Here is a 144,179-nt window from a genome sequence, read left to right as displayed (position 1 = left end):
CAGAATTGAGTACAGGTGTTTAAAAGATGTGCTAGTGAGGTGTGTGGCCCATACCTGTAATCCTAGAATTTGGGAGGCTGAGCTAGGATTGCCATGATCTTGAAGCCAACCTGGGCTACAAAGTTAGTCACAAAATCCTTTCAAAAGAGATGCACTTAAATGTCCTAGCAATAACCAAACATGAGCTTTTTGTGGTCTTTATAAAAATAAAGGGGGAAAGGTGTAACTAACAATCAGGCTCAAAAAATAAAGTTTAAAAATTAAGTAAGAAAATATAAATTGACCTAATGAAAAATGAAATGAGGACATTTTTAGGAAAATGGAAGGAAATGGAAATTAAGTAAAATGAGTCAGACACAGAAAGACAATTACCACGTTAGAAGAAGCTAGATTTGAACCTGTGTGTGTCTGTGTGTGTATGTGTGTGTGTGTATCTGTGTATGTCTGTGTGTGTGTATCTGTGTGTGTGTCTGTCTCTGTATGTGTCTGTGTGTGTATGTGTGTGTGTGTATCTGTGTGTGTGTATGTCTCTGTGTGTGTATGTGTATCTGTGTGTGTCTGAGTGTGTGTGTATGCGTCTCTGTGTGTATGTCTCTCTGTGTGTGTCTTACTGTGCGTGTGTCTGTGTGTGTTTCTGTGTGCGTGTATGTCTCTGTGTGTGTGTCTGTCTCTGTGTGTGTCTGAGTGTGTGTCTGTGTGTGTGTATGTCTCTGTGTGTATGTGTATCTGTGTGTATCTGAATGTGTGTGTATGTCTCTGTGTGTATGTGTATCTGTGTGTGTCTGAGTGTGTGTGTCTGTGTGTGTGTGTGTGTGTGTGTGTGTGTGTACTGTGATTGGGAAGAAAGAGATATGAAGGAAGAGGAGGAGGCAGAACAGACAGAGAGTAAGGGAGTGCCTGTTGCATGATGGCGGAATAGAAAACCATTTAGGGAAAAGGAAGGGCCAGGTAAGGATGGAGGCGGGAAAGAGGACAGGGAAGAGAGGAATGAACCAGATAAAGGGCACTGACAGACAGGTATGGAAATATTAAAGAAACCTGCTTTTTGTATGCTAAATTTCAAAAATAATGCAAATAAAAAACTCAACTTTTTTTAAAAAAGTGGAGCTTATTTTCTTATTTATCTTATCCTAAGGAATTTCCTTCTGTAAATGTTGTAAGGTGTTCAGATTGACAGATGAGAAAGAGTGTTGGTAAGGTTAAAATCCAAGGTCCCAGGCTTGAAGACACACACCCTGGCCTTTGGCATGGCTCACTGACTGTTTTAATCCCCTTGTTTGAGCTGTCACTCAGAAATGGCAGTCCCTGCTCAGAAGGTTCTTGCAGCAGATTCTCAACGGTGTAGGAATGCTTGACTCTCAGCAGAGAAAACCCCAGGGTGTGAGGGGCCCTTTCCCTTCCCTCGTCTTTACTGGCTCCTGTTGGGCCTCAACCACTGGTGACTAAGAGTCTAAGAAGGGACTTTGCCATGCTCAGCAAGTGCTGCCCGCTGAGTTCCATTCTCTTTAGACCTTTATTTTGAGACAGGGTCTTGCTAAATTCTCCAGGCTGACCTTGCCCTTAAGGTTCTCCAACCTCTGCCTCTTGAGTAGGGTTTACAATCTCCGTTCTTTAAAAAAAAAAAAAAAAAAAAAAAAAAAAAAAAAAAAAGATTATTTATTTCATGTGCATGTGTGTAAGCCTAGATGTATTATGCCTGCACTACTCATGTGCAGATGCCTGGGGAGGCCAGAAGAGGGCATTGGATCCCTTGGAACTGGACTTAGAGGCAGTTGGGAGCCACTGAAACAGATGCTGGGAACAAGCCTCAGTTCCTCACGGAGAGCAGCAAGCCCTCTTAACAACTGAGCCATCTCTCCAGCCCTCAACAACAACAGCAAAGAATAAAAACCAAAATTATTACCAAGGTCTTTCTAGAGCAGTGGTTCTCAACCTTCCTAATGCTGCAACACTCTAAAACAGGTCCCCATGGTGTGGTGACCCCCAACCATAAGATTATTTTCATTGCTACTTCATAACTGTAATTTTGCTACTATTATGAATCATAGTGCAAATATCTGTGTTTTCCGATGGTCTTAGGCGACCCCTATGAAAGGGTTGTTCGACTCCTCCAAAGGGGTTGAGACCCACAGGTTGAGAACCACTGTTCTAGAGCTTATTCTAAGAGAATATCTTCTCTTGATCATGAGGGAGATGTGTTGAATTCTTAGAAAACAGCATTGTGTTGGTAACAATTTTCTTCCTCTCAACCCCGCTGAAGCCCACAGTTAGGAAGAGACAAACAGCTGCTTTATCTGTTCCCCTAAGGTAGAAACTACCCTGAATCTCAGATTTGCAGTATTCTGCCTCTTCCTTCTCTGAGACAGGGGGCTTCAGTGTAGGAAATCAGGAATGCCAGCAGAGGGTCAACTTCAAGCTTTCTAATCTTTCTAATCTTTATCACACAGACATCCTTATCAGTCATTAGCTAAAGAATTGGTTGTGTGGGGCGAGGGATCACTGGAGGGATAGGAGCCTCAGAATCATCTGGTCTTGTGCTGATGGTTTTCTTTTTTAAAATTCATTTTCCATTTGAGACACGTAGATTTGCAGAATTAGTGTGAAATAGTACAGAGTTCTCATTCACCTGGTCCTTGTTTAGCCCTCTGTTTATTGTGCTGAGGGTGGAACCCAGGGCCCCGTGTATGCTAGACAAGTGTTTGTCCACTGATTTACATTGCCAATATTATCTCTTATTACTAATATCTTCCACTAATATGTTATTTTTTATAATTAAAGAATAGTCACTGGGGATGAGTATGATCAAAACACACTGTAAGCACACATGAAATTCTAAAAAAAGTAACAAAAACTATTGTATATATACTTTTAAAGCATATTTGGGGCCAACCAGATGGCTGTTGTGTGGCAGTTGTCTCTGAGATCAAAATCTTTCCATCCTGGAGGGGAGCTTGCTAAGACGTGAGATTTGTTAAAGGGGAGGGAGAAAGTCTGGGTGATCTAAACACAGGTGAAGCTCAGGAAGTAAACAACTCACTAGTCTCAGAAAAATCCCTGAAACTGATCAGATTCATTGAGCCCCTCCCTTCTCAAGTATGTATAAGCAGTAAGGACAGCTGAGAGACACTCTCAGACAAGCAGAGATGAAAGGAAAAAAAGCAGAGATCAGTCAAGCAGCCTGGAAGAGAGAGACCGACCCAGCTGCATAGGACACTCTCCAACCTGCTGAGGAGCTTCCTGCAGGCTGTGCAGCGCCCTCCAGGACTCTATCTTTGGTGAGCTGTCACCTATACTGGGGTAGGCTTTGGTGATGCAATTGTCTTGGAGTCATTTCTGCTCCTATAAGAAATCTCTCACCCATATTTCTTCTAGTAGCCCCAATAAAACTCGTGGGTCACCAAGGTGGACCAGGTGGTAACCATACTTTGGTCTGTTCCCTTTCTTATCTGATGTGAATAGACACTGTTCTCCCCAGAGTAGAGTCACATTATAATGGTTGTTTCTCCTGCAAGGCTGGCGACCTGAGTTTGATCCTCAGAACCCATCTAAAGGTGGAAGGAGAGAATTGATCTCTGAAGGTTAGCCTCCTACCTCCACACATGTGCTGCAATGAAAAAAACAATTTAAAAAACACTTTAGGTTATGATATAATTACACCATTTCCCCCTTTCATTTCCTCGCTCCAAACCGTAAAAGAAGATTCATACATTATGATTAACTGAAGCTGGTCCATGATTCACCTTTTTTTAGTTTTTATGTACCATCCATTTTCCGTTTCAGGGTCTCATTCAGGATGTATTGCATTTATTTGCTTTGTTTCCTGAGACTCCTGTTTGCTGTGACAGTTTCTCAGATGGTTCATATTTTTGATGATCTTGACAGCTTTGAGGAGGCTTGGTCAGGCATTTTTATAGAGTGTGCTTCAATTTCAGTTTGTCTGATATTTTCCCCCAAGGTTAGACAGAGCTGCTATATTTTCAGGATGTATCAAGGGCACATGCTGCCAATACAACTCACTGTTGACCTTCGCTGTGATCACCTAGCTCTGGTGTGCTCATCATTTCTCTTTTCTTCTCTGCTTTTGCACTGCGCTCTGGAAGGAAATCACTCTGTGTAGCCCTGCCTTTGGGAAGTGAAGGTCTGTGCTCCTCCTTCTTACGGGCCACGCTAATGCTAGCTATGTGGAGTCACACATGGGCGCTTTGTCTCTTCCTTTCCCATTTGTTCACAGCTCTGTTGACTCCTGGAAATTTAGTTTATCCCTTAGGTTATAATCCAATACTACTTTAACCGATGGTTTTTATAAACTTTATTATGAAGGATTTTGAACATATGCAAAAATAGATAAAACCGCTTAATAAGCCCTCCTGTGATTCTGCTCTCCAAACACTCTCTCATTTCACCTGCAAAGATTTCTGTGTGTATCTTGAAAAGACAAGGACATTAAGAACATAACCACAACCAAATGACCAAAATTAACAGTTAAATCAGTAACAAGAGCAACTGCTTCCCATCTCCCCTCAGAAGCTCCACATATGAAAGCCAGGCGCTGGGGTTGGGATTCAGCACAGGAATAAGGTAGGTGCATATATGTAGACCACAGCAGCATATCACAAGTTAACAATTGCTATTCTGAGAAATGATGCAGGAGTTGGGGGCAGGGTTCTTGGGGTGGCTGGGGAAGTCCCTCTATTAAGATGAGTTATTTGGGAATCTGGGGGAAGAACATTTCGCTACTGAAACCATAAGAACAAGACTTTGACCACTGTACACCAGTCAGGCAAGCTGGTGGTGGCGGAGTCTAAACGCAATTTAGAGTTTAAAACCAGACAAGCATCTCTTAGAAAGGCTACTTTATTTCCTTACCTGCTTATCAGCCTGTGAACTCGCCCTGCCCTGGCTTATGCTTTCTCCGCATTAGGATTTGAGTCCTACAGGAGGAGGAGCCTTGTCTTTTGTTTCCTTTCTCCGCATTCCCCTCAGCCCACCCCAGCCCACCCCTCCCTGCAGTACAGTACAAGGGATGGAACCAGGGCCTTGCAATAGTGTGCCAGCACTCTACCAGTGCACGACGGCTCCAGCCCTTCTTGTTCTTGCTGTTTGGAGCAGGGGTGCGGGGGTGGGGGTTCGTTTGCATTAGAAAGAAATCGTATGTCATCGGTATACTGCAAGGAGAAAACACGAGCCTGGCGGGAACAGAACCGCTTGCTCCCTCTTTCCGGTTTTTATTCTGAGACAGCTCAGTTAAGTTGCCTGAACTGCCCTCAAGCTTGCTTCACAGCGTTGAGCTTAGGCCCTGTCTCTGTCTCCCGAGTAGCTGGGATTTCCAATCCTGTCCTGCCAGGCCCCGCTGAGCCCCCACTTTATCGTTTATAGCTAGAACCACTGCAGCCCGGAGCCTGGAGGAGCTCCCACTCAAGTCAGAGCTCCAGGCCTGTGGCGGCACGGTGGGTGGCGATGTGTAAGTAAATGATGTAGCCCCACCGCCCTCTGGGATCTGTTTGTCTTTCTCTCTTGCACATTGCTGGCTCAAAGGGAGAAAAGGGAGCCGGGATGCGAGCCCAACAGAGTGATCATCTTCATAGGAGGTGAGATGCTTCAAAAAGGGCAGAGGGTGGTGCTGTGGATCACCCTCTGGTAAGCACCTGGGGAGACACAGGGGGTGGGCAGAGGGCACACGTTTCCCCTTTTCAAATCATGTTGCAAAAGCAGGGTTGGGATGGGACCCCCTCCTTTGTTTCCCCTGTGGATCCTCTTAAAGATGTGCATGAAGGTGCAGGTGGTGGTGGTGGTATCGGCAGGATTTATTCTTAGTCAGTCATCATTTCTCCTCAGAAGCAGGGATTCAACAGTGTCAGAGTTAAAATGCCACTCAAGCCCCTCACCAGTTGCCCCAGTGGGTGGACCGACTGTCAGAGTTGGTCCCTTAACGCTCAGGTCTAAGCTGCCTACTGATTTTCTTGTTATTAGTTTTCTATCTGGAAACATGGAACAGCAGGCCCACTTAAGGAAGATTTACACTGACTCGCATGGAATGCTGATTTGGTTGAGCACATGGAAATCCAGGGCTATTCTCTTCTTCATCATTTTTAGCAGACAGCCAATTCTGCTGCCAAGAAAAAAAAGAAAAAGCAAATGAAAGAGAAAACAGCTGGGTGGAAGGTCCAATGAAATGATGCTTACAGACTTTAAAACCCAGAGTGGAGTATGCACCAGAGGGGCCGGGCATGCTTGTTGAACAGGCGGCTTCAGAAGCACCTGGCCCCGTGTGGTGCTGGCAGACCCTCGAGGTGGGTTACCAGTCTTGTGGAAATTCGTGCGTCTGCTCATCCAAAAACGCCCTGAGATCGTCAGGAAAATGACTTGTGCCACGTACGCAGGATTTGTAGACAAGACACTGGCCCGTATGCCAGGAGCAGCATCTGAGAAGCCAGAAGCCTCAAAGTTTTGAGTTTTTTATATTATTCTCCAAAGCCAGGAAGACACAGTAAAAACATGTCAAATCATTCCCAGGTTTCTCTTTGCCAGTAAGCTAAAATAATTAAAAAAAAAATTAAAGGAAAAATTCTACCTGTTTAGGCAAAAGAACACAAGCACTTGGACCTTGGCAAAGCGGTGTGTGTGTGTGTGTGTGTGTGTGTGTGTGTGTGTGTGTGTGTGTGTACATATTTAGAGAGAGAGAGGATCTCACGTAGTCCAGGCTGGTCTCAAACTCAGGTCAATGATGACCTTGAATCCCAGATCCTCTGCTCCCCCTCCCAAGTGCTGGGATTACAGTCTGAGCCACCACACCCTGCTTACAGAAAAGCAAAAATCCTTAAGGGGCTCTTGGCCTGGGATCAATGCTAGACTCACCCAAACTACAGAATTAGGAGAGACGGTGGTGCCCCTCCAGGCCAGGCATCAGTCTGGCCATGTGGCGAATGCACAGGAAAGCACCTCTGCTGTTGGTAGCAATTGTAAACTGAGGCACACAGGCAGCACAAGTGTTTCTGTTAGGCTGGGATGCAGCCCAGGGGCAGAGCGCTTGCCTAGCACGTACAAAACTCTGTGTCACAGCCTCAGTGTGGAAAAACATCATCCCTCAAAATCCCAAAGAAGTGAGGTTCATAGCTTCTCCCCCACATGGACTAGGGAAACTGGCCAGTATTCAAGGGCTAGGGTTCCAGGGAGCATAACAATGACAAATCCAACTACTCAAAACAAACCTAACTTCTCACAGATAGCTGCCTCACAAACTTTAAGAACGAAGACCCACCACACCGGCTGGCTTAAAAAGTCTCTAAAGGGGCAGGAGACACGGCTCAGTGGTAGGAGCATTTGCTGTGCAGGCTTGAGAGCCTGAGTTCGCCTGGGTGTGGGTCCAGCTGGAGTGCTGGGGGAGACAGAGACAGGAGGGTCTTGGGAACTTGCTGGTCAGCAGCCTCACTCCAGCTTCTGTGGAAGAATTTCTCTCAAGGGAATGCAGTAGAGAGTGAGGGAGGACACCTGACAGCCTCCTTTGGCCTCCCACTAACCAACACAGGCACACACAAAAGGGACTAACATTACCACGGAATAAAGTGAAATTTTGAGTTGGTTGTTTATTTTACTTAGAGGCTGGCCTGCCTGTTTGCCTGCTTGCCCACCCTCCCTCCCTCCTTCCCTCCCTCCCTCCCTCCCTCCTTCCCTCTCTCCCTTCTGGTATTGAGGGTGGAATTCAGGGTCTCTCACACACTCTAGGCAAGCATTCCACACTAAGCCACCCTCAGCCCCTTTTCATGGGTCTTCGCCTCTGCCCCTTGTGCCTCCAGGCTGGAACAAGTCCTTTTTGCACAGTGCTCAAAGCACATCTTAGAAACTAACCAACATGCTGTGTAGCCCAGGCAGGCCTTGAACTTGAGATCTGTTGGCATCCACCTCTCAATAGCTGGGATTGCAGGCTTCTACTAGACCTGGCTGCGTCATCTGATTTTGTTAGGAGGAAATGATTATACCAGGCATGGTGTACACATCTGCAATCCCAGCATCCAGGAGACTGAGGCAGGGGGACTGCCGTGAGTTTAAAGGCAGCCTGGGATACAAGTGTCAATCTAGTCAAAGGTACATAACAAAATTCTGTTTAAAAAAAAAGAAAAGGAGAAGAAAAGAAAAATGATCAGATGTCTCTCGAGTCAGTCCTTGGGTTTACTTACTAAACTTTCTAACGCACGGTACAGCCACACGGTAGGCGATTTCTCCATTTGCACGAGTGAAAACATAGACCCCCATGGGTTTATTCACTTGGCCCAGTTATAAGATACAGAACTAGGTTGACCCTAGCCTGGGCCGGTTCTAGCGCCAATGCCTGTCCATTACCTGTGAAATAAGAACTACAAAATCAGCAAGGGAGTAATTGAGCACCCCTCCCCCATGAGCCCTGAGGCTGTGTTAATCTGCCACACAAGTATGGCTCTTAGACACACCCACCTAGCCCCCATCTTCGGAGCAAAGAGGCATTCAAGAGTCCTGAGGAGACCACTCGAGGAGTAGAAACGGACTGAGAAAAGCTGACTTGGAGCTACTAGATGGCAAGAGTGCAGGTGGCACAGAGTGTGAGCGCTGCTGACCGTGTTGGTCAGCGCAGGGAAGCCAGGCATCAACAGTGAGCGCTGTGGAGCTGAGAAGGGGTGAGAGGCCCCTGAGGGGACTTCCGGGAGAACTGAGCTTCGGGAGGCACGGATGGAGGGGACAGCAGAGTCAGCCACCTCCGTTTAAACTGTACCTCTGGTTCCTAAGCCCTGGGACCTCTAAGACGAAGCATCGACCCCCTTGGTGTTTAGTGCCGGCTCTGCAGAGTGCTGATCACAGCACATTTTCACTGCGCCGTTCGGAGAACTGAACAAGGTAATTTGTGTAAAGCCTTAGCCTTGCTTGTCTCATACTAAGTGCTCAATAAACATTTGCTTAAACTACGAAGAAAATTTTATTGGAAAGTTACAGGGCAATCCACGTAATTGTCAGAGGGCAGGGTAACCTGATCAAGAAATGAAGCAGGAACCAAGGGCATCTGGGCGGCAGACCCAGCAGCCAAAGCCGTATATGGTGACAGGTGACAGTCCTACTTTCCACCAAGACTCACATTGTGGGAAAGTCATGGTGAAGGAGGCTGGGCACTTTGGGTAGCTCCGAGATTAGCATGTAAATACTCTGGGAGGCATAATGGCTTAGGGAAGTGAGAACAGAGTCTGAGGATGAGGGAATCACAGGAGAAAAGTTTAGAATAACATGTGACAAGTAGACACAGGCTGTGGCTGCAGGGACAGCCTTTGGCAGTACCTAGATGGACAGTTCCGGGGAGGAGGGACAGAGGAAGAAGCCCAAGGATCTTCTACTTCTCTGAAGTACTGTGTTCAGTCTTTAAAGTGCTTCTGAACATAGACTTGGTGCTCATACTGCTTTTTGATACACTGTATAATTAGGTTATATATTCATCAATACATATAAACATAAATGCATATGTAAAGACTGTATTAGATACTCTTTACAACTTTGCCCTCAGATTTTAAAATAAAATGGATGACTGGAAAGGTAGCTTGGGGATAGAGTACTTGCTTCTTTCACATATATAAAGACTTGGGTTCAGTCCTCAGGATCACAAAGGAAAGGTGAAAGGAGGGAAGAGGGAAGGAAGGAAGGAAGGAAGGAAGGAAGGAAGGAAGGAAGGAAGGAAGGAAAGAAGGAAGAGATGAGTGGTACTATTGAAGTATGACCTTGATGGAGTAAATTCGTCACTGTGGAAGAGAGCTTTGAGGTCTCATATATGCTCAAGCCAAGCCCAGTGTCTCAGACCACCTCCTGCTGTCTGTGAGTCAAGATGTAAGAACTCCTTCTCTAGCATGTCTACCTGTATGCCATCATACTTCCAACTGCTGTGCTCATCACCATGATGATAGTGGATTGAATCTCTGAACTGTAAGCTGCCACCTCAATTAAATATTTTCCTTTATGAGAGTTGCCATAGTCATGGTGTCTCTTCACAGCAATAGAAACCCTAACTGAGACAAAAGTGTAAATGGATAAAGGTCCCCAATGATGCTGAGGCAGAAGCTTGCAGAGGCAGCAGGAAGAGGTGTGCCCTGCAGGGGAGGAAAGCTTCCCTGAAGAGAGAGTGGAGGGCGACAGGGAGCTGAGCAGGTGCAGGAGTGGGCAGGGTGTTCTTGGCAGAGAGGGCCACAGCGCTGGCAAAGGGCGGTTATCTTGGGGTTTGAGTACATAAAGGGAGTGGAGGGCTGAAGCGTAGGGAGGTGAGTCATTCTGTTACATGAATGCTGTGGCTTCATCTGAAAGCAATGGAGGCCTGCTAAAGAGTTTTTGACCGGGCTATGAAAGGATCAAATTTGTTTCTAGAAGGTGGGGTGGGTCTAAAGGAGGCAAAATCAGTGATGGGAAGACAACTGTTTAGATTACTGAGATGGTCCAAGTATGAGATGATGAGGACCCAAAGTGAGGAAGCTGCTATTGGGGTGGACTCTGTGCATGTATGTGTGTGTGTGTGTGTGTGTGTGTGTGTGTGTGTGTGTGTGTGTGTGTGTGTGTCTAGGAATGACAGGGTGATAATGAAAATTAGAGCAATAAAAAAAAAAACAGCTAAATACTCATAGATTGGTGCCTAGCCCCATTGGCATCAGAGAGGCTTCACCCAGCAACTGATGGAAACACGTACAGAGACCCACAGCCAAACATTAGGGGGACCTCGGGGAATCCTGTGGAAGAGGGGGGGAAGATTGTGGGAGTCAGAGGGGTCAAGGACACCACAAGAAAACCCACAGAATCAACTAACCTGGGCTCATAGGGGCTCACAGAGACTGAGCCAACCAGAGAACTTACATGGGACTGCTCTAGGCCCTCTGCACATAGGTTACAGTTGTGTAGCTTGATTTTCTCATGGGGCTCCTAACAGAGGGAGCAGGGCCTGTCTCTGACTCTGTTACCTGCTTCTGGGGCCCTTTGCTCCTCCTGGGTTGCTTCATCCAGCCTAGTCTTACCGCAACTTGATATGCCATGGCTGGTTGATATTCATGGGAGGCCTGCCCTTTCCTGAAGAGAATGGAGTAGGAGTGGAGGGTGAGGAGGGTGAGGTTGTGGGGAGAGGCTAGGAGGAGAGGAGGGAAGGAGGGGAAAATGTGACTGGGCTGGGGAAATAATTAATTAATTAATTAATAAAAATAGCAGCTAAAATGAACCAAACTATTACTCTGTGGTAGTTGCTATTATAAGGACACTGAACAAATTGTTTTTAGTGTATTCAACAAACATGCCAGATGCTGATCCAAGTAATGAGACACAGCAGTAAATAAAACCCCCAGAAATCCTTACACTCATGGTGCTTACCTTGTCCTGGTGCAGAAAGACGAGAAACAAGACAAAACCAAGTTAGTGGAACGACAGATGATGCTAAGCGCTAAGAAGAAAAAGAAAAGACAAGGCAGGAAAGGGGAAAGAGAACTCTGGGAGAGGGCACAACGTTTTTATAGTAACATTATAAAAACAAGTGAGGCCACGCCAGAAGATCACATGTGAGCAGAGAACCAGCAGGAAGCAAGGGAACAAGACCAAAGATCCCTGGTCTAAGACCATCCCTGGCAAGGACAGCGGTATCTGTGAAGTCATTTCTAATTCTGCTGGTGGTGGGGAGCCAGGTTGGTCAGCCTGGAGTGAATGGCAGAGGATCTGTTGGATATGAGGTACAGGCAAGGGAGCCCCCAGCTTCTTGGACCTTGAAGGTCACACTAGGAACTTCAGCTTTTATTCCAGCAGAGACAGGAGTCAACCTAGTGTCCTGAGCACAAGAGTGGCGTAAAATGTGACCCAAGTTCAAGCAGGGTCACTCCAACTGAGTTTTGAGAATAGACTGAGAGGCAAGGTGGGACTGGGGACAACTACTGTGACCCCAGAGGGAGGTGATCACGATGACGGCTCATGGCGAGGTGGCTGCAGTGAAGGGCTGAGAAGTGACCAAGTCTCTGGTAATAATGTGAGGACAGGGCCAGCCTCATTTGTTGATGGACCTGATAGGATGCATGGGGTGGGGGAGGCAGGGGAAGGATGGGAGGGAGGGACAAACTGGTCTCAGGTGGGAACTGAGCAGAGGGAAGATGGAGTTCCCTCTGAGATGAGAAGACAGATTGGATGTGTCCAGTTGCCATTGATATTTTGGCCTGGACTCTGCAGGAGAGGTCAGCACCAGAGATAAAAATGCAGAAATGGTCAACATCTGGGAAGGGTTAAAGCCCCAAGCCCAAGTTAGACCACCTAGGGCACAGGTACATACAGAAAATGGGCTAAGCTTCTGGCAGTCCAACATGCAGAGGTCACAGGGTCGACAAGGAGAGAACGTTACCAGAGACAAGGCAGGAGGAAGCCCAGAGCCGCAGCAGGCTGAGAGAAGGCGAGCTTGATGGTAACTGTGAGGTGCTCCTGGAGGCAGACCTCAGAGACATCCTCACCTTGGCACTATAGAGGTTCCTTGTGAGGAGCAGACTCCAAGCGGACATTCAAGAGATGATGGGAAGATGACCTGTTTTCCTGTGAGCATAGATTTCCTTTTAAGAAGTTGGGTGCATCAGGGACGACCAGATACAGAATCAGAGCAAGGAGAGGTTTTGTTAAGACAGGCGATGGGGCTAGGGAGAAGGTTCAGTGGGTAGAAGCACCGCTGTGCGGGCCTGATGATCTGATTTCAGGTACACAGGCAAGAGCTGGACACAGTAACACACGCTGCAGACAATCCCAGTACCCGTGTGGGAAACAGCGGGATCTCCAGAAGCCTGCAAATCAGCCAGTCGGGCCTACTTACGGATGAGGAGACCATCAAAAACAAGGTGGAGAGGGTTGGACCAATATCCAAGGGCTCTCCTCTGACCTCCCCCCAACACCCCTCCCCACACCCACACCGCGCACGCACACACACACACACACCAGACACATACACCACACACACACACACACACACACACACACACACACACCAGACACATACACCACACACTCATACCACATACACATACCACACACCACACCCACACTCACACCCACACCAGACATATACAGTACACACTCATATCACTACACACACACACACCACACACATATACACCAGACACATACACCACACCCTCATACCACATACACACACCACATACACATACCACACACCACACCCACCCACCCCCTACACACACCAGACACATACACCACACACTCATACCACATACACATACTGCACACCACACCCACACTCACACCCCCACACATACACCAGACACATACACTACACACTCATACCACATACACATACTGCACACCACACACACACATACACCAGACACATACACCACACACTCATACCCATACACACACCACATACACATGCCACACCCACATCCACCCACACACACACACCAGACACATACACTACACACTCATACCACATACACACACACACACACACACACACACACACACACACCACACACATACACAGCATACACACATACACCATGCACAGGGTGGGGGCGGGGAAGGAGGGAGGAAGTTGATGAAAATGACCTTGTAGAGACAGAAACTGAGGCAGGAGGAGAATTTATAGGTCTGCAGCTACAGAAATGGGACCAGAGCAAGAACACACACAGATTGGTGCTCTATGTTGTATGAGCTAAACATTAAATAGAGTTTACCTCTCAGCTACTCACTGGTGCTGGTCACATTCCTGGGGCTCTGTAGCCCCTGTGGCTCTGGCTGGATATAAAGCATTTGCCTCACTCAGGAGCTTCCTTTAGACTGCCCAGGCCATGACAGGATTAAGTGACTGAGGTCAAGGGGAAGATGACAGCTAGAAAGGAGGCTGAGGCATTGGGAAGACCATTTGTGCATAGCTTAAAATGGACAAAATTCAAAGAAGGGTTAATATTAGGGAGAGTAGGGGTGAGACGGTTACTAAAATGATCAAAGTATGATTTTAAAAGAAGGTTTCGAGGCTGAGATACGGGTGAGGGTGAGGCAGGTATGTGTGTTCTAACCTCTGAAGTTCTCCGCGGTGAGTGCTGTTATACAACTTTACGGAAGAAGAGAGATGCAAATAATAACAGGAAGTAAACCCACCAGGACTTAGTGAAGGAAGGCCTCAAGGTTTCGGGTCATCCCCAGGAAGAAAGCTGAAAAGGGGGAGGGTCTGAGGTACGGAGGGGAGAGGGCTCTGTTTAACATGTTTAGAATAGAGGGTGCCTGGGAAAGGGCTCACCGGGCCTGGCGTGGGAGCTCGGAGGTGAAGAGGCTGGTTTGGAGTCAGCGGTCCAGGCCAGAGCCAGCTTTTGAACTCCAGATCTTCTCAGGTAGAGGTCTCACCCCCTCCGGGAAAACGGGATTGTTTTCTAGAGGTGAGAGACAAGAAGAGATTAGAAGCGGATGTCAGTGTAGGAGCTTGACAAACCCCCAGCTGTTGCCCTCAGACTCCACGAATAATACCTGTGCTCTGAAGGACTTTCTCAAATGTATTGCTGGAAAAGCAGCCTGCTCTTGAAATGCTGCTTTAACAGTGACCCCTAGTGTTAGGGAGAGGGCTCTACCCGATGCAGCACCTAGTCACTGCAGAGTTGATACTGCCAGCCGGCCTTAATGCCTTCCTCAGTCATCTTGCCTTGGGGAGGCTCACACTTGAACAATTCCGGGTCGCATCCCTTCCAGGAAGGTGTCATGGAGACGAACTCCAAGACAGGCAGCCAGCATAAGCAAGGAGGGAGGCATGCTTTCCCGAGAGAATAGGTTGAAGGGGAGGGAGGAAGACAAGAAGAAGCTCCTGTCTAGAAAGTTGACAAATAAAATACCAAAAATAACAAAAGACTCTCTGAGTTGACAGATCTAAGCGGTGCCGTGTTCCTCCTCCCTTTCTGTTGTCGTGATAAAACACTCTAACCAAAAGCGACTTAGGGGAAGAGAGTATTTATTTCAGTTTACAGGTGACAGTTCATCATTTAGGGAAGTCAGGATAAAAACTTCTACAGCAGCTTGATGCAGAAACCACAGGAGCTGCTGCTTACTGGCTCACTAACAGGCTCATGCCTGTCTAGCTTTCTGGTTCAGCCTAGGAACCCCGGCCTAGGGAATGGTGCTGCCCACAGTGGGCTGGGCCCCTCTACACCAATTAACAGCCAAGACAAGCCCCGCCCCCAGACATGTCCACCCGCCTCTCTGATCCAGGTAGTTTCTCGGTTGAGGATTTCTTTCTCAGATGACTCCCAGCTGAGTTAAGTTGTCACTTGGCGCTAACTAGAAGGCACCAGCTTGAAAGCCCGAGAGGTTCCTTCAGTGACAGTTCTCTTTTTGAGCACTTGTTCCATACCAAGCCAACTTACTAACGCTTTATCCCAAAGGTAAGAACAGTTGTCATCTCTGTTGTACCAATAAAGAGGCAGTTAACTATCCAAGTTGACAACAGATGAGGAAGAGGCAAAGCACAACTGGGAGCCAGGCTTCCTGACCGCCAAGTCTGTGTTTCTAACCTTAGTGGCACAGCCCTTTTGAACATGGCTATGCTGGGGCTGGAGAGATGGCTCAGCAGTTAGAGCAGTTGCCCCTCTTGCAGAGGGCTAGGACTCAGTTCCCAGCACCCACACTGAAGTTCACAACTGTCTATATGTAGCTCCAGGTCCAAGGGATCCAATCCCTCTTGTGGTCTCAGGCACTGCACGTAGTGCATATACATTCAGACAAACACACATACATGCAAATTAAAAAAAAACAAATAAATATGGTAAGTCAGAATCTTAACTTATGAATATGCATAACTCCTTAAATTAGCAAAGGCTAAAACTACAAACTGGTTCAAGAGAAGTGGCAGTCCTGGGCATCTGGGATGACTGCCCCTATGGGCTCATTCGAATGTGGTCACTCTTTATCAAATCGGTGGACCCTTCGGAGAAGGAGCCCCTGGGCATGCACTGCACTTTTCAAAACCCCTTTCTAGAGGCCGGGGTGCGGTGCCGTGTGGATGCCGGAGCTGCACAGCATGGGTTCCTGTGCCAGAACTGAACGATAAACAAACAAATAAATGGCATTCCCAGCTGACGATGTCTTCACATCTGGCTAAGAGAAACAGTGTTTTCTTAAAAAAAAAAAAAAATGACAAGAAACGAGGACACAAGATGTTTGACGACTCAGAAAGTCAGAAGTTTTTAGAAGGAGTATAAAGTAAAAATTATAATGATGGTTTTGCTTTTCTGATTGTTTTTGGTAGCTGTCAGTATCTGAAGGTGTAAATATCCTCCAAAAACAAACAAACAAACAATGGCCTCCTTTCCGTTCACCCTTGAGGCTGACATTTTCATTAGAGTCCCAAGCTTCACCTTTGACTCCCTAGACTGGGTAGCTGCTTACGCAGTGGCCTCTCGTGCGGAACACCGCTCCAGCCACCCCTGAGGCCGGTGGTCCTCAACCTTCCTAATGCTGCGACCCTCTAATTAATACAGTTCCTCATGCTGTGGTGACCCCCAACCATAAAATTACTTGGTTGCTACTTCTTAACTGCAATTTTTCTGCTGTTATGAATCATAATGTAAATATCTGATATGCAGATGGTCTTAGGTGACCGCTGGGAAAGGGTCATTTGACCCTCAAAGGGGTTGTGACCCACAGGCTGAGACCCCGCTGCCTTAGGCTTGAACTCACATCTCCTCCACCTGCAGGAGATGGCGCGATTGTGACTCTGCAGGAGGAAACGGTTGCAGATTAGTTCATTTGCCCAGTGTCCTACAGGTGGTCACGGTGAAGAGCAAGCCTAAGGAAAGCCATTTAAATGATTATGCAGTGGACAGTCATTATGAGTCATTTTAATGCGGCAAGGTAAAGCAGGACAAATGAAATTCTCTCAATGTACGGGAGTGGGGGCTGGGTTTCTGGAGGCCAGGTCATTCGGGGCTGTCACACAGTGGGGCGGGCAGACATCAGTTGGCATCCATCTGTGTTGTGTACCACCTGTTCAAACGTTAAGTGCTTCTGGATGAGCCACCACCCGAGGTGTGCACCCTCCCGAATCACCCCGCAGCTTGGCGGCTCCAGAGCTCTTGCTGTAGGGATATTTACAGGCTCTCCTTGCGAACCCTAGTGGAGGAGGGATGGGAGGAGTGTAGGGGTGGGACGGGGATCTGGGGACAGAGAACGGCCTACGACAGCAGGCTTCATCCTTCCCTTCTGCGTTGCTACCCAGAAGGCAGCAGTTTGGGAAGGACAGGGGACAGGCTTTTTCCTCTGTTTTTACATTAGTTGGAGGATCTCCAGGGAAACAAATAACCTGAGGTAGGCTACAATGCTGTTGAATCACAGAGAAGAGATGGTCTGCAATGGGCCAGTAGTTGTAATGATTACCAGCAAGTGTCTGGTTACTTTTCTCATGGCTGTGACAAAAGACCAGTCAAAAGTGACTTAAGGATGAAAGAATTAATTTGGGCTCATGATTTGAGGGAACACTGTCTATCACAGTGGGGTAGGCATGGTAGTGACCGTGGCAATGGGACTGTGAGGTAGCCTGTTGTGGTGGCTAGAATGAGAATGGCCCTAGAGGCTCACCTACTTGAATGCTTGCTCTCCAGTTGGTGAAACTGCTTGGGAAGGATTTGGAGGTGTGGCCGTGTTGGAGGAGGTGTGTTACTGGGGTTGGACTTTGAGGTTTCAAAAGCTCATGATATTCCCAATGTCTCTCTCTGCCTCATGCTTGTGGATCAATGTAAGCTCCCAGCTACTGCTCTAGCACCATGCCTGCCTGCCTGCCTGCCACTGTGCTCCCCATGATGGTCATGGACTCACCCTCTGAACTGTAAATCCCAATAAATTCTTTCTTCTATAAGTTGCCTTGGTCATGGCATCTCACAGCAGTAGAAAAGTAACTGAGCCATCTGTCATGATTTACCTGCAGTAGGGAAGCAGAGGTGGATGCTGGCACTCAGACTGCTTTCTTCTTTTTGTCCTTTTTATTTTGTTCAGGACCCCAGTTTATGGGATGGAGCTATCTGCATTCCGGGGAGGCATTCCTTCTTCAGTTAAGTCTCCCTGGAAAGCCCCTCACAGACGTGCCCAGAGGTGTCTTTCTTAGGTGATTCTAAGTCTAGGCAAGTTGGCAGTGAGTATTCACCATCACAGTGCTGACCAATGAAGAATCAAAAGTGAGCCTCTTGGAAAAGACCCAAGCATAAGTGCGTCTCCCAAATGAAAACACATTGAATTAGTCCTGAGTCCACGTAGGCACTAATGGGAAAGCAGACACAGGCCTCTGGCTTCCCCTCACCAGCTTTGAGGGATCCCTAAATAGACACTCCTCCCCCACATTCTCCAGGTCCCAGTGTCCTGGAGTAAGGATGGCATCAGAACCACAGGGGATTCACAAGGTTTCCACCCAGAATGTTAAATAAGGGAGATGCTATCATGCTCCTGTGTATGTTCACCTTTATAATAAGGACCAAAGACAGCGCCTCCCACTACACTGGCCTCCCCCTCCCCCCCCTCCTTTGGTTTCTGTTAACTAACCTATAAGAAGCTGAATTTAGAAATGGATGATAGAAAGAAACAGAAGAATAAATTGAACATTTATGTTTTGTGATGTCCTTTTGAATATATATCCATAAGCTGAAAAATGTCCATTAAACTATTAACTATATACAATTTAATATTCTTTAAATAGAATTTTATATTGTAACTTCTATATGCAAATATTGTATATATTTACTTAACTGTATTTGTTACCTAATTACCAATTGATCTCCCTCTCTTCTTTTCTCCCACTCTCTCCTTCCTTCCTTCCTTCCTTCCTTCCTTCCTTCCTTCCTTCCTTTCTTCCTTCCTTCCTAGCTACCTACCTTTATACATCTGTATCTATATCTACATATTGTATACCTATATATAACATAGATGTGTTTAATATATAATATATTAAATATAATATAAATATATAATCTCTATATGATATAGATACCTATATCTACATATTATATATCTGTATCTATATCTATATGGGCTCACTAATTTGCCCAGGCTGGCCTCAAACTCATGACCCTCAAACCTCAAGCAGTTGGGTTGAGAGGCATGCACCATTTGTACCTGGCCCACTGTCCTTTATGACAGGCCCTTTTAATTTTTTTTGCATATCAAGTATTTTCTTATATAGTAAAAATAACAGTAGCTATAATAAAGTAAAAATAGATTCTCACCTTACAAGTTATGAAGGCAAATTTTAGTGGCTTTCTAAAAAATGTTTACTGAATATATATAGTTATAACTATATATTTAGTTATATAAATACATATATAAATATTTATATTTATATATAGAGAGGGGCATCTCACCATGTAGTCCTGGCTAGCTTAGAACTCACTTACTCAGAGATCATCCCACCTCGTCCTCCTGAATGCTGGTATGAGAGGTGTGGGCCTTTAATACACGTTTGGTATCTCAGTGACTCACTGTGCACTGCCATGGAGTGCAGAACAACCACAGAAACAAACTGAACCTGTTCTTACTATTATTTTGCCACCTGTCCCCTAAACGTCAGACTGGAAGACTGTATTGGTTAAGATGTAATCACATTTTGATTTAAAATAACAAGGTTTGCACTTTAGAGGAAGCATGCTGCAGATTTCCTTTACCCGGGAAATTCCTAGAGTGCACTGATGGGATGGGATGGCGTTTTACATCTAAATCCAGCATTTCCAGGATGCACAGACACATTTTAAATCAAGTTTCTACTCTTTCTACTTCTGTCTGAGGCAGCAGTCAGTAAGCAAGACATTCTCAGGAGCCTCTCCTGCAGCCCCACCCCACCCCACCCCATCCCACCCCATCCTACCCCCTCGAATCTCCACTAGGCTCCGGAGATCAGGCAGGTAGCAGGGCTGCAACTGGACACCAAAAACTGCCCAGGGGACACTGTACCCAGACTGGACAAGGCTTTTCTGCCCAGGCACTGGCTCATTTGTTTCTCTCTCTGGACCCTCACCAGATTACCATTTGACAAAGCCTGGTCAGGAAAGCAGTCGCTGGATGTCACTGCTGTCACTTCCAGATGGCAAAAGACTCTGCTTCCTTCTGGCAGGTGCCCCACCCTTCTCCTCACTCAGGTGACGGGGGACCTGCTCTGCCAAGTTTTTTATTATATGTACATTTTTAATCATTTATTTTGTGTGGGAGGGGGTGATGCATACATGCCATGGTGTGTGTGTGTGTGTGTGTGTGTGTGTGTGTGTGTGTGTGTGTGTGTGTGTGTGTGTAGGTCAGAGGACAAAGGAGTAAGTTTTCTCCTTCTTCCACGTGGGTACCAGGAATTGAATTCAGGTTACCAGGCTCAGCAGCAAGTACCTTTACTCGCTAAGCCATCTCACCAACCCATCTCTGTGATATTTTGGCTTTACTTTTTTAGGAAGGGTCTCACTATGTAGCGCAGGCTAGCCCAGGCCCTTCCTGCCTTGGCCTCCTACAGGAACTACAGGCATGTGCCATCCTTGGTGTTTCTTTGAGCAACTGCTCCTGTGCTTTGCTCCCTGTATGCTTAGGGGGAAAGACAAAAGTTTCAGGTGGCTTAACAGGAATTATTTTGTCAACTGCTATAACCAGGAAAGTACTTAAGCCTGTTAGACTTTCTGCAGCTTTCAAGATTTTAGAAACCAACATCTCTTGGTTTTATCTTTGCATTTTAAATGTTCAAGTTATAACCAGAAGCTTTATTCACTGGCATCCAGTGCAGAATCATACTCTCAGAGATGCCCGAATCACGACTGACTTGCTCTGTACACAGCTCACAGGAGAAACTTCACCATATGCTTCATGTGTGTGAGTGCAGGAATATGCACATCCAGCTGACTCCAAAGGAAACCTCTGTCCGCACTGTGCAGACACCTAGCCAACGTTGCCCAAATGCACTGGCCCTTCTTCCTAGGGAAGGAGTGGCTTTGGGCAAAAAGGTGGCAAGAATCTTGAAAAGATGAAGAAACTACTGTTTCTCCCTGGTCTTTATTATGCTTCTGAAACTCGTACAGAAATGGCCTTTGTACCCTCTGCCCGCCACCATCTTGCCTGAGTCTCATGTGTCACAGTGGAAGCCAGATATATGAATCCTGGACTGGGCTGGCTGTGAAATTAACTTATGCTAAGCAGCTGCTGCCCATGACTGTCAGCTCTATCATCCTTGTCTGTCCCTCTTTCCTTTTCCAGACATCCCATTTCATTGTGGGTGACAGTTCATTTCATTCTCAATGCCACTTTGTCTCCTTGCAATGTCTGAAAATTTTCATTGAACAGGATGCTCCCTGGCCCTTCTGAGACTGACAAGGATATTTGTGTGCCCTGAGCAAGTTCAATAATACAATCCAGCTGGGCTTCCCTTCCAGACTCTTCCAAGCTAGTCTATACTTCAGAGGCTGAATTATTAAAAGAGAGCATCAATCTGTCACACCAACACTCAAATCCCCAAACTGAATTCCAGCTTATTACAGACACACACGGTCAAGGACAGTCAGATACATAAAGGCCCTTGAGGGATGTGGGCAAAGTCATCTAGGACTCAGCCATTGACAGACGATTTTCTGAAGATTCGTTGGTGACTTTGAATGCTTGGCTGCTCCCAAGGTCAACTCAGGAATGCACGTTCAGAATACCAGAGTGGAGTTGTCTACTAACAATAAGAGATACACAGTCTCAGCTGAATACGTTCTGAAGTCCTCTACACATGTACTAGAGTTACATGTCGCCCCCGCCTCTTTAGTTCAGATGCAAAATCAATTTTTCCCAACAGGTATTGATTGAAGTCTGACTAGGAGCCAGTATGTTACCTGCAAAAGAAGCAAGGATGAAAAAGTCAGATGTGGCCTTGTTTCTTCCAGCCAATGAGTATGGCTGAAGATCTAGAAAAGAACAGTCATTGAAAATGGATCCGAGGGGTTGTGGTTATAGCTCAGCGGTAGAGTTCTTGCCTAGTATATGTGGGGCTGTGGGTTCGATTCCCAGCACGGCAAATGGAGAGTGGGAGATGAGAGGATAAGAGTACTGTGGAACCACACAGAGGAATCCTGCACGTGACGCTAGGCTTCAGGTCACCAAGGAAGCAGTCACCAAGCTGAGGCCAGAGGGTGAGGACCCAAACTCATTTGTGGACTAAACCTTTGCCAAGTTACAGTATCAACCCCTACACCACCCTAAACTGACTATAGTGATGTGATAGTTTCACACTCTTCCAAACCTGAGATACAGTTTCCAGCTCTCTGTCTTCGTTCCTACAGCTCAGGCTTGTCTGTGTCACCTCCAGTCACCACAGATCGGCAATTTCAAAAAGGAGAATGCCAAACTCTTCGGTAGACTGACAACAACGAATTTGTGTTACCATCACACAATGATAATGATGAACTTTTTTTTTTGCCATTTCTAAAGCACTGGCATATGATTCATTTGATTCCTGCAGCTTATGAGGTTTTCTTATTCTCTTAGCAGATAACAGATACAGAAAAGGAAGCCTAGAGAAGTTATCAAATTTTACTTCATTACCTAAGTCACAAGTTGCCAATAGAGACTCAGACTGAGACCTAAGAAGGATATTTGTAAAATGCTTTAAAGGGTATCTGACACATAGTAGTTAATACATGGGTGTTGGTTAAATAAGTAATTGAAAGTGTTAATGAAACAGACTGTCAACACAAAAAGCCAAGAGCCTTTCCTTCAACTACAATGGCTTCACTTGTGTCCTGTGAAGCAGGAGAGGAGAGAGGAAGGGAGGGGAGGAGAGGGGAGGGGGGGAAAGGAGGAGAGGAGAGGAGAGGAGAGGGACCGTCTGACTCTCTGTAAAAAGCTTACATCCCGGCCTGAACATGAACTGGTTTTTCTCCCTGCAAAATCAAGTCAGTACCTGTCATAATCATTATGTAACATATCCATCACAAGTCACCCAGATAAACATGTACAACAATGCGTATTAATTCCAAAATTAAGAAACACCGGGCACGCTTTGGAAAAAGACAGTATTCCTATTAGGATGTGACAAACCTCAGTTTACATAAAATGTTAAGCTCAACACCAGATACACTGCAGGCGTCAACACAGGTGGTCTATCACCGACACACACTCACCCCATTGGTTCTGCTCCTCTGGAGAAGCCGGACTGACACACTTAGAATCACGTTTATGCTTATCGTTAAGTTACTAATACTAAAATCAGGGTGAGACTGAATTACTGGAAAGTCAGGTTGAGTGAGGGGATTGGCCTTCTTCTTGCAGTTCTTCTCCACAGAGGTTGTTGCTTCTAAGGAAGCTTGCTGCTGCTCAGACAAGGAACAAGAAGTAACATGAGCCGTCTTGTCTTCCAGCTACTCCTCAAAATGCTTCATATAAATTTGCCGTTCCCCCAAACAGTTCTCTTGACCTCAGTGCTCTTTTGGACCCTGTTATTTCCAACTTAATCCTTTCATCCCACTCCACCCTAGATATATTTAAAAGGCCTGAGCTCAGGCCGGACTTTCCTTTCTTGTCTGTGTAGCTTTGTGAAGGTCACATGCTCACTTGGAATGGGTATGTGTTGTGTCCCCGTCACCCCCCACTTTCGGTGCACCATGAAACCAAGGGTGAAGCTTAAGCGATTTACCTACAACATAGACAAGCCCAAGGTGACACCATGACTTCCTTCCTATGATCTACACTTGGAAATTTTAAGGAGAACATACAATCTGCTTGTTCTGTATGATACAGAAAATATAAACGAAACCCTGTGAAAATCCTTCTGAAGTGCTTTGACCATCCTGCCTGCATGGGGCCTTTGCCTGGCATTAGTACCCTGTGTACCCCACTTGGCCTGGCCTGATGCTTTCAGGAAGCTTTCTCACTGTGGGAGCTCACGGTAAACTCGGCCCTGGGTTCCTGGACTCCATCTGCCACCCTGGCTCGAAACAGCTGACCAAGTGGAGTGTTTAGTCTGCCTTCCCAGTTAGATAATAAACCGAGATAGATACAAGTCTGGCTCCTCTGGAAGCTTCGAGACATGTCGCATCAGCAGGGAAGGCCCTCCAAAAAGGTTTGTGTGTCTGTGGCAGTCATCTCTATCCTGGAATAGCTACTAATACTGATCTTATGGTTGAACTGTGTTCTTTCGATGAATACAGAAGGCATGCTACCTGTGGCTCCCTACCTGTGACCTACCCATTTTAGTGCTTTATTTAGGATGCTTCTCTAAATGACAGCATCAGGGAGTGTCACATGAGCAAATCCTTATTATGGAGATTCAGCTTGGTGTTAAATCCCAGACTCTCTGTTCAGCTTCCAGAGAGCACAAGGCCTCAGACAGTTCTTTTAATTGGATTTGGCAAGAGGAGTCCTCGTAAAAATATACTAGCAAGCTATTAAAAATAACATTATCAAAAATAGCAGGCAAAGGAGAAAGGAAAAAGGAATGTGCCAAAGACGCAAAGAAGACTTAGCTCAAACACCAGCGTAGGAAAGGAAGTCTACTCAGTAGTTTTCTGCAAGCTTCTGCTTGTCACACTGGGGCATTTAAAACCAGAGAGGTGGGAGGCAGAATGGCGGCTACGTCTGTTTTCACCTGTTTGAACGTTCAGTGTAACTTTTACAGTGGAGGAGTTTGTGAATGGCAGGAAGGAGTAGTTTTCTCTTCCCTTTATTATTTCTCTTTCTGTGTATGTATTTATTATGCTGAGGATAGAACTCGGTGCTCTGTGGACACCAGGCAAGTACTCTTTTACCCCTAATCACATGAGGTAATTTCTTAAGGGGAACTCCCTGGGCCTGGACTGCAGCTCTGTTGTAGGTGTTTGCCTAACACATATGGGGTCTGTATTCAGTCCCCAGCACTGAGAGGAAACATTAATGAGTCTCCTCCAGTTTTAACTTTCTATACCTCTTTCCTTTGGGGAAAACCTGAAGCCTTCCTCTCCACGGCGTTAAGACAGGACGCCCCACCTGCTCGCCTTTAGTTTAACAGGTGAGAACACTCCTATTCCAAGTGTGTTTCAAGTTTCAAAGCAGTTTTTTCACTTGTTCCAAAGCAAAACAAAAACCCCTCTGCCTTTTAATGGTCTCAAAGTTAACCCCCTCAAAAAATAAAGGTACCCCTGAAATAAATACAGGCAGTGTCTACAAGCTAACCTTATCTAACGACTCCAGGGTCTGTGGGACAGGACAAGGTTTCCAGAATTGCTCTTGAGAGCTGGAGACATCTGCAGTCCTCACAGGAGTCATGGAAAAGCGTCAGCGTTTTAGTTCGGTTCATTAAGGATGCACCGTGTCCCTCCGGTCCTACAAAACCCACCAGAAGCGTTTGACTGGTTCTTACACTGTGAGACAGTTCTCTGGGCAGTTAATTAGGAGCTTCACCTTTTCCCAGGCTCGGGGAGTTTTGCAAACTGCTCAGCAGAGTGTCTGCTACACACCTTGTAGAAAGAAGAAATGCTGTCTAAGCTTGTGAAGGTTCCCACAGAAAATAAACATTAAAAGAGCAATCTGATACCTAGGGACAGCATGTGGAATAACGTTGTTTAAGAAGTTAGGCATCTTGTTAGTTAGTGGGATGAGGGTAGAGTGGGATAAGATGATATAGACCACCAATAAAAGTCATTTTTAAAAGCTGGTTTAATGTATCATCAAAAACCATCAAAATGCCACTTCAGCCAGGATCAGTAATAATGACTACTACTAAAATAGTATTTATGTACTTACTTATTTATCACTGTCAAGAGACGTCTTCCTGGGGATGGACCAGTTTTAATCCAAGCCCAAGACCAGGCATTGGCAGCTGGTCATCTCTGGGGTGCTGGACCACTACTTCACCAACTCAGTTCCCACAATCCCTGGGCCTGCACAGTGACCTTGACTGTAATCTTCATTCGTGTATGAAATGTTTGCACCAACTCCTTCAGCTGTTTACTCAGGGTTAAAGGCTTAGCAAGAACCGATGTCTGTCAGCTCTCCTGAGGTGTGTGGAGAGGCCTGTCTGTCTGCTGGCAGTGCCTTTTTCCTGCTATTTCTCCCACAATGGGAAGGAACCGTTTTGTATGTTAGGAGGTGTTGCTGAAATTCTTTCCCGGGGGAAACAACGTCTGTCCCTCTTTCTAAGGTCCCAGCGACAAAACAATTCACTCTGTGCCCAAATTTACTCGGAGAACCAATGAATCTATTGGGCTTCCTTACCAGGATAGGTAATGGGTTATTTACAGGAGTGTGGGTACCCCCCACCCCAATAAAAAGCCACAGCTGGAAAGCTTTTACCCAGCAAGGATGATGGCTTCTCCGTGGCTGCCTAGATGGAGCTTCTCCTTGTCTTCCCTGGCCGACATACTCTAGCCCTCCCTAAGGCCACAGGCAGTTAAGGCAGTGTTGTGTGATATTCAGTAGGGAATAGCTGGACACTCAGGTGAGGGTCAACCTGACTCTCCATACCTCTCCATGACGGGGGGGGGGGGGGGGGGGGGGAGTGTTAGGCAGCCCAGCTAGGATGACCCTTTTGCGAGCGTATCCTCAAGGCGGCAGCGGCTTGGCTGAGAGGATAGTCCACTTTCCCCAGAGTCCCCTTCTCTAACATTTTACCTCTGTTCTGAGGCCCACGATTCTGCTTATGGTCAACACTTTCAAAAACAAAGATGGAAAAGCTTTTCTTCCTTCCCATCCCCCATATATAAAATGGCTCTTTATTGAACCCTAACCCAGCTGATCACTCCAAGGGCAGGCCCTCTTCCACCTCTAGCCACTTCTCCCTCCTCCGCGTGCTTCCTTCAGTCCTTAGCTGACGGCAGGCATCCTCCCTGAGCCTGACACACAACCATCTCCCCCTCCTCTTCTCCCTTGCTAGTAAACTCTAATTTATCCTGCGAGTCCAAATCTCGGGTTTCGGCACTGGACGCTCAGCTAACTGACTCCTGCCCTAATCTCGGGACCAGGTTAAAGCCCCACATTGTCTGATTTTTTGTAGTCACAGACATCATGCTCAGCAGGTTCCTGTTATTATGAAATAGTGCCTGCTTCCTTTACTGAGGGAGAGCTACCCACCACCCCTACATTTCCCCAGAGTGTTCTTGAGTGAGAGTAGTAGGAAATATTAGATAGAAGGATTTAGAGTATGGAGATAAACAGATAGAAAATACAGGATAGCCTCGTGAGGGCCTGGAACCCATTACAACGGGCCCTGACTGTCTCTGCCCTAAGGTATTTATAGAAACACCAAGGGGTGGAGCAAAAAACCTCTCCCCAGCACAGCCAAGTGCAGACCATCTCAGACACCTGCACTCAGGCCGGTGGTCCTAATCATCCTCTCTATGCAGACCTGCTGGATAAAGCCACTAGGAACCTGAAAATGGGTTCCCACAACTAACCCGCCATTGCCACGACAAAGGGATTTTGTGTTTTCTGTTCTCATCATTAAACTTTCAAGTGCCTAGCACCATGAGCAGGATAAACCCTTTCTAATTACCAGGCATCCCCTCTTATTACAATCTTTAGTCACCAGGTTTGAACTTTGTAATATTTGGAAGATTCCTTACCCCAGTAACTGAAAAGAAGGGAAAATCAATCTGTTCTTCTAAAGGGTTAATATGATTTCTCTAACAGGATAATTGGGTCTGGAAAACAGTGGTTGAATCTGGACTAATAATAATTTTAAAAAAAAAGCATAACAAAAACCAAAATGAAAACAACCCAATAGGATTTAAAGCTGAAATTGCACAGCTCGAGTTCAAACAGACATTATAAAAGGTTCCTCACTTGGATGGGAGGTCTGTCTTGCATAATGTGCACATAGTTCAGGAATGAAGAAGTACGCCTTTAAAACGAGTTCTACCTGCTCACAAGGCCTCTTTTTCCATCAGTAGAAATCAAGCTTAATCTTTCCATTTATGTAACTGTCTTTCGGTTCAGGCCATACTTTTCTTCTGGCAGTCATTCAGATACCGTATTATTCATACTTCTCCCAGCATTACCTCGAGGGGCAGGTATAGGATTTGCTATAAATAGATGGGGCTCAACAACACGGTAGACTAGTGGATACGTGGTATAGAGCAAACAACACCTCAGAAAGCACTCTGGGGGCTGAAAGGTGGGCTTCCGGATCCTCTTTGGGGAAGGGTTCCTCATTTGCTTCCATGGCAGCTCAAAAGTGGTTCTCTCACAGTGCTGAGTTATGGCTTTGCAAAGAGGAACATGGGTGTGGCATCAGTCAACAGCCTACCACGGTGACAGTGCATTCACCAAGGGTTTCAGGGCTGACAAAGAGGAAGTCAGGGCCACACAGATGCCCTGTTCTCCTGCTTCCTTCAGTGTGGGAAGTAAGACTATCGGGAACTCCTCATTTAGTTCTTACAGCCGACAAGCACATGACCACACCAGGAGCCTGCTCGGCACTCAGTATTCTCTGGCGATATGAAAGGACTATATAACTGTCCCAACTTTCAACAAGTTGCTGAAAGTTGACAACTAAGAACAAAATAAGTAAGCACGGAACAGAGTGGGGACTGGATCCTCTGGTTCTTCCTAACATATCGCAGAGGAGTCGTCTCATCAAGGGGGTGACCGTCTGAGCTTCTGTTAGGTGAATGCACGAAGAGGACCATGCCATTTATAGTACATTATCCAGCATGTATGTCACCAGCCCTCACTGTGCCACAGCCCCTGCTTTATTTGGAAAGGGCTCCAGGATCGTTTTACCCAGTGGCCACAGCCTCCTGCTGACTGACTCCCTCGGTGCTGTTTACTTCAGGGAGCCCGGCTCTCTGCTGCCTGTGACCCTGAAAGCAGAAGTCTGCTTCCCAACTCTACCTGCCATCATCTGGTCTAGTAGATGGGTTCCTCTTAACTGGGAAGTGTCTGTCTGGATGGCTTTCCTTTAGTTTTCCTCTCTCCTTGCTTCCCCCTCCCAGCTGATCTGCCTCCCAGACAGTGAAAAGAAGGTTTGCAGTGGGGGCTCAGTCTACACAGGAGTCAGGCAGGCAACAGGACCCCCCAAACGCTGGCTACACACCCTCCTGTGTTAGCCTGAAGCAAACCTTCCACTAGTTCAGAAGGGACACACAGTGAAAAATGCCCTAAATGCAATACAAGATTTGTTCTTGGTTAATAAGAAGTAAAAAACACTGTTGAGACAGCAAGAGTTTATAAAGCCAAAACAATGGAAACAAAAACATTTATTTTAAAACCAGACTAACTGCAAGTAATTTTTTCTTGAGGGACAAATGGGCTCTCAAGAACTCCTTTAGGTCCATGATTGAGCCAAATTAAAATTACATATCAAATCACAAAATGCTTTTAATTTAAATAGTCCATGTTTAATAATAAAAGAAACCTTTAAAATATTAATACATTGTAAGGCTCAACTATTACTAAATCCTCAGAGCAGAGCAAATCAGTAATAGAAAATAAAAATGCTCTGTTAAATTATTTTCTTCTAAGTATATGATCTTTTGGCAGATTAATAGTTCACAACAAATCACTATGCTTTGTATTTTTATAAAATACTTTGCAACAGAACCTAAATTAGGTATAATAAGTTAAATAAACATGCTACTTAAAACTGAACACTAGGAAAAACTGATACATTGTTGAAATTTTGCTCAATGACTATTTTTAGATGGTGATTAGGTAATTTCCTACAGTTATTTTAATGCAACATATAGATAAAACTTTCTCTAACAATTTTAATAAAAATTTTAGAGAAAGAAAAATTGGAGGAAGACAACTAATTATCATTATTGCTGAAAATAAATTTCAGTAAAATCAAGAACAAAATTTAGATTAAAAGTTCAGCTGTTGTAATTAAAAAAAACAAGCACCATAATTTTTGGTAACTCTATGTGTACCTTCAATTGGCTCAAGAGTTTACCCTATTCTAATATATGAATTTAATAAGTGTTTCCTTCAAGTGTTTTCCCACTAAACAAGCACACATGTATATATAACAGAAGGACCCATAGCTCCTGGTGACAGATGACAGGAAGCCCTACAGAGCAACTGCTTTTCATTTGACTTAATTTGACAAGTTACTTGAAAGCAGCAAAAGTTACATTGTGTGTCATCTTGGTGCACAGGCAGATTAGAATGTATTTTCAGAATATTTTTCAATCAGGAAGATTAACTAATTGTAGCATAATTTTACACTACTTTGATACTCAAAACTTTAATTAGAACTGTGCATGATGACTTACACCTACAATCCCAGAATTTGAGAGGCTGAGGCAGGAGCATTGCCATGAGTTTGAGGCCAGCTTGGACTACATAGTGAGACTCTGTCTTTAAAAAACCAACCAAAAAACAAAAGAGAATAAAAGAACTCATTAGGATACAGATGGCATATGTGTGTGTGTGTGTGTGTGTGTGTGTGTGTGTGTAACTTTATAAAAATAAGCAAGCTATTTCTGTTTCTTAGACTATATAGATAAACTAAAATATTCTAGAACATGATCTGAACTTAAAAACAAAGAAAACAGAAACCAGCAACTTCATGCATGTGAGTTAGCCAGCTGAAGAGTTCTTTCAAACATACCCTGTCTCTTTCAAGTACAAAGCCTCTGAAGACAGTTTTATTCTCCCCAAACCTGCTAAGCAGAATTCTGCAGTTTCACTTAGTCATTATTTACCAGAGAGCTTTGCTATTCAAATCAAAGGCTGCTGCAATTAAGTCAAGGATTGTTAGGCTTTCTCTTTTCTTATTTAATTAACTGACACTTTCCTTTTATGTTCCTTATGCAATAAGATACACCAGGAAAAGTTCCTGCTCCGCCGATGTACAATACATGACTATTTAGGTGACAAAGTGTTAATAAAGTTTTCAAGGTCTGCTAAAGAATTGTGAAGTTCATCGTTCATATCGTGACTTCTAAGAAACCTTTTAAGAGTGCCTACAGCTTCCATTGCTTCATTCTTGGACGGTAAGGGCAGGTCCACTTCTGGAGCTCCGCTGTCCTCCTCCTCCTCTTCATCAGAAGCAAAAAATCCAGCTTCATCTTGTTTACTTTCTTTGGTCCACTCGGCATCATCATTTGGGGTGGCTTCACAAGTCTCCAGATCCTCATCCAGGGCAGCGTATTCCTCTAGGGACAAGCCTTCAGGAAACTCCACTCCTGCCCCCAGAGCATGGGCAGCCAGGTCAAGAGCAGTGTCACTCTCTGCATTGGGCGGGTCACTTTCCCCCTGTGGAGACCTGAATCCTGCTTCTTCATAGCTTTTAACAATGGTCTCTGGGGTTACAGCTCTCCAGCAGAGATGCAGCGTATCAACAGCATCTAGTAGAGAAAATGTAAATTCTTTGCTACTTTCAACAGAACTTAAGAATTTCTTGATAAGGCAATGCCGATATTTGATTTTAAGGCTCTTAATAACACCTTGTTTCATGGCTACAAACCCGGAAGACAAGCACGATGGGAAGAATACTAACTCAATGGACTTTAGGTTCTTCACTTCTGGGTGTGCTGGAAAAGAATCAACAAAAATCACCACTCTTCGTTGCTGGGCTTGAAATTTCTCATCAAGCTTCTGCATCCACTGTTCAAATATGGCTGCGGTCATCCATGCCATTTTGTTAGCCTCATAATACACAGGCAGTGATTTGATACCTTTGAAACAACGTGGAGCTTGGTTTTTCCCGATAATAAGCAAAGGAAGCTTCTCTGTGCCATCCATATTTGAACCTACTGCCAGCGTTATCCTATCTTTGCACAGCTTTCCAACGGAACAGGTTTCTCCTTTAAATGCAAATGTATTTGTAGGTAACATTCGATAAAGCAGCCCAGTCTCTTTGACATTGAACACATTTTTAGGATGATAATCATTTAAGTAATAAGGAAGCACGTTTTGGTACCAGACAGTGGCAGGGTCTATAGATATACCCGTGGCTTCTACAGGTTGTGCTCGGAATACTAAGCCATACCTGGACTTAAAACGATCCAGCCAACCATTGCTGCACTTAAAATCATTGTGTCCCAGCTTCTGGGCAAAATCATTGGCTTTTAGACGCAACATTGGACCATTAACTGGAACATTGAGACACTGGGCAATCCGATACCATCTCATCAATGCCTCTTCCAGATCCGTATAAAATGCCGTCCTCAGTCTTTTTCTTTTCGGATCAAATCGCAAAGATTCAAAGGCTTCCAGAACTTTGTCTTTGTTTTTCATAATGGAAGACAATGAATTTTTCTTTATTCCATACTCAGCTGCGATCTCTGCCTTCTTCTTGCCACTTTCCACTGCGTTGATGATGTCAATCTTTTCCTCAATGGAGAGACTCTTCTTTTTCTTCACTGTTACTGGCTGAGTCACGGCATCCGCAGGAGCCTCTGCCATTGTAGCTGCTGCTCGTGAGGACCTCGTCTCTGACCTCCGGGTACAAGTTTCTGTAGCCAAATTCAGTTTTCAGTACGGTATGGACCAGGGCTTCCTATCTGTCATTTCCTGTATTAAAGTTGGTAGGTATCAACAGTCTAATTCTTTAGGAAACCAACAACTAGATATATCTTTTCAGAGCCTGAAGAAAATTCTATATGCGACTAAAAGAGGCACCTCCTTCCTCGGGTCTTGTGTGGCTCAATTTATAGTTCTTCGGAGTTCCAGAAGTCAAGCTAAAATAGGAAGCTCATTATGTCAGACCTGCCCAGTCCTGCTGATGTATTTTTGGAGCTGCAATCCTTTAAGACGATCCATTTTATCCATGCATGCTTCAACCTTTTACTAATTCTCCACAGCCAGCCTCAAAGATAAGAAGAAACAAACTTTAAAAAGTGTCCATGCAAAACATCACCTGTGAAGTTCTAGCTTCTTCAGAGTTACAGGGGAAAAAAAGAGTGGCATGCTCCTTCTACTTCTTTCTTGAAAATGACAGGGGGAAGGTAGCATTTTAGCAATATGTCAACTGGATATCAAGAAAACACTGGGCCACTCTGGGCGACCAAGAAAAGGGTGGGAAGAAGTTTCTGAAACGCAGGGACCAACGTTTGCAGGTGAACACTTACCTCCTGAACCACTCTCCACGAAACCTCCCCAGATCTGCTTTGTGGGTTTGGAGCCTCCCTGTGCTTTGAAATACATACTTCTAAAATAAATCGGACAAATTTAATCTGCTTTGAAAATGTGTGCTTGCCAAAATTAATGAACTAAAAACGATCCTGGAGAGATCCTTGGTGGCTGTTTTCTCCATGAGGTCAGGCGGTAGCCTCTGACTCCTCTAAGAGGAAAAATAGACAGTCAATTTTTAATAGCACATGGGAGACAGACTTCTTCATAGGAGTCTGCTTCATTGAAATACTCAAATCAAGTGCTCAATAATTCCATTAAAAAAAATCTAAACCCTAATCTCCCTCAAAGCTAAACAATCCAATAATGTTTACATCAGTTTAGTACAGTACCTGACTATACACAGGTCAGTGTTGCTTGAGAACATGCATCATAATAAACACATTATTAAGAGGATATAATGTAGAAAATTATCTAGACTAAAATAGGAAGTAGAAAGATCGTGGTTCCTGCCCTCTCAGGCCCTCTGCTGTCTATGTGTGGAAAAGTGTCTTGCCATAGTATAAAGACATGGGCTTTGGTGCAAGATGGATCTTGAGAAGTGACTGCCATTTAGTACTTAGTGGTCCTGGGTCACCTAACTTAAAAGCCTCATCTCTTTATCTGTAAAAGGAGGAAAACTGCAGGACTGACTTCAGAGAGTTGCTGCACACTCTGTAACACTCAGTGAGAGCGCAAGGGGCACAAGAGCACACACGTGCACACACACACACACACACACACACACACACACACACACACACACATGCGCACGCGCAAGCACACACACACACTCGCATATAGGCCAGGCTGGTCTTGGACTTGCCATCCTCTCCTTCAGCTGCTAAAGCACTGGCTAGATTTAACAGTATGCAACCACCATGCCCAGCAGCACTTGTTAAAGTTTCCAACGAGTGGGCTGATAATTTCATCATTTCATCTGTAAATTGCAGAATTGGGGACTTGAATAACAAAAATAGAGTGGAAACATTGCTCTGTGTGGGGGGGGGGGGGCGGGCGGGGGACGTTGGGTGTCCTTTTCTTTACTTGAGACCAAGTCTCTCATTGAACCTGGAGCTCGCCATTTTCATCTAGGCTGGCCATCTGTCTCCACACCCACCCCAAGCATTGAAGTTACAGGTGAATGCAGCTATTGCATGGCTTATTAGGTAGGCGCTAGGGCTCCAACACAGGTCTTCATGCTTGAACAGCAAGCACTCTTAGCCAATCAGTCCTCCTCCTTGCCAAGCCTCATTCTTTTTAAGCAGCAGCAGTGAGAACAGCCACAGGACTCCATGTAGCAGGCTTTCTTGGACCGTCTGCCCTCAAATCATGACACGAAGACTTATTAATTATGAATGCCTGGCCTTAGCTTAGGCGTGTCCCACTAGCTCTTATAACTTATATTAACCTGTTTCTCTTCATCTGTGCTTTGCCTCGGGCCTTTTTACCTTTCGTTCTGTATGTCCTATTCCGTGTCTGCCTGGCTGGCTGCTGCCTGGCTGCTGGCCTGGGGCATCTTCCCCCCTCCCCCTCACATGCCCCCTCCTCTTCTCTTCTCGTCCTTCCAACCCCCTACTAGATTCCTCCTCCTACTTGTTCTCTCTGCCTGCAAGCCCTGCCTATCCCTCTATTGCCTAGCTATTGGCGGTTCACCATTTTACTAGACCAATCAGGTGACTTAATTAGGCAAGGTGAAACAAATGTAATACATCTTTATATAGTTAAACAAATACAGCATAAACAAATGTAATACATCTTTACATAGTTAAACAAATGCAATATAAACAAATTTAACACATCTTTACATAGTTAAAGTAATATTCCACAACAGCTCCAGACAGGCTCACCGTCACTTCCCAGACACTAGCTCTCTTACCAGAATCTGTCTGTTCTGGACATGCCGCAGCCAAGACAACAAGAAGTTAATGTGATAAGTGGACATTATTATGTGGGCACCAGTCTTCTTGCTGTGTCTCCAGGATTCCCAGACGACAAGCTACATCTTTTTGCTTTTTTTTTTAAGATAGGATCTTTCTAAAAAGTCTAGGCTGACCTTGAACTCATAACCTGTATACCTCGGCTTCTTGAGTGTTGGGATTGCAGGTGTGCCCAGCTCACACAATCTTGTTAAAATTCTTCTGCCCGTTTTCTAACTTAGAGAAGTAATTCTGAATAACAGGAATTACAGCATAGGTTTTTTTTTTAAATTGTTGTTGCAAAAAGGTCTTAATAATAACATCAACAAGGCTTTGGTTTTCAAATCTCTTTGCTGCCTATATGCCAAGTAACTAAGGAGGAAGGTAAAGCTGAGTTTTAATGGTCACACAGTTATAATGTGATTGGAACGCAGTTTAGATCTAGTCTTTTTAATATCCAGTCTATATTTTATTCTTTATATTAGAGTATACTTGAATCATATTGATAAGGCCTTCTCTGACCATAGTTTACATTCTGTGTTCTCTGCACCAATCCAAGTCAGCACCTATAGTACCTACATAGAACTTACAACTTTAAAAATGTTTATTTTTATTTTATGTGTATGCATGGGCCCAGGAATCTGTGGAGGTCAGAAGAGGCACTGGGTCCCCTGGGACTGGAGTTACAGATGTTTAGCTGCCATGGGTGCTGGGGACCAAACCTGGGTCCTATGTAAGAACAAGTGTTCTTAACTACTGATCCACCTCTCCGGCCCTAACAACAACACACTTTAAAGGCAATATCAGGTTCCTATGGAAGAATAGATCATTATGGATGCTGTGAACAGCCATGGCATCTTTAGCTAACTGTTAGGGAAAGCTAGGCTTTCTAAGTAAACAGGATTTGACCATTTGACTGAGTCCTCTCAACTCCTAGAACATTGTTCATTTATATGGGGACTCTTTGCATATTTTCTTATAAATCTGTTGACTATCTTTTAGGTAAATATTTTGCTCTTATTAGTTTGATATTAGCATTCAGAAAACATCTCCCTCCCTCCCACCTTATTTTACTTGTCAAAAAATAAACAATGGCTACAGAAATGATAACTTGAATTTCCTCTCTTTGTTCATCCTAACTAAAGCAATTAAAAAAAAAAACAAATTGAAAATCTCTAATCTCCAAATCTTAAATCCAGCAGACTTACGGATTAAGGATGTCCACCCTGTAGAATCTATGCAAATATTCCAAATAAAAGACTCACACTCTGAAATACTTGCGTGAAGCACTTCAGATAATGAACATTAAGCTCGTATGCACAATCACAGAGACCAGGTCATCTTTATCAGTACCTTTAATTAGGAAGATATTCAACAGTATCATTTCCTTCAACAACAAAAGTCAAATTTCCATAGCAAAATACAACAAATTCCTAAAACAATCAAATATGTGATGTAAGCCAGACAAACTAGACCTTTCCCCTGGAAAAGTATAAACACGGTACTACCTAATTAATAAAATGGATGTTATCCCACCTCCCATAGGGTAATGGCTGGTGTTGGTTTTTGCAAGAAATAATGGCAGTAACTAATATTCACTGAATGCTCATCCTTTTAATAAGCTCAGAATTCATTTCCCCTTTGAACACATTAAGCCGAAAAATGCTGTCCTATGAGTTAGAAAATATTTTTCAATGTCAACAATTAAACTAAGTAATAGGCCTTTCCCTAGAGAACCCTACAAGTGGTAAGAATAATACGAGTCCTCTTTCATGTTTCTGGTTTTCCCTAGGAGAATGGTAGCATCTAGTGTTGTCCAGGATATTGTTACATATGTTTTTAGGAGGCACAGAATTGGTACAACGCTTATGGAAGGCAAATTAGCAATACAAGAGGAAACGCTTTAAACAATAACTTCTTTTTTTTTTTTTAATTTTTTTTTTTTTGGTTTTTCGAGACAGGGTTTCTCTGTGTAGCTTTGCGCCTTTCCTGGGACTCACTTGGTAGCCCAGGCTGGCCTCGAACTCATAGAGATCCACCTGGCTCTGCCTCCCGAGTGCTGGGATTAAAGGCGTGCACCACCACCGCCCGGCAACAATAACTTCTTAATCTACAAAGTCTGTATCTATAATTCTGTCTGGAATTGGAGTTCCTGGGAGTTGTGAGCCATGTGGGTGCTGGGAGCTGAGCCTTTACAAGAGGGAGGTCTACAAGGCCCTCTCTCGAGAACAGTAAGTACTCCAAACCAGCACAGCAACCATTTATGATTTCAGAAGTCCAGGGAACTCACTTGGTCTTTAGGGTCTCACAAGGCAGAGATCAGGATGCTAGTCTCTTATCGAGAGGCTCTGAGAAAGAATGAGCGCCAAGTCTCACTGAGGTCATTCCTTGCTGTGTAGGACTGAAGCCCCAGCATTTAGTTGGTGGCTGTTACCAGATCACTCTCTGCACTCAGAGCCCTCCATCATGTCCTTGTCTCTAGTCTTCACAACAGAGACTACTCTCCTGTCCAGGCCCTTGTACACTCTGACTTTCTTTGACTTCCTCTCCTAACTGCTTTTAAAGGCTTCATGGGGTCACGTTAGTTGCACTCACCCAGATTAGCTCAGTAACTCAAAGCCAACTAATTAGCTACCTTAACCACACCTGTAAAAATCCCCTTGCAGGTAATATTACATGATTTTGGAAATGTTATCCCATCGTGTTTACAGGAAGGGAATAATACAAGGTGGAAGTCATTGGAGGTCAGCCTAGATTCTCCATGGCATATAGTATTCTTTGGGTTAAATATTATAGACAGAATTGGAAAAATCTAAATGTACCACAAAAGGGTTAATTAAATAAATTAAGAAATATCTATATATTGAAACACTACTGAACCACTAAGTGATTTTTTTTTTTCTGAGACAGAGTCTTACTCTGTAGCCCAGGCTAACCTCAAACTTATAGTTTTGGCCTCCTCTATAGCTTGAGGTTACAGGTATAAACCATCATTCCTGGCTGGAAAGATAATATTTAATGGCATGAAGAAAATTCTATGACATAAGTTTAAAAAGAAAAATATGAATCTATATGCCAGAAAAAACTGAAAATTACATTACTTGGGTGAACTATAGATTCTTAATAACAATTGTTAAATAAATGAAGAAAAAATATGGATAAAAGTCTTTTGGTGAAACACCAGCCTTTCATCAGGAATGTTGAATGTTCCTGTTAGTAAATGAATTTTAAGTTCAGCCTCCCCACCCACATTTCCTCTCTCCTTTTTTTAAATTCTAGTGTTTTGTTTGTACCAGATTGTACAAGAAAACGGAAGCATTGGGAGACGTAACACTGGCAGTCTTCCCATTCAGAAAATCTGGGGAGTAGCACATTCTTCTCTTCTTATCGGGAGTTCGCAGCTCTCTCTTCGGAGACCCAAGCACTCCCCAAACTGAAAAGCACTCACTTTTGTCTTTCACTCCTAGACTGCAACTAGGCCCACTTAAACCTGCCCATATCACAACACTTAACAGCAGCAGTTGCTGGTCTTCTGGAAGTTTCCTGCTGTGCAACACATAACATATTTCTACAACTCAAGTAGTATTAACTTCCTGGTAGTTATGAAAGGATAAAACGAGTCCAAAGTTCAGTCTGCCAAAAAGGATAAGGGAGCCAGTGAAATGGCTCAGCTGCTAAAGACTTGCCGTACAAGCCTGATAACGTAAGTTGGGTCTTTTGGTTTTTTGTTTGGACTAGGCGAAACAGATATGAGGTCAGCGGCACAGGGTAGACCAACAGGGGTTCAAATTAAGGGCTGTGGTGAAGAGGTGGCAACAAGGAACCTTCACAGGGAGGACAAAACTGGGTTTCTAATGGAAGCAGGAGCTGAGTCACTGTCAAGGATGAGTGTGAGTGAGGTGTGAAGACATTTCTGCAGAGAAGACTAGACAGTGAAAACAGACACGCCAGAAGTCACAGGGCTAGGCACATACTAAACAGCTCTGTGTAGTCACACCTTCATCCCCATGTGGAGATGGATGGTACTTGACTAAATGAGCACTCTGACTCAGGATATATAGAGTACTGATTGGGTTGAAGGGTTACACAACAGAAAGCAAGATTGGGACCAGACCTCGGGAAGCCTTGCATGCCAAGTAGGGAGGTCAAGTTCATCCAGAATGCCACCAAGGCCAATCGGAGGCTTAGAGTGGAAAAGCAACAGTCATATGCGAAGGCTCCCCTGTTATCAAGAACAACAAATGATCTAATGAAATAATAAAAGAATAAATGACTCCTCTGGGTAAAGCCTTAACACCACTAAGCTCATCTGGTGTACTTTATACATAAGTGAGTGAAGTTGTACACGTACCTATAAGGAAGCTTCTAAAAAGTCTAACACCTTTACATTTCACCCTGTCCACCTGGGAGCTTCTCGATATGTCCCGATATCCAGCACCCTCTATTAAAGCCTTTATTTCCTGAAGATTATACTGTGTGATCAGTAACCTACATATCTCTCCACGAAGAGAAAGCTACTGATGAAGAGTGCTGGGATTTTTGACACATTATTAGAATTCTCAGAGACAAGATCTGGACGTAGCAATTACTTGCTCTTGAGAAAATAGCATTGACAAGCAGTATGCAACATTCAAAATCTAAATCTGACACTTATTTAATGCAAAATGGAGTAAAAGCATTAGCCACTAATCTGTTCTCTTCTTTCCTTCCTGATTACAAAGTGAAAGACAGGCAGTCTACTAAAGTTCTCCTCAAGCCCAGAATAGAGAGTGTCTAACTTTGCAAAAGGTGAATACATTATCTCCACGTCAAGTCAGTCTGTGACAGCGAATCCTTTTTATCTTCTCTCTCTGATCAGTTGAGAGGAGCAGGAATCTTCTAGTTTTCCTAAGCGGAATGGGCAGGCAGAATGCTTTGGGGCAAAAAGGGGAGAAAATAAGCAAAAAGGAAGGAAGGGAAAAATAAGTCTCCATTTCAGTAGACATAGATTTAAAAGTTTTTCAGTTGGTATCAAAAAACTGATCTCAAGTAACACAAAAAGAAAAAAAGAAAGAAGAAGAGACATCTTCAGGGATCCTTAAGGAGACAGCCAGTCCTGTTAAGTACTAATTGTCCACACCATTCATCCACAACTGGGCATTAAGAGACAGGTTTTTTCCAAGTCACCCCAGAAGCCCTGTAGATAACATTTGCACTTAGCTACAAGTCCTGCTCAGTTCCTACGAAGTGAGAGGAGTTACTCAGAACGGAAGGGCCCTTTATACAGGATTTATGTTTGGGGATGTCAGCACTGTCTTTGTGAGAGTTGACATGCTAGAGATCTAAGACAATACCGTTACTTGGGTTTGAAGTGTATGTAGTGCATTTATATAGTGTCACTTTTAACGAGCCTGGGGAAGGCACCGTACAGGGATACCGAACACCTTGAAAATGTGCTCTGGCACATTTCTATCTAGGACCGCTGGGAATCACTTTCCTTCCAGTTTGTGCTGGGGAGGGAGGATTCTTGCAGGTACCCCCAAAGGAAGGTAGGAAACGACCAAGAAGCGCTCTGGGAGAAGGGATAGTTGAGCGCTTTCTGTGGACAGGACGGAGGCGATCTACTTAAGAGATGATGGGGATAAGCAGGAAAGCAGGACTTGGTTGCTGGTAAAAAGAGGAACCGCAAAGAAAAGTACTATGGGTCCACTGTCAGAGACACAGAGCAGGGCGGGAGAGCACAGAAACAGAGCTACCATCGTGCGCTCACTCTCTGCGGCGATTGGCATGAGTGCGGTGGTCGCGGCGGCGAAGGGCGAGGCACCGGGGGGAAACGAAGGTCAGGCCTCCGTCTGGCTGCTTATCTTCGCTCCATCCCTTCCGCGTCCCGTCCGCGCGGCTGGAATAACCTTCTCCGTTCTCTCCGGGGGTTGACCATGCTTCGGCTCCTCGGTGGTGGTGTGGCGGTGAGATACGGCCATTTCCACCCTCCGGGCAGCGGGTGTGAGTGTGGGGAAAAGGATAGGAGACACCTGGCCGAAGGGCTGCACCTCACCAACTAGAACCCGCCTCTCTACTCCACGCCGCAGCCCTGTTACCCCGGCAACGGCCCGTGCGGGTTCCCGGATGTCGTCGCCCGGGCCGTAGCCCGGGGGCGGAGCCGGGAGGACCCAGCCCCCTTGAGAGACGCGCGCGCACCATAGAGACGTGGCGGCGCCCGGCTTGGCTTCTGGAGAGAGAAAGCGAGAGGCTGTCCAGGGCCCAAGACCCCGCACTTCCGGTCTTCTCACTTCCGGCTCCGAGGCTAGGGGTGCTGGCGCCGGAGGCCGGGTTGAGAGGTCGCGGGTGCAAGTGTCCTCGGCGGTTGGTTGCCCGGAGCCTGTGACAGCTGCATCGGCTCCCCGCCCCGGGAGCCACCGAGGTGCGTGGGGGAGGGGACGCAGGAAAAGCTCCGGGTCGTGCTTCCGCTCACTTTCTGCCCCGGCCTGACGCGATTCCCGAGTGCTGCGACCGGGAGAGCCCGCGACCGAGCGCTGCCGGCTTCCCTGCTGACAGACAGGTGAGGGCGGAGCCGCGGCGGGGAGGATGGGGTTGAGGCGGCGTGCTCGACGGAGGACGCGTCGCCTCCGGCTTCTCGCGCAACACACTTGCTCCCGGGCACTTGCACCCCTGGGAGCAGCCAAGTCCGCCCCTTGGTCCCTCCTGTCCCTCTGACTGGGTCCTGAGTGAAGCGGGGCAGCACCGGCCCCTTCGGGCGGCACCCGCTCGGCTCAGCCGGCTCTGGGTGGGAAGAGGTGGCAGAGTCCGCGCGCGTCTTTCTGGACCCTCTCCGAGTGGGCCGCCCTCCTCTCCCCTCTTCCCTGCGTCCCCCACTTCCTCCCTCCCGCTGCGAGAGGGAGGGAAGGAGGTGGCGACGGTCCCACGGAGGGGTAGCCTGACCCTGGTGCAGGGAGGCGCCCTGCCTGAAACGTCCCAAGCCTGAGTGCTGGTGAGGGCGTCCGAGGAATGCTCGAGTTGGGAGAAGGAAATTGTGGCCCTGCCTTCTGGTGCGTTCCTCATGGCCAAGTTACTACTCTTGACGCGTCTAGGAAAGGAAGTTGTTTTCTTCTTCTTCTTCTTCTTCTTCTTCTTCTTCTTCTTCTTCTTCTTCTTCTTCTTCTTCCTCTTCCTCCTCCTCCTCCTCCTCCTCCTCCTCCTCCTCCTCCTCCTCCTCCTCCTCCTTTTCTTAATGTAAGTGTTTAGATTCTAGACTTTCTTCCCTGTTATTGCTTCCTTGGCGTTGTTCTAACCTTCCTCTTGAGCCCTCTGATCTCAAAAAGGTTGTACTTTACACTTCCTGCATATCCTTTAAGCCACCCTTTTCAGGATTTTGTTCGTCCCTCCTTTATTTTTTCCTGAACTATACTTACTTGGTTCTTATCTGATCAGAAAAAAAAAAAAGAAAAGAATTGCAGGGCTTTTCACCAACGTGTTGCTTTCACAACTGAGAGGGTGTGTTCACATTTGCCTTTTAATTCACTTCGCTGACAAAGGAAGGTGCACCAGATTGATGACGTTGATAGTTCTCTGGAGGCTGCAGGAATTGGCCATTTCATTGCTGCTAGTTTAGAGCAAGTACTGCGACTATTACTCTTTTCTTCCGGTGGTTCTGTTTTCATTTGCTTTTAATTTTTGTTTTTCTTGTTAAACATGATCAACACTGTCTTCCAAACTAACAAAGTCTAACACTTAGTATATAGGAAAACAGCTTATTTTCACTTGTATTTTTTTGAGTTAAAGGCTCTGCCTGAGCTATTTTGATTCCTTTTTTTTTTTTTGTATGTTTGTTTGTTTTGTTTTGTTTTCGAGACAGGGTTTCTCTGTGTAGTTTTGGTGCCTTTCCTGGATCTCACTCTGTAGACCAGACTAGCCTCGAACTCACAGAAATCCTCCTGCCTCTGCCTCCCTAGTGTGTGCTACCACTGGGGGCTTGTTCCCTTTTTGATAAAATGTTACTTTTCTTGGATTATCCTTGCCTTAATCCTGGGTTGGGGCCTCAATCCAGGTATTAGTGATTTTCTATCCCCACTCCAGAAATTATGTGCAAAGTTTGTATGTGTGTGTTCTGGGCAAATGCATTGTTTTTAATCAGATTCTTAAAAGACATGTATAATACCCAGCAATACTAGAAAGCACTGGTCTGGTGTGTTGTTGAAGCTAATGGAAACAGTTTATTCGTGGAACTGTTGTTTCCCCAAATTGCAAATGGCTTTTTGGGGGGCTAAGGAGAGTAGAGTTCAGGGATTGCAGCCTGGTACTGAAATCTCACTACTTCAAACTGCAGTGTTTCTGAATTCCTTCCTGGACCCATAGAAGGAACCAAGGTGGTTCCTGATTTGTGGTTTTGAGGTTTCTTTTTGCGGATAGCTGGCTGTGCCCATTGCTTGGCTAATAAAGAGAATTTATAAACTGATGTGTTTGTCATTATCTAATGCACACTAAGTATCACAAACCCACTGGGTATAACTCAGAATAAAGCATAGTGATGTTAGCTGTCCTTCACTTCCCTTGTCCTGTTTTAACTGGAGATGTCTACCCTGGGCTTGGGCTTCCCTAAGGAAGGGCAAATAAGATGTTTTATGTAGTCTGTATGGCTGTGGTAATTTCCACACCCCTTTCTCCTCATTTTATGTTATGTATGTTAATTATTAGTTCTTTCTTGTAAATGAGGATCTTTCCAAGCTTAATGTAAGTCTTGGGGTGCATATTTACTTACTAATTTGATTGTTTGGAAGTTGAAGTTGTGAGTTTTGAAGCTCACTTCATACAATGTTACCTGCACAGCTCATCCTAATTTGTCTAAAGTAACCAATTTCTTCTGTTCAAACAATAACATGATTTTCCCTCAGTATGGTGTCCTCATTTGGTGCAACAGTCAATGCTAAGCTAGTTGCTAGTAAGATAAGGGCAGGTTTAGAAGATACGTTCCATCTAGCACCACAGTGAGCGGTACATTTATTTGCTTACTATGTACATGATGCCAAGTGCTTTCTGTGATTATCTTATCCTTCCAGCAATCTTATAAGATTGCTCCCCCGCCTCACCAGTTATAGACCAGCGGTTCTCAACCTGTGGGTCATGACCCCTTTGGGGCCACCTAAGGCCATTGGAAAACACAGATACTTACATTATGATTCACAACAGCAAAATTACAGTTATGAAGCAGCAACGAAAATAATTTTTGTCGCCACAACATGAGGAACTGTTAGAGGGTCGCAGCATTAGGAAGGTTGAGAACCACAGTGATTGATGAAGAGAGTGAAACTAAGTGACCAACAGAGCTAAGATAATTTGCTTAGAATAATTCTGGTGGAGCCAGGCTTTGATCTTAGGTATGTAACTGTAGATAGCGTCTAGGATAGTTCCATTATAAAAGTTTTGGAATGAGTTGGAAATACCTTGACTATATATTAGACATCAAAACAAAGATCTTTTCCTCTATTGCTCTTTAGTGGATGGACACCTTGTTGGATGTCATATTGAAACATATGATGAAAAGGAGAGTTTGAAGAAGGCCTATAGATTGGAGTAGCTGATAGGACTTTTTTGTGGAGATGGATACAAGCTTGCTGGATTGTATGTTTTATGACCTGTAAAAACAGAAACGAACGTTGGCACAGTGAGTTGGGAACCATAAATTTCAGAATGATCATTTGGGGTAGTGGAAGGAATCAATTCAGCAAAGTACTTAAGTTCATACAGCCGTGGTGGAAACTAGCCCTGTTGGTAGACTTTGAACACTGAGTTACTCCAGGGGCTGTGGAGCATGGTGAGGTTGGGTGGGTGATGACTGTCTGGAAGTCAGGCTGTAGTGCTGCTACTTTTGGGATGTACAAAAAAGGCTCTAAAACGGAAGTCTACCTGCTGAGCCTTCTCTCCAGCCTTATACTGTATAGTCTTGAAATGAAATTTCCAACTATACGATAAGCAGATGGAATGAAAATGTCTTCCATTCCCAGTGTACCACCCCCACCTCCAGGTCTCAGGTCCCCTCCCAGTTAATTCAATATATAGTTGGATCGAATGAAAATAACACAAGGAAACTCTAAACCTCTTCATTCTAACACCTTACCCTCTAACCTGTGGCTGTTTGGGTTATTTGAAATTAGATAAAATTCACTCAGTTGTACCGACCACACGTCAGTGCCCAGTGGTCACTTGTGCTGGTGCCTGCCTTTTACGACAGTACAGATTTAGAACATTTCTAACAGTATTTTCCAGCCTGGCTAAAATGTTGAACTACTGTAATTTGTTACATAATTAGTATACTACTGAACCAAGATAGGAAACTTTTCTGCCTCCCCCATGGTACTTAGCAGTTTTTGTTTTAGCTGACAAAACATAGCCATGTTCTCTCTTGGCTTTTTAACTAAATCCAGATGGTCAAAGTCTGTCTAATGATCTTCTTGCATACTGGGAGTACTAGGCTGTTAGCTCCTTTTCTAGGATAATGCTGTCAGCTTTCCCAAGGGCATGTGCATTTCCTGTTTGCCTTGAGCTGTAGGTCTGTACATCTTGTATCTGGTTGATGCCTTTCGTTGAGACTTAAAGATGTCTCAAATCTGTTATATCCAAAACTGGATGCATTTCTCTTCTTTCCTCCCCTCCTCCCAAAAACATCGTTTCTCTTTTCTTTGTTTCTGTTTTCACTGAGTGATGACATTGTCTATACATATAAAATCTTGAAAATGTGGAACAGTCCTTACATCTTCTTGATGATGTCAAATGTGTGAACAGGTATTAGTTGTTCTTATAATGGTTCTTGAATATGTTTTCCCTACTTGCACTCACTGCTTTAGTTCGCACACTATCACTTTGTATAGAGCCTTCATTTTTGTCTGCTTTTGACTTATTTTTGTCTTTTATCCATCCTGAGAGCATTGATTTATTATGAACATACTGATTGTCACTCTCTTCCTTTCCTCTAGCCCTGTAGTGACTTTGCATTGCTTTTAGAGTAAAAAGAGAATTCCTTAACAGTGATAATTTTTCAGGCCTATCTGAGTCATGGTCTGAGAAATTCTGCTCTACCAAGCTGGCCTCTTTTGGTCCTTAAAAAAATATTTAGATCACTTTATTTATTTTTTTTTTGTGTGCGTGCGTGCGTGCCTGCATAGAGGTATCTGAATATTCCATCCCCAGCTTTCCTTATTAACATATTTCATTAGTGTGACACATTTATTCACATTGTGTCAGTTTTTCCCTGTATCTTTTTTTTCTGTCTCATCCAGCCATCAGGTGTTCTTGGCATAGACAGTTTCTCAGATTTCCTTGTTTTTGATGAGTTGATAGTTTTGTGGATTACTATTTGAAGGTATCCTGTACTTCCATCTGTGGGGATTTATCTGGTGTTTTCCTCATGATTAGCATGGAGAGAATCCCAGAGTGACAGTGCCATTCCTGATTGTCATTGTAACTGCACTGGTGGTGCTAACCTTCGTGACAGTCAGTCTCACTTCGTCAGATTCGTTCCCTGTGGACTGACTCTTTTTAAGCCCGTCCGTCCCTTTGAATACTGCCTTTTACAGAAGAAAATCTTTTTGTGTGCTGCAAAGATAGTGGAGAATTATGCTTTACTTCCTAAAGCAGGGGTGGAGGGTGTCTTCATAAAAACTTTTTGGAAATAATCTGTAAAGGGGACATTCCTCTTCTATTTACTGATTTATTCAGTCATTTATATCAAATTTATTATTTTAAATTGTGTGTGTGTGTGTGTGTGTGTGTGTGTGTGTGTGCAGGTATATGCACATGAGTGCAGCACAGATATTCAGGGACTTCATTCACCCTAGAGCTGGAGTTACAGGTGGTTGTAAGCTACCTGACATAGGTGTTGGGGATCAGTCTCCAGTCCTGTGTGAGAGAGAGTAATACACACTCTCGTAATAGCTCAACTGTCTCTCCAAACTGTTTTGACCAATGAGTACGTGGTTTGCACCTTTGGTTATAATTCAGCAGTGTTTTTTTTTTTTTTTCTTTCCAAATTAGGTTTTCTCTGTGTATCCCTGACTGTCCTGGAACTCACTCTGTAGACCAGGCTGGCCTCGAACTCAGATCTGCCTGCCTCTGCCTGAGTGCTGGGATTAAAGGTGGGTAATACCACCGCCTGGCAAGTGTCTGCAGTGTTTTTTAATGCTGATAGTCATTCCAGCCTTTTAATTGATTTCTTGAAATACCCTTGTCATTATGAAGATTGCTTTTTTCCCCCAGCATTTTTTGTGGTTGTTCATTTGGTTTTAATTTTTATTCTACAAGATGCTCCTCGATCATCTAGCATATAACCTTCCCTGGTCCTAGAACTATCCATTCTCCCAGAAACCTCCATTCTTTTTAGTAGAAAATGCAGTTAGTGTCTGGGCTGTGTGTTGTCATTGCTGAGGGCATTGAGTGTCATTGCCTCTAGGGCTTCTCAGGAGATAGAGCAAGGAAACATACGTGTGTGCGCTAACTTGTATATGCACAAGAATATATACAAACATTTTATAATGATGATCTGTGTCTGTCTATATTAAGCTGTGCTTACCGTGAACACTTTTCTACTGAAAAAAACTTTACCTGTGAATTTTGAGGTGGTTTATTTGGGGGAACTTAGTAACTTACCAAGTATTAATTACTCAGGGAGAAAAGCAGTTCATATCTATAATAACAAGTAACAAGTAAGTTGTTGGATCTTGTAATGAAATCAGTTACAGCAAATAGCAAACACTAGTATTATTGGTTCTTGGTTGGCTACGAGCTGCTAATATGCTGGAACCTGGCTAGCCATCTGTGAAGAAAGAGGCCACACTAAACGGAATAATGTAGCATTTATTTACAGCTCGTTTCCTTTTCAGAGAGTAATGTAGCTTTGAGAACACTGTGTTGCATCAGTTTCTCTGTAACACAATGGGGAAAAGAAAAATGCTTTCCAAATAGTTAGTTTTTATTACCTGTTTTAAAGATTGGTTGTGGTGATAGGGATAGCTGTTGTTGACTATCTGTTAGGTTAACTTATCAGTTGTTTCTCTTTATGACATATAATTAAAAATTAACTGTAATTAGTCAAAGCTTTCTACTTCTGAAGCTCTAGACTGATGCATTTATCTTAATAAGCAACCTGAACTCAATTTATTAGTATCTAAAAAGAATTGTGTCTATCAAGATAAATAGCAATCAAAACAGTTACCAGATTGTTGTTTATATAAAGGTAGGAATATTATTTCTTTTTTATTTGGTTATTCAGTTTATGAAAAGGAATATAATATGCTTTGAACATGTATGGAAAATCATTTTCCATTCAATATAATTTTCATTGGGCTGTGAGGAAAGGATTTTTGCTTTGTTTTTGGGAAACTGTCATAGAAGACAATTATTTTAAGTTGTTTTGACAGGGAAACTTCTATGTTTTTGGGTATTATTTTCATCTCTAAACAACTCTAAATATATAGAGTTAATTAATGGAGCTATTTCATTTCTTAAATTATAAATTAGTTCATCATGAAGATTAACATTGAATTGTGACATCAAAACAAGCCTTACTGTTTTCTTCACACTTATCTGAATGAGAAAAAAATCCTCAAAGAAATTGAGCCACTTATCATTATCATGGTTACCAGTCTCTGGAATGGCAAACACCAGACATTGTAAAGAAATGAAGCAACGTTAGATCCAAGCAAACCCAAGTCTTGACGCTTTCTACCCTAGTGTTCTGCCATACTCCCATTCCTCCTTGACCTCATTTACAGTGCTCTTCACGCTGTCTTTAGTAGAGTATGCCTACAGAGAAGAACTTTTAAGACATTGTTTTGAAGACTTGCATTTTAAATTTTTTAAAAAAGTTGCCCAGGCTAGCCTTGAACTCAATGTGTGACTGAGGATGACTTTGAACTCCTGATCCTCTTGCCTCCACCTCTCAAGTGCTGAGATTACAGGTGTGAACCACCGTGCCTGGTTGAACTATCATTATTATTTTAAAAATCTGTAAATTTCTTTAAAGGCGTGTGTATTATTCAAGTGAATTTTGCTTCAGATTCCATAATATACTTACTTCACTAAAAGAAGAATCTAAATTCATATTCAGTATGATATACCATGTATGTCCTGTTTATATCTACTTTGCTGAATCTGTCTGTCTTCAGCTCAGGCATATTGTTTCAGAGCTCCTGTGGTATATGGCATTCTAGTTTGAAAAACTCAAATTAGAGTATCTGTTCAACAGCTATTGTCTCACAGATCTTTAATATTAAACTCTAGAGTCTTTAGACTCAGGGCCACCATAGAGACTGTGACTGCTGGGATTTTGCTTTTTTCATTGTTCTTCACTTAGTCTTGCTTCTTATTTGTGGGGAATCTGGCAGATCAAGTACCTATTGCTCTATTTTCCTTAGCTTCTATTGTGTGTAAGAGTTGTAGGGCACAGAATTCCCCTCATTAAATTCCTCCCACATTAAATTTTTTATGTGGCTTCCCTCTGAATATGTTACTTTCTTCCATTTATAGAAATCAAATGATTTTTATAGTAAAAGCTAAAGAAGCTCAAATAGCTGTAATTGACTTATAAACTTCAATCAATACTATATGCATTTTCATAAATGCTAATTAGCAATTTATTTTGTAGGGGTTTGTTCCTTATACTCATTAGCTAATGAATACCTGTGGCTGGTTATAGAGGATGAGCCTGAGAAATAACAAAGACATTTTGGCCTACAGCATAACTGGCCTATGAGGGCATGAACATTAATTTTATAGTAGTAATTTATCATTCTGTTTTAAAGACAGTGTTAAAAATAGCCGAATTTGTATAAAGATCAGAAAAGGTATATCTTTTTTGTGAGAGCAGGTAGGTATTTACTTCATGTATGGCCTTGCTAGTTCAAAGTACAGACTATCACTTGAGCTATGCCACTAGCAGAAAATGTATGTTTTACTTTTTTTTTTTTTTTTTTTTTTTGAGATTAGGGTCTCACTAGTCTAGGCTGATGAGGCTTGAATTGGTGATTATCCTGCATGCTTGCATTATAGGTATGCACCATAAACACACACATACACACATGCATAAAGTCTGTGCTACACAGCACAAATTGCAAGTCATTAGCTTTTTTTGTCTTCCAAGATAAGGCTTCCCTGTGTAGCTTTGGCTGTCCTGAAACTCAGAGATCCGACTGCCTCTGCCTCTGGAGTGCTGGAATTAATGGTGTGAGCCACCACATCCAGTCTCCCTGCCCCCTTTTTCTTTTTAAACAAAACAGATTTTCATATAGCCCTCAGGGTGGCCTCAAACTCTTTGCGTAGCTGAGTCTAGCCTTGAAGTGAGACCCCTTCCATGTGTGGGGTTACAGATACTTGCTATGTGCCCATCTGTGTATTTGATTTGATTTCCTTTTCCCCCCTGATTTCTTAGTTACAACACAGATTGGTTTGTTAGGATTTCAGTTCCCACCCTACCCTGGTTAGTTATAGCTTTCATTAATACTATTTTTCATGGACATGTGAACATTATTATAGCTCTAAGAGTCAGAGTTAGTTTTAGAAACCGCAACTAAAGGAGTGTCAGTACTTCTTCATCCTGCTAGCTCCGGGGTTCCCATTCTTCCCCTCTTCTACTCCACTCCGCCATTTTCTCACCTGTCCCTGGAGGTAAACTGTCTTTTTTGTTTCAGACTTCTGCTTCTTGTGTGTTCCTGTATTCCCCTTTATTCTTATATAAAGGTAGCAAACCATAGCTTGTCAGACTTGGGTTTTTTCAATGGGTAGTTTCAGACATGTCTAACCTAATGCTTATGGGCCAAATACTGCCAAGGATAGCTATAAATGTGGCCAGCATAAGACTGTAAACGTAGAACAGCATGGCTTTTTCCTTTTTAAACTCAGCCACAGGGTTCTTGAGCATTACCCGTGTGAATGGTAACAGGTCACAGTGTCAAAGGTTGGACTTGCCTGGTTTAGATGTCGTGCATTTACTCACTTTTTTTTTTTTTTTTTTTTTTTTTTGGTTTTTTCGAGACAGGGTTTCTCTGTGTAGCTTTGCGCCTTTCCTGGAACTCACTTGGTAGCCCAGGCTGGCCTCGAACTCACAGAGATCCGCCTGGCTCTGCCTCCCGAGTGCTGGGATTAAAGGCGTGCGCCACCACCGCCCAGCTGCATTTACTCACTTTTTATGCACAGTCATAGGTGGTTTCCAGTGTCTTATGGTTGCAAAGAATGCTGCAGTGTGTGTTTTTTCTATCAGTGCTTGTCATTCTGTCCAAGAAGAGGGGATATCTGCATTTGCCTAGTTGGCCTTTCATCTTTTTCTCATATAGGTTTTATACATTGCTTATTTTTACTATTTAGTCTTGTTGTTGTTACAAATGGGATTTTTTTTTCCTGTCATTTGGTCCACTGATTATTGTCGTATATGCAGGCTATTTCCTGTCCTGCTACTTCAATGAATTCTTTTCTTTTTGAATTAGTTTTATTATTAATTCTTTGTTGTGCCGCCCCCCCCCCCCCCCCCCCCCCGGCATGTACTGTCCTGTTGTTTGCAAATAAAGCTCTTTATTATTACTCTGATTTCTCTTAACTGGTTTGATTGGTCAGTACTTCTAGTACAGTGTTGGATAATAGTGAAGTTGGTGGAAATTTTTGCCTTATTCCCAATCTTAGTGCAAATGACTCTTTTTTCTTTATTAAATAAGATTTAGAGCACACACCACACACATATACTGAGAGACAATTAGTTGTATGTCTATCTCTTTGAGTACTTAATTTTGAATGGGTATTTCAGTTTGTCAGCTATACTCCATTTCAGTGTATATGGAAAAAACTATATGTTTACCCTGTTAAATTTATGAGTACATTATATATTAATAGATTTTTCTAATTGAACCAATTGTATGTTCTTGGGCTAAATCCCACTCAGTCATTTTTGTATTGTTTTCTTAATGTGGTATTAGATTCTGTTTGTAAGCAGTAAAAATGTTCTTTCCGATGTATTTGAGAGTAGAAACACATTTCTTGCACTATAGTGCCTAGCATGAAGTCTTGCAATTCTCTGTCTCCTTGATTAGATTGAGAGTACTTTTGGAATCTCTTGTTTGTGCTTACCTGAGCTCTTTTATGTAGTGATGTTCTCCGTGTATTACTGGATAAATTAGAAGCAGGAGTAGCTTCTAATTAAGCTTTTATCAGATGAAATCTAAGAACTGTGTCTCATTTAGACAGTGCGCAGTCACATCAGTTACCAGGATTAAAGGTTACTTCTCCGGAATCTGGTTTGCAGCTTTGCTTTGGGAGATCACAGGTCACTAACATTTTGGCTTTAGACATCTTTGATCAGTTTTTATCTGCCAGATCAAGTTGACAGTCTTTTAAAGTGTTTTATATATATTGTTTTATAAAATTGTTTTCTTCATTCTATGTAAGTGCCCTTTCTGATTTTTTTAGAAGCATTTACCTGTGTAATCAATAGGTAACTCATATAACTGCAGACAGTTCTGTAAAACAAATTCTGATCACAAATAAGTTTATTATGCTGTGAAATATTTATACGAATGTCGGTGGGATGATACCACTCCTTTAACCAAATGTTTTCCTATGTGCCTGACACATTTCACTTTTAGGTATGTCTGACTGCAGCAATGATGCTACAGCTCTTGGTACAGCTCCGGCCGCCACAGAAGAAGTCCAGTCTAAAGTTGAGGTGATTGGGGTGGTGTTTATTGCTTTGTAAGGTCTGCCTGTCTTAATAAGGTCTCAGACTGTCCAGATTGATGAGTTGTCAAGAGGCATACCATTCAGTAATAAACTCTCATACATAGTGACAAGATAAAACAAGGCCTTTCTTTGTAACTTTGTAAAGTTATACTTGCTTTTCATGACCTGAAGCTTTAAAGGATAACTTTAAACAAAAATAAAATTGCTTTATTGAAATGAACTCATGTAAATAAAAACATCACATAATTAGATTAAGATATTCACTCTAACAAACACTGTACAGGGTTTGATTTAATATGTATAAAATGAAATACAACAGAACAGTGTTCAAAGTTTCTATCCAAATACTCGTAGTATTCATTGCCGTAGATGGCTCACGTTTTGTCTTACTTACTCCCATGAGTCCTCACTTGGCAAGTGAGCATCTGAATCCAGGAAGAGTGCTTTTAAACTACTGAGTTCCGTACTTGAGACCCAGTGAACCTGCAGTGATAGTAGATACTGGGTCTTATTTGTGGTTTTTTGTTTTGTTTTTTTCCTTTTTGAAGATTCTACAATTGATTCTGATGAAACACTGTAAGGTCCACTATTGTAGCTCATTAAACTAGGAAGAAAGATTAGTTAGGAAGAAAGGAAGGAAAGAAAAGAAAGATGATTCATTAAGTGGGTTCATTTATATAGCTCGTTACGTGGGGGGAAAGATTAAACTTTTTTTTAAGCTGCGTTCAAGTCAGTAGAGCTGTTTTTGGAACAAAATCATATTAAGCATTTGTTTTTTTTTTTTTTTTTCCTGTTGTTTTGGTTAAATAAAGTTAACTTTCAGACAGACAAAAGACAGGTGACTACTGACTTACAGGACTTGCTAAGGCAAAAATACGCCAGGGGGCCCATTGAGACCAAATTCAGTGTTCCTGTACCAGTCTGCCACTTGTAAAGACTCATTCATCCTTCAGTGAGGCCTGGATATCCTGAATTTGTGTAATAAATATTCTTTGTTTTTCTTCCTCTTTTTTTTCAGTAGTGAGGATTAAATCCAGGGCCTGTTGTATGCTAGGTAATAACTGCTGCATTGTACTACTCAACTGTATTCCCAGACCTTTGTGTGACATGTTATAATATAGAATTTTGACTTCCTGTTTGTTTGCTTAGTTGGTTTTATTTTGTTTTGTTTTTCAAGACAGGGTTTCTCTGTGTAGCCCTGGCTGTCTTAGAACTCCCTCTCTAGACCAAGCTGGCCTTGAACTCAGAGATCCACCTGCTTCTGCCTCCTGAGTGCTAGAATTAAAGGTGTGACCTACCACCACCCAGGCGATAATTGACTCTTAAGCTAAACATTAATGGTAATCAATTCTACTTGGGAAATATGTATTATTTGTATAAGATTAAGATATTTCTTCCTTTTCACCTTTCCCTCCTCTTCCTCCCTCCTTCCCTGTCCCCCTCTTTATTTCACTGGGTTTTGCCATGTATTCCAGGCTGTCCTTGAACTTGGGATCCTCAGCCTTCTGAGTTGCTGACATTATAGGTCTGTAGCACCAAGTCTGATTTGGTGAAAGTTCTTTGTAGTTTAAGATAACTTGGCTGTTTATCATCTGACAAAGCTGTGCTATAGTTGTATGTAGTCCCGAGAGAGTAGAGAACTATGTGTACTATAGTATGTCTGTATTATGTACTATATCATGTACCTATGTACTATATTTTGTATACTCCTGCTCATGGTTTGATTTTCTATGATTATATCTGAATTTATATCATTGAGAGATGATCAGGAGAAGTCGGGTGTGTGCAAGCTATAGGGAAGATTTGCAGCCCAGCCAGTGATGGGTTCATGACAGTTCATGCAAGTATTGTTCTGTTTGCTGCTTGCCACTGTGAGTTTCTTGTATGTGGATGGTGCTCTGAGAGATGGTGAAGTCTGGATGATAGTGATCTGAAGGAAGCCACTGCCGAGTAATGGATTGTTCAGAGTAAACTAACATTGACTCCTTGTTAAGTATTCTTTGTGTGTAGTAGTCATACCCAAGTAGTCGGCATCTAGAGAGAAGGCAATAATAATAATAATTTTAAAAAGTCTTAACTGTGTAAGTATAAGCTGAATTTACACTCTGGCTTAAAAGCATTATAGGAGTTTATAGTTAAAGTGTGATTTGGAACTCTTTTGTAACTTTAAAAGTTCATAATTTAGAATGACATCCTGTCTTGAAACAGTGTGGCTAGAATTGGATCTCTTTCTGCTTGGTGGAATGAGCCAGGCACAGCAGTGTTCCAGTTGTACCATTCTCTGAAAGACTTTCAGATGCCAGGCATTGTACTAGGTTTATGTATATACTCTCCTTAGGTTTTTCTCCCAAATTTACACATCAAGACTTTACATATTGGAAAGGTTAACAGAGTTATTAAGAACCATCACTACGACTGGAACTCAAATGAAAGTGAAAAAGATGAGTAAATTTAAGAAACTAAATAGAAAAAAGAAAAGATAAAAGCAAGAAACTGGGAAAACAAACATGGCATATTTCTAAAATAACAAAGGAATCAAATCAGTTATGTTTTGTTCTGGGATTATAGCCTGAGTTCTTTTCTGCCTTCCCCTTAGTTTAGCAACTCTATATAACAACTTCTAGTACTCAAGAAAATGCACAAATATTTGCATTCTTCTTTTGTGTAACTCTGAGGTCTAAACAGTAAATTGAGTGTAGAACTTTCATTCAAGGTATATGTTGATCAATCAATGAAATTTAGAAAGAAATTGCAAGATAATAGTGCCTGTAGAGTAACACAGATTAAAGGTTGTGGCAGTTTAGAGGAATATCATCAGGAATATTAGTGACAATGGCATTACACTCTTGGAATGTGTATAGAATTGAGCATGTGAGTGATGTCCTTTCTAAAGACAGAGAGAGGAAATTGGGAAATAGGTATGTGGAGAGTGAATTTGATTTAACAAATCTAAAGCATAATTAGTGGAAAGAAAATAATTGGAAGGATTTTGAGTGTCAAGTTGAGGAGTTGGCTTTTATTTTATAGGTATTGGAGAGAGACATGTTGGTTATGTTTATTATTATGTAATATAATGTTATCTGCCATGAAGCATGAAAAAAGGCTAAAAAGTGACAAAGAGTATTCATTTACAAAGATTGGTCAAAGATAACTTTCTGAGGATATAATGCTCGAGTAGAAACTTGAATGAGATGTAAGAGTCATGCAGAAATCTTAGAATAATAATAACCTTCCAGGCAGGGGAAACAGCAAAAGCCAAAAATGAGATTGGTGTGTTTGAGAAACAAGGGAGAGGTTCTGGGACTGTAAATGGGTGTGAAAGAAGGGAAGGAGTATGTTCAAGAGGGAGCTACAGCTAAGACTGGTGCAGAGTGGACATGACCGTGACGGGCGGAAGATGAGTAGTTAGACGGGGAGGGGGGGTGTTAAAATAGTGCTGGGGTAGTGGGGAGTTGAAAATACATGATGTTCAGAGTTGAGAGCAATGGGTTCAAACACTGATTTGTAACAAATGCAAAAAAAAATGACAAAGTAGTAAATGAATTTCCATATACTCATTCAGATTCAGTAATTACCTGCACTTAACACACCTGTTTTCTTCATTTATAATAATAGGGTCGAGAGTCCTCTGTCTATCGAAGCCATGAAATTATCAGAATGACTTAAAGATGAGGAGGAAATAAACTACACACATTTACATTGTATCTGTAATTTAACTCTGCTTGATTATGGTCAGTTGTAGAAAAGTATAGAGTGCCCCCACTGACAGAGATGAATTTACTCTGGTAAAGTCAGGTCAACATCTCTTATGAATATCTCTTAGGAATTATTTTTGGATTTATGTTTCTGAGGATCAGAAATGTTTCCAGATTTCAGTTTCACTTTTTTGGGTATATTTATAGATATGTAATGATATATTATTAGGGGTTGATCCCACATTTAATCATAGAATTCATTTGTGTTTCACATAGACTTTGTACAGGTAACCTGTTTTTTGACTAGAATCTGTCGCATGAAATCAGTGTGAAGCGTCATGTTGGTGCTCAGAGGTTTTTCAGTTTTTGGAAACGCTAGTGTTGATAGAGCTACTCCTGTGTTTGTCTATTGATCTTGACCTGAGTGTGATTGTAATATCTTAATGCAGTGTTCATTGTATATAGTATTTCATATTTGATTCTCTACCACTGTTACCTGTTTCCTTGTTTTGTGATGCTGGGGATTGAACCCAGGGCCTTGTGCATGCAAGACAAATGTTCTGCCACTGAGTTACATTCCCAGCCCTTACACTTGATGTACCCCATGCCTACGTGACGTGTTGGGACGTTTAATAATACCATATTTATTACATTTAATTTATTTTGTGTGCTTGTGCGTGTGTGCTCCAGCCACAACACATGTGTAAAGTCAGAGAACAACTAATGGGAGTTGCTTCTCTCTTTCTACAATGTGGGACCCAAGGATCACACTCAGGCTTGGTGGCAAGTTCCTTCGTCTTTTGAGCAATCTCAGGAGCCCTAGTACTCTCCCTGTAGTGAGGGAAGTGGAGATTACAGGAGTGAAGTGATGTCTGTGAATTATGGACGGGACAGAGCTGGACCGGTTGGTACCCTTAGTACTTGCGCAGGTCCTCCTTCAGTTTCATTAGGCATGTTGTTTTGCCTAATACTTTGGAGCCATACTGAATAGATGCTGTGCTGATAGCCTTTTGTTACATCAAGGTCTATTTTCAGGATTTGGAAAATATAAATAAGCCAGAAAAATATTGCAGGAACATTTTTTTTTTTTGTTTTTTGTTTTTGAGACAGGGTTCCTTTATATAGTTTTGGAGCCTGTACTGGAACTTGCTCTGTAGACCAGGCTGTCCTCGAACTCACAGAAATGCGTCTGCCTTTGCCTCCTGAGTGCTGGGATTAAAGGCGTGTGCCACCTTGCCCTGCCTTACATTCATCATTTTAATAAGTTGTATTTGTACTAACAGTGGAGGAAATTTCAGAAAGTATTTAAATTATGAGCTTATTAGAATTGCTTTGTCTTTGTATGGGCAAACAAAAATCTGAATAATTTCATATAACACAAAAGGCATTTGTACTTTTGGTATTGGAACAAAATATGGCCTGTCTTGAGATGTATAATTAGTTCACTCAGCACTGCGACCCTCCTGTCTGAAGCCAGAACCAGAACAATTGGGCTGGAATATTTACACTTTCTCTCTTTGCTCTCTGCCTATTTTATTCACTTCTTTTTTTATCTAGAATTGACTGAAATTAAGAATTTAATCCTACAAAACTGGTAGGAAATATAACTACTGGAAAGCAGAAAAATTATGTACTGAATATAAGCAGTACCCTAAACATTGAAATATTTTTGGATACTTTCTATTGCATTTTCAGAGAACTTTATAAAAATATGGTAGATTTACGAAACATCTGGGGAAACTTTCAACTTATTATTATACCTTTAATTTTGTTTGCTCAATGGTAAACTGGGTTGAAATTGAACTGCTAATTAAGTTGTTAACTCTACTAAACTGCTGTTAAACAGTGATTAGTGCCTTATATAATTGGCAAGACTGTGGGGCTTTTCTGTAAAGATTCTAGGGTTTTATAAGCATGTTTTAGAAATTAAGGTTTCCTGGGCATAACTTGTTTCTAATATGTCTTTCTTTTGCCTTGTTAAGATAATCTTTTGGCCTTTGGATGCACTTGGTTAATGACACTTCTTGTTCCTATGACAATCTACCCATAGATGCCCAATTGTCAAATGGAAAGCCTTTTGTTACATCAAGGTCTGTTTTCAGGATTTGGAAAATATAAATAAGCCAGAAAAATGTTACAGGAACATTTTGACCCTTGGTTTTGGCAGCTGTAGAAAGGGTATAGACTAAGTGTTACACTGATAGGAGAGTTACTCTGTGTCCCTAGGGTGAAGATGAAGTTAGTTGACGTTTGGTTGCAAAATTGGCTAGTGTGAAGAGAGTTAGGGAAGATTGTGGCCTGAGAAGCAGTTGGAGAAGTGAGCGGAACTAGCTAAGTCGTTTTCTGGAGCCATGGTATTTTTGTTGTGCCCAGAAAGCTTGCTGGAGAACTGCTTGGTTCATGAAGGCATGGGGTGTGTCCTCTCTAAGGCAGCTGAGATGGGCTGCCTTTATAAGAAACAGTGAGTAGATGCTGACTTCAGCCTGCTAGTCTGAAGACTTTACCCACCAGGCTGTCTACCCAATTTCTCAACCTTGGCATTGTTGATATGTTTGATTAGATCATTTTAATTCACCATTTAATTTCAGCCATCCTTGAAGACGTAGTTAGTGTATTGTGAAGTTAAAGTCTCAAATCAGAATGCCAGATTTGAATCCAAGTTCATCCATGTCTAGTGGACCTCAGCAGATTTCCTAAAAGCAGGAATGATGGTACTGAGGCCAGAGGGTAGTTGTCTCTAAGGTCATACGTATTGATACACATGAAGCAGAGAGAATTCAGACATTTATTGTGTGACATGCACACAGAATGGCATCTGACATATGGTCAATACTTATTGTTAGTTCTTCCTCTTACAGGGCTTCATTTGCAGGAGGATGTGCATTGTTTAATTTAATCTTTATAGGCTGTAATGTCCTCATCTGTGAAGTTGAGAACATTACATTTATCTTACAGGCAGTTGTGAGTATTAAGTGAAATAATTCATGTGATGCTCTTAGTTCAGTGCTGACCTTTAGTGAAGACCCAGTAAAGATCACTTTAACAGTGACTCCTGTTGGTATTAGAATAAGGATCCATTAAGCTAGGAAACTGGCTTCTTCATTCTGATATCTGCAGTTGGTAAACCATTTCAGAGTTGCTACAGAAACATTCATAAAGGTACTGGAGGACCATCTTTCATTCATCTGCTGTTGAGTCTAAAACCAGCTCTAACTCAGGTACTCAAAGAAAGAGGCTTCCCAAAGCTTTCTTTTCCTGAAGGCTTACAGTATGGAGGCTTTCCTAACATTGAGAGAAACATTGAGAGGCCAGCCAAAAATAAACAAATGAGAAATCCATAACCCTTAGCTGAAGGCTGACTTGGCAAACCAGTTATGCCTCCATTATATTTCAAAGATCTAAGATGGATAGTTGGGATTTCTTCCTCTGTGATTGAGTGCACCTGCCATTATTTCGAGATCAGTGATCAGAGTGACACCACAGACCCTATGTGCAGAGTAACACCACAGACCCTGTGGACAGAGTGATCAGATGACACCACAGACCCTGTGTGCAGAGTAACACCACAGATCCTGTAGACAGAGTGATCCGATGACACCACAGACCCTGTGTGCAGAGTGACACCACAGACCCTGTGGACAGAGTGATCCGATGACACCACAGACCCTGTGTGCAGAGTAACACCACAGACCCTGTGGACAGAGTGATCCGATGACACCACAGACCCTGTGTGCAGAGTAACACCACAGATCCTGTGGACAGAGTGATCCGATGACACCACAGACCCTGTGTGCAGAGTGACACCACAGACCCTGTGGACAGTGATCAGATGACACCACAGACCCTGTGTGCAGAGTGACACCACAGACCCTGTGTGCAGAGTGACACCACAGACCCTGTGGACAGAGTGACACCACAGACCCCAGATGACACCACAGACCCTACCAGATTGTTGCTGTGGGTGGATTTTAGACCTCCAAGAAAAATCATTCCTTTAACATTAAAAAATGGTGAAATAGGAGCCAGGCTTGGTGGTCCATATCTTTAATTTCAGCACTTGGGAGGCAGAGGTGGGTGGATCTCAGGCCAAGCCTGGTCTACAGAGCAAATTTCCAGGACAGTGAGGGTTACAAAGAGAAACCCTGTCTCCGAAGGAACAGAAAAGAAATGGTGAAATAGAAATTAGAGAGGCGGTCTTGTGTGCTGTGGTCTTGTGTTCTGTATGCAGGTGCTCTCAGCAACAGTTTCTTGAACCATGGAAGTTCTCACTACAGCATCATGGCGAGTCCTGTGCCTGTGTGTGTGGAAGTCTTGCTCTGTTGCTGGAAATCAGGCTAAAACAACTGAGTCTTCATTGGAGAAAACTTTAAAAATGGCTCTTTTGGAGAGGAAACAGGAAAGGAACTGTTCTGTAAACTCTTCATTGGTGGCTTACATTTTGAAACCAACAGAAGAACATTTAAGGAGCTGCTAGGATCAGTGGGGAAAGTTCACAGATTGGTTATGAGACATCCTTCAAGCAAAGGATAAGATGATTTGATTTTGTAACTTTCTCATCCCTAGCCAAGGTTGATACTGCCTTGACTGCCAAGCCTCTTCAATAGATGGGAGAGTAGTTGAGTCAAACATTCCATGTCAAGAGAGGATTCTGGAAAACCTGGACCCCTTGTGACTGTGAAGTAGCTGTTTGATGGTGGGATTAAGGAAGATCCCAAAGAACACCACCTTAGAGATTACTTTGAATATGGAAAAATTGATACTATTGAAATAATTACTGATAGGCAGTCTGGAAGGAAGTGGGGCCTTGGCTTTGTTACATCTTACGATCATGATCCTGTGGATAAGTTGTATTGCAAAAATATCAAACCATCAGTGGTCGAAATGCAGAAGTAAGAAAAGCATTGTCTAGGTAAGAAATGCAGGAAGTCTCAAGTTCTAGGAGTAGAAGTGGAGGTTTGGGGGTTCTTGTGGTGGCTGTGGAAATTTAGGATCAGGACCAAGAAGCAATTTGTGTGTGCTTGTGGGGGTGCGGAGTATGATGGGTATAAAAGTGGATGTAGGTTTTGGGGTGGCTATAATGGGTATGGAGGTATACCTGAAGGTACAAGTTTTGGAGGAAGAAGAGGAGGATGTGATGGTGAAGGACTTGGATGTGGCAGCCAGGTTTGGGGGTTATGGCTGTGGTTATGACAACTATAGAGAAGAAAATTACAGAAGTGGAGATTACAGTGATTTGGGAAATTATAACCTGCAACCTCCTAACTATGGTCCAGTGAAGAGTGGAAACCTTGGTGTTATTGGGAACATGGAGGAAACTGTGGTCCTGGAGGCAGTGGAGGGAGTGAGTGAGGAGGTCTGGTGGGAGGAGCCAGTGGAGATTCTTCCCATTTGCTATGGTCTTCACTGTATAAATTGGAGAGGATGAAAGACCAGTGTGTCGAACAGCTCTAGATTATTGAAATAACAGTGCTTGCCGGGCGATGGTGGAGCACGCCTTTAATCCTAGCACTTGGGAGACACAGACAGGTGGCCAGCCTGGTCTACAGAGTGAGTTTCAGAACAGCCAGGGCTACACAGAGAAATCCTGTCTCAAATCCCCCGCCCTCCAAAAAAAAACCAACAAACCAAAAACCAGTGCTAAAGAAACCCTTATCTCAGTCATACCTTATAAAATAGAAAGTGAGAAGAGTGATCAGCTTTTTATTTGTCTCCAAACACATATACTGGTTTTTAAAGGGTTGTTCCCTGCACTCCAGCTGGATAAAGCATGTGCCTCGTATTAATTCCCTCACCTTGAGTTGACTCAGTGGACTGCACTGGCCTGCAAATTTGATTATCAATTTTTTAAGAATCTGCAGACCAGCTGTTACTTTAAAAGTTTCAACTGTATGAATTTAAGATTAGGGTCTGGAGGGTTGGAGAGATGGCTCAGAGGTTAAGAGCACTGACTGTTCTTCCAGAGGTCCCGAGTTCAATTTCTGGCAACCACATGGTGGCTCACAACCATCTGTAATGAGATCTGGTGCCCTCTTCTGGCCTGTAGACATACATGCAGGCAGAACATTGTATACATAATAAATAAATAAATCTAAAAAAAAAAAAAAGATTAGGGTCTGGAGACATGTCTCAGTGATTAACATTTGCTGCTCTTCCAGAGGAACACATTAGAGGACCCAAAACTACCTGTAATTCCAGATCCAGGAGATCTGATCTCTTCCTCAGACCTCCATGGGCACCCACATGTGTATGGCAAAAATGCACACAGAACTACACGTAAATAAAAAAATAAAAATAATTCTTTAAACTTACAACTAAATAAACATGGCTTTAAAGCAAAGTTAATACAAAACTTACTAGTTCCTAAATATTTTCCCTTTATATATGCTCGAGTTATTTGTGTTATGATATTTCAGTAGTATGATGTTATGATATTGTATGGAACATCTCCTCTTGCTCTGAATTCAGTGAGATCATATCAGAAGTTGAGAAATTGGCCTCAGTTAGTATGGACACCACAAAAATAAACTAACAGTAACAATCCAACAAGATTGGGTTTACTTTAGCTTATTTTTCAAGGAGATATGGTTCCTCGTGCTGGAAGGAGTGATAGGCAACATTGTGTCCATAGTCAGGAAGGAGAGAGTGATAAATATTAGTGCTTAGCTCCTTTTCTCCTTTTCACTCAGTACAGGACCTCAGCCCCTAGAATAATGGTCTATCTCCCCATGTCAGTTTACCTAATCAGTTTACCTGTAAACCCTTACATTCATGCCCAGAGGCTTGACTCCTAGGTGACTGTCAGTTCATAGCAAGCAAGTTCTCTGCCACCAAGTGGCAGCCCATCTCAGGGGTTCTTTTTTTTTTTTTTTTTTTTTGGTTCTGTTTTGAGACATAATTTCTCTGTGTGTAGTCCTGGCTGTCCTGGAACTCACTCTATAGACCAGGCTGGCCTCACCTCCTAAGTGCTGGGATTAAAGGCCTGTGCTACCACCACACCAGGGGTTCATTTTTTGATTTGCCTTTTTTTTTTTCCTTTTTCCTGTCACTGAGATTTTCAGTCATTGAAAATACTTCATTTTTGGTCAGATGTCATGGCACATGCCTATTACCTCAATATTTGGAAGGTGGAGGCAAGATAATTATAAGTCAACCCCAATTAAATACGGCCTGGGTTACATGAGAACTTGTCTTAGAGAAACAAAAAACAGGGAAAAAAGGAACAACAACAGGGAAAAAAAAACCCTGTCATTTTATATAATTGAAAATAATAGCTTCTAGATCTTCATTAGTTCATCATCTCAGACTTCATTGGATTTTCCTTGGGACTATATTTCATTTTCTTGGTTTATGTTATGTTTTGACTTGTATTCTAGACACTGGGAACTGTAGTGGGTTGAATAAGAATGGCCCCCATCCACTCATGTATTTGAAAGCTTGATCACCGGGGAGTGGTACTGTTTGAAAGGATTAGAAGGATTAGGAGGTATGGCCTTATTGGAGGAAGTACGTCACTAAGGGTGGGCTTTGAGGTTTCAAAAGCTCATGCCAGGCCCAGTGTTTCTCTCTCTGCCTGTGGATCAGGATCTCAGCTACTTCTCCAGCACCATGCCTGCCAGTGTTCCTTTGTGCTCCCTGCCATGATAACAGACTAACCCTCTGAGACTGTAAGAAAGCCCCCAGTTAAATGCTTTTTTTAATAAGCGTTGCCTTGGTCATGGTGTCTCTTCACAGCAATAGGACAGTGCCTAAGAAAGGAGCATTAGGCTATGGAGTCTAGCTTGTTGGTTTCTCTTTTAATACTATTTCCTTTGTTTTAGTGAGTAATTTTCACATTTGGGCTTTCATTACAAACTGTTTCTTGATGGTGATTCTTCTATTTGGATCTTTTCTCTTTGGTTGAACTCCTTTGGGTCCATTCATCCCAACAAAATTCAAGGGTTGGAGATGTAGATAGAAATAGATTCCCTTACTTACTAGATCTATCCGTTCCTGGATGCTCTTTCACCTTCCCTTTTCCTTAAATTTCCACTAGCTTAAAAAGGCCACCTTTTGTACATGTTCCTAGCTAAAAGTCAAGGAGATTGTCCAAATTTGTATTTGAGATTCTGTGTGACGTGTGTGTGTGTGTGTGTGTGTGTGTGTGTGTGTGTGTGTGTGTGTGTATAAATATACACATAGAGATGGAGAGAAGACAGGTAGTTGGACTTTTCTATTCTCATTCAGTGTAAAACATCATTTATTGGCCATGTATACTTCAGAGTACAGTCTGAGTATGAGGGTCATTGCCCCTTTAGTAGTTCTGCCAATTTGGGGAAAGGAAGCTGTGCTGCCACAAGTTGGGAGACAGCAGAAAGTTTAGACCTTTGGGTGGCACCTGTGAATGTTGGGTCGCCATGAAGGCCATTTGATCACCAGAGGACAGAGGAATCCTTTTTCTGCTGTGTAAGGGGGCCTAAAACCTTAGAGTCTGATGTTGGGTCATTCCACATTATGTCTTTGGATTGGTTATTGCTCAAGAATGTCTGTACGCTGCACTGGTCCACTGTAGTTGGTGGTTGCTGCTGTGCACTTATGGGGATGTAAGAGAGCAGATATTTGGGAGAAATCATTCTCCTTGTTGAAAGATGAGAGAAATGATGAGCTGGTTGTAGGTGGAAAGAGGCAGCTAGCTCCTTAAGACTGTTTTCATGGAGTCCCACATTCATGTTGGGTCAGGCTTCCTCCACCCACCGGACAACTGAGACTAGGAAACGGAGCTCTTTTAGGTTGGTGACGTCCTAGAGAATGGGACCCTTGCACTGAGAACCCAGTAGGTTTTGTTTTGTTTTTTGTTTTTTTTTAATCTCTTAAAAACTAAACAAAACAAAACAGTTCTTCCAGAGGTTGCTCAGTGAATTTTTTTTTCAGTGTTATCAAACCTAGAGTCTTGCTGATCATTTCTTAATTGCATTTTTTTGATTCAAGTCTGTAGATTAAACATACATGCAGTGCAGTGTGGACAGTAGCTAGATTCAGGTGTCAGCATTGAAACACATTACATTGGGAGCTACTGATTCCACCTCTGACAAGTACTTATTCCAGTGCCATTTTTTTAGTAGCTATCATTGTTAATTTAAGGCGTATGTAGCACTTTTAAAGACATCAGTGACTAAAAATGGAGAAGGAAAGGTCACTGGTTCTCTATGGCAAGTTGAATAAACTTTACTTTGAAGGTTTTAAAATTTAGAGTTGGAGAAAGCAATTTGAAGATTCTTTGTATGAAATTCTCACATTAATTTGTCAGAGAAACAAAAATCATTACTGAAGCAGAAATGTTTTAACAGAAATAATTGATGTTCTCTTAATTTAATCTGAACAAGTATACTTCATATAGTTATAAAACTAAGGAGTCTATTTTTCATTGTTACTTTGCTTTTAGAACTATAAAGCTAGTGGATAAAACTTCAGTTCTTCTGGTGCACATATTTTAATATAACTTTTTGTTATATTAAAAAAACTTTTTGAGGCCGAGTGTGGTGGTACACACCGGTAATCCTAGCACTTGGGAGGCAGAGGCAGGAGGATTTCTGTGACTTTGAGGCCAGCCTAGTCCACAAAGCGAGTTTCAGGACAGCCCGGGCTGTTATACAGAGAAACCTTGTCTCGAAAACCAAACCAAACCAAACAAACAACCTTTTCCTGTAGACAGAAGCTCACTTTGAAGCCCATTAAATAGGACAGGTAGACCATCTGTGTGTAAGTTACACACCAAGCGTGGCTTCTGTAGTATTTCTTCCGTTATGAGTGGTAGTGTATCATAATTCTAAGAGGCAAGAATGATGCCCCCTAGTACTTGTCATGTGTAACTTTTCTTTAAATCAAGGAATTTAGATTGAATGCAATAAAAGCAGCCAGGTGTATTTTTTTTTAATTGTCTTGTCATCATGTTGACTATTTATACACACATATATAAAACATGCAAAACATATATATATGTATATATATAATATATCAAGTTATAAAAATATTAGACTGCTAGGTAGTAAGTGTATGTGAATATAGTCTTAAAAATGTATCTCTTGCCGGGCGGTGGTGGCGCACGCCTTTAATCCCAGCACTCGGGAGGCAGAGGCAGGCGGATCTCTGTGAGTTCGAGGCCAGCCTGGTCTACAGCGCGAGATCCAGGAAAGGCGCAAAGCTACACAGAGAAACCCTGTCTCGAAAAAACCAAAAAAAAAAAAAAAAAGTATCTCTTATAGTTTGGTATTTGATGGCTTTTTCTCTTCTCTTTAATTTTTTTTTTTAATTTAGGAGTCCGACATGGCTCAAGAGTCTCCCAAAAACTCTGCAGCAGAAATTCCGGTAACTAGTAATGGAGAAGTTGATGACTCCCATGAACATGGCTATCACAGGGTAAGAGCACTTTACTTTCTATTAATGCAAAGAATCATGACAAGTTTTTGCCAATAATCTGAGGTTGTTATAAGGAATACTGGATAGGCTGCGACATTGATTTGCCAAGGCTTCAGGGCCATAAGCTTTGCTAGTTAGCTTAGTAATAGGCAACAAAACTATTAACTAAACTTTTATGCCATTAAGCAGAATGACAGTATATCTTACAATTTTGGCATATAATTTTATGTAGCTTTTTTTACTTTTCATAAGAAAAAATACTAGAGTAGTATTTTATCCTTTTAAATATTATTTATAAATATTAATATGTCCTTTTAAAATTTCACATCATCTAATGCTTTTTTTAAAAGTGCATAATTCCTAAGTAACTAACTGTTCTTGATTTTGCTGTTGTTTTAGTTACTTTTTGGTTGCTGTGATAAAATACCATAACCAAAAGTGGCTTATGGAAGAGGGGCTATTTTGGCCCTGGTTCCAGAAAGAGAGTCCATAGTAGATGGGAAGTCATGGCATAGAGATAGGAGCAGGAAGCTGGCTGATCAGATTTCTGTCCACACATAGGAAGCATAAATTGAGGGACAGGAAATGTAGTGAGGCTATGAACTCTCAAAGCCTATTCCCAATGGTATACTTCCTCCGGCGAGGCTCTGACTCCCCAAACAGCGCCATCAGCTGGGGACCAAGTGTTCAAATACATGAACCTATGGGAGCATGTCTCATTCAAACCACCAAAATAGTTAACATCCCAAAAGTGGCATAATTGATTCAGAAAGAAACTGAAATCTAAGGTGCGTTTTTTCGTATGGGTGTGTGCTGGGATTGGACCTGGAACCTTGTGAAGTTTAGCATACACTCTACCACTGAGTTACAACCGTAGCCTAGAGTATTTAATTTTGCTCTGCCTCCAAATTTGGAATTCAGTTTAAGGCATTTTAAAGGAATATGAGATTGGAAATAATCTGGGTTCAAATTTCAGCTGTGTCATTTCTAACAAACCTTGAGAGTGTTTCTGTTTCTATAATAAAAATATTTACTCTCTTTAGGATATTAATAGTAAGTGAGATGAGTAATGTGCCTTGTAAGGCCAGAAATGAAAGTGATACTTGTTATTTTTGGGATTAAACATTCTTCTAATGACATTTGATAAGAGTGTACAACTTTAAAAATATGGTTTCTGTGGTCTTGAAAAGGTAGTTTTGTTTTTTAGACTTGTTTGTTTTTTTAGACAGGGTTTCACTATGTATCTCTGGCTGGCCTGGAACTCACTATGTAGACCAAGCTGGCCTTGAACTCACAGAGATATGCTTGCTTCTGCCTCCTGAGCTCTGGAATTAAATGTACACACCAACATGCCCAGCTCTGTGTGAGTGTGTGTATGTGTGTGTGTGCGCGTGCGCGCACATGTGATTGAAAAACTAGTGGTTGAAAAGTTCTGAAATTATTTTATAGCTCAGATAGGCTTCAGCTTTCTGTTTAAGAATGAAATCTTTGTGTGATATTTTAGCTGTGTCAACTAATTCTCTGTTGTGGGGCCTATGCTTTGTAACGGGTTAGCACAGCCTTGACCTTTTCCTGCTACCTGCTCGTGGTGCCTTTCTTTTCTAATGCGCAGATGAGCTTCATATATTGCTGTGTCTGTGAGGCTGGGGAGAAACTCCCTTCTGGTTGGGAACTTCTATTTTAGATAGCGCTCTGTGGTAGTTGTCAAGCCTGAGATTCATCCTAGTGTTTTCTGTTGCCAGGACAGAGTACTTGAGGATGACTATAAAGAAAAGAGGTTTGTGTAATTTACAGTTCTAGAGGCAGGGAAGTTCAAGATCAGGTGGCTGCATCATGCTGTAACCTGGTATCACATGGGGAAAGGGCGTCTGTGAGAGGTAAATATGAATACATAGAACAGCCTGGTTTTGAGAGAATGAACCCAGTCTCATGAGAAAAGCCATTCATGTCTTTCAGAAGCCTCACTTTGAAGACTACTACCTTGGCAGCATAAATTTCACCAGGGACAGACCATATTTACACTAGTTATTTATTTCACTTTCAAGTACTTTAATTAGACTTCTGAGCATGTATAGTCCAAAAATATAGTAATTGAAGGAAGAATCAAATTCTGAGCATTCAGTGAAATCATTTACCTCCAAGATAAAACTGCACAATAAGGAAACTCAAGTTACTGCTACCAATTACTTAAAAAAAAAATCTATTAGTTCAAATACTCATTGTAACAAAATTTTAATCATTTTTCTTCTAAATTTTGATAACTACTTTAGCACATTTATTCTGTGAATATTTTTTAAGTAACTTCTATGTGCCACACAAGACACTGGGAATATAGTAATGAAAAAAATACCTACCACTAGAGAATTGACACCCTAAAAGACTTATCTGAAGGTGGACCGACCATAACAGCACTTGGGAGGAGGTGCAGGAGGATTGCTGCAAGTTCTAGGCTAGCTTATCGACACAGTAAATTATAGGCTAGCCAGGGCTCCAGAGTAAGATTCTGTCTCAACACAAACAAAACAAACAGCAGAAATATCTAGTGAAAGCTGAAGACCTGTAAGCAGTGAAAATGCACTGTATACAACGTGTGTTAGGATTACCTCAGTGGTGGAGCGTGTGCTTTGAATTCATCCCCTGTGCAAAAAGTTAGAGCTGGGCGGTGATGGCACATGACTGTAATCCCAGTACTTGGGAGGCAGAGGCAGGTAGATCTCTGTGAGTTCAAGACCAGCCTGATCTACAGAGTGAGTTCCGGGACAGCCAGGGCTACACAGAGAAACCCTGTCTCGAGAGAAAAAACAATTGAAGTTAGGTTCAGTGTTGGAAAAGTCACCACCTTTAGCCTATTCTTTTTCTTAAAATTCCTGTGTATGGCTTATACACAGGGAAAAAAAGCACCAGTGTGAAATGTGAAGCTCTATGAAACCACCACTGAATAAAGATTCAGAGATCCAGGAACTCAGACCATGTCCTCATTGCTAGGCAGTATGCCTTCTCCTTTTCAGGGTGACTACCACTAATGTAAATATGTCTAGATTGTTCTATTTAGTTATTTCTTTATTTAGTTTGTTGTTTTGAGACAGGGTCTTTTTTTTTTTTTTTTTTTTTTTTTTGGTTTTTCGAGACAGGGTTTCTCTGTGTAGCTTTGCGCCTTTCCTGGGACTCACTTGGTAGCCCAGGCTGGCCTTGAACTCACAGAGATCCACCTGGCTCTGCCTCCCAAGTGCTGGGATTAAAGGTGTGCGCCACCACCGCCCAGCCGAGACAGGGTCTTCTTATGTATCCTAGACTGGCTTCAAACTTGTGATCCCCCTGCCTCAGTCTCCCAAATGTAAGATGTGTAAACATGCCAAACATGGACTGCGTTTCACTGTCCTTTTTTATTATCAGTAGATTATCAGTTTAGAGTTTGTGAACTCACTTTTACTAAACATCTGTGAAACTCATTTGTATTGTTGCTTATAGCAGTATTTTGTTCTTTTAATTGCATTATAATTTTCTATTTGTAATTTGGTTGGTGGAAAGCTAGGATGTGTCCAGTCCTTGTCTATTGTGAATAAAGCTGCCTTCCCACTCCTGTACAGGTCATGAGTCCACAGATGTGTGACAAGCAGTTGAGCCAGTCAACAGCTTCACTGGCAATGAAGGAACGTTCTAGTTGTCAGCAGCTGAGCTTGCTCTTGGTATTTGGTGGATAATCCCACTTTAGCCATTCTTATAGAGGTATAATGATGGCCTAGTATGCAGTTCTCTGATGACTAGTGCTGTTGAGCAGTTGGACTCACCATTTGGATGTTGTCTTTTGTGAAGTGACTTTTGTAGTTAATTAGGTGTGAACTTTTTTCTCAGTGATTTGTAGAAATTTATATTCTGGGTGTAAGTTCCCTGTTTGGATGTACCTATTACAGATAGTAGCTTCCTTCCACCACAGGCTTTTGTACTCTGTAAATATAAACATGTTATATATTACTTTTGCAAGACAGAGGCTTTCATTGGACAATTTCGTATGTAAATATAATGTATTTTGGTCATATTCACCCTAGTGGTATCTTTTAGTGAGCAAGGTTGCCAACTAAGGCCCTTGTAGTTGCCCCGTTCAGTCTTAACAGTTGTACTCTACCCCTTTTGCCAGAAATTGATAATATTAATGAGTCAAATTTATCAACCTTTCCCTTGCTATCCTATTTAAGAAATCTAGTATCATGAACAAACTTTCTTAGGTGTGTGATTTATCTTGAATTAACTTTAACTTTGAATGTGATCTGAAACAGAAGCCACAGTTTGTTCCTCCCCTTCTAAATTAATACTATACAATTACTCCAATCTGCTAAAAGGCCTTGTTTTCTGTCCATGGAAAATGAGGCTGGTTGTGGAAGTCCATACCTGTCATCTTGGTATTTGGAAGGCTGGACTAGGAAGGTTACTGAAGTTGAAAGTCAGCCTGGACTATAGAATCAGACTGTCTAAAACAAGACAAAAAGTGAGCAAGGAAATTGAATCTTTATCTTACATAGAAATTAGCTCATGATGGATTAAAGACTTTCTGCCAGACACTATATAATCTAGAAGGAAGCAGAAAGAAAGTTTTAGCCATGAGTTCTTTGGTATAATGTTGAAAGCAAAAATAAACAGAACTCTAGCAAACTCAAAAATTTCTGCATAGCAAAAGAGCCAATAAACAGAATGAAAAGAAAACTACAGAATGGGAAAAAATACTTACAAACCATATATTCAATGCAGCTAATGTCCAAAGTGTCAATAGCAGACAACCCAATTAAAAAATGAGCAAAGCACCTGAGTAAACTTTGTTTTCTATCTTTCTCTGTCCCCCCTCTTCCTTATTTCCTGTGCCAAGGGTGAAACCCCAGAGCCTAATGTATGCTAGGCAAGTACTCTACTGCTGAGATACAACTGTCACCATTTTCCCAAAAAGAGTGCCTGCCAGTAGACAAAGATAAAATGTAGGTCAACATCACTGACCACCAGGAAACTGCAAATTAGAACCATGGTGAATTACCATCTCATACTTATTAGAGTAGTTTTTATCAGAAGGCAAAAAATGGGGGTGCTTTCGGTATTAGAGCACTTGCCTAGCGGTTACTCGTTTTCATTCTCATCCTCTGTCTGTCTGTCTGTCTGTCTCTTTCTTTCTGTGTGTGTGTCTTTCTCTGTCTCTCTTTCACTTTTAAAGACAGTACATAAATATGAAACAAATATTGGGAATATTGTGGATAACCTTTAAACATAATTGGTGGATGTTTTAATAACGTTTCTATTGCATGCTAAGATACCTAAACCAAGGCAACTTATAGAAGAGTTTATTGGCCTTCAGAGGGTGAATCCATAATCATCATGGAAGGGAGCATGGCAGCAGGCAGGCAGACATGGTGCTGGAGCAGTAGCTGAGAGCTTATATCCATAAGTAGGAGACAGAAAGAGCTAACTGGGAACAGTGTGGGATTTTTGAAATCTCAAAGCCTGCCCCCAGTTACACACCTCTCCCAGAAGGTCACACCTCCTAATCCTTCCCAAGAATTCTCATTCAAACCACCATAGTGGAAATGTAAACAGTTATTAAAAAAAAAAACAGTATAGAGATTCGTTGAAAAATTAAGAACGGGACAGTTCTAGGATAGTAGAAGTAGAAAAGAGACAATCTCATTTCTGGGTGTATATTCAAAAGAAATAAAATTACAGTTGTTTAGTGTTGTTCTCAGTAGCCAGGATACAGAAATAACCTAGGTATCTGTTATGGTTGAACAGGGGCAGAAAATACAGATAGCTTTGTGCACAAGCACATATGTATATACACACAAAGGAATATCTATCATTAAAATAAGAAAAACAGAGGACTGATGCTTGAGACTCAGAGTCCTAGGCCAGTCTAAGCTACATTGTGAATCTCTGTCTCAAACAAAAGAGAGAGAAATGGTGAGGGAAAATATGAATATGATTATGAGAATGAAGGAATGTGCGTCTTGCCCTTTGTGATAGCATGGGTTAACTCGGAAGCTATCTCTGCTAAGTAAGATAAGCCAGATGCAGAAAGGGAATATGTATGATCTCATTTTTTGTAGTGAGAGTCTCTTTTTGTTGTTATTTTTTTTCTTTTTTCTTTTTTTCAAGACAGGGTTTCTCTGTGTAGCTTTGCACCTTTCCTGGAACTCGCTTTGTAGACCAGGCTGGTCACGAACTCACAGAGATCTGCCTGCCTCTGCCTCCCGAGTGCTGGGATTAAAGGCGTGCGCCACCACCGCCCGGCTTGTTGTTATTTTTAAAACCCTCCAAACATAGAAAAGAATAGGAAGGTGGATGGGGAGGATGGGCAGGTGCTGGTCAAGGTGGCAGTTAGTTTTAGATTTTGAGTATGTTCTGAAGACACAATGCATAGCACAGTTAATAGTGTATTATATACTTGAACTTTGCTAAGATCTAGGGTACTTCAAGACATACACGTGTGCACACACATGTGCTCACACACACAGCTAAGTAAGGTGATAGATATGTTAATATGTTAATTAGCTTGGTTGTAGTTATTTCACAGTATGTTATTACTCATGGATACTTTACAGTTTATTATATACAGTTTTGTAAATTATATATTAATAAATTTGATCTTATGTGAGACTTTATGCTTTCAAATATATACTAAATAGATTTTAAATATACTAAGTATAGACTAAATAGACTATATATTAAATAAAACGTATTATAAAATTTTAAATAGGGAACTCTTCTACTGTGGGCTTTTGCTGTTAATATTAATCTAGGTCATTTATGTGGCTCTGGTTTTGAACTCTACTTTATTTCTTGGTCTGTCCTTGAAACAGCACCATATTATCTCATTGTAATACAGAAGATGGGTAAAACTACCAGTTCCAACCTGGATATCTGGCAGCTCATTGCTCCAGTGAGAGTTCTTCTTCAGGGTTACTTTGTACATTAAATCCTTTGATGGGTCTTAAGAGTCTTGCCTTGAGTAGTGCTGATGAAGTACTTACTTTCCTTATGCAGTCAAAGCAAGTAACTTGCTGATTTGAAAGTTTACTCTTCATTACTATCAAATTTTCCTTTTTGGGTATTGTCCTACGATGTTATTTCACTTCATCTGAGAAGGCAGTGAAAGGAAAAAGGTGTTTGTCTTGGAGACCTCTCCATATTCGGTGTGAACTTTTATTAGTGGTGATGCCCCCAGAGAAGCAATAATATACTTAATTAAACCAGTGCATCCTACCTCATCCCATAAAGAAATTCAACACCATAATGCTTGTTTCTGTTTGTACCTGCTCTTAGTGAAAATGTGTGTGTCATGTATATGGTAGTTTGAATGTAATTGGCCACATAATCTCACAGGGAGTGGCACTATTAGGAGGTGTGGCTTTGTTGAAGTGGGTGTGGCCTTGTTGGAAGAAGTATGTCACTGTGGGGGCAGGCTTTGAGGTTTCTTATGGTCAGTATCCCTCTCAGTGTCTCAGTTGACTTCTTGTTGCCTGCATCACTCAGCTATTTCTCCAGCACCACATGCTGCCTTGCTCCCCATGATGATAATGGGCTGAACCTCTGAAACTGTAAGTGAGCCCCGTCAATTAAATGTTTCCTTATAAGAGTTGCCACGGTCATGGTGTCTCTTCACAGCAATAGAAACCCTAACTAAGACAGTGGGTCTCTTACATATTTGGTATCCTTTAATTAAAATTAATCTTAGTTGTGTGCCTTTCCTCAAGAGTGGAAACAATAGTTCAAAAGCATCTTTTGACTGTATATGTTAACCTAAACATTAGTCACTTTCTCATTTCATTTTCCTAGTTAATGAACAGGAAGTTGGGTTTAACCTTGAATCTTTTCTTTTAATAAAGATGAAATTTTATAGAAGACGAAGTGTCAAATGTATTGACTGGTATTAGACTATAGATGTTTATGGAATAGTAAAACAGTCTCATGTGTCTGGATTCCTAAAAGGAGCTTTCAGAAATACATACATACTTCTTCCCTCATGTCTGTTCATTTAAAATTTTGTAGCACCTTTTACATAGTAGCCATGTCACTTAAAAGGATAGTCACCTGAACTCCGAGTGGTGACTTCCTGAGTTGCAATGATTTGTTTGGCCAGCAGGTGTCACTGTGGCACAAGCAATGAAATTGTAAAAGCTATCAAGTTGATGCTTTTGTTTCTCACTGCAGATGTTTGTGTTTTTAATCTGACTTCTTTAGCCTACTCTGAGAGACATTCCTCTACATTCACATGTCTGTAGAGATTATAATGGAAATGCCAGCATTAGAAACTCCTTCCCCAGCACTGTAGTCCTTGGCTCACATATAAGTACCTCTAGTGATAGGGTGACAGTGATTTTGTATCTCAGGTGCTTCCTCCATCCCTCAGTAAAGACACTAGGTTTTTTCCTAAGTAAAACAGTTTTTTGTTCTTTAAAGTTTAATCTTCACAGAAGTCAGGTTACTCTTCAACTTCTGAGCTGTATATTATTTACAATGTATGCTGTTAAAAACTACTAAACAGTGAAGAGGTATAAACCTGCTAATCTCAGCTTAGGGGATGGAGGTCGTAGGGTCAGGGTCATTCTCTGCTACACAATAAGTTCAAGGCCAGGCTGGAAAATATAAGACTGTTTCAAAACAACAGGAAACAACAAAATAGAAAGCAAAAATGAAATATGATGCATATTATTATCATGTTTGTTAAATAATGACTAGACATTTGCAAGTTGTACCTTGAATTAAAGAGAAGCAAACATGAGTTATACAGAGTTGAAACTTCTTGTCAATTCAGCTGTAACTGTCAGATTAGGGAAATTTCCTTGTTAGATATAGCTGAAATGGAACTTTTCCTGTGGAATGTCCCAAACAAAAACATATAGTTCAGAAGTCCTTAGAAAATTATATACATATACTAAACTTTCAAAATTTCCATTTAAATTTAGGGGGTATAATCTAGGGTCTTCAGAACTTAAATTACAAAATACTAGTTCAGTAGGAACTTCTTAGAGACCTTTGGCTCTCGCTGCTTTATTTTATAACAGGCAGGGGATCCTGGATGTCCAGATGGAGTTACTAGCATTACATAGCTATTCCAGAAACCCATGGGATTTGGTTACAATTGCAGTGAGGGGTAAGAATCCTTACTCAAAAAATGCTAGGTGTGTAATAGAGGTATTCAGTAAATATTTTATGAATGAATGTTTACTTTTGTGAGAGCTGACCTAGAACTAAGGCTTCTAGTTCTGATTGGGGGGGGAGGGGTATTATACTTTCAGATTGACTGCATCATGCACCTTAATTGTGCTGCTTGGGCTGTTGTTTGCTTTTGTGGATATGTAGTCTTTGTTGATTTTTTTTAAATAATGTGTGGAAAAAAATGATAGACTTGGTCAAATAAAACATGCTTACATATGGTTAGAGGAAATATTGCCTGAGAAATTGCTGATCAAACTGAGAGCTGAAAGATAAGATAGACAGATGAAGAAGGCTGAGGAGTATTCCCTTCAGAAGCACCAGTTAAGAGTCTGAAGAAGGTATAAAGACCATAGGATTGGCAGTTCACGTGGCCAAAGTAGAGAATGTGTGTGTGTTGGGGGAGGGGGTGCATAAAGTGTGTGAGAAATGACACAGATAGATAACATGGACTGTAGTCCCTGCAAAATCTTACAGCCATGTTAAGAAACTAACTTATGTAAAAGGCAGTGCAGAGCCACAAAAAAGTATAAAAATGGGTTATCTCAACCACATTCACATTTTTTAGAAAGTTGTGTCTGAGCTGAACATGGTGGTACACACCTTAGATCCCAATACTGGGGAGGCAGAGGCGGAAGGATCGTGAGTTGGAAGTGAGCCTGGGCTTCTTAGCAAATTCGAGGTCACTCTATGGATGCATAGTCAGACCTGTGAAAAAAGAGGGCGGGGGTTGGGGGAGAAGGGCAAAGAAAGTTGTTTCTCATTACAGTGTAAAGATTCCATTGCAGGGCTGACAGGACAAGAGACAAGGAACACAAGAATAGTCACCAAGACAAGAGAGGTAAGACCTAGCCTCTGGTAGAGAACGTAGAACCATTGATGAACACCAGACTGTTTAAAGATAGACAATTGGAAATCAGAATATAGTGTAAGGAAACAAGAGAAGGAGCTGCCATAGTTCATAAAATACTTGAAGAATGCACTATGTTGGTTGAGAAATATTCCCTCATTAATATTTTCCTTTTAGCAGAATAAGGGACAAGTAATTCTGCTGCAGTTCTCCTCATGTGTTCCAGGATCACGCACATCGTCAAGGGTGTCGATTTTAAAACATTTGTTGAATACTTTGTGTTCTTAGATATGCTTGTTTCACACTGTTGTTCAAAAATAGCTAGTTATGCCAAGTTTCAAATTGGGGATTTAGGTTTTAAATTTCATTTTGAGGTTGAAGTAAGGGCTCAGCTCTGGCTGCTCTATGTGAGGACTAAAGTTTGGATTCCAGCACCCTTGTCAACAGCTCACTGATGCCTGTAACTACAGCTCTAAGAGCTCCTAGGTGTCTCCTACCTTCCATAGGCACCCTGACACACACTCACATTCGCTCACACAGACGATACACACACACACACACACACACACACACACACACACACCAAAAAAAAGAGAAACTTTAAAAAATTTGCATTCTTTCATTTTCTAACCAGTATTAAAATATGCAAAATGGAGACAAGTTCCCATGGCTTAAAATGAACACTCCTTCACAGCTTTGTGAAATCTAAATAGTCTGATTTTGTATTATTTAAAATGTACTAAAAATACATGGGAACCTCATTTGAAGTTTTTGTTAAAGTATCATATTTGCTTATAGGCTAATTGAAAATTACTTTTAAGTGTATTAAGTACTTCAGTATTGACCTATTGTTTCAGTAGAGTTGAGACTTAAGCCATTTTAAGGTTTGAATTGAATGTCAGCAACATAAAAATGTAAAGTGCGGATTTAGTGTTGGTTGTGAATGAACTAATTATTTCTGAAATAGACTTTGTAAAAATAGGAATAAATACAGTCACATACATTCAACAAGTTACCAAGCTATGCAATACCTTATAACTAAGCACAAAAAAAATTATGTGCAAAAGACACATTTGAAAATTTTGTACACTGAGCCTGTATTGTATTACTTTAGGAAAGATAATGCCCCCCCCCCCAAATAGACAAGCTGACATGCTCCGACTTTTGAGTATTGTCTCACAAGTCATCCATTCCTCTCTTACATCCCCAATTGTTTTGTACCACCAAGCTACTAGTCCCTTTTCAGAATTTTGTACCACTTCAGTTCAGATGTTGCACTTTTTCTATATAATGACAAGAGCTTTGTTTCTTGAAGGATTGTTGCTTGTTGAGTCAAGGAACCCTGGCCACCATGAAATACTAACATTGTCAGGCTGGAGGCCATTGGTAATAAGGTAGATGGCGTTTCTGTCATTTAAAAGTGTATATAATCAGAGATATCTATCATATCTATGTAGTCCCTACTACTTCACCTTATACCCAGTACTCTACTATTTCTTTGTGAGAATTTACACAGTGTTCTTTTATAAGAAAATGATTCACGTGGCGAATGTTCTTTCAGGTGAGTTCAGCTGCCCCAGTGTACCTGTACACACTTTGTATACCGCTCATGTTAGGTACTTGGTCTAGGAAGGAAGTGTCCATTGGGCTCACAGTTTAGGGTGCAGTCTGTCAGTACAGAGAAGTCATGGCAGCAGAATCTTGAGGCAGCTGATCACATTAGCAGAGAGTGATGAATGCTGGTGCTCAGCTCATTTTCCTTTTTTTTATTCAGTGTGAGACCCTAACCCACAGAATGATGCCACCAGCATTACCTGTGAGTCTTCACACCTCAATTAACAAATCTGGGGACTCCTTGGAAGACATGCCCAGAGGCTTTGATTTGGGAGTATTTGCACACACACACACACACACACAGAGTCTTGAGGATCTGAGTCTCCTCATAGCATTCATTTGTGTTTCCTGTATTCCTTATGCATATAACCTGAAGGCCATTTTGTATGAGATTTCCATGCACCTGTGTTTTCATTCCTACCCTTTAGAGAAGTCAGGTTGGGAACATTTAGCTTGTTGGTACTAAAGAAGTTTATGATTTTTGAAGACATTTCATATTTGGGGAATTTGGATTAGGGATGATCAACCTGTGTCTCAGAGATACTTCAGTTCTTCCTTTGTGCTTTTATATCCCTTGATACCCAGGGAGTTTTGTTAAAACCCTTCTGCTGAAATTTCTAGGAATCAAGGTGGCAGTCCAAATTAAGCATCAGTGACATTTGAATGTGATTAGATTTTTTTTAAGTCCTCGTACTTTTCCTAAGGTGAGCTTATCTTCACTGAAAGATATGTTTCTAAAAAGTTGTTATGATTTATGCAAGGTGAAAAAAAATAGAGAGACTGTGGAAATGAAGTGAATAAAGCTGGATGACTTGTATCAAATTAAATAGGGATGTTAAAATAGCAGAAAATTATAATAAAAAAGTGAGTTCTGAGTCTTTAAATTTTAATCCTATACTGTATGGGAAAGGGAAAACATAAAGAAAGGATTTCTAAAACATATGTAGAAGGTATAGCTCAGTGGCATCCCTATGAATTAAGTTACTTTTATTGAAATTCATGATCTGCCTCTTCCTCTTCTTTTGTTTGCTCTCTATACATTTCTTATTTTTAGTATGAAATGAACAGGCCCTACCCTTTAAAGACTGACTTTCCTATATTATTGTATTCATAGGCAGTTTCTGTTACATATATTATCACTTTATATTCTGTGTGTGCTTTCATTTATTATTTTATCTTTGAGGTGTATTCTTGCCATCAAACCCCTGGGCTCAAGTGTGCCCTGTTTCTGACTCCCAAGTAGCTAGTGTGCAACGTTCTAAAACTCCAAGCTCTCAGACTTAAAAGCTCTTTGTAGGTGTCTTATGTGGAGTCAGTGAATATTAGAAGTTAATTATATGGTAGTTTTAAATATAGACATGCCCTAATATAATTAAGATGGCATTGTTAAGTGTATTACTTAACGATGGGTCAAGGATGAGTGCTTATAATTCCATGTTTGTGAGGATGATAAGGAGATACACTAATGACTTTGGTGTCTTGTACTGTCTTTGTCATTCTTAAAGTAAAAATCACTCATCCTGAATTATATGAAACATATATAATCTTCTATTGATCCCACTTCAAACATTCAACAGAGTTCTGTTTATAAATTAATGCAAGAGGGTATTGTCCTACGTGCTCTTTGTGTGTTGTCTGTGAAGTAAGTATTATTAACCCTCAATTATCTCCATTTTATAATAAAGAAACTCAACAAGTTAGAGAAGCTGTCTGGGATCACATGGTGATTAAGTGACTAAGCCAGGTTCCCAGTGTACGCTTATCTGACTGGACCTCAGAGCAAATGTTGCAGCCATCACATCAAACTGATTATTGCTATTTTTTTTTAAAGTAATAAATCCACTTGGTATCAGAACTAATTCTTTACTGATAACCAAAGTGCTCAACAGTTTAGTTTTCTTTCTGAGGTATTCTGCCTGCATCTCTCAGTCTAGAAAGCATATTATAATGTAGAGATAACCTCGACCCTACCACAATATAAATATTCTTCACACAGAAGTTGATAAATGTTTTTGTTTTAGGTGTTATTAGTAACAAATCACTTGAGACACACCTTGTTATAATACCAGTGAAGACACTAGTGTGGTGAAATGCCAGGGTTAAGGACTGCAGGATTAAGAAACTGTCCCAGACATGCTCCCTCCACCTAATGTATTGTGATAAATCACTCAGTTACTGGTCTAGCTAGAAAGTTACGAGATTTAAGGTTGAATTAAGTAGAACAGAGTGTTTCAAAACTAAGCAGAGATGCCTTAAAAGTAAAGCATACAATCTCTATTACAGTAAGGGAAAAGTTTAGGTTTGTATACAGCCTACAAATGCTATAAAAACAGTATGAAGTCATTTGGTGCATATTTAGTTTTCTGTTCTTGGGAAGTTAGGATCTGGGGGAAATCTTAAAAATGTATTTAAGCCAGGCGGTGGTGGTGCACACCTTTAATCCCAGCACTTGGGAGGCAGAGGCAAGCAGATCTTTGTGAGTTCAAGGCCAGCCTGGTCTACAAAGTGAGTTCCAGGATAGCCAGGGCTCATAGAGAAACCCTGTCTTGAACCCCACCCCCCCAGAGGGGGGGGGAGAAAGGGAGAAAGAGAATTTTAATATTTCAGTTATTAAATTGGTTTAGCAGAGTATAAAAGGATAATCATAAGCAATACTAAAGCAGGAATATCCCCAGGTAGGAATAGCTTCAATTCCTGTGTGTTTAGTAAGCCAGATATAGTGACACAGGTATAGCTCCGGCACTCCAGAGGCTGAAGTAGAAGGGTTGCAGGTTCAAGGCCAACATGAGGTAGAATAGCAAAGTCCTGTCTCTAGAATAAAAATAAATTTTAAATCTTGCATTTCTTTAAATGCTTAGAGTTACACTAAGGACATTAGTGGTATAGCCATTCACTAGGTTTTAGACCCAGGTACTCAATCTTAATGGAGTCCTAGGTGTAGCTAGAGTGTTCCTGCCTGGCCCACAGTCAGGACAAATCTGTCACCTGCCAGTCCCAGAGCCACTCAGACCCAACCAAGTAAACACAGAGACTTAAATTGCTTACAAACTGTATGGCTGTGGCAGGCTTCTTGCTAACTGTTCTTATATCTTAAATTAACCCATTTCTATAAATCTATACCTTGCCATGTGGCTTGTGGCTTACCAGCATCTTCACATGCTGCTTGTCATGGCGGCGGCTGGCAGTCTCTCTCGCCTTCCTGTTCTCTCTATTCTCCTCTCTGTTAGTCCTGCCTATACTTCCTGCCTGGCCACTGGCCAATCAGTGTTTTATTTATTGACCAGTCAGAGCACACATTTGACATACAGACCATCCCACAGCACCTAGGATTCCTCGAGAGGTGATCTCAATGTAGAAAAAGGCACGAGTTCATGTTTAGTCACCAGAGAAGAGAATTCCATAGAAGTCTATCCTCAGGAAATGTTCTCAGTTCTCAAAATAGATGTGGAGCAAATGCTTTTCCCCAGAAGTGTAAGGATGATAAACTTAGCATATTAATTATATTTTGGCCACTTCGTATATGTTGCCAAGTTCCACATTGGTAACAGTGGAAAAATTCAAGAAAACGAGTTGAGACTTGCTAATGCCTTGAGCGAGAAAAACTTAATGGGTACATTTAAGGGCTGGAGGAGTCTCAGGATTCAGAAAGTTCTTCATCAAGCATTCCACATGCTGTCTGCAAATCATGTTGTTGTCACAGATGTCACTTAACCTGTGCCACGGTATTTTTATCCAGTAGCAGAGTAGAGAGAGCTGCTGAGAGTCAGCTGTGTGTTTACCACTGACTTACATCACTCCCACCTGTCATGCTGTGTTCATGAAAATTAACTTCAAATGGTCTGCGATGCCAGTTGTATATAGCAGATGTCCATCCCACTTACTGTGATACTGAATGTGGAGCAGATTTTCATCATGTTTTAATTTTACTTATTCCTGAATTTCATTTTGTGGGGGAGAGGGTTCTACTTCTCTATCTTTAGATTGGCCTTAGATGAGATATAATGGTCTCCACTTTATGATTGGTCTTGACTTCAGCTTCTCTTTTAAGCTATCCTTACATGTGTCACATTACTGTTCTTAAATTAGTTCTTTCACCAAATCAAGCACATCTGCTCTTCAGAACTCACTTTTTAATTCAATTAGAAATAAACTTCCTATTTTATCTGGCCTTCTTCTAATTCCTGCTCCCCCATCTCTCAGTGGAGACTTTAGCTGCATTTGGCCCTGGAAGCTTCCTTGCTGCCCTCCCTGCTTTGACAATAACGTGATCACGACTGCCCAGAGTTTCCTGCTCCTCCTCCACAAAGGTCTTTGTTAGTTAGACTGAGATGCATCCTGCTTTACCCTCATTCCCATCTCTCCAGCCTTCTATGTCCCGATACCTTAAACTGTGATCAGTGTAAAGGTATGTTGTATTTGGCATACATTGTAGCTCCTAATAGCAAATCTTGCTGTATTTGATCATCACAGAATGCCATGTCAATTTAAGGATAATCTGTAGAAAGAGAAAATATCATAAAATGTAGTTAAAGGTACAATTCTGAAATATTATGTGATGTGAGATCTTTTACCAAGTTTTTTTTTTTCTTTTATTCCAATGTTACTAAGGATTTGAAGCGTTCATTACCATCTGGACTTGGACTCTCAGAAACTCAAATTACATCTCATGACTTTGACAGTACCAAAGAGGGGGTTATTGAAGCAGGAGCATCGCAAGGTAAGATCCCACATATTGTAAAGATGGCTGAAGTGGAAGAGGGGAGGTTCACTAAGTGTAACTTCCGTTAAAGAAGACAACAGTTGAGCTCTTTAATTCTGTGATGAAAAGCGATCATAAACAATCATCTTTCTCTTCAATTTAAATAATTTAAGAATGATTTCACCAGTCTTCATATGACTATATCAGTATACTTTTACTTCTTACCGTTCCAGGGTGCAGCCTGTGCCTCACACACTAGGCACATGTCCTGCCACTCATGCACACCCCTTCAGGTTACTATTTGGGAACACTTTCTAGTAATCACTTTAAAATATTGTGAAATCAAGCTCTAAAATTATTTCAAGAGGTTAACTTAGATACTTTTGGTTGTAACCATAAAAATTGTAATGGTATGAATTTATATAAATACAGATTACATATTTCAAAAAAAAAATAAGAAAATGGAGCTTTTATTTTCCTGTGCCTGCCATATAGGAGATCTCCAAAATCATCTTGATGTTCGGTCTCGGCTGATATTCACATTGTGGCTTATTCCAGGGACAACTACAAGCAGTCAGTAAGGCAATATCTTCAAGGGTCTTCTAGTGCCAGTGCACAAGGACTACTTAGCTCTTTCATTGTGTGTTGTGACAACGTCCCTAAAGTGTGGCTACTAAGAGAAGCTCATTGAGCACTTAGTGTATAGGACTTTTATTAGGACTCCACACACAGACTTCCTGTGAGCACCGTCAATATTCTAGACTTAACAGAAGTCTGTAGACACTCACCTTCAACCACACTGTTTGTGTGAACAGTTTAGGACCTGGGCCCAAGCCTTCTGGAGGAAATTTTTTTTAAGTCAGATTGCCAGGATCTGGACAAAGGCCAGTCTCGTAAACAACCTTTTTAAGGACAGGCAATTAGGCAATTAGACCTGCCATAACTTTTTCCTGAACACAATCTGAGAAGTGTGTGTATATGCACATGTATATGCAGATATATATATATATATATTTAATGCAAAGGGAAAATCTTTTGTTCATGACCTTGCCTATAACTTTTTCAGTGGGTTTTTAGTGTAATACTTTCATTAATTCTTTGATATTTCATACATGCATACAATAGATTTTGATCATCTTCTCCCCTTACTCCTTATCCTAACTTTCCCAGATCCCCTTCACCCTCTCCCAACTTCCCCTTTATAAAAACAAACAAACAGATGAACAAAAACACTTAGTCCAGAATGTGCTGCCCGTATACACATGGGTGTGGGGCCATCCCCTGGTGCATGGTCAACCTGCCCGGGCCCACGGTCTGAAGAATTTGGACTGTCCCTTCGCCAGCATCAACCGCCCATAGCTAGGGGTTAGAGCTCATGAGCCCCTCCCCTTCATGCTGAAATGTTGGCTGGTTAGGTCTTGTGTAGGCAACAACTGCCAGAGTTGATGAATGTCCCGATCCTGTCCTCTCCAGAAGGTACTGTTTGACCTTGGTCCCCACCCCACTCTTCTGTGATGTTCCCTGGGAATTTTTTTTTTTTTTAAGTGAGTAGAAGAGAACCACCAGACATTTGGATCTGGAGCTAATTAAGTAGCTATAGTTAATGTTTAGTGTGGAGTGTATTAATTGTTTTAATGGTGTGGTTTCATACAGTAGACCTCCTTGTCTTGGCAGTACTTAGTCCTCTTACAGATAACATTAATCTGTCTTTTTATCATACGATTGCCCATCTCTTTATTCAAGGGCAGTTGAGATTTTGAATATATTCTTGGCTGCATGGGTCTTGGAAAAAGACCTTCTGGGTGATCCAGTGTTGCATTCTGTACTGTAAGCTGGGGAGTGAATGATCTGCTTAGTAACGCTGGTTTCCTTCCGCTTGTGTTTTAAAAAGTAAAGCTGTACAGAGGAAGCAAATGTGGTAGTGTCTTCTTTTTTTCTTGGTTTTTGGCTTTTCAAGACCGGACAGGACTTCTCTATGTAAACCTGACTGTCCTGTTGCTCTGTAGACCAGGCTCGCCTCAAACTCAGCGATCCTCCTGCCTGTGCCTCCTGAGGTATGTCAGGATCTTAGCAGTATATATTTGTAAAGCTCTTGAAAACAAAAAGTAAGACCTGGTCGTTAAAAAATAGAGCCTGAGGCCAATGAAATGTCTCGGCAGGTAAAGACACTTGCCACCAAGCCTGACACCCTGAGTTCTGTTTCTGAGACCCACATCATGGAATGAGAGAGCTAACTTCTGCAAGCTGTCTTCTGACCTCCTCATGTGCACCATGATTGCCTACCCCTCCTACAAGAAATGTGCGTGTGTGTGTGTGTGTGTGTGTGTGTGTGTGTGTGTGTGTGCGCGCGCGCGCACGTGCGCGCGCGCATGTGTTTAATCTAAACTAAAAAGTACAGTCTTAAGGCTTAGAAGATGGTGTGGTTGGTTAAGTGCTAGATGTACAAGATGGAGACTTGAGTTTGATCTCTAGAGCCCATGCTAGAATGCCAGGCGCATGACCCAGAGCCAGGAGGTGTAGACAGCAGCCTTGTCAGCTCAGTGAGAAGCCATCTCACAACACAAGGTGGACAGCATCTAAGAAGGAACAACCCCCAGAGTCCTCTGGTGTGTGCAGGCATTCACAAGACAGGCACCTGTAATCTCTGCTGCATTCTGAAGTGTAGTGTTCTCTTGCAGGGTTCTTTGTCTTTGAAAGGGTTGACTAGATGCCTAAAATTATGATGGTTTATTGGCTTACTTTACATAATTTGATACCATTTTTTGATCAATCACTACCTATTAATTTTATTTATTAATTGTTGTGGTACTGGGAGTTAAACTCAGGACATTGTACATATTAGGCAAGTGCTCTACTACTGTTAGGCTATATCCCAGCCCCAATTTCAAATTTTAAATATCAACATGATATTCTGAGTTACTCGGTTGGTCAAAGAGAGACACACTTCAGGGTGTCTTATGGCCCTGATGAGCTCAACTAGTGACTTTGCAGAAACCTCTTTATTGTTACCCAAGAGGGACTTTAGCAAGTCAGTTTCTACATACTGAAGCCTCCTATCCGATCTTGGAGTTGTCCCCGGGACCCGATACCTAAGCAATTCTCAGCCATATGAGACCTCCTGGTTTGCCAGGTATGTCTCCAGACCAAGCCATGCAAAGGCTCTGTGAATACTTCAGGAAGAGCAATTTAGATAATAATAATCCCTGACTATTTACAGAAGGTTACTTCAAAGCCTAGCTGCCATCATTCCAGAACTCATGCCAGATACAATGGCTCTGTTCAGTCTCTCACCACAAAAAAACAAAAGTGTTATTTAGATATTTTAATTATTTTTAATGAAATTATTTGTCTGATATTTGATTTGATCTTGTCCCTGTAACAGGATTGTAGAGTAATTGGACTAAAATGGCCATTATAATATATAGTACATGAACATTAAAATGCCAGCTAGTTACACTTGTGAATGCACTCTGACTCTGAAACTCAGATTGGAATGACAAGTATGTTTTGTGCTAATGGCAGTAATTTATCTCTTTGGATTGAGTTTATAAAGCTTGTTTTAACCTACAATGCATTATTGATCGGTGTACTCATGAGAGAACTCTGTATACTTGCACTAGCTCAGCACTTACTGGAAAGGCACAGTTGTCTTGAGGCACGTGTTTTAAGACATGGATAGGTGGGTAATAGGAGTGAACATGGGAAAGAGTGACATGCTGAAAACTTAGGAAGTAAATCTGAGGGAAAGTATTAGAGGAATTAGTCATGGTTAGCTCTCTGGACAAAAGGCTGAAACATTACTTGATAAAGACTTTTTATTACTTGAACAGTTACTATAAGATAATAATATACTTTTCTACTTTTTCCTAAAGTTAAAAAGTTATACCTAAATTTAGCTTAAAAACAACAACAAATATTGAAACCTGGTCAACAACAAAAATGTGGCAGAATCAGTAAGAGCACACGTCAAAAGTAAACCCAAGCTCCTAACAAGGATGTAGGCTTAGTCCCCGAGTTTTCTTTGGTGAGAGTTCTAATCATTGCCTCTGCCTCGATTTCTGTTGAGAGGAAATTGGCTAATCCCTCTAAACTTAGTTAACAAGATCCTGAAGTTTTTGTTTTCTGTTTTTTCTTTTGGGAGAGAGGTCAGGTGTAGTTCAGGTTGGCCTAAACTCACAATCCTACCTCAGGCGCCTCTCCTGGGTCCTAGGAATAAAGGTGTGTAACACCATGTCCAGCTTTAAGATTTTGGATTCTTTTTATTTTTCTATTTTTTTATTTTTATTTTTTGGTTTTTTGAGACCGTTTCTCTGTGTAGTTTTGGTGCCTGTCCTGGATCTCACTCTGAAGATTTTGGATTTTTAAGAGTTTTTTGTGGGCATTAGCACTTTGGATAGCCACATTTAGTTGAGAGGGCTAATTTAAACTACACCAGTCTAAAGGCTTACAGTATGGAAAAAATGGAAGGTACCTTTAAAGGTAAGGCAGACAATTGAAATCCCACCTCATCAGTTGCCATTTTAGTATGGAAGCTGTATCATTTGCTACATATATTATACACATGTCATGTTGTGTTGTGACATCATTTCTTACAGAGATTAATGAACTGACTGTAATAACCAGAACAACAGAGCTCTGTTCTTGAGGTCATCAGACATGGAACTCTAGCCGTTGTTTCCTTGTGTTTACTACTTCCTTATGATAGGAACCCGGTGCCTTGGATAATAGAGATATGGTCTTTGTATAACATGGTTTTTAGACTGGATGGCCTATTGAAATGTCTTTCAACTCAGCAAGTAACTTGTGGATAGAGCTTTTGTATTTAATTTGATAATGGAGATCCTGTGGTGTAGACTGTGAACTTCCCCATATGAAACTGTTTAACCTCCTGAGCCTCATTTCTCATGAACTTGATTGTGAGTGTTCAGGCCAGTTGATTTCTATCAGCCAGTCTAGTTTTAAGTTTTGTAATTCAATAGATTTAAAGAGACAGATTTCTCTACTTTAAATGATAGTGGTAGTCTATTTAGGTCTGTCATATGCTTGAATTCAATGTAAGCAGGTTTTCTTACTATTACCACTAAAGGCTGTCTTCATCAGAACCTTATTGATGTGTGTATGGGATATATACATCTCTTGTTAATTATATGTAAAGTGGGTATTGATTCTTTCCTGTTACGAATAAATTTGATATACAGTTTTTCCAGAAAACCGGAGAAGATTATAATTGAAATAACAGTTCATTATAGGCATTAAAATATTCTCAGCTAGAGCTAGAGAGATGATCAGTGAGTAAGAGCACTTGCTTTGCAAACATGAGGATTTAAATTTGAATATCTAGCACCCGTGAAAAGCCAGGCATGGCTTCTGGTGCCTGTAATTCCAGTGCTGGGGAGATGGGGGAATGGTGCATAGAGACAAGATCACTGGGGCTTGCCGGCTGCCAGCCTGGCTCCAGGTTCAGTGAGAGAATAAAGCTCAGAGGGATAGGGCAGGGCACCTGGCTCCTCCTGCAGCTCTCATGCATGCGTGTTTGCAAATTTACGACGTTGATACTCAGATACACATGTGTAAATTAGTAGAGAAAAATATTCTCAGCTAAATATTGAAAGAATTTCTCATGTTTTTAATGATTATTCTTTTTGCCTAATTTAATAGTTGCCTTAGGAACAATGATATACGGTAGCATTCCTTTTTAAAAATTGCATTTATTTGTTTTGTGTGTATATGTGTGTGGGTGTGCATGCTACAGTGTATGCATGTGGAAGTCAGAAGACAGTCTGTGAGAATCAGCTGTCTACTTCTCAATGGATTCCAGGGACCAGACTCAGGCCATCAGGTTTAGGAGCAAGTGCCTCTACCTGCTGAGCCACCTCATCAGCCTGATAGGGAACAGGTTTTACTTTGTAGAGGACTACAGAGCCTCAGAGATGTAAGTAAATTGTCAGAGTGTTCCTGTCACTATGTGATAGACAGAACCAGAATTTCATACCCAGAATTAGAATTTAAAGCTTGGTTGTGTTTTACTTAAAAATCACATTCTTTGCTCTTGTTCTCAAACTCGACTGTTTGAAAATCTCACCAGTAGCCTTCAAAACAGCAGATGCATTCACACTGACAAGCAGTGGATCTTAAGAGAGTCCCAGATATGTTCTTAAAGTTCCAGGAATGATTCTCATGATCACTTGGGAACCATGACAGTACCAGTTCTAGAACTTCCCAGTACCTAGAGTTCACCAGGGATCTTGTGTTACTGCAGTTCCTGGCTCAGTGGGCCTGAGCCGCTGCATTTCAACATGACTCAGGGTGACTGAGTTGCTCTGGGCACCCAACATTCCCAACACGAAGAGCAGTAGTCTGCACTGTGTCAGACTTGGTTTATGTTTGGAAAAATTTGGTGACAGTTCCTATGAAGGTTGTAATTATTATGAAGGACATACTTCATTCACATTTTTGTAAAAAGTATTAAAATACACTTCTGTATTCCTTTCTGTACCTAAGCCTTTTTTTCATAGTAAAGACTGAGAAGTTATGAGATATATACTTAAACTATGAATCATTCAACTCGCGGACTTTTATATATTTGGTTTTGAAAATACCAGATATCCAGGGAAATTTGTTTAGATATGATCTTGCCAGTTCTTTTACATAGTGAAGTGCTTTGTTTAGTTTTGATAGGTTAATAATAAGTTTCCATAGAACTCAGCCCCTGGCATTGTCTTATTATTGGTCTTTTCCTGCAGGAGAGCAAGCATATTAATTGTAGTCTTAATTGCAGTGTTTGACCATGTTAAAGGAATTGTCAGTAGATCTCTGTTCTGACGTGGAGGAGGGAGTGAATTTTCACAGTAATGTCTGCCCTTTCCAGGTCCCTCAGCGCCGCCCTTGCCATCTGTTCTGTCTCCCAGCAGGGTTGCAGCTAGTCAGCTGGCCCATCCAGGAGGTGATCTGACCGTTCCTGCAGGTATTCGCTGCACTGACTGATTGGGCCTCCTCCTGCTGAAGCCAGCCTAACTCCATTTCCTAACTGATCACTCTGTGTTTGTAGGCGTGTGCTCTTCTGGCTGTTATGGCTGCTATGGCTGCTGCCGCTGCTGCTTTCTCTAACAATAAATCAGTTTTCTAGAAATCAAAATCATTTGTCATTTCAAAGCAATTAGGTTGCATCTCAAACCTGAAATGTAATGATTTTTAAAGGCTAAAACAGTAAAACGTAATTTGTTTTCACTCGTTCTCTCTTTTCTCTGGTTGGTACAGGTCCACTTGTGTGGTTCTGACTTCTCAGCTCTGCAGCTCTGCCCTCTCTGCAAACGGAAAGGGAGCTCTGACAGCCATGTTATTATTGAGAATGGGTCAAGTGAAAAGCTTGTGTATTCTTGTCAGCCTCTGCATACAGATAGTTTGTAGATTGCAACAAAATACTGAAAAGGAAGCTGGATTTAGTAGTGCTTGCCTGTAATCTCAGCATTGGGAAGGTTAAGGCTAAAGAGTTCAAGGCTAACCTGAGCCACATAAGGAGACACTCCCAAAATCAAAACATGAAACAAAAAGAAACAGAAAAACAAACTAAACATTTCTTTTTGTACGGCATTAACATTTTATTTTATTTATTTTTGCATTGCTCTGATTCTTATGTCTGTTGTTAAGCTATACCAAAAGCTAATCTGACTGTTGGAGTAAGTGGGAGAAGAAAATTTATGCTCACCCTGATTTTGGTGTGCCGTCCCAAGGTCAGCCTTGGTGGTCTTTCACCGTCACTCTCTGCATTTACTCTTTGAGGCCAGTGTCTTTCATATGCCTGTAGCCTGTCAAATCAGCTAGGCTAGCTGACCAGTGAGCTCCAGGGAGCCCCTCGCCACCATCTGTGCTGGGGTTACCGACCTGCACCACCACACCCAGCTTTTTACATGGGTGCTAGGGATCTGAACATGAGTCCCGGATCTTGTGCAGCAGGTACTTTACAGAGTAAGCAGTCTCCTCAGACCAACCAGACATTCATTGTCTTTGTTTTTTGATTTTCAGGTAAGTTTGCAGCAGAATTTGTTCCTTTAAGTGAGACAAACCGTGTGTTTGTTTAATGGACAGCAGTATCTGTAAGTGACTAGGAAGTTAGCCTGTATGTTCTGGAGGCTGTAGTCCTTCACGCAGTGGGAACCTTTGCGTTTCTGTATGTTTACACATCACTTTCAGGTTTCACTTTGTCTCTCATGCCCTAGGTTTATCTGGGTTGTGCTTTTGTCTTTTGTTCTGTTCATGCAGGTGGCCAGAGGACACACACAAAAGGTGGACCAGTTATTCTAGCAGATGAAATTAAAAATCCTGCAATGGAAAAGTTAGAACTTGTTAGAAAGTGGAGTCTCAACACATACAAGGTTTGTGATTTTTAAATATTTCCACCCTAACTGTGTCTAAGACTTTTCATTTATATGTTATTCCCGCTATCATATTTATCATGCTTATACAGATATGAAAAATAATACCATCTAAACATGGATGTGCAATTTGGAAATAAAATTTTGTTCCATAAATATTTGTTCCATTATTTATCTTTACATATAATTTAAAATTTAGTACAAAAGAATTTAAAAAAGACTAAAACACTTAACTCTGACAAAAAATACACGTTTAAAAGAAAACAAAAAAACCAACCTGCATGCATGCCTATAATTCCAGCACTTAGGAGGCCAAGGCAGGATTGTTGCCACTTCCAGACTAGTCAGGGCTACATATGGAGATTCTGTCTCTCACACTCTCCCATTTGTGTTCTCTCTCTCTCTCTCCCTCCCTCCCTCCCCCTCTCCCTCTCCCCCTCCCCCTCTCCCCCTCTCCTCTTCCCTCTCCCCTCCTCTCCTCTCCCCTCCTCTCCCCTCCTCTCCCCTCTCCCCCTCTCCTCTCCTCCCCCCTCCTCTCCCCTCCTCTCTCCTCTTCCTTCTCCCCTCCTCTCCCCTCTCCCCTCCTCTCCTCTCCTCCCCCCTCTCCCCTCCTCTCCTCTCCTCCCCCTCCTCTCCCCTTCTCTCCTCTCCTCCCCCCTCCTCTCCCTTCCTCTCCCCTCTCCCCTCCTCCTCCCTCTCTCCCCTCCTCTCCTCTCCTCCCCCCTCTCTCCCCTCCTCTGCCCTCTCCCCTTCTCTCCCCTCTCCCATCTCCCCTCTCCCTCTCCCTCTCCCTCTCACTTCCAGGCTAGTATATGGAGACTGTCTCACACACACACAAATGAGAGTTCATAGAATACCTTTAACTACAGAGCTATAGTAGATGTACTTACTTTCTCTCCTTTTTTGATAATTCATTTTCTTCTTAAGAGACACAGTCTCACTTTATTAGCCAGTCTGGGATCCCCTTTCTGGGATCAAGGGATCCTTTGACTTCATCCTCCTGAGTTACCTGGACTGCAGGCTCATGCGCTTGAATATGACCTTTTCTTGATATTTTATAACACACTATTCTCCAAAGTCTGAAACTCTGTGATCTTGTAATAATTCTTAACTATAAAGGCAGCACCAGATTATAAATTCAACATGGCTGTTTGCATTGCTTTGGAGTAATTGGTGGTTATTTCCCTAATGGTCTCAGTAAAATAAAAAAGCCAATTTTTAAGTCTATGGCACATTGAATACATTTCAGACTGTCCAACCTACAAATCCACTTAGTACTTTTGAATTTTACTGGGGATCAGATGCTACAAGTCATGGACTACTTTACTTAAGATGAAAAATCCCAACAGCTCAGGCCACAGTGTAAGCCACAATACTTTGTATTTAGAATTGGCTAGGGGTCTAGAGGTTGGCAAGTCAAAAGTGTTGTCTACACTTTTACACACAGCAGTTTTCTCTAACATGTCTTCTCAAGACTAAAGCAGGGTGAGATTATTCTTCCAATTAAAATACAACCTGAAACCCTCTATTAAAAATACAAGCTTTCTTGAAATGTGGGGAGTTGAACTTGTGTATGCTAGGCCAGCACTCTGTAACAAGTTTTCTAATTTGTTTTAGATTTATTTACTTATTTTTTGTGTATGAGTGTTTTGCCCATATATAAATATGTGCACCATGTGTATGCCATGTGCCTGTCAGGAGAGGACCTTAGATAATTGGAGTTATAGATGGATGTGAGCCACCATGTGGGTGTTCCCTGCAAGAGTTCTTAACTACTGAACCGTCTGTCCAGCCCCAAATCTACTGTATGAATCTTTCCAAAAGTCCTTTAGTTCATGTCATCGCATGACCTAAGAAATGCTGGTGGTAGTCTGCAAATAGTGATCCCTACATTCTTCTCACACGGGGCATTCTTTGAAAGTCTTTGCCTCACTGTTCTCAAGGGTAGGGGTGTATGATTCTTGCCTTATGTTCTCTCATAATACAACTATTTATTAATTGCAAATACTCATCCCTTCCTCTTGTTGATCTTCCATATCTAATCAGTCATTAAATCCTCTGGATTCTCCCTTTGTTTTCTTTTCCTTTTCTGTTCCAGCTCTCGCAGTCCTTGTCCATATCTTTATTACTATTTGACTATTGTTACAGGTCACCACCAATGCTCTGGACTGGTGCGGTCATTGTTCTTTTAACCTCCCTCAGCAGATCCCCGTTATCTCTAGAATGGGATGTCCTTCCTGCCTTACCGACTTCATTACCTTACGCTTTTGTCTGCAGATCCCGTCCACACCACACTCCCTGGAGTCTCCTTGAGTAGTCTATCTTCCCGCAGTTCTGTAGCAGCGTGAGGGGGCTGCTGGCTCTTTGGAATCCCCCTTCCTTTCGCTTGTGTAACTTTCAGACCACACTGAGCTTCATTCCTTAAAAAACAAACAAGAACATTTTCACAAAAAATTCTATTACAGACTAGGAAAAGAAACAATAACAGGCTAATAAAAATAAATTAATTAAAACAGGGTATTAACCTGCTTTTAAAGATATTAACCTGTATTTATTAACCTAATAACTATTTCTTCAGGTGAAAGTAAGTAACTGGAAATTAATTCGAGAAGATGGGTTCAAGACCTAAACTGGAAGTTCCTTCTGGTGTGTGTGTTTTAGTCTATCTGTCTATCCTGCCTGCTTTCCTGCCTCTTTGAGGCAGGGTCTTGCTGCATTGCCCTGTTTGAGATATTTTTCTTTTTCATTTGCACCCTGCCCATACCACATAAACAGACTCTCTCAGTTTCAAGCTTTCAGAGTTGACATCTTTCCTGACTATGAAATACTATTTTAAAGTCGTTCTTTAAACTCTGAAACAGTTCCATTAGCATTCTCCCCATCACATCTGTCTTTAAGCCAGACTCTTTCAGCCTTCTGGCCTGTTTTTCTTGTTGGTATTGCCCCATTCGTTCATTGGCTGGCCGCTTTCCACTGTTGATTCCCTTTTCGGCTTCCTTCTGGGTTTTGTCTTAATAACCTTTCTTTCGTCTGTGAATTTGCTCTTTTCCTTGTACTCTTGTGTTTGTTTTGTCACCACAGCAGAGCTCTTTGTGACATTTCAGTAATCAGAGTGCAGGGCTGTCTTGTCAGTTCAGGAGCCAGAGTGTGGCCTCCTGGTATGCTGTGGACTGCGTATCATTCCATTTCATCCACCCTCCTCAGTTAGGAGATCTACATAGGTCAGTGTTTCCTTTTTGTTTTTAGACTTTCCAGCTCTTTAGCAAGTTAGCTTCATTTGGAGGCCATTATCTTCTAAATGATTGTTTTGAGGGGTGAGGAGGACAAGATCTTGGTAGGTAGGTTGGGACGTGCTATGTAGATAGATCAGCTGCTCTCAAATTCAGAGATCTGCCTGCCTCTGCCTCATAGTGCTAGGACTAAAGGTGTGCACCACCATGCCCTAAGTAAATTCTTTACATGGGAAACTTTGATCCTTCGACTGTAAGTAGTTGCCGTTTTCGGGGCCTTTGAGGAAAGGAAGAGAAATTAGATTCTCTTTGTAAACTTGCTGTGTAATGTGTCCTAGTCTTCAGTTGTGCATTTTAATTTCAGAACGTTTCAGGAATTATGTAAGAAACTTCCTGGGGCCAAATATTGGAGAAATGAGTAACAGCTGTATACTTTCTTTAAAAACTGAGACATCCTCTAGTCCTCTCATTTGATTATTTAGATTTTCCTTAAAAAATGTACAGTTACCTCATGTAGGCTTTGTAAATTCAGTTTCAAAGTTTATTTAATGTGTCCAAACTTAGCTCTCCTCATAATTAGTATCTTATTCTTTCTACTGCCCTAGTTGTGGGAATAAAAAAAAAAAGCATTTCTTTATTAGATCTGGACCCAGGTGCCTACTTGTGAACATTTTATGTGTGTGTGTGGGGGGGGGAGAATGGTCACTTTGCACAACAGTAGCTAGATGTATGTCAGAACTTCCTTAGCTTAGCAAGAGTTTTTAGACAGGCTTGTAAATGTACTTCCTAGGTCCTGGGAAGGGGAACAGTATTCAGCCTGCTAACTAGCTCACTTGAGATTTAGAACTAGAACGTGCAATGTAATGTCCTTTGCATTGCTGTGTTATTATTCTCTGTTTTCTTCCTAAACAAAGTACATCTTTCTACTTCTAGTGTACCCGGCAAATTATATCGGAGAAACTAGGCCGTGGCTCAAGAACTGTGGACCTTGAACTTGAAGCTCAGATTGATATATTAAGAGACAATAAGAAAAAATATGAGAACATTCTGAAACTGGCTCAGACATTGGCAACACAGCTCTTCCAGATGGTGCATACTCAAAAGCAACTTGGAGATGCATTTGCTGACCTGAGTTTGAAGTCTCTAGAACTCCATGTAAGATTATTTAAAATAACTCTTAGGGGTTATGGGTGTGAGGGTGCTAATAGAAGTATTCTGAGAGGTAATTTTTCCATATGTGATTGGCTAAACTCTTAGTAAAATTGTCATTGTTGTGTTTGTTTGGGCTGGACATTGAACCCAATGGCATGTGCTGTACCACTGAGCTTTATCCTCAAACCCCAGTGTAAATGGGATTTTGAGGCATTCTTTTGTCATACAATCTTTAAGAAGACCCAGATGACTCTTTCAATATAATGATCCATTTGTACCTGGAATAGATGCAGCTGGAGGTTCTAGAAGAAAGTTCTTGGTGAGAGAGAAGGAAAAAGATTACCCAGCCTGCTCAAGCCTACAGAGAATCATAACTATGTATGAGTTTTGGTGGTGTCTTAGTTAGGATTTTTATTGCTGTGAAGAGACATGGCCTCAGTTTTCATTAATTGTTGTTGTTGGTGGTGGTGGTAGGGTGTGTGTGTGTGTGTGTGTGTGTGTGTATTCCTAAATACATAAATACAACCTGCTCTGTCTGTATAATGTTACTTGTATGTTTTGGGGGCAGGCCATTTGGTTTTGTATAACTACTTAGGGTGCTTTTCCCTGGGGAAGACTGTTCCGCCCTCTCTCTGTATTCCTTAGTTGCCTGTAGTTCTTTGTGTAGGGTTGAGGCCATGTGTACCTTCTCTCCCTTCATCATCCTGTCCCCGCACCCCCCACACACACACATCCTTGTCCACCGCTGTGTCCCTCATCCATGTCCTCTCCATGCTGTCACCCATGCCCATGTCCCCTATCCACATTCATGTTGGCATGCCTGGTGGTGTTGTCCAATGCTCTGTTATACGGTAAGTAAGATGGCTCTTTAGTTTTTATTAACAATTAGGTTTATGTAAATGTAGTGTTTGGGGGTTTTTTGAGACAGGGTTTCTCCGTGTAACCCTGGCTATCTTAGAACTAGCTCTGTAAACCAGGCTAGACCTAAATTCATAGAGATCCAACCTCCTCTGCCTCCCAAGAGCTGGGATTAAAGGTATATGCCATCCTGCCTGCCTGGCCATCTAGTTTTTATAGTACTCTTTCTCTTGTTTGCTGATTTATTTTTAATTTGGGCTTTTACCTCTTTATAAATGTCAAAAAATAAGTACATTCAATTATAATATTTTAACACGTCCTAGAAGTTAAAGTGTTCTATCCCATACTGTTTTATACTGTTTTATATGCAGTAACATTTATTTATACTTCATACATAATTTGGTTTGTAAAAATGTCAGAAGCATTCTGCTGTCCTACCTTTCATTGTAGAAATGCTATAGGATGGTAGAATGATTGATGTTCTCCCCATTGATTGACACTCTTTTGAGACAGGGTCTTGCCCTTTAGCTCCAATTGGCTTGAACTTTTGAATAGAACTTGAAATACGTCTATTGTTTCAGACACTTGAATGTTAGTATAACAAGTGTGCAATCTTCTTTTTACACATTCCTACATTTGTAATCAGTCTACACAATTTAGAAGACTGAGTCTGGAATAAAGTACATGAACCTGTCTGAAATGGAAAATATTTTTAGCATACTCCCCCAATACTTACTGAATTATTAAATAATTTATCATCTGGAAATGTAATTATAACTGTAGTACTACATTAAATTTTCATCTTCTAGTTAACTTTATATTCCTTTTTTTAATAGCCAGAGTTGAAGTGTTTTATAACAGACTGGAGAATTCAAGTTGAATGGTGCATCTCACAGTAAAGTAGGATTACTTTATTTGGTCAGATGTGCTCCTGAGTAATCCATGTGGACTGGGAAGCTTAGACTGCTGAGCATGAAGAGTGTGTTCTTGCCACATAGGAAAGAACTGTCTGAAATGTGGGCTGAGCTGAAAATAGTTTATTAGAATGAACTGAAGCTGGTGTTGAGTGAATCTCCCTCAGCTGTGGGCCCAGATAGACCTGAGCTTGAAAGGCACCTGGTCCCTAAGTTTACAAAGAAATGTGTCTTGTCTGTATTTATACTTTGAGGAAATTCAATCAAAACACACAAAAGAATGCAATCTATTTTATGTCTGAAAGTTTTAACCAATTGTTACCTAATTTGGTCCTGAAAGTTGTAACTTCTCTGATTAATAAGCTGCTGTATTTCCCCCGAACAGCTGTGCTTACAGTGTAATAGAAACAAAATGTAGAAACAAAAATATTCTTTATAGTGCAAAATAGTTTAGCTTTTAAAATTATTTAGATTTAGCTGTGTGTCTGGGCTAATGATAATTTTGGTTTACTACAATTTTAGTAATTATGTAGCTAGCAATGATTTAGATTCTTATAAATCTAAAGATTAGCAGAAAAAGTAAAACTTCTTTTACTAGATTTCTGAGTCAGACATTTTCCCCATTGGTAATATGTTTATGATTTCAAAGTCATGTCCACTGATTTATTAGTGGACTAGTTAAGATGTCATCTTTGTTTTAGGAAGAATTTGGCTATAATGCAGATACCCAGAAGCTGCTGGCTAAAAATGGAGAGACTCTTCTTGGGGCCATTAATTTTTTCATTGCTAGTGTGAACACCTTGGTGAATAAAACAATTGAAGATACACTAATGACTGTAAAACAGTATGAAAATGCCAGGTGGGTATCGACTTTTTCTATACTGTCCATTTCACAGATGACTTGTATTTAGTTAAGGTTTTTATTGTAAACAAGAGAAACCTGCTGTGTAATATGGGAAGATAAAGAATGTACTAGGGAAAAAAAAGATGGCTAGATGGCTCAGAGAACAAAGGTATTTGTTACATAAGCCTTGTTTTGGTTCAGTGTCTAATTAGCATATGGGTCTGGTACCCTAGTTACTCAATGCAGCCACTTCTCCAGAAGTATTTTCAAAAGGCCCTGAATGCTTCGTATTGGGAATGTCCAATCAGGCCTTAGTCATATACCTCAACCCTATTTGCTAAGAGATGAGGAAATAGAGGAGCTCTCAGTTTTAGCTTCCTATGTCCTGCCAAGTATATACTCTGGAATCTGACCTAATGTGAACCTGTAACTGTATTATTGGTGCATCCCACTGTGAGTAGTCACACTGCTACCATAGTACCAATTCCTGATTTTTGTTTATCCAGGTTCAAACTCTACCAAATGCTTTCACACTTGACCTAATCATAAATATTTCCCTTTATCTTAGTACTTGTTTACAATACAGATTTTCCCAATGTACTATTTTTATACATATATCCCTATCATAGTTTTGTTAAGTGAACAAAATGTGTAGTAATAAGTACCTTTAAATATCTAAAAAATTCTTTAAAAAGTAACACACCCATAATGACATTTTCAACTTCATGTCTAGGTTTTTCCCTGTGTCCTGACACTATTATTTATTATCAGCCCAATTTTCTGGTAGTGTTCGCTGAGTATTTAGAATGCTGACTTTCTGTTCCATTTTCATAGCAGGGTTCAAAATGGTGCTAAGTTTTACCTTGTAGGAGAACTTGACCTTTTGACCTCTTGCTCTGGCTTAATGGTGTGCTTTGAGAACTCCCGAAGCACCTCGCCATTCTGTAGTTGGGTGCTTATCCTTGAGTATGCGTTGTCTATACTTTACACAGGGCAAAAACAGGTATGTGGAGCACTTAAGTTTTGAACATAAAACTTAATTTATTAACATGATAAAATCAGATGGTGAAAAAAGGAATTGGAAGCAATCTACCTATCCTTCCTTCACTAACATTGAAACCATTTATCAGTAATATATCTTTTAATGGAATTCCCTTCAACAACATCTACAGCAATTGATTTTCCAGTCTGTTTAAATCCTTTCAGAGACATTGCATTTTTCAAAGGATTCATTATGCGTATGAATAAAAGCTTCATTTGTCTAACTTCTTTAATCAGTCTTTGCTGAATTATCTATCATAATCATTCACAGTGCACAATCTTCTATCTTTAAACATTTTAAGATGATTTTCAGTCTTTTCAGTTTTTCTAGTACTTAAGAAAATAAGACTTTTCTTGTTGTATGTGTCTCCCCCTGAGTGCTGGGGTTCCTGGCAGGTGCCACCATGCACAGATAAGTACACAAAACATTAGATTTACAGAGGAGGAAAGTAAGTCCACAGAGCATGAATGGCTTGCTTACCTGTAGTTTCAAATGCCCATTTGGCTTTCTAGCTTTTCATGTAAAATTCGGGGCAGAAAGTGTAGTTCAGAGATCGTGTCTTGCCAAGCACTCTCACAGCCATCAGTTCAGTTCCTAGCACAACAAAACAATAATGTAATTTTTAAAAACATAAAAATTTTCATGTTTTGTGGTGATATTTTGTTGTACTCTAATAAAATTTGCCTGAAGATCAGAGAACAGAACAAGCCACTAGATTAAACATAGAGGTCAGGCAGTGGTGGCACACACCTTTAATCCTAGCACTCGGGAGGCAGAGATCCATCTGGATCTCTGTGAGTTCAAAACCACACTGGGCTACATGATTGATCCATGCTAGGAGAGAAACAGAGCCAGGCAATCGGTTACACACCTGTAACCCCAGTACTTGGGAGTCACATGCCTTTAATCCCAGCACTAAGAAGGTTGAGACAGGAAGTGATATGGCTGGGCGGAGAAAGGCATTATAAGGCGTGAGGAGACAGGAACAGAAGCCTTTTGGCTGAGGACTCAGGCATTCAGTCAGAGATTTCGTGGAGTGGGTGAGGTGAGAAGTAGCTGTGGCTTGTTCCTTTGTCTCTCTGATCTTTCAGCATTTACCCCAATATCTGGATCTGGGTTTTTAATTATAAGACCATTTAAGATTTGTGCAACAATGTCTCATAATGAAAAACAGTTTTTACATATTACAATGAGAACCGTAACTTGAAGGATAATGTGGTATCGGATCTCAGTATTATACAGTATATTGGCTTATTTGGAAACCTTCAGACAACCTCATTTGTATGCTTGACAGACCAACAAAGATCATCCCAAAATCATCCTTTTTTATTCAGATTACACTAGCAAATTCTTTAAGTTTAGCTTGGGGTTTGATTTCTGTTTATCATTTAGCCGAGGACTTGGTTAGTTCTAACACTGGGACATTGGCTTCTAATGATGAAGAGTCCAAACTATAAAGTTTTAAGTAGCAGAGTTTTCTTCTTTGTTAAACCCACAATTTACTGACTTTTACGGCAAGGGTCAACCATTTGATCAGCATTAGAAGTAGTTAGTAATTAAGGCACATGCTGGGTGGTCTGTTAACCCCTGATATGCATTGTGTACAAGTACTTCCTAGCCCTCTGGTAACAGCCCATTCAGCATTTCTCCACAGCAGCGCCAGAAAGGCAGGCAGTTGTGATGAAAGCTTTTCAGATGTGGACACCTGCTCTCCATAGAGTAACAGGCCGAGGCTAGCCATCTTGAAGTGAAGGTTGCTCTGAAGGGCTAGGTGCCCTCCTTGGGTGTAGGAGTGCTCTTAGAGGAGAGTTGCTGGGAAGAGCTTCTGCTTTGATGTCATCTACAAAATGAGTGTCACAGTAAAGACTACAAGGTCAATAGTGTAACTTTGCTTATATTTCAGTTAATCATTACTGTTTTAAAAAGTGCTGCCAGGATTTGAAGGGGCATTTGTTGTATTTTTAAAAGGGCGGGAAGGAAGGAGTCACACCATACAACAGGGCCCACCTAGGAGGTTTATTGAGGGGGAAGGGACAGAGAAGGGGGCAGGGACCGGTCGGGGACGAGGAAGAGAGAGACAGAGACAGAGAGATGAGAGATGGGAGATGTGCAAGGCCCGCCTTTTATAAGGAAACAGCAAATGCACACAGGAGGTGCTCTTAGAGTTGACAGCTGAGATATATCCTGTCAGGACCCTAAGGGTAGACCAGTATGGACGCCTAAATGCTAACAAGATTGGTTCTACTTTTTTGTTTGTGTTTGCTTCTAGCTCTTCCTTTAGAATGCTAATACTAAGCATTCTAAAGGTTGTAATTATTGCCCAATGTCATGTAATACATATGTGTATGAAATTTTGTGGTAATTGTTCCCATTCATAGATGGAAAATGGGAACACAAAAAAATGCAATACTAACGGAAGACATGAGAGCAAGTGAAAGGTAGTTGGCTTCTAAATCCCTGGGTTTAACTAACTTGTTACTGTTACCAAGTTTGTCTTGCCCCATTGACTTTTTATGTCTGTCTTAATCTTCATTATCTTTATTCTAGTTTCCAGACTCATTTCTTACTGCCCATAGTCCTGGGGCTGGCCCATTTTATGGTCTGCTCCAGTCCATGTCCCTTCCTTACCATTAGAGAATCAGCTTTAACCTTGAACAGTGGAATCAGGTCAAATCGCAGCTCTTCTGTGGCTTTTTACTGCTTGTTCTTGCTGTCTTACATCAGGGACCATGGGGCTACCTACTGTCTTGACTGAAATTTCTTCCATTGTTGTGTACTAATTTTCGATTATAATACACTGAATTAATTCACAAATATCTCCCAGTGCCCACACTGTTTTCTTTTTGGGACATTCTACCAATTTCATCAACCTAATAAGCTTTTACCATCCTTCAAATTTTAATTATGTCGTGGTTTTGTTCTCAGAAATGCTTTCTCAAATATCTAGTCAATCCCCTTGTCGGTAATGATAATTTGCATCATGACATTTTGTTGTAATTGGGTACCAGCTTCTTGAGGATTAACTTATCAGCTCACCCAAAACACAGAAGGTGCTGACTTGATAATTGTTGCATGGATCAACTATTAGGGAACAAACAAATGATCCTCACTGGCCCTGCAAGATCTAGTTTGTTAAATTTAGTACAAGTTAAAAATAAACTGGGCTTGAACACCGGGCATGGTAGCACATGCCTTTAATCCCAGCACCCAGGAGGGAGAGACAGATTATCTGAGTTTGAGGCCAGCCTGGAATTAATAAATTCCAGCTTATGGGATGAGTTCCAGGACAGTCAGGGCTACACAGAGAAATCCTGTCTCTAGAAAAAATTAAAAAACAAAACGAAACCAAAGAAACACACTGGGCTTGGGCTGGGTGTGGTAGTGCATGCCTTTAATCCCAGCACTTGGGAGGCAGAGTCTGGGAAGGCCCAATCTCCCACCATCAACACCCAAAGCTGATATTCTATTTAAACTACCTCTTGTAAACTTTCTTTCTGTACATAAAATTATCTAGTACATCATACATATGTATGTAGTACATTAATTTATTTTTCCCAGGCAAGGTCTCTGTGAGTTCAAGGCCATCTGGACTACATATAGTAAGTTCCAAGACAGCCAGAGCTACACAGTGAGACTCCATCTCAAAAACCCAAAAATAAATAAACAAACTGGGCTTAGTGTGAGGGACTGACATATTCTTTCTCAAGTTAGCTATATAATGTAGTTCATTACATAAAATACTCTTCATTCTTGGACTGGGAGATATGACTCACCCTGTTGATATCTAAGTAAAGACCTTTAATTGTAGGACATAAACATTGTGATTCTGATTTTTTTTTTTTTTTTTAACTAAATTAGAGGTGACTTGCTTCTTTTCAGTTGAGTACTGACTACTTCAGAGGCAGCTGGGCAAGTCACTGCTTACCACAGCAGTGCTATACTTCCACAGGGCTGTGACAGAGGTGCGGTGCAGATCACTAGTGAGATCATGGAGTGAGGCTGATGGGGTAGCCGTTTTCAAATCATTCAGGCAAAGCATCTCACAGACAGGCCATAGTGCTCTGTAGGAGATGCCATTGTCACATTCTAAACGCTACTGTGACACAAAACATCCACCTAGCATTGTGCTGTCTCCTGTGCCTGTTAAACACTGAAATGTGGCCTGTGTGAATAGAGTGTGATGACACTAAAGCATATGCCATGGCTTTCCAAGACTCAGTGTCCAGATGCGAAGCAGCTCGTTAGCATTTGTCTACATTCTTCACGTGTTGCAGCAATAGGATTTTCAATGTTCTGGGTAAAATAAATCAATATTTATTATTTAAATATAGTTATTAGAACATTTTAAAGTGCATGTACAACATGCATTGGTAACCCTCAATGTAACTTCTCCTACTGGTTTTGCTAGGGCATTCTGAAGGTGGCTGGTCTCGCCAACTTAGTTTCATCAGTATTAACCAGTTTGTATTAAGGATTGATAACTACTTTTGAACTTGGATTGACATCAGTTGAAGTCACATTTTTTTTTTTAATTTAAGTGGTTGCTAAATGTTGAAAATTTTGTCAGTTAATACTGTATTTGGGGAGAAATAGTCTATGAGATTAAGAAGCAGCTCTCCTATGGGACTGTGTGTGTGCACGCATTGTGTACTTACACATGTGTGCATGCATGTATTTTACAGTGCTGGAGAACAAAGCCAAGATCTCACACATTCGAAAGAAGCACTCTAGCACTGAGGTCCTCCATCCCTTTGATATATCAATAGCTCTTTATTTTTAGAGAAGTACTGGTTTCAGATACATCGAGTATAGACTGTGTGTGTGTGTGTGTGTGTATCTTATGTATTACTATTAATATGAGACTGAGTGCTGTTTCCAGCCCATCTCCAGACTGTTTCAGTGTTTTCTGGTATGCATTATTTATTTTCTTCTTTTCAGAATTGAATATGATGCATATCGAACTGATTTGGAAGAACTGAACCTTGGACCACGTGATGCAAACACTCTGCCAAAAATTGAGCAGTCACAGCACCTGTTCCAAGTGCACAAGGAAAAGTACGATAAAATGCGCAGTGATGTTTCTGTCAAGTTGAAATTTCTTGAAGAAAATAAGGTAAAGTTTTTCTTTGCCTTCTGGCAGCTTTCCGTGGATTTTAAAATGATCACTTAAAACAAAAATCAGTAGAAAGTATTTATTTCTAATAACTTTTTCATGACAGTTGCATGGAGGAATTTTGTTTATAATCAGTTTGAGTTTATAGGTACAATAAAAATAAACTTACCTTTCTTTTATAAAAATCATTGCCAGGCGGTGGTGGTGCACGCCTTTAATCCCAGCACTAGGAAGGCAGAGGCAGGCTGATCTTTGTGAGTTCGAGGCCAGCCTGGGCTACAGAGTGAGTTCCAGGAAAGGCGCAAAGCCACACAGAAACCCCGTCTCAAAAACCAGAATAAAAAAAAAAATCACCAACCATGCTATCTTGTGCTTTCATATATAACAACTGGGAGTCAAAAATGCTTGTGTTAAACTTTGAGATGGAGATTGATGTTGGTAGCGAGTACTTGAAGTAGTTAAATAATGGAGCTGTTACCTGGCTTGGTGGTCCATGCCTCTAGTCCCAGCGTTAGGAGGCAGCAGGCAGTCCTGGTTTTGTGTGCTTGTTTTCCTTGGGTGCTAGGGATTGAATCCAAGCCCTGAGCATGATGAGTCAGTGGTCTACTGCCGAGCTGTGTCCTCAGCCCTTGAGTTTTCCTTTGTGTGAAAGATGAGTTCCTGTGTTCAGCATGTCTTCTGAGTTTTATGTAGAAGAGTGTAGTTGCAAATGAGAGAGCCAGTAACAAGCATAGTACAGTTGGTGTTGCTCAGTCCTGGAAGGTGGATCTTGCGTGGCAATAGTTCTCTTTGTGTGCTATTTGCATCCTTTGAAGTCTTGACAGGCCTTCAACCATACTTCTTCCAAGTGCCCTCTTAAAATGGCTATGTAGTCAGTCTGTTACTGTGGTGTGTACCCGAGACAGCTGCTCTCTAAAGAGAAAAGGTTGCCTTGGTTCACAGTTGCCGAGGTTTCAGTAATAAGGTAGTGTATCCAGCAGGAGCATGTAGCAAACAAAACTGCTCACCCTGTGGTAGCCAGGGTGATCCTCCTTCCTTACGAGGCCGCACCATGTTGGTTCTTCTTCCTTTGTTTGTGGTAGGGTTGGTTTTGTTCTACTTTGTTGTTGTTTGAGATAAGGGCGCACTATGTAGCCCAGGCTGTCCTGGAACTTGCTATATAGACCAGGCTGGCCTTGAACTTACAGAGATCAGCCTGCCTATGCATATGCCACCACACCCAGCTGTTGCTTTTATTTCTGAGACAGAGTTTTGGTATATAGAAAAAAGCTGATTCATGATGAACTCTGTGCCTGAGTTTTTAGCTAAGCAGGCTTGTGCCCCATGCCTGGCTTTAGGCCCCACTTTAGGCCCCAATAGTGACATAGGTTGGCAGTCAATTTTCTAACACATGGTCCTTTGGGGGCATTAAAGATTCGAATTGTAGCAATTATTTTTCTTTACTTCTAGAAAACTAGTATTTATAGTCTCCCTCGTGACATCAAAGGGCTATATTGAATTACTATCTTCTTGTTTCCTTTAATGTTTCCTTAGAAACTCACAGCTACCATAAAGCCCGCAGAGTAATATATTTCTTTGGAATCTACCAAGTCTAGAAGTGTTACTCCAGTTTTTGAAGAAACTATGGATGAAAATACTCACCTGGAAACAATACAGTGGTAGAAAAAGAAACCTAAGGAGATTGTCAGACAGATTGCCCAACATGATTGCACAGCCTTTTAAGACATTCATTAGCTAAGGCCCATAAGATTATGTTCATTTCCATCTCAGACATATGAATCACTTGCATTGTTCAGTATTTTGGTAGATACTATCAGTATTTGCATATTTGTTGACATTACTACTGTGTGGTATAGTACTTAAAAAGAGGCATGCTCTACAGGAATATGTATATTGACACCTTCACAGCCAGCCAGCTCATCTCTAAATTTTAAATGCTAGTCAGATGGATCTTACTAATGCCTTTATTTTGTAAGCACCGAAAAAATTTTCATGATGGGAGTGACAGAAAGGTAGTTACAGTTTAGGCACTCAGTCAGCACCTTGTTAAGGAAGAATGTGGGTGTGGCCGTGCCTTAATCCCAGTACTGGGGTAGCATAGCAGAAGGACCTGTGGATTTGAGGTCAGCATGGTCTGCAGAGCAAGGCCAGCCAAAGCTGTGTAGAGACCATGTCTCAAAGATAAATTAAGTAATTTTAAAAATAAAGTAGATATTTACCATCTTGTAAGGAAGCTTTTATGGCCAAGTGGAATACTGAATAACTTGAGCCCAGCTGTCACAAGGGGCATTTCTGTGGCAGCATGATGGGGATTGGGAACCAGGTAGGATAAAGGTGCAGGTGGACCTTCGTTTAAACCAGTGTTCAACTTGAAGCAAGGATGGAATATTGAACAGGAGATGATAGGAAGTTGACCATTGTGTGTTCAGAGTTTAGAAACGGAGTCGGGGCTTCCGTGGCAAAGGTTTGGGCATTAGTGGAGAATAATGTCATTCTTTTTTACTATAAAATATAATAGAAAATTATCCCTCTTTTCATGGGTTTTGTTTTCTGAGATTAAGTCTTAGTCTTTGGAGGCTGCTAGGACAATCACCATAGATACGTAGTTTATAAACAGAAATGTGGGGCTGGAGAGATGGCTCAGTGGTTAAGAGCTCCAACTGCTCTTCCAGAGGTCCTGAGTTCAATTCCCAGCAACCACATGGTGGCTCACAACCATCCGTAACGAGATCTGGTGCCCTCTTCTGGCCTGCAGGGACACATGCAGGCAGAACGCTGTATACATAATAAATAAATAAATAAATCTTTATAAACAGAAATGTGTTTCTCTGGTCTCTAGAGACTTGAAGGTCTGAGGTGAAGGCATCCAGACTTGATGTCTGGTGAGGTCCTGCCTCTGGCTCATGGATGGCTCTTTCTTGTAGGAAGAGGAAGGAGTTTCAGGCCTCTTTGAGGAGGGCATTAATTCATTCATGTGGACTTGGGACCAAACACCACCAGAGGCACCTCTGTCCTGCCATCTCCTTGGGGTGAGGATTTCAAAATGAACGTAGGGGCAGAGCATTCAGGCCACAGCACGTGGTTATCATCAGCTAGATTTCAGAGTGAACTGCAGTCAGTGAGTCTAAAATAAAGGTTCTATAGAAATGGATCTTTTATCCTTTTACTTAATGGTTCAAAATTATGAGGTACTATCGAACTGTTAATGTAATCATTATCTATAGGACTTAGATCCGTGAGAGACCTTCTCAGGGCTGTACAGTTGGACAGCTCTCACCGTTTTTATGTGGAATAGTGAGAAAGCAAAGGAGGCCTAGGCACTGTCTTTCCTCCAGTTTGCCGCCTTGACAGCTTTCCCTTCGGTTCTGTTCTTCTGTTAAACTGCTTCTGGGTTAATTGATCTTTTATACACAGATGTAAATCATCTATTTAGGAGTTGAATTTTAATAAAACACACTACAGGTTTTTATTTCTTCAGTGTATTTTTAGAGAACAGTATCACTGAATGTGCTGCTTTATAATTTGATGTTGTAAGGACTTGTTTGTAGTTCTCTATGTTCTCTACTGGTTCTTGTGGCTTGTAGCTTTCTATACTAATAGTTTCCAACAAGCAAGCACTTTGAAACTGAGTTACATCCCCAGCCAACTGCTCTTCTAAACTGAGAGGCCAAACAGTAAGGTGTTAGAATGGTTCTTAAAGCCAAGGCAGAAAGTCCTTGAGTATGGAACTGAGAGTCAGCCCTGTGGCTTGGTATTAAGTTTTAGTGTTAGTGTTTGTGAGCCTGGCCCGGGTTAGGTTCTTTGCTCTGTTTTAGAAATGAAGATATTTACAGTATGCTCTTAGTCTAGCCTGGCTGTGCTTTGGCAAAACATAACAGATAGGTATATGAGCAGCAGCAGAGTGACACTAAGCCTGTAGCTGAGGATCTTTGCCCCTTAGGGACCACCACTCAGATAAAGCTGGTCCTCAATTATTACACCTGAAAAGAATTTCAGAACCAATAGAGTGCTTGCCTAGCAAGTCTGAGGCCCTGGATCTAATCCCCAGCACAGAGGAGAGGAAAAGATTTACCTGGACATGCCTGCAGTCCCAGCGTTTGAGGGGCCTCGAGATGCAAGACGATTGGCCATCGAGGTCAGTCTGTACCACATACTCAGTCTGAGGTTTGTCTGAGCTACAACGTGAGACCATATCTCAGACAAACAATGAATTCAGGGCTGAAGCGAGTCACGATAGCAAGTGTAATTGTCAGAGATAAAAGAAGCACGCACTTTGGGTTTTATCAGGTGTGGGATGGCAGGGGAATTTAAGAAGTGAGACTACTTGGGTGTGGGATTATCAGGAAAGAGAGAGGCACATCGTAAGTGTCCTAACAATTTTGTTGTCTTTTGAAGTTACACTGCTCAAAGAATATAATCTACACCTAGGTTAAAAGATCAAACAGAGTTTAAAAATTAAGTAAAACTACAAGCTGGTTTGCTTATCTTAAAGAATTGTCTACTTGTAAATGAAATTGTGAGGTGAGTCTGTGAGGTACATTGTTCAGATTTAAGGGCAAGAGAGAATTGCTGATGTGTTCAGCTCAAAGGTCACAGGCACTGTGGCCCTAAGTAAGCACAGTCCATTTGTTGCCTTTAGCTCTTGTTCAGGATCTCCTGGACTCAGTTATGTTGAAGTTTGTTCGCTCTTGGCCCATGGGAAACCAAACTAGATCCTGGCTTCTCTTCCTGTGCTCCGTTGATTTCCTGTCTCATCCCTTACTACAAGTGTATACTGCTGCACACTTCTGTATGTGTGCTTGCCTTAATACAGAGTGATAAAAGGCATATCTGAACTCGCTATTCGCCTTTAGTAAGAAGCTGTGTTCTGCTTTCGTGTGTGTTTTCTGCCTTCCCACCCCATGATGCAGATCGTACACAGTCGTATTGGTCTCTGTGGTGCCTTTCGTCTGCTAACCACACCGGGTTCATAGCAGGAAGAACCGAGTTCACTAGACGCTTGAGTGTCTCACCTCTCATCAGCATCTCGCCTCTTGGATCGTTAATTAACAGAGTTTGAGATATTTGTGACCTCAAGCAGCTTCTTTACCCATCATTTACCCTTTCAAGGCTCAAAACCAAACATTAGGCCACTTTAGTAAAACAGAAAGAAAGCCAACATTTCTGGTGCTCTGTAAAGTCTGTGTAAATAGGTACTCTTCCCTCCTTTAAGCCCTCATGATATTCAGAGATGGTGCAGGCATTCACCAACACAGTGTGTGCATTCTTCCCTGGATTGGAAGTCCACTGCAGGAACTGGTGAGCCATGGAGGGAGGTGAGTCACCAGGAGAGAAGAGAGTGTGTCCTGACTGGCTTACTGTCTTGGAACACTCCGGCTGTGTCTGTCTCCCAAGCCTACTGTTGCTGGGGAAAGAAGCAGATTAGCTCTAGCAACTCTTTAAGTTTGTTTTAAACAACTCTGTGCTGGAACCACTGAGAATGTAAGCTACATGGTGGAAGGTAATGTGAGGCTGGGAGTGGGGCTAGTGGTAGAGAGCTTGTCTAGTGTGCTTGAGGCCCTGGAGGCTGAACCCAGCACTAGGAAGAAGATGGGAAAGAGTAATTACACTTACATGACAGGTGTTTTAAGGCTATGACTATGTTGAGGGTGGGGTTAAATGTGCAAAATAGCCCCATAAAACAGTTTGGGGTATAAACCAAAAAGTAAGGGTTTATTTATTTTTAAGAAAAGTAAAATTACTCTTTAAGACAATATTAATTAGCTATAACCTGTAGACAAATTTCTAAACAGTCTTATTAAATTTAAAAAAAAAATGGAGCCAAATGTAGGGGTGAAAGCCTTAAAGATCAGGGAAATAAGAACAGCCACCAGCCAACCTTAACTCACCTACTCTGTAGCTTCCAAGTGTGAGCTACTTCCTGTCTAACCTGTGCCTTTATTGCCTTGCTGTTCTGCCCTCTCATTGGCTCTTAGCCCAGTTACCTCACTTCCTTGTCACTTGTCTGTCTGTACAGACCTCCAGGTCTCTATGGTTGGTACTGGGATTAATGGCTTGTGTCACCACACTTGGCTGTTCCCTAGTGTGTCCTTGAACTCACAGAAACCCTGCCTGCCAAGTGATCTGATTAAAGGCGTGTGCTACCACAGCCTGAATTTTGTGTTAATGGCTTGCTATTTTCCTGATTTCCAGGCAAACTTTATTTATTAACATACAAATAGAATATCACCACAATAACCATCAAATACAGGTTTGTTTCATTGGTTTGTGTTTTAATGACTTCAAAGATGGTAAGGAGTCAGAGAAATATAGACTGGACTTTAGATCTATCTTGGAGTAATATAGTGACTTAGTTTTGAAATGTACATTTTTATTCTTAAAAATCAGTTATTCTGAATCTGTGGGTGATAATAACAGTAGTTGTTTATATTCAGTATTTTGCATAAAACAGTATCATTTTTTGGGTGTGGTTTCTTTGTTCCTATTCATGTTAGGCAGGTACTCTACCACTGAACTCTCTCCCTAGTCCTAGAATTTTTCCTTTCTTTTCCCTTCCTTCCTTCCTTCCTTCCTTCCTTCCTTCCTTCCTTCCTTCCTTCCTTCCTCCTTCCTTCCTTCCTTCCTTCCTTCCTCCTTCCTCCTTCCTTCCTTCCTTCCTTCCTTCCTTCCTTCCTCCTTCCTTCCTTCCTTCCTTCCTTCCTTCCTCCTTCCTTCCTTCCTTCCTTCCTTCCTTCCTTCCTCCTTCCTTCCTTCCTTCCTTCCTTCCTTCCTTCCTTCCTTCCTCCTTCCTTCCTTCCTTCCTTCCTTCCTTCCTTCCTTCCTCTTTCCTTCCTTCCTTCCTCTTTCCTTCCTTCCTTCCTTCCTTCCTTCCTCCTTCCTTCCTTCCTTCCTTCCTTCCTTCCTTCCTTCCTTCCTTCCTCCTTCCTTCCTTCCTTCCTTCCTCCTCCTTCCTTCCTTCCTTCCTTCCTTCCTTCCTTCCTCCCTCCTCCCTCCCTCCCTCCCTCCCTCCCTCCCTCCCTCCCCTCCTTCCTTCCTTCCTTCCTTCCTTCCTTCCGTGTGTGTGTGTGTGTGTGTGTGTGTGTGTGTGTGTGTGTGTGTGTTTCAAGACTGGGTTTCTCTGCATAGCCCCAGCTGTCCTGGAACTAGCTCCTTAGACAAGGTTGGCCTCGAACTCAGAGATCCATCTGCCTTTGCCTCTCAAGTGCTGGGAAGAAATGAAATATTCTTTCATTTCTAATACATTACCACCTTATTTCATTGTGTATTATGAATTTAATTTTTTAGAGAAAAATTTAGAGGGCCAAATAAAATGGTTGGACGTAAGAAAGAATGCATGGAAACTAGAAAATGTCTGACGGAGTAGAAAATGCACACAGTGTGAGGCAGCAGTTGTGTGACTATGTGGCTGTGACTTGACACATCCAGGCAGCAGCAGGAAGTGCAGCACTTGTTAAACTTAGGATTTGGAAAAGTTAGGGGACCACGTATCCCTTGCTTAATACATACCTGTGAGGGGAATGCCATACTCTGGTTTAGTTAGTTGGATTTTTTTTTTCTTATAGTGCTAGGATCCAAAGCCAGATTCTTGCTGCTAAGCCACAGTCCCTGCTTCCAGCCTAGACTTCTGAATTTAAAATGATGATTACATAAGCCAGAGTTTAAGGAACACATTTACCATCACCTAGTATGTACTAGTAACAGATGAAGCCTCAAATTCATGTAGTTGACAGTAGCTCTGACCTTTTGATCCTCATGCCTTCACGAGTGTCAGATATTAGGCATGAGCCACTAACCCGAGTTTGTGTGGTACTGGAGAGTGCATCCAGGACTTTGTGCATGTTGGGCAAGCACTCTACAAGTACATTCTTGGAATGTTTTTCCTATTGTCAAAAAAGAGAAAGAAGAAGAACTTCAGCTTTGTAGTGTTTTAAAGTATCCGTGTCAGTTATTCGCTATATAATTTTTTTCTACAACTGGACTATGAGTACTTGGTATATTTACACATAGGTCAAGTGAGATTAAGAAATGGAGATGATGGCGGGGTGGTGGTGGCGCACGCCTTTAATCCCAGCACTAGGGAAGCAGAGCCAGGTGGATCTCTGTGAGTTTGAAGCCAGCCTGGTCTACAGAGTGAGATCCAGGACAGGCATCAAAACTATACAGAGAAATCCTGTCTCGAAAAACCATAAAAAAAAAAAAAAAAAAAAAAAAGGAGATGAAGAATCTTTTTGTTCTAAATAAAAGTCAATAAGTTAAGATTCCTGTGTGATGCTGAGCACAAAATGAATTGTCAAGTGTCAAAAAATGATCTACCTACATTTAGATCCTGCGAACATTCCCTTATCCATACATCTTTATCTTCTGAGCACATGTTACCATGTAATTTGTAATTTTGTGTTGCTGTTATTCTTCGCTGTTCATTAGCAAACAGCAAATATATGCTGCTCAAGTATGTAGTGTTCCAGATACTGATGTCACCAGTAAATGAAAAATAAATATAAATCCTCTCCTCAGAGCTTATAGTCTAGTGTTAGAAAACAACTTAGTCTATAAGTGTGTATATAAATACATATACATATATTTGTATATATGTGTATCTATACCTGTGTGTATATGTAGCTAGAGTTTTCCTGCCTGGCCCACAGTCAGGACAAATCTCTCTCACCTGCCAGTCCCACAGCCACTCAGACCCAACCAAGTAAACACAGAGACTTATATTGCTTACAAACTGTATGGCTGTATGAGGCTTCTTGCTAACTGTTCTTATATCTTAAATTAACCCATTTCTATAAATCTATACCTTGCCACATGGCTCGTGGCTTACCGGCATCTTCACATGCTGTTTGTCATGGAGGCAGCTGGCAGTGACTCTGACTCAGCCTTCCACTTCCCAGAATTCTTCTCCTCCTTGTCCCGCCTATACTTCCTCCTGCTTGACTACTGGCCAATCAGTGTTTTATTTACCAACCAATCAGAGCAACACATTTGCCATACAGAACATCCCACAGTACTGTATACACACACACTTCAGTCTAGCTCCCTCATAAAACAGAATATGCAGTGTTTGTCTTAGTCTGCCTTGTTTTACTTAACCTAATGATTTCTGGTTTTTTATCCATTGTCTTACAAATATTATGATCCCATTTTTTTTTACAGCTCAATAAAATTCCGTCAAATATAGGTACCACATTTTCTTTCTTTTTTGTTGTTTTTTCTTTTTTTTTTCATTTTTATTTATTTATTTATTTTTCTATTATCAGCTTGATACAGTACAAATTCTTATCCTAATAGTGAAATGTTTCATTGAGGCTTGCCCAGTAATTGAGTCAAACCAAAACTTACTATAAGCCACAGTCATCCTAGGATTCCCCCTGCTATTATAGCCTCCCTGGTTCTGTGGTTTGCAGTCTGATTGTTCTTTGCTTTATATCTAGTATCCACTCATGAGTGAGTACATACCATGTTTGTCCTTCTGGGTTTGGGTTACCTCACTCAGGATGATATTTTCTTTATCTGTTCATCTGTTGATGGGCACTAGGTACTTCTATTTCTTAGCTGTCATGAATAGTGAAGCAGTGAATGTGAATATGCAGACAGATATCTCTGTGGTAAGGTTTAGTGACTTAAAATACTTGTAGCTTTCTTGGGGGCTTCCCGAGCCTTCTGAACTCTCTCTAGGAAGGAATTTTTCATTCTGGAAGGGTGTAGCTGTACAACACTCATCCACACCTTTCTGGGTTCTTACATTCCTGTGTCCCTTCTTCCACAATGTTTCCTGAGCTGTATGATTATTTTCTCCTTCTTTGAATTTCCATAATAACTACATCCCCTGCATAGAGAAACTTGTTGACAAAAGCTGACAGCAGCAGTAATTTATAGGCCTAAACATAAGTGTTTACAAGAGGTGATGGAATCTACATGACATGAAACTGGGACTGTCGGTGGAAGGAGGAAGGGGACCAACCTGTTGCAGCATTATTTGTGACTTGAAAAGATAAGAATCACCAAGCTGGGCGTGGTGGTGCACATTTTTAAGCCCAGCACTCCGGAGGCAGAGCAAGAAGATCTCTGTGAGTTCGAGGCCAGCCTGATCTACAAAGTGAGTTCCAGGACAGCCAGGAGTATTACACAGAGGAACACTGTCTCGAAAAAACAAAACAAAAAAAGACGAAGGAAGGAAGGAGGGAAAGAAAGATCACCAGTAAAGGACTAGCTCATTCAAATATTAGAGTATTTTACAACTATAAGAAACAAAGAAGAATTCTATTGATGGAAAGACCCCAGAACATACTTGAGCTAAGTATAAATACCGTTGTACTTGGTACCTTCAGGGTCTTCCTGTTGTAGCTCAGGCTGGCCTCAAGTTCATGATCTTTATGCTTCTGGATTGTAGGTGTATACCATTGTACCAGGCTGGTACCGTAACTTAATGTTACAAAGGAAGAATACATAATCATGTTTTATTTGTTTGCATAAAGGAAAAATAGAAATATTAATAAAATCAATTACTTAGAAGAGAAACTATAGATGGAAACAGGGTGAAAATGATACATATTAAATTGGGAGTGGGGGTGGGGAGATTGAGACAGACTTTCTCTGTGTAGCCCTGGCTGTCCTGGAGCTAACCCTGTAGATCAAGCTGGCTTCGAATTCAGAGATCCACCTGCCTCTGCCTCCCAAGTGCTGAGATTAAAGGTGTGTGCCACCATGCCCAGCCATATTAAAATTTTTAATCCATATAAATGTTCTACCTAACCTGGGTATAGCTATAATCTCAGTCACTCAAGAGGCTGAAGCAGAAGGATCCTGAGTTCTAGACCAGCATAGGCAATGTGGTGAGATGATGAGATTCCACCTAAAGAACCACAGAAACAAAGTATCAGTCCTACTATTCAAAAGTAGGTACTAGACTGGTGAGGTGTTTCAGCAGGTCAGGATGCTGGCACCCAAATCTAATGACCGGTTTAGTCCTGGAGATGGACCACGTGGTGGAAGGAGAATTAACTCCTGTAGGTTGTCCTTGGACCAGCACATGTGTGCCAGTGCAGCTGTGCGCACACATAGATGTTTAAAATAAAGTGAGTTTACTTCTAAGGAGAAAGGAGAATATGCACAGCTAGAAAATCTTTTAAATAACATGCTCCATTTCTCAAAAATAAGTCTAGTTTGAAAAAATAAAGTTCTATTTTCCAAATATAGCCTGAGCCTGTGATTCCTTGCTTTGCTTTAAAACCTGCTGATCAGTTCTTTGCTAAGAATAGAAAGTAAGCTGATGTGAGCACATGAGTTACCTCAATCGTTCTTAAAGGACAAAGTAGGAATCGTGTGATGAAGGAAACTTTGCACATACAGTAGTGTTTCCTGTTAGTGGTTAAATGCCTTCCACATTACTGCTGCTTCTTCTAAACCCAAGTGGTGGGGGGGGGGGGGCATTGCTTCCTCTCTTCAGAAACGAGACAAAATTGACTGTAAACCATTAGGAGAGTGAACCGTGAGCCGTGTGTTGATTTTGAAATTAGACTTAGCCAAGTCTCACCTACCGGAACCACTTAGAGCAGCTGGTAGAAGATGAGTAGGAGTGCAGCAAGTTGTGGCCGTGACGGCACACCAGGCTGCTGGCCAGTTCAGTTGGTCAGCTGTGCTCAGATTTCCAATAGAGTGATGTTTCCCAAGGACATCGCTTTTTGTTTGCTTGGTTTGGGAGCTGAGGCTTTGGGGTTTGGTTTTTTGAGACAGTGTCTCATATAGCCCATGTGGCTACATGAACTTGAACTCATAGTATATATAGCGGAGGGTGACCTTCAGTTTCTGACCCTCCTGCCTCCACCTCTGAAATGCTAGGAATGCATTGACATGTATGTCTTCTAATCCTTCTTGGTTAGAAGTGGGGTAGAGGTTGGAATTTCAGATTTCTGGTGGATATGTTAGAGAAGAAGAAATAGTTCCGGCTCTCCACTTTAGAAAGGATTCACTTACGAGAGTGCATGCTTCTTAACCATGGTGCTGCACTGTACCTGTTGTGTAAGTGGCTGGTCTCTGTGGGCTCCTCAGCTCCCCTTTTCACTGACACTGCCAGCCTTGAGCATCTCCCGAGTTGGCTCGCCAGGTTTTGTGGTTTGTGTTGTATTTAAGTGGTCAGTGTGAGAGTTGAATGGGTCAGCAGTGAGCCACAGTGTCAGTGCAGTGGTGGGGCTGGTGCGCAGGACTGATACTTGACCAAGTCTTCCTGGTTACTGTCTCTTGGGTTGCTTATCTCTAGTGAGGATTTCAGAGTGGCATTTCATGACAATAGCAGTGTTTGAGTTTAACTTTGCTCCTTGGAAGTTTTCTGGGTTCTTGCTGTGACTTGGCACTTTCATACTGACATTGTACTCCTGTCGTGACTCATCTGTGCTTTGTTGTGCATGACCAAAAAGTCACTTGATAATGAGGGTGATTTTTAAAACATTCTTAAATTTAAAAGGCAGTCTGGTTTTCTGTCCAAATAAACTTAAAATCCTGGGCCTGGAGAGTTGGCTTAGCAGTTAAGAGCACTGGCTGTTCTTCCAGAGGTCTTGAGTTCAGTTCCCAGCAACTCAACCATCTATAATGGGATCTGATGCCCTCTTCTGTGGGCACACATGCAGACAGAGCACTAATACAAAAAAAGAGAAAAAAAAAAAAAGAAGAGAAGAAAGAAAGAGTGAATCCCAATTTTCTCTTTTTTATATAAAATATAAGTGAACCCTGGGCCCTATACATGCTAGGCAAGCACTCTACCTACGAGTTTTGCCCCCAGCACTTCTTCCTTAATAAGCTGAGAATATTACTGCTTGCAGTTTTTAAAGAATATAAATTTCATTAAAACATTCAATAAATGAGATCAGAATTTTGTAATTTCTATAAGACTCAGGTTTATAATTTTTCTTAATAGTTTTCCATGATGTTATAATATATTCTATTCAGGAAAACTCTTTTGTGACTATAGTGGTGAATGTGAATGGGCCATTGTTTCACTTAGCTCTATATTGCCGAGTGTCCAAACTCCAGGAAGCGCAGGCTTTCTCCTCTCTGGAAGACTTTTCTGTGTGTTCGTCACCCCATGTTGTCAGTAGCTCAGTGAGCTCTGTTGTCTGATAGAGAACTTGAGTGAGTTAACTTCCCTTAACACCTGCCGACACCCCTCAGCACACACTGTTTTTCCTTCTGGATTCAGGAACACCTGAAGGGACAGGACTAATTCTGAACATGAGGTCAGGAATAGAGTAAGGATGAGTGGGATTCTCTTCACTGTGTCTCCTGATCATTTCTGGGAAATTTCTGCTGCACTCTCTCTCTGGACCTCTGAGTACTCCAGTGCTCTCAAGTCTGTGATTGTCAAATTCCTCTAGTAGGCTGCTGCTAACTCTCCCAACTCCTCTTGAAAATTAACTTTAAAAGCTCCAAAGCTCATGTGAATGACTTACGCAACTTCATTTCCTGTAACAACTTGCACATTTCCCTCCTCCCCACCTGCCCCCTCCCCGTGTGTCACAGGCCCTTCTTCGGTTAAAGGGCTTTGTGTTGTGTTGTTACGGCCATTGGTCTCCTTTGCCCTCAGAGAGATACTCTGTGAGTGAGTCTGTGAAGTGCTAAGCTTTCAGTCAGTGGACGCTGGGCTGTGAGTACTCCGTAAACAAAGGACACTAGTTAACAAGGACTTTGTATGTTATATTTCTGTATATGTAATCTGCAGTTTTCATGTTTCAAAGGGTGTCTGCTACTCTGGAGGCAGTGGAACCTGGGAGGACGGAGCCGATAAATGAAGCGGACTAAAGTCTCATGCAACAGCCAACTTCATTCAGGGCATCTGATGATTTATACTCTGAGGGTTAGGAGGAGTCACATGAGCAGAGTGTCCAATCACAAGGGCGAGCTGCACTTGGTGGCTAAGCCGTATGTGGCAAAACCATGTTTTTCCATGGAGGCATATAAACAAATAACAGTAGCCAGTTTTAATGATTAATCTAAAATAAACTCATTCCTAGCCACTACGCCTGGAAGGGGCACGAAAGCACACTCCAAGAACACTTCTGTGTTTTTGAAGAAACTGAGGTCACAAGACTCCTGTCTGTTTGCTGGAGTTTTCTCACAGGCATTCAGAAGTCTCCTCACACACTATCCTTGGTCTGTGTTAGGACAAGAGAGGTCTAGTGGCTGGCCTGAAGTCTCAGAGCTGAACTAGAGTTGAAACCTCCTAACTGGCTCCAGAGCCCTGCATTTAGTTGAGTACAGCGTTTCAGTGCTGTTCCGGGTACAGCTCCTGAAAGAATAGTGGGAGAAGATGGGGAGATAACCGTGGGAGGCAGAGTCCATGTGATCACATCCAAACCGAGAGCACTCAGAAGGGAGGGAAGGGCACTCACGTCAAGTCAGAGTGTAGAAGGCTGCAGACATTTTTGTCCGAGGAGAGAAAACCTCCTCATTCAGGGTTTTGTTTGTTGTTTGAGATGTGTTCTGACTGTGCAGTATAGTCTGGCTTCAAAAATATGAGCTCTTGAGTTGCTCTGCCACAACCGGAGAAGCTGGGGCTGCAGATGCCCAGCTAGCACTCAGAAGTGTGTGTGTGTGTGTGTGTGTGTGTGTGTGTGTGTGTGTGTGTGTGTACATACATGTGTGTGGATGTGTGGTGTGTGTGTGTGTGTGTGGATGGATGTATATGTACATACGTGTGTGTGGTGTGTATAGTATGTGTGTGTGGATGTGTGTGGATATGTGTGTGGGCTGTGTACACGCGTGCGCCTGTGCTGGAGATCAAGCTGTATTCAAAATGTGCCTTCGCAGATTGAAAGTCCGGCCTTCTCGGGCTTTTCATCAGTGCCTTCAGTTACTTTCTTTCCAGGGTGCTCATTGGCAGTGCTTCACTGGCCTTCCACCACCGTTTCCTAAGACTTTCAGCTTTAACCTTCTACTCATCGGTCGTCACAGGCTGGATCTAAACCCGATGAATCAAAAAACTGAGATGATCTTTTCTGCCACCACTTGATCATACTGTCTCCTTGCTCTCACCCCTTCCCAGTGCCATGCCCATGTCTTGATTGTATTTCTCCTTCTCTGCCCAGAGTTGCTTTGGCCTGACAGGCATGTGAACAAATGATGTTGTGTTTCTGGAACCCAGTGGAGGGCCAAGTGGGGGCTTGCTTCATCTGCCTGTTCTTCTGGTGTCTTCCTGGAAAGATCAGTGACACAGGAAAACATAGATATCAACTTTGAAATAGTGGGGTGTGGAGAAAGGCGTTAATATTGGTGTCTTAGTAGTTGGGTACCTCTTAGAGAATGGCCTACTGCACCCTTTCTGCATATGCTTACGCTAGTCTGTTGCCCCAGGAGTTGGGTATATTTAATGTAACTCCTGTTTCCTAGACTCACTGGGAGAGCCAGTAATGACTCTGAAGTGCCTCACAATGTGACTGTTTATTAAGACTAATAACTTACTTTGACTGTGTGAAACCTATTGTTGAATTGATTCTCTGAATAGGAAGGGGGCGTGTGTAAGACTGGAGGCATAACTCAGAGGCTGAGCAGCTGCCTAGTGTGTATGAGGCCTGTGGTCTCACAGCCTTGCTGACTACAGGGCAGCACTCACCTGTAGGACTTCAGTAACCTCATGGTGTTCATCCTCCCAGGATGCTTTGTAAATGGGAGGCGGTGTTATCCACTTGGCATCACCTCTGAGCATGCTCTTTAAGAGCCTGGTTGGTCTCTGCCTTAGGAGTTGCTGTTGGGTTTGTTTTGGCCTTTAACAATTAGAGCATTGTATGGTATGTTTAGGTCACTCGGCAGATGGTGCTGTGGTGGTTTTGTGTAGATCTGATCTGGTTTTTTCACTGGCAAATCTTCATCAAAGTTCTTTGTAATTAGCACACAGTGATTTCGTATATTCCTTTTAAATTGCTTTCTTTCTGATGCTAAGTTTTAAAAGTTTGTCAGATTTGTCATCTCCTTTTTGCCTGTAATAGTCATTCTTGTTCTTAAGTCTCTGCTTTTGTTGTTTTGTTTATTCTTTTAACCACTGTTTTTCTAAAGATATAAGTAGTTTCGGAATTTTTTTTTCTTCTTTATATGTACAGAAAGACTTACAAAAGCTTTAATGCTGGGGCATGAGGTGTAATTTAGAGACATCGTGGCTTGCTTCATGCACAGGCTGTGGGTTCCATCCCTAGCAATGCAAGCATGCACGCATGCATGCGCGCGCACGCACACACATGCACACACATACATACATACACGGGTACATACACATGCAAGTACAGGTTTAATATTGTATTACCTTGTAATTGTAGGAAGTTGCTTGTGTGTGCTTCAACCCTTACGTGACCCTTGGCCCAGTGTCACCACTCCTCCTGAGCGTGCTCCGCCACCAGGCTTTGCTTCAAAGTTTTGCTCAGAAGTTTTCTAAAATGCTTCTTGTCTCGTGAGTGCTGGCAGGCTACACTAGGTGAAAGAGCATGCAACCATCCAGGAGTGTGACATTTCCAAGTTCCTCACACTCCAGTCTGTCTTCAGGAGGTCTAGCCTTAGGCATTTCTTGACTTTATGAGCTGAGATGTTTTCATTTTGTTTTTCTTTCTTTGAAAGATTCTTCAAGGGGCTGGAGACATGACCCAGTGGTAGAGTGCTTAGCTCAAAACCCATAAGACCCTGGGTTCACTCCCCAGTACTCACCCACTCCCCAAGAAACAGGTTAAGTAAAGTAATACAAAATGTATTTAATAAATTTGCTTAACTAACACAATATTATATAAAATTACTACTTCCATGTAGTGTTAGAATGTGTTGTATGGTTATAGTGCAGTCATTACAAGGCCAATATCCCATGTGGGTACCGTCTCCTAGTATCTGCTTGGACCAGAGTATTTTGGATATTAGATTTTCTTGTATTTTGAGATACTTACGTGCGCGCGTGCGTGCGTGCGTGCGTGCGTGCGTGTGTGTGTGTGTGTAAATACATACATATATATGAGTTGTTATGCTGAAGGAACATACATATATACCTTTATACACATAGCCTGAAGGTGATTTCATCTACCACTTTCAGTGGCCCTGCATCTGGATCATACATGAGGTCCAGCATGGGACTTTTCGCTGGTGTCATAATCAGCACTTAAATGTGGATTTTGTAGTGTTAGGGATTTTTGTTTTCAAATTTGGTTGCTCAGCCTGCAATAAAATTTTGTAAAAGTTAATTATTTTAAAATTGTTTAGCAACTGCTTTTCTAATACTACTTAATTACTATTTTTACTTGATTGTGGTTTTTCTTTATGTGCGTGTGGGGGAGTGGTGCCACCCATGCATGCAAAGACCAGAGGAAGACCTTGGGTATCCTGCTGTATGCTCTCTACCTTGTTCTTGTAACACAAAGTCTCTTCACTGAGTGAAGCAAGGCTGGGTGTAGCAAACCCCAGTGGTCCTCCTGTCTCACTGCCCGCAGGATTGGGTTATAGGTGTGCATGCGACCATGCCCAGCTTCTTTTCTTTCTTTTTTCATATAGGTGCTGGGTTTTGAATGCATATCTTCATGCTTGCACAGCGAGCACTCTTCCACTGAGCCACCTTCCCAGCCCAGTCTCTCTTTATCTAATAACCAGAGTCATCTGCAGCATGTCTGACACAGCTGTACTGAGTCCATCATATGAACATACACCATATGAGTACATACTGTAATGCAGAGCTAACGATAAACAGAAAGGCAAACCATCCTGTTTTAAATCATAAATGTGTTGAGCTTTGACTTTGATTTACTAATTTTTGAGTGGCTAAATGAGTTAATGTTCTATTTAAATTTGTGTCTGATTTTTAAGACGTTACTACCAAAACTTAACATATCTACGTTACAATACTCGCTGTTGGCAGAAAAAATTGACCTGTTTTAGCATACAAAAAAGTTACAACTGTGGTGGAGGGAAAACTGGTTTGTGGCGTAAAAGTGAGGATGGAAGTCGATCCTTTGTTTACATTTGGGAGGCTTTTTGCCTTGTGTTGCGTTTCCATTGCGGCTTCAGAGCTTTGCGCTGTTGTTGCTGTCTTCAGCAGGGACAGCTGAGCACTGTCTAGATGGCGTGCACACATCCACCTCCTCGGTTCTGGAGACTTTTCGTGGCTGTGGGTACTCTGTTGTCCTGTTGTGAGAACACAAGTAGAGTCCAGTCCCCAAGCCCAGCTCCCTGCAGCTGTGTGGATTAAGCTCCATTGTCGATGGAGGTGGTTTCAACCCAGCAGATGCCCCAGGCGGGGCCTGTGAGCTGCCCTCTCCTCTCCAGCTGTCTGTGTGTGTGTGCTCAGTTTGTTGTCACCGCTGGGGCAAGAAGCTGACTCGTGGGGCACTGTGGCTTAGCTAGACATCTGCAGGTGTGGTTCCCATGCCCTGGTGCCATTGGTACAGCTCTCTGCAGGTTCAGTATGTGAATTAAGTTCCATGCTCTCCCTCCAGTCTCTTTGACTGAAAAGTATTAGGAGTTAAATTCCAAGATAAGAAATACTTGTGGTCTGAACAACAGTAAAGTGACCAGTTAGAACTTCCTTGTAGAAATTGAACTTTCACAATACATCAGTCCCGGATTTGCTGTGTAATTCAAGGATTGTCCAAAATAAAAATGGGAAACATAGGCCAAGTAGTACTTTTGGTAGCTGAGCAGGGTGGAAAGTTACTTTGAGCCCTTGGTGGGTCACTGGAGTGAAAGCCTTACGAAGAGGGAGACTGTACTTTGTAGAGTTTATATAAATGGAGTCAAGCAACCTGTGTGCTTCCCTTCTGGTTTCTTTCATAGAACACAGGCTTCTTGCAACTCAGCCATGTTGCATGTAATCAGTTACTCAGTTCTTTCTGTTGAACATTACTCTGTAGCTTGAGTTTTTCTGCCTGGCCCACAGTCAGGACAAATCTCTGACACCCGCCAGTCCCACAGCCGCTCAGACCCGACCAAGTAAACACAGAGACTTATATTGGTTGCAAACTGTATGGCCGTGGCAGGCTTCTTGCTAACTGTTCTTACAGTTTAAATTAATCCATTTCTATTAATCTATACCTTGCCACATGGCTCGTGGCTTACCGGCATCTTCACATGCGGCTTGTCATCATGGCGGCTGGCAGTGTCTCTCTGACTCAGCCTTCCACTTCCCAGCTCTATTCTCCTCCTTGTCCCGCCTGTACTTCCTGTCTGGCCACGGGCCAATCAGTGATTTATTTATTGACCAATCAGCAACACATTTGACATGCAGATCATCCCACAGCACTTCCCCTTTTCTTTTCTTAAAAAGGAAGGTTTTAACCTTTACACATCTCCAAAGTCAGCTTGGTATATTTGGGAATTTGGGCATAGCTTCTCTTACTACTTCCTGCTGGAGGGGGGCGCTGTACCTTATGGGGAAACAAAGAAAATTTTAGGATCATGGAGTAGTCCGTGAGGCTGTATCATCTGAGCCAGTTGCCTTGAAACCATTCTGGATGTTGGATCATCTGGGCCTTGGTGTCACCTTTCAGGGGGTCTTGGCTGGTCAAACCTGATGTATCTTAATCTGGAATAAATCCATAGCCTCTGGCTTTCTGTGGGAACAAAAGCAGAATCTCCTTTCCAAAGCAACATATCCTTATATCCAAATTTTGAAGTCAAGGTACATTTAAAATATACATTTTGGCATAACTCAACAGCTTTTACAATCAAATGTTTTTCTGTAGTTAAAAATCCCAAAGACAACACAATCCAGATTCTCTGTGTAATATTCATCTTTATGTGGCTTATTTTTTATATTAATTTTACTGTCTCTTTAAAGACTTTATTTTTTAAAACTATGTATTTGTTTTTATAACTGTATATATCATCTTTTTTGTCTCTTTCAAGCCTACGTATATTTTACATACATTTTAAACTATTACATCTGAATCTGTCTTATTGTGAATCTCTTGTTTTAAGCTGCAGCAGCTGTGGCTGCTGGCTCCGCCCACCTCAGCTTCCCAACATGGCGGTGGTAGTTTGCCACCAGCTCTGGGAGCTATCATGGGTCTATGCTTTTATCCAAGCAGCGTGTAGCCCAGAAACCTCTTTTTTCGTTTTGTATTAGCAAAGGCTAAATCCACCACGCAGCTTAATGTGCCATTTGCTGAGGCCTCGTTCCCGCCATACGGCAGGTTGAGCGCGCATGCTAGGAACCCGCCATTAGCTCAAACCGGCAGGCTGCCGCTCATTTGAGAGAGAAAATTAGGAAGCTGTCTTTAGCTCCGTTTTAGAATCTTTTTTTTCAGTTTTTAGGTGGAAACTCTTGCCCCACGTTGGGCGCCATTTGTAGCTTGAGTTTTTCTGCCTGGCCCACAGTCAGGACAAATCTCTGACACCCGCCAGTCCCACAGCCGCTCAGACCCGACCAAGTAAACACAGAGACTTATATTGGTTGCAAACTGTATGGCCGTGGCAGGCTTCTTGCTAACTGTTCTTACAGCTTAAATTAATCCATTTCTATTAATCTATACCTTGCCACATGGCTCGTGGCTTACCGGCATCTTCACATGCGGCTTGTCATCATGGCGGCTGGCAGTGTCTCTCTGACTCAGCCTTCCACTTCCCAGCTCTATTCTCCTCCTTGTCCCGCCTATACTTCCTGTCTGGCCACGGGCCAATCAGTGATTTATTTATTGACCAATCAGCAACACATTTGACATACAGACCATCCCACAGCATTACTCCTTTTTATGGGAATATTCCAGTTCATCTCATTACTATTGGTTGACATTTGAGTTGTTTTTACTGTGAAGCTATCACAAGAAACTCAACCCCTGACTCTGATTCTAACCTAGCCTGACCCTGAGCATCCCTGTGTAAGTTTCCATGTGCACCTAGGTTTTCATTCCCTCAGCTAAAAGCCTAGGAGTGGACTAGTTGGATTACAGGTTAATCGTATGTTTAACTGTTAAGAAACTGACAAACTTTACCATTTCACAAACTCATGCGGGAGAAGTTTGGTCACTCTGCATCTTTACCAGTGGTGGGATCACAATGTAGGATTAATGTAGATTTTCCTGATAACTTAAGACGTAGGACATTTTTTTATGTGCTTATGTATTCTTTGATAAAATATCTATTTAATCTTCTGCCTATTGAGTGTGGGAGTGTTAACATCTTACTGAATTCTTTATATATTCTGTAATCAAGCTCTTTACATGTTTACCTTTCATTTTCATAAAAGGGGTGTGTGTGTGTGTGTGTGTGTGTGTGTGTGTGTGTGTGTGATATGCTGGGGATCAAATCCAGACAGCACACCTGCTAGAAAGCTATCAGCCATAGTGGTGGTAGATTTAACTGAGAGCAGATCAGATTAAATCAAGACAGATAATAGATGCAGCTGTCATATCATATTTGAAATTTTTTGTTCTATTTCTGCACTTTGGGTCATATTTTAGGTACTTTTACATCATTAAGATTATTGAATTCAGTTTGGGTGAATATTACACTGGATGTGTAAATCAGAATGAATTTTATAAATAAAACCTCAGGGAAGGAAACAATGTAATTCATAAACCTTTATGACAACTAAGGTATTTCATCAAGAAAGATTCATAGGTGTAGTGTTACTTGGTTAAAATGTGCTCCTGGGAGTCTGGGGGTGGCTCAGTAGTTAGGAGTACCTGCTGCTCTTCTTAGAAGAGTGGAGTTTGGTTCCCAGCACCCACAGTTGCCTGTAACTCCAGTACCAGGGGATCTGTAGTCCTCTTCTGACCTCCCCAACCTCAGGGTATCCATATGCCATATGCACAGGCACACACACTCACCCATGCACACACACACAGGTAAAAAAATAAATCTAAAAACAGTTTTGATGTGCTCTTGGTGTCACTACAACTAATAAGTAGTTGGAAGTATATGGAAAGTTAGATGACGTTTAAATAAACTGACTTTCTGGGCATCATTTGCTGTTCTTTGATTTCTTTTAAAAAAAAAACAAAACATAGCATTTAAAATTATTCAGCCTACCCAGATTTATGTAAAACTTAGTCTTTTTTTTTTTTTTTTTTTTTTTTTTTTTGAGACAGAGTTTCTCTGTGTAGCAGTCCTGACTGTCCTGGAACTTGCTTTGTAGAACAGGCTGGCCTTGAACTCACAGAGATTCGCCTGCCTCTGCCTTCTGAGTGCTGGGATTAGAGGTTTGTGGTACCACCACCCAAACTTAGTCTTAATGCTGCCTCTACCTGGAGCTGGTGTTGTACTGTGGTATGGTAATTGTAGATTGTGTTCCCCTTCTGTATCTCACATAGTTTTAAATATACTTAGTCCCAGATGGAATATGATGGTGCTTTTAGTTAATATTCTCAATAATGCTGTTTGGAAATGACTAACGGGCCTGAGTATTAGCTCCTTGGTAGAGTACTCCCCTAACCAAATGCAGGTCCTTGGATTCTATCCTCAGCAAAAACAAGACATCTTAAGCGGACCTGCCCCCTTTAGGTAATGAAAAAGTCACTAAGAGCTTGGTGACCTCAGCAGACCTCATGTACTTGATGTGGATATTGTCATTATTAGAATGGTTCTTTGGTGACACCTGAATGAGGGTTGGAGGAAATCTCACCGTGTGGTCGGTCTGCTGCCCGTGGTATAATGCTTGGCCTGTCGCTCTGCCCTGTCCACAGGTTAAAGTGTTGCGCAATCAGCTGGTCCTGTTCCACAGTGCTGTGGCTGCCTACTTTGCCGGGAATCAGAAGCAGCTTGAACTGACACTTAAGCAGTTCCATGTCAAGTTGAAAACCCCTGGAGTGGATGCCCCGTCTTGGCTTGAAGAGCAGTAAACTCACCTGGAAAAGAACGAACAGTATTGTTAAACAACTAATAACCTAGTAAGAGTGAAGTAGTTTGGGGAAGTGGTGAGGTGACCGACGTTGGAGTGGCTCTTGCACAGATAGCTTTTATTTTTCCCTTTTCACACCCTAACAATTGAGCTCTTAAATTTGATGAGAAGGTGGCTGATTTTTATGGAAACATAATTTCTATAATTCTAAATACAATAATTTTCCTTTTTGAGGAATCCTTTTTGTATTTTGAGGGTTGATGGCTATTTCTATAATTTGAAATATTTAATGTAGATTTGCACTGATAAGATAAAAATTCAAGGCTTTTGGTCCTAGAAATGAGGACTAGCTGTAATTTTCCAAGGGAGGTTTACATGATTTGTATCAATGTCAGATATTTTATATATGAATATATCCAACATCTTTAAGAAGTTCATGTTGTGCATTATCTTAAAGAAAAAAAGCTATTTTGCAGAGTAAGTTATATAGCGTCCTGCAGTGTCCACAGAGGGGCAACTCAAATGAATGATTGATTGACTCATAGTTTGTGGTAGATATCTTTTAAAAATTAATCTGTACCACTGTAATTTTGTTTAGGTATTTTTAAAGACCCAGGAGTCACACTGTCATAATTTCTATGACATGTTTAAACTTATGAATTTGACACTTGTGTTAGCAATTTTGATTTATAATGAAATCTGCTTAAGAGAGGCGGAGTTTTTTGTTTTGTTTGTTTTTTTTTCTACATGTGGACATAGGAATGGAAACACTTAGTGGTTTCTAGAGTAGAAATTTGTAGATTGGAAAGCTAGTTTGGGGGTAAATTCCATTTTGATAGAAGAGAATTTCCAGACCATGTTTGTAGACTTCCGTGTGTGACTGTACCAGTTAAGCCTTAAATCACAGATCTGTGCCTTCTCAAATGCAGTAATTCTTGTCCAACCGCTGTACAGAACCCATGAAGAAACCCTGTGGATCATGATTGATGTGTCTGTTCTTTGGAAAGGAGCACAGTAAATGCTGGGATTCTATGTCCTCATCAAACCATACTTGAGGTGGATGGGGAAACCAACTTTGGAGTCTTTTGTTTGGTTTCTCTTGATTCCTTTTGAAGAATGGGACTGTGGGAGAAATTTTCCTACTTGGGTAATGAAAAGATTGTGTAGCGCGGAGGTCATAGGAAGGGAAAGGCCAGTATTTTATTTGTGCAGTACTGTTGGTCTTATGTATACAGTTGGCCTGTCCACTGTGGGGGTTTCCTCAGTGAGGTAATCTTGTTTAAATGTAAAGTTCCTTTGATTTTTGTCATACATCTAAATGAGTATTTGGAGAGATATCACTTTACCTGTTCATTTCTATTGTGTTGAAATGAAGTACTTAAAATTACTGTTATACGTGAACTTTGTAGACTGTACGATGTGTTATATATGTCCAAATGCCTTTTAGCTGGCTTTTTTATTAATATGCCTGTTTTGAGTGCTTAATACAATGTAATGTGATTGTAAGTCATGCACCTATTTGAAATCATTCCCTCCTGTATATTTGTACTCTGAGAGAGCCTTATTTTATTCTTCAAGCAGAAAGCTACTTGTGATGGTTATTTACATTCCCCAGAGTGTGCCTCTGGTGTGAATTTTGTATTCTTATTAAAGTCTGTGCTGCATTATCTTACTGCCCTGATCTCATACATTTTAAATAAGAAGTAACTATTTGGAACTTCAGAGAATATACTTTTTTCCCTGATTTTAAAAAAGAAATGGTGCTTCTATTACTTAATTTGTCGTGTTCTGTGAGTCATTCTTTTTTCTCAATCTGAATCTCTCAGGAACTGAACATGCCCAATCTCACCACAGTTTAACAATTATAGGAAAAGAGCTAAATGTTATTAGACTCATGGGTTAATTTTTTTTTCAGAAAAGCTAAAAGTAATGATGATTTCTGAATAGTGAGCACATGTGCAAAAGAAGTAAGTGTAACCTTATGCTAGACAGCGGCATGTTCACTTTGTTGCAAAGGCTATCCCTGACTGCTGTAGAAAAAGGAAAGTTCAGCAAGTAGAAGGTAGTCACCCCCTTACCATCTGCAGGAAGTCACAGGGCAGACCTGAAGTTAGGTGTCTGAGGTGCCAGGTTATTAGTATGAAGAACTCGGTGTGAGTGTTTAGCCGGCTTGTTACCCTTAGGATCTATTGCTACAAGAGAAGACAGGCCCTCGGAATGCATACACACTTTAAAGATGGTTCTGTGTTGCTGATTTGCTTTCAAGAGTGAATGTACCCATTTCCACCTCCGGGAGCATATGTGGGAACTGAGCATGTGTTTTAAGCCAGAATGTAGAAAGTGAAGTGATTCTTGAATCAGCAGGAGTCACATTGTGGGTGTTATGGTTGGAAAGGGAGCTGCTGTCTAGAAGATAGATAAACAAGATCCGAGAGTTTGGGGATGTGGTGCCTCGGGACAGTGGAGGGATAGCTTTTCTCACATTAAAATAGAAATTATCCAAGGAAAACATACACTGAAGGAACTGGCTAGCCAAACTCTGCTCCAGGCTAGCTAGCCAATTGGCTGATTCTCTTGACTTCTTCCCGTCTCAGGCTGAGTGCTGCGAGTCCGCCGGCATCCCATGCTTTACCCGCTGTGCCGCCCCCCAGCCCTGTTCTTTTCAATAGAGTCTGGGAAGGACCCCAAACCTGCAGGAGCAATCTGGCAAAGACCTTGACTTCTTTTTTTTCTTTTTGGTTTTTCAAGACAGGGTTTCTCTGTGTAGCTTTGCGCCTTTCCTGGAACTCACTTGGTAGCCCAGGCTGGCCTCGAACTCACAGAGATCCGCTTGCCTCTGCCTCCCAAGTGCTGGGATTAAAGGCGCGCACCACCACCGCCCGGCGACCTTGACTTCTTTAAGGTGTCCCCCACAATGGGCAAACCATATTGACATCATATACACAGCTGTCTTTCCTTCCTTCCTTCCTTCCTTCCTTCCTTCCTTCCTTCCTTCCTTCCTCCCTCCCTCCCTCCCTCCCTCCCTCCCTCCCTCCCTCCTTCCTTCCTTCTTTCCCTTTCTTCCTAACATTTATTCATGAGCAAAAAATTCCATAAAATAAGAATTGAAAATCTGTAGATGAAATAATACTAGTGTCAGATTGAACACTTTATGTTTAACATTGTACATAATGAAAGAATGTATGTCGTTAGCAATACTGTCCTACATCAACACAGTTGGGTGTTACAGTGCGATACTACCGAGAAAAAGAAATGAAAGCCAGACTGATAGCAAATGAAGAAGTAAACAGTATCTGTCTAGACACACCTGTAGACGCATTGTCTACAGAGGAGATTCCACAGAAAGCACCAGAACCCACCTGAGCTAGACAATGGGCTTTGCTGTTTTGTAGGATACCATGTTTTCCATCTCATATATTACCCATAAAATTTGAAGTTTCAGAAGTATCTTTCATAATGCTAATAAAACCCACCAAAGTTATAGAATACTTCTAAAAAATCTGGACATGTGAAAAATAAAAAATAATAAAAATAAAAAAATCTGGACCTGTATACTGAAAACTACTAAATTGGTGAGAGAAAACGAGTGAGGTCTAAGTCAGTAGGAATGGCAGGTGGTTTTGAAAAGTCAGCAGTGCTAGAACATCCAGCTGTGTTTCTCAAACTTTTTTCTGCTCACCACCCTTTTCACCCGAGAAGCTGATGAGCCCAAGCCAAGGCCGATAAAATAAGGATACAAATCAGACATTTACGGATAAATCATGACATCTAATTTAAAACAGTTCTTTGGTATTACATATGATTTTACAGTTTATTGAAGATGGGTACAAGTTGACATGGTAATGAGATGGCTCTGCTTGCTTATTTTTAACAGAAGAGAGCTGAACATCCAATGCTATGGAATAGCATCTTCATTTCTCAGAACTGATCAGTATTTTGATTTTCTAATCAGTTGTTAATGCCAAGAATACAGCTTTGTATAGGCATGAGTATAAAATGGCTGAAATATGTTTATGGACACTTCAGAAATTGTGGGAAGTTCTGTCCTAATAATCCCAAAATTCATCTAATGCTTTGCTTCTTTGTATGAAACTGCAAACAGCAGTTTTATTTTATTTTTACTTTCTGGTGTTTGGGGATAGGGGCTCATGAGGTCCTGCCTGACCTTGAACTTGCTGTGTAGTCAAAGATACCTTTGAACTGAGCCACCTGCTTCTCTAGTGCAGGGGTTGTAGGCATGCCCAGCATCAAACAGCATTTAAATTGCTTGTTTGTTTTAGATTTAGTTATTTAATGATGTGTTTTGCCTACGTGTGTATATGTGCACTATGTGTGTGCCTGGTGGCTCCAGAGTCCAGGAAAGGGCATGACATCCCCTGGAGCTAGAGTAAGGAATGGTTGTGAGCCGTATGTGGGTTCTGGGAACCAAAGCCAAGTCCTCCGGATGAGTGGCAAGTGCTTTTTAACAGCTGAGCCATCTGTCCAGCCCCCAAACAGCAATTTTTAAAATCAAACATCCTAACACAGTGCACTCTAGGGCAGAGAAGATGGCTCATCTGGGAAAGGTACTTGCTGCCACACCTGATGACTTGGGTTCAAGCCTGCAACTTAGATGGTGGGAGGAGACTCCTGCAAGTTGCTCTCTGACTTCCACACACAGGCCTGCCCATACACACACACACACACACACACACACACACACACACACACACACACACACACACACACACGGAGGGAGGGAGGGAGGGAGAGAGAGGGAGGCTGGAGAGATAGCTCAGCAGGTAAGAGTACTTGCTGCTCTTGCAGAAGACCTAAATTTGGTTCCTAGCACCCATGTCAGGTACTTGTAAGCTGCCTATAATGCTAATTTTAAGGGATCCAACCCCCCTTTTTTGGCCTTCGAGGACACCCACGTAAATATACACTGATACACTCAAAAATAAATTATAAATAACTCTGATTGCTCTTTTTTAAAATTACACATTTTTATGTTTACCTAAGACTTTCTAGTTATAAATGAACTGTTTTCTTTTAAATCAAAGAGTCAGTTAATTTTGCATTAGTTCAAAACTTTTCCAAGGCCGTGCATTCTTAACTATTATTACAATGTTACAGGAGCTATTATTAAAATAGAAAATGCAAACAACTTTCACTAAATTCTGTGTTCTCTATAGGTTTCCTCGAATAAATGGTTCTTCATGATAAACTGTCAAGTGGTCCTCCCAAATGTTCTAGAAACAAAGGCTGCTCTTCGGGGTTATGTATAATAAGGAAGAACTATTTGTTACTCTGTTGTTAGCTCTGATGTGGAAAGGGGAGGCTGTCTGCACGGGGAAAGGAAATCAGACCCAATCTAAGAACCCTAACACCACTGCAGTTAGTTCACTGATATGCTGTCAGAGCTGGGAATTTGGGCAACAGTTGTGGAACTGGCCACGAAAACTAAAAGCGCCTGAAACTTCTGGTTGGTCCTAAACATGCTTTTCAGGAAACAGTCTTCTGTTAAAGACTTGAGCTTAAGTCTGTTCAAACGACCTTTGTGCAACTATGGTTCAGCTATGAATTGTTGAGTCTCAAGAAAGGTATAGGAGGAGTAAGATACCATGTAGGGGACTGTGGAGATGCTCTGTCAGAAAAGTGCTCTGTGCAAGCATGAGGTCCCAGGTTTGGATCCCCAGCTCCCAAGTAAAAGCTAGGCCCGGAGCCATGTGTCTGTAATACCAGTGCTGGGGGTTCTACAGACGCATGGACACAGGAAGGTCACTGGGGCTTGCTGGCCAGCCAGTCTAGGGGATTCAGTGAGCTCCGGGTTCAGTGAAAGAACCTCTCAAAGGCTTAGCTGGGTTGCTAGTGAGGAAATTTTCAGACATCCATCTCTGCCACACACACACAGTTAAAAACTAACTTGTAACAGAGATGGAGTAGGAGAGCAATGAAAGAGGTACCATGATAAAGGGAGACATCATGGGGATAGGGAGAAATCGGGTGCTAGGGAAGTTCCCAGGAATCCGCAAGGATGACCCCAGCTTAGACTACTAGCAATAGTGGAGAGGGTGCCTGAACTGGCTTACCCCAGTAATCACATCGGTGAATACCCTAACTGTCATCATAGAGCCTTTCTCCAGTAACTGATGGAAGCAGATGCAGAGATCCACAGCCAAACACCAGGCTGAGCTCGAGGAGTCCAGTTGAAGAGAGAGAAGAGGGATTCTATGAGCAAGTGCATCAAGATCATGATGGGGAAACCTACAGAGACAACCAAACCAAACTAGTGGGAACTCATAAAATTTAGATCAACAGCTGTGGAGCCTGCATGGGACTGGACTAGGCCCTCTGCATAGCAAGATAGTTGTGTAGCATGATCTGCTTAAGGGGCCCCCTGGCAGTAGGATCAGAATCCATCCTTGATGCATGAGCAGGCCTTTTGGAGCCCACTTCTATGATGGGACGTCTTGCACAGCCTTGAGGCAGGGGGAGGGGCTTGGACCTGCTTCTATTAAATGTACCTCCCCATGGGAGGCCTTACCTTCTTGTAGGAGGGAATGGGGGGTGGGTTGGAAGGGGGAGGCTGGAGGGGCAGGAGGAGGGGGATCTTTGGTATGTAAAATGAATAAAAAAATTTTCTTAATAAAAAAAATAACTTGCTGGTTTTAAAGTTGACTTTCCTGTAACAGACGTATTGCTCTGCTTCTGGCTTGGTGTGCACACATTTGTATAAATCACATCAGAGTGAAATGTGGGCCTAGCCGATGTAGACAGAAAAGTAAGCCCTGTCATCTTCATGCTGTCTTGGAGCTCTGGTGTCTGCAGTGACCACCAAAGGAACTACAGACTCACTGTGGGGGCAAAAACAAACAAACAACCCGCTTTGCTGTTTTCATCCAGGGGTCAGTATGCAGTGAGATAGGGAAAGGAGGCAAATGGTCCAGTTGAGCTTCCTAAAAAGATGTGAAAGAGTGAAGTTTTTGGAACAAGGAGTAAAATAAGAGAAATTGTATATGCTACCTCCTTTTTTTGTTGTTGTATATTGTCTTGTTTTTGTGTGTGGACACTTGAGTGCCACAGCATGTGTGGAGGGCAGCAGACACCTTGCAGGAGTCAGTTCTCTCCTTCCATCAGGTAGGTTCCAGTTCAAGTCATCAGGCTTGGCAGCAAATGCTTTTACCTGCTGAGCTATCTAGACAGCCCACTACTCTACGTTTATTCTCCCTCTAAATGATTTCTGACTCTACATTAGAAAGCTTTTTATGAAAAAAGTACCTAGAGTTTGGGACAGGTAATTATAACTTTCCTTGGGAAATATGTACTTACTATGGCTAGACACTGAACTCCCGAGAAAGGCACGCATGCATGCAGTTTTGTTTACCTTGATTTGTAGTCCACAGTGTGAAGACACAGCTGTACAAAACATTGGGGGATCAGCTGATACATTGAATGTGTTTGGTGCTGTGAGAGGTTTTGCATTGAACTTTTAGCTCGGCCACTGTAGGGGATAACATTTTCAGGAGGTGTGTGCCCATGAAGTGTGCTTTTAAAGGAAACTGCAGCACATTGGTGCATAGCTGTATGTGGGAGAGAGGGAGGAAAAGGTTCTTTTACTTGTTCCTTAGTGTTTTGAGACAGGCCCTCACTATGTATCCCTGGCTGGCCTGGAACTCGAGATCACCTGTGTCTGCCTGCTGAGTGCTGGATTTAATGGCATGCACACCCGTGCATGGCAGAAAAGGGTTTCTTAAATATGGCAAGATGCAACTGGTAAGACAGATGGCTATATATGTGTTTCAGTAATACTAATCGACTTTTCTTAAGATTTCCACAATAACAATTTTTAAGTGGTGATTTGGTTCAGAAAGGCAATAAGATTGTGTGCCAAGTGTCCCTTCTCCGCTACAGTGGCAGTGAGCTTCCTTTTTTTTTTTTTTTAATATAGTCAGTGACACTCCTTGCTCCAAACATAAAGATTCTAGAATCCACACCACCCAGCCCAGCATGTGTAAAGAGTGGAGATGGCAACAGCATCAGGCGAAGGCGCAGGATGCGTCCAGGATGAGACTGAGGGACGGAAACACGCATTCCCTGTGAGGTATTTCTCCTCAGCTCCCCTCTAACTAGCTATTGGAAAGTTAAGGGAGTTAGGCCCAACACCGAACTCACTTTAGCTCAGTTAGGATGATGCCTCCTGCCTCAATTTTGTGCTCTCTGCTCACGAACAAGTATGCAGTACAGTGCTTTTCTACACTAACATTCTAGTTACTTGAAATTTAGCTATAATAATTTGCTTAAAACCCATTTTTCATCTAAAAGCGTATTTTTTGAGGTAGCCACATTTTACCAAACTCACACTAAAACTAATAAAGCAGCCTCACTCTCTAAAGATAAACCCTAGAAGTGTGCTTTCTCCTGGGTCTCCTCTTCCGTCAGTCCTCTCCCGGCTAAGACTGGGAACATGCTCCGGATCCCAATGTCCTAGCTGGCTCATATTCCCCAGTGGAGCCACGGAAGCCCAGGCAATGTTTGAGCACAGAGATCTAACCATGGCAATGGTTACTATAGAACCACTGCCTGTCTTGAGAGCTGGAAGTGTGAGCTTAAACAGTCATGAGTATTTGCTGAATGACTGGTGTGACCTCCATCACCTGACCCCACCAACACCCTGAAGAGGACGACATGATTCCTGAGTCGGATGCCAGCCAGCTCTCCATGGAGGACAGACTCTCACTCATTGTTTAGCTTTCCTGTGTATGGGTCTTAAAACAAGGGTCTGGTAGTATGGTTTGGTGACATTGCCTGTCTGGGTTTGACCCCAGAACAGAATCACCAGCAGCAGCATCATCTAAATGCCTTTTATTTCCCCCCCAAAAGGCCGGATTTTTCTCATGAGTTTCAGCATTTTCCTCCTGGTACGCCAGCTGTAAGATGATAAGAGAAATGAGTTAGAAATTGTAAATGAACACCTTCTAATGCGACAGAAGAAAAAACAATCCTGCTGTACTGAGACGGTGCCTAAACTCACAAGGAGAGGGGAAGTGCATGCAGCATTAACACTGCTCCTCCGCGGCAGGCTCTGGTCCTAACTTGCCTCTTTGTCCTTTTAAAACAAAACCACAGAGACATAATAGGAGACTATTGTGCTGCGCTGGGGTTTTCAGGACTCCAGAGTCACTATTTGTGCCCAGGAGCAGAGCAGTGAAAACAAGGCTTTTTTCCCTTCGACACAAGTCACTTTAGTCCAGGCCACTTCAGACTTCCTTGCCGGTGACCTCCGTAATGACCTTGGTTTATTCCAGGAAGAACTCTGCCCGTTTAGTTCTTTGTGTTCATTTCTTACTGCGAACTCGTGCTCAATGGTAGTGAATTGGGTTCACCCAACTACAGCAGCATTCATGATTATTACTTTGCTGACATTTCATTATTACAACATTTTCCTCCTAGGTTGCCTTCTTTGCAGTCTTACACAGGGCTTGTGGAAGAAGCAGTTTAGCTCCAGGCTGTGAAGAGCCAGACTCCTGTCTTCCAGGGCACACCTCATCTCCCTTCAGTTGAAGTCAGGAGTCCTATGTAGATTTAAACCAGTAGATATTCCACATGGAATGCCTTGGTCTTTGGTCCTCTTTGCCTATGGTTTTCTTGAGTTCCACCTAAAAAACAAACAAACAAACTAAAAACCCCCGTCTCTGTCACTCTCCTTCCCAAGTTCTGTGAGAGCGCCAGTGTTGTTTTTCAGTCCACCTGTGGGCTGCCTGCTCTGGGTCGAGCACCAGCATGTCTTCTGAAATGTTAACCGGCCTGTGCAAGCCTACGTGTCTTCACCATAAAATGTTATAATGCCTGGCTGTTGCCTTCATGTTTTTATATCCTGCTTCAAAGAGCTTTGCATCTATCAGACGGTTTCCTCCGGACTGTCGAGGCCCGTGGAAGACGGGAACTGAGGTGAAGATTTGTGGCTTTCTCTGTGGCTTCCGTGTCAAAACATGGTGTTCTCAGAAGGAAGGATCCCTATTCCTGGGCCTCTGGCCTCGAGTGACTGAAGGCCCACTGGTGCCATTGGGTGGCCGTGGGGAAGAGGAAGAGAAAGACTAATATGGAGAACATATTGTTTGTGACTGAATGTGGAAGCAGTTAGCTAACCCGCTAGGAAGTCTTGGTTCTGTACTTGTGGATGTTGAGGGGAGGGATGGATTTTGCTCTTATCAGCATGATCTGAGAGCACAGTCCCATCCATGCTGCCCAACTAAACCTTGCATCAGTCAGTCTTGGAGCACAATATTCTCTTTGTAGGCTTTCAGGCTTAGCACCCACCCACCCCCCACCCCCCCACACACACACCCTAGTCCACCCCATATAGAATGCTTGCAGGCTTGACTCCTTTTTACCCAGTGATACTGTCACCAGCAGATGATGGCTGGGGAACTCTCGGGAACAAAGCAGACTGTCGCTCCTTCCCAGTGTATCCAGGTTCTTATCATAGAAGGAATGCAGAAGTGAGACCAGGCAAAAAATATTGGTAAATTTACTACAGAGTGTAAGTACACACAAGAGGGAGTGTGGGCTTCTCGGAAGAGTCGCCCTCTTCCCTGGGAATTTGGGTAGCTCACTTCAGGGACAAACTGTAAGAGAGGGAAGGATTGTGGATGTTTTGTGATAGGGTATTCCAGGAATAGATGGGGATTTTCCTGGAATAGGGTTTACTCCCCTTTCTGACCTTTAACAGGAGTTCCATGTGACATGGTGCCAGATGCATGGTGACAGCAGGCAACAGGAATATGGAAATGTCATTAGAATAGTGCGTAGACCAGTTAGCGGTTGTCTCGGGTCATGTTGGCCCACTGGTTTGGGGTTGTCTTGTGTCTGTTGTGTGAGTGGACATATAATGCCCTGTTGTAACAGCTCTCCGGAGTACCAGCCTCCAGCCATCATGCAGACTGCCTCTTTTCTGCCTTAACCTGCTGAGCTCCCCTCAGCACTAGGGTATGTATAGTTGGCAGGTGAAGTGGCAGAACCATCTGAGCCTTGAAGGTTCAGAGAGAGATGATATTAGAAGGTTGAGCTTTCATCTAGAAGCCAGCCTGGGTGCTGCCATCTTGTAGACGGAAAAGACACATAGCCACCCAGTTGTTGAAGTATGAATTACAAATACAGATACAGATTACAAATACATCCCCAGGTCCCTGTTTCCCATGGAGCTCCTTTAGGTTAGACATAGTTATGCCCAGTAAAAAAATACAGACTGGGGTGATGAGTGTTTTGAGATCACCCAGGAAGACATTGGCCTCTACTAACGGCTTTCTAAAACCTGAAGACAGTTCTGAAAGAGAAGTCCTTTCTTGCAGCACAATGCAGAAGAAACCAGCTTTTCATGACAGAAGACATATCCCAAAACACCTAGTGTTTTTAAATTGAAGTCCTTGTTGATCTCCTCAACAGCTTTAGCGAAAAGTGTGTGTCTTTTATTAAAAGTCTAGAATCTAGACTCTAGATGCTAATAAAAACTGTGAGGTGAATCAGAATCTCCCCAGCTCCATTCTCCCTGGAAGCCCAAAAATCTGCTCCAGCTGTCCAGTTGTTCAGATGCATCCACCCCACCGCTACATACAACAAAGGTCCCTGAGCCCTCAGGCTGTTCTGTAGACCCTGGACTATGAGCATGGAGATCCCCGGGTCCCTGTTTCCCATGGAGCTCCTTTAGGTTAGACCTAGTTATGCCCAGTAAAACAAACAGCCACCTCAGAAACTGATGTTCTTACAGGCTGAAGCTGTGGTGCTTCAAAAACAAGGGTTAAGTTTGAAACTGCAAGTCTCTGTGGTGGGGAACATGGGACAGGGATGGAGGTGTGTGGACACCTACCATTGTCCTCTGCTGTCTTTAGACTCTTCAAACTGTAAATGTTTGTGATCCCAGATTTTGACTAAATAAGAATTCACAGTAGCTTGCAATTTTCCTGGGAAGAGAGAGAGAGCGAGAGAGAAAGAGAGAGAGAGAGAGAGAGAGAGAGAGTGAGTTACTGTTTCCAGCATAAATATAAAACTAATTCCACGTCATAGTGTCGAATGTCTCACGTAAGTATGCTTGAGTCCGCTGCCCTCCCTCTCTTGGAAAGAAGACACTCAGAGTAACGTTGTCCATCAGTCACCCTACAGAAAGCCTGGCCACTCACCTACCTGTGCCTCCTACAAAGGGCTGCAGTGTGTTGGAGGACCTAAGTATAGAAACTTTTAACATTTTAATAAAATAAAATGATAAATGTGACATTTTGCACTCTTCTCTGTAGCCCAGGCCCAAGAAATCACCATAGCGTCCATTGTACAAATGCCTTTTACTCTATTATCTAATATACAGTTTAATGGCAACCACACAGAAATCAGTTGTATGCACAAAACTCTACATAAAAGAGATTTGGGAGTGTAAGGAAATGTTTTCCATCCATTCTAAGATATCAGTTGTCAAGTATTTAGGACTCCCTTTCTTCAGAAGGAAGCCAGTAGGTTAGAAACAAACCCAGCTCCCTTTCAACCTTAGCTTGACCTGGCCTGCAGAACTATGTAAACATGAGCTAATTACAATGTCGAGCATTGCATAGGATTTCTCTCTCTCTCTCTCTCTCTCTCTCTCTCTCTCTCTTGACCCAATGTCAGGCTAAACTTGACCAATAGTATCAGCAACAGAACACCTTCCTTGCTTGCTTAAGAAAATGGTTACAGTTATTTCTCTAAGTCCATTTGAGAATTCATTAGGATTCTGGTTAGTGCCTAGGCTGCGTGGAGCCTTGGGGTCCATTCCAAACTCTGCCAGAAGCAAGCTAAAACAAAACATGGATTATTATGGGCTGGCCTTATTATTTGCTATCATAGCCTAAGTATGATTATTAAACATGCTTATTAAAAACAGAGACTTACTGCAAGAGCGTTGTCTCCCAAGCTGTTTCACCAAACGAAGTGCACACTTGATTCCCAGGGGCACAAAGGGGCTAAGTCAACAGCTGGTCCTTTCTCCTACCTTTGTGTCTCCTACAGAGTCTCCACATAGCGTTCCCACAGGGACACACACACACACACACACACACACACACACACACACACAGACATGTTCTGTTGCTGATTCCTTGGTTTGTTTGGGAACTGCTTAGACTGAGAGTTATGGCTTCAAGTTACTCTATTTGTTCTTCCAGCTTCTTGGAAGGGTAAACAATTTGAAAAGTTAAAGCCAGTAGCAAAATCAACCAGCAGCTAACCACTCTAACTTCATTCTTATCCAGGCCTGCTCGACTGTTTGGGGAGGTGGGTAAGAAAAGAAGTGCTGTGCTGTGCTGTGCTGTGCTGTGCAGTGCGGCGGGGGCACGTTTTGACTCCATGTTTTCTGCTCCAGGTTGGAACCTTGTCACAGCCAGCATGTTCTAAACGCTGAATCGGGGGTACACTAACAGGTGTGGGTGAAGGCTTCCTGGGGAAATTCAGTGTATAATGCCATCACTTTCTTCTTTGGTCTCTTCCTCTGTCCTCACCTTCCCGAACTCTCGTGCACACCTGAGGGGAGAAAATGGACAGTTTGCTCTACAGGCAGGCAGGGACAAGGGTCCTCACATATCTTATTACCTCATTCCTGTGTTGGGTAAGAGCTGTTGTCAATCTCTTGACCCTTATCTCAAACAAACTGCCACTGTTCTTGACAGGGAGATGTCGTTGGTGCTGCCATGGATATCAACACAGGAGAAAGCACTCTCTGTGTAACACGTTAGTAAATCGTTACTTAGCATCTGACACGAAAGTTCTACCCTCTTAATGATCGCAGCCCAGTCAATGTTTGCTAAATTTAGAGGCAACTTGCTATTTAAATTCTGTAGCCTGGGGAGATAAAATGGCATTTTGCCAGTTCAAAAAAAAAATTGTTAGAGTGAGTGGAGCATGGCCCAGTGGCCAAAGACACTTGTGACTCAGCGTTCTATCCCTAGAACCCATGTAGTGGGAGGAGAAAATCAACTCCTCAAAGTTGTCCTCTGACCATCACAGACACACCGTGGCACGTGCACCCCCACACACACATGCAAAATAAATAAGCAGATCAAAGATGGGGGAACCTCACAAAAGTTGTTTGGAAGATTACAGTGATATGACATTGGCATTTTGCCGATAAGGTGTTGAAGTCAAGTTTGCATTCAGACTGACAGTCACAATCCGCAGGTTCCATTGTGAGAGTCCCACCCTCCCGAGGAAACCGTGTGCCAGTCTTAGCAGTGGCAGCTGCTAGGTAGGTTTGTGAGCCTTTCATCTAGCTGCCGGCCTGTTTAACGACAGGATTGGTCATTTCTTTCTTTCAGCTCCTAAGAGGCAGAGCTACAACCCGTAATCCAAACAAGTGACCCCCATCAGGTGTATCTTGTAAGAAGAATAAAGACGAAAAGGTTGAGCTAAGCAAACCTCAGTCTGTAGCATAAAAATGGGAGAAGCCACATGGGAGGGAAAGGAAAAGAAACAAAATCAGTTTGTTGCTTCCGACGTGTGCCTGAGGGGACTGACTTCAGTGGATCCAAGGACCTGCGGAGTCAGCACATGGGCTAAAGCTACTCCTTTAGTAAATAATTCTGCTTTATGATGATGGATGTGCTTTAGAATGGATGCTGAAATTGAGTCATGCCGATGGGAAGTTTTTGTCAATCAGTGGTTCCCAATGACAGATTAAACACGCTCTGTTTCTTATTGCCGGGGGTGGGGGGTGTGGGTGGGAACAGAGCATCTCAGAAGTCAAAGCCACAAGAAAGAAAATGCATTCAGTGACAGGAATGGAACTTTGGAACTTTCTAGAAAGGCCGTTTTGGAAGAGGGCAGAGCAAGCTCCACAGAGAACAAGGAAAGCAGGTATGTCCCAGAGGCATTCTGCTAGCTCTGGGGGGGTGGGGAGTGCCCCAGCCATGCTAAGTAACTAACGTACTCTGAGTGTCTTGCTCAGGAAGAGACTGGCCACACTACCCTCCATTCAATGTCAAGGGGCAGCTGTAACAGCCACCTCCCAGCCATGAACCTGGTGGCTTCAGGCACCCTGCTTCAGCAGCCTTACGAGCTTTCCCCACAGGCTGGTTGGCACATCTTCCTCACATAGATGGAGCAAAGCTCTCTGCTGGTCACAGCAAGCCTAGGGTGTGCATGTATGGGTGTGGTGGACAGCACATGAACATGTTGCTTCCTAGACTGGAGAGCTGTGCGCTCCTTCCTTCTTCCAGCACTGTCAGACCGTCTACTGCGCAAAAGGAAAACAAGTCGACATAAGCAAGACCTATCTTAGGCAGGGGTCCCACACCAAACTGCTGCCAGGAAAGGGAAGCCCACATGGCAGGAGATGATGCAGGATGCCACCACCTTGTCGGACTGAAGGCCACATCTGCGTACACGTGACTCTACAGAAGGTTGGAGACAGATGTGGAAAGCTGTGAGATTGACCTGTAAATACAGTAACCCGGCAGCAGTTTCTGGGTGAGTGGGTGGATTTGGTGAGAAGGAGAAGAATTCTAAGCTTCAGGACATAGATGTCCAGTTACACTTCTCTAGGGTGGAAAGCAAAATGGAAGGTTGGTGGGTGATAGAGTAAGACTTAGGGTGTCCCACATATGGTAGACAGTAGATGAATAGCCAGATCATCTTAGTAGTTAGAGTTAGTATGGTGGCAGCGGCCTAAGCAAACCACCAAAGCTAGGGCTTCAACTTCCACAGCCCGCTGTTCTGGAAAGGACCGAGGGAAAAAAGTGCTGGTTTAAGGGAAGGTGAGTTGACTTCCAGGCATTGAATCTGGACTTGTGACACCACCAGTCGGATGTGGATTTGAGTCCCTGGCATAACTGAAGACAATCGGCTCTCATTTTCCTGGGCCCTTTCCAAGGATGGGAACCTAAGGCCATGTTTATTCACTTTTATTGCTTTTCTTTCAAAAAGGCATCCAGATTAAAGTCAGAAACGATTCCCATGGGATTATAATGGACAATAGGAGATCAAGGGTTGTAAGAGCCTTGTGACTGTACTTAGAGGAAAAGAAGGGTCACCAGGGAGGCTACAGAGGCAGAGGGAAGGCCCATGGGCCAGAACCAAGCTGCAGATCAAAGGCTGAAGGGAAGAGGATGGGCCACTGGGCTTGACTCCTCTGAAGAGGCTCTTTTCTTGTGTTCGGAGATCCCACCATGTTGCACAGGCTGGTTTCAAATTCACGAACTCAGGCTCAAGCTATCCCCTTGCCTCAGCTTCTGGAGCAGTGGGACCGCAGGCAGGAGCAGAAAGGGGCTGGTCTATGAGCACATGCTCCCTACAATGAGAGGTCACACAGACTCACAGGGCTTGGAGCAACAGGGAAGAGAGCAAGCAGCCTGGCCTCTGAGGGGAAAGGGGGCTGGCCTGGTGACCCCTGCAGATCTCTGTGAGTTGGAGGGCAGCCTGGTCTACAGAGCAAGTTCAAGGTCAGCCAGGGCTACATATAGAGACTATTGCAAAAAAAAAAAAAAAGTCAAATAAAAAGGGAAAAGGACACCATCTCGCAGCTCACACTTAACACTTGTTACTCCTCTTTTACCTGGGTAGCAATCAATATTCATTTTGACTGACATGGGTTCCTAGCCCGAGACCAGCCTGGATATTTTCAGTGTTCGTGAATCATGTATATATAATCAATGGCCAAAGAACCATCAAGAAATAGGCAGGCACTGTTTTGGAGTCTAGCTAGTTGGCTGATTGGAGCTAGTACTTTCTCTTCTCCTATACAAGACTCGCGTTAGGAGGTGAGGAATTAATTATGTCGCGGAGTCCAGGAGCTGAGGACCTGGTC

The 144,179-nt window shown here is 42.1% G+C and overlaps 2 protein-coding genes and 1 pseudogene across 7 annotated transcripts; 2 read left to right on the top strand and 1 right to left on the bottom strand.

The window, feature by feature from the left end:
• Positions 1-29,153: 29,153 nt before the first annotated feature.
• Tigd4 (tigger transposable element derived 4) lies at positions 29,154-40,788 on the bottom strand. 3 transcript variants are annotated; one of them, XM_052730352.1, is made up of 2 exons: positions 40,676-40,788; positions 29,154-32,719 (listed from the first exon to the last, which is right to left on the bottom strand). In XM_052730352.1, the coding sequence occupies exon 2, from the start codon at positions 32,314-32,316 to the stop codon at positions 30,772-30,774; it is 1,545 nt and encodes a 514-aa protein (XP_052586312.1). In that variant the 5' UTR covers positions 32,317-32,719; positions 40,676-40,788; the 3' UTR covers positions 29,154-30,771. The 3 variants fall into 3 exon arrangements, with proteins under 3 accessions (XP_052586312.1, XP_052586313.1, XP_052586314.1); XM_052730353.1 differs by having other exon boundaries at positions 40,690-40,788; XM_052730354.1 differs by lacking the exon at positions 40,676-40,788 and adding an exon at positions 32,982-34,005.
• A 381-nt stretch (positions 40,789-41,169) lies between these two features.
• Positions 41,170-129,053, top strand: Arfip1 (ADP ribosylation factor interacting protein 1). Of its 4 annotated transcripts, XM_052730356.1 has the most exons (9): positions 41,170-41,478; positions 66,614-66,715; positions 82,977-83,085; positions 89,936-90,031; positions 91,327-91,439; positions 95,603-95,824; positions 98,295-98,452; positions 104,418-104,592; positions 127,227-129,053. In XM_052730356.1, exons 2-9 carry the CDS (start codon positions 66,623-66,625, stop codon positions 127,380-127,382), a joined length of 1,122 nt encoding a protein of 373 aa, XP_052586316.1. In that variant the 5' UTR covers positions 41,170-41,478; positions 66,614-66,622; the 3' UTR covers positions 127,383-129,053. The 4 variants fall into 4 exon arrangements, with proteins under 4 accessions (XP_052586316.1, XP_052586317.1, XP_052586319.1 ...); XM_052730357.1 differs by lacking the exon at positions 89,936-90,031 and having other exon boundaries at positions 41,183-41,478; XM_052730359.1 differs by lacking the exons at positions 41,170-41,478; positions 89,936-90,031; positions 91,327-91,439 and adding an exon at positions 76,693-76,745 and having other exon boundaries at positions 66,612-66,715.
• LOC128106596 (heterogeneous nuclear ribonucleoproteins A2/B1-like) lies at positions 60,579-61,748 on the top strand (annotated as a pseudogene).
• Positions 129,054-144,179: the final 15,126 nt, after the last annotated feature.

Source organism: Peromyscus californicus, unplaced genomic scaffold (genome assembly GCF_007827085.1).
Source record: "Peromyscus californicus insignis strain IS unplaced genomic scaffold, ASM782708v3 Scaffold_9__1_contigs__length_137607984, whole genome shotgun sequence".
Classification (NCBI taxonomy): Eukaryota; Metazoa; Chordata; class Mammalia; order Rodentia; family Cricetidae; genus Peromyscus; species Peromyscus californicus.
Note: the sequence above shows the minus strand (reverse complement) of the source record. Positions and strands in the feature narration are given on the sequence as shown.

Excerpts from the sequence above, each read along its gene's own strand:
- Tigd4 (XM_052730352.1), bottom strand. The coding sequence starts at position 32,316 with ATGGCAGAGGCTCCTGCGGATGCCGTGACTCAGCCAGTAACAGTGAAG.
- Arfip1 (XM_052730356.1), top strand. The coding sequence starts at position 66,623 with ATGGCTCAAGAGTCTCCCAAAAACTCTGCAGCAGAAATTCCGGTAACT. Across the intron at positions 90,032-91,326 it reads TGATCTGACCGTTCCTGCAG|GTGGCCAGAGGACACACACA; the intron begins GTATTCGCTGCA and ends CTGTTCATGCAG. Across the intron at positions 104,593-127,226 it reads AATTTCTTGAAGAAAATAAG|GTTAAAGTGTTGCGCAATCA; the intron begins GTAAAGTTTTTC and ends CCCTGTCCACAG.